The sequence below is a fragment of the Paramisgurnus dabryanus genome, chromosome 16 (genome assembly GCF_030506205.2).
Source record: "Paramisgurnus dabryanus chromosome 16, PD_genome_1.1, whole genome shotgun sequence".
In the NCBI taxonomy this organism is placed as follows: domain Eukaryota; kingdom Metazoa; phylum Chordata; class Actinopteri; order Cypriniformes; family Cobitidae; genus Paramisgurnus; species Paramisgurnus dabryanus.
Window position 1 is genome coordinate 21,997,622 of NC_133352.1, and position 144,179 is coordinate 22,141,800.

At 37.2% G+C, this 144,179-nt stretch overlaps 2 protein-coding genes and 1 long non-coding RNA gene across 4 annotated transcripts in view; 2 read left to right on the forward strand and 1 right to left on the reverse strand.

Annotated features, from left to right (window-relative positions):
- Positions 1–6,652: 6,652 nt before the first annotated feature.
- Positions 6,653–118,336, reverse strand: LOC135751978 (uncharacterized). The gene is made up of 5 exons (XR_010533090.1): positions 118,251–118,336; positions 99,112–99,308; positions 44,555–44,705; positions 42,053–42,231; positions 6,653–7,089 (listed from the first exon to the last, which is right to left on the reverse strand). It is a non-coding gene; the product is annotated as an uncharacterized lncRNA (long non-coding RNA).
- On the forward strand, positions 102,607–111,253 carry pitx2 (paired-like homeodomain 2). Of its 2 annotated transcripts, XM_065272687.1 has the most exons (4): positions 102,607–102,960; positions 104,988–105,056; positions 109,001–109,200; positions 110,080–111,253. In XM_065272687.1, exons 2-4 carry the CDS (start codon positions 105,011–105,013, stop codon positions 110,641–110,643), a joined length of 810 nt encoding a protein of 269 aa, XP_065128759.1. In that variant the 5' UTR covers positions 102,607–102,960; positions 104,988–105,010; the 3' UTR covers positions 110,644–111,253. The 2 variants fall into 2 exon arrangements, with proteins under 2 accessions (XP_065128759.1, XP_065128750.1); XM_065272678.1 differs by lacking the exons at positions 102,607–102,960; positions 104,988–105,056 and adding an exon at positions 107,865–108,431.
- Positions 118,337–128,486: 10,150 nt separating the features above from the next.
- elovl6 (ELOVL fatty acid elongase 6) overlaps positions 128,487–144,179 on the forward strand; it is an 18,551-nt gene continuing 2,858 nt past the window's right edge. Inside the window, exons 1-3 of the mRNA XM_065272698.1 lie at positions 128,487–128,760; positions 140,631–140,762; positions 141,935–142,086. Of these exons, the coding sequence (XP_065128770.1) occupies positions 128,678–128,760; positions 140,631–140,762; positions 141,935–142,086 (367 nt within the window). The 5' untranslated portion in view covers positions 128,487–128,677. The remainder of the gene's footprint in view (positions 128,761–140,630; positions 140,763–141,934; positions 142,087–144,179) is intronic.

The window sequence follows — 144,179 nt, forward strand, 5'->3', positions numbered from 1 at the left end:
TAATCCCGTCTCCCAACCATGACAAGGAATTTCTTCAGATCTTATTTTGTGGCATCACAGTGAACATCCTAATAATTAATTCATTACTTTGCGTTGATGACATCGTATTTCTTTTCAGTGTGGGTTCTTTTTCACTGATATTAATGTGGTAGGATGTTATTGCTGATACTAAATCTATTTTTATGTGTTTGAGTTATTTATAATGGCAGATTTACATCTATAAGTTATATGGAGTTGGGGAGGGAAATGTAGGATAGGTTTCCTATTAAGTCGGCTTAAAAAATACAGTGCTACTTTTTGCGCCGTGTCTTAAAAGCACTGGTCACACTGAATAGCTTTTCAATTGACCTTTAAAAGTAGACAGAACTACACTACACAGAACTGACAGAAAAAAGGTACATGAAGGTATAAAATACCTGGGTCTGTATACATTTCAGAAAGAATACTTTGTACTTAAAAGGTGAAATGTGAACACTGGTAAAATGTGAAAAATGATTTTAGTTAGATTTAAATTCCCCCAAATTTTATTGTCACCACACTCTTTGATGCTCCTAATCGTATAGTTGGATTTAGGATTTCACAGACAGGGTCACAAATATTTTATATTAAACAATGCATGCAAATGTAAAGTGTAAACAAGGGGCATAGTTTCCAGGTGGGGATGGGGGAGGTAACTTCCCAAATAATCAAAACTAATGATTATACTATAGTAATTAAATTATTAATAAAAATATGTATAGGTAAGACTTCGATCTTCCTATTATATTATACAGTACATTAGGGTTAGTATGAAGAGCTCACACTGTATGCAAATGCCTCTAAACGCCACCTCCATCAAAATGAGATAATGATATTAACCAAATGTGACCCTGCCTGTGAAAACCCAACTAAAGTCATTGTTTGGTGATTTTCTGAACACTAAATATAATCATCCTACATAATGTAAAAAAATAAAATAATAATAATATATAAATATATATATATATATATCAAAGATCGAAATCAAGTGAAATTAATAGCTGAAATCAAAATTTGTGGCTTGTTATCTCAGACTTTGAATTTGAGATTTGAGCCGGGTTTTTATGGGCAGGGCAACAATTGCTCTCATTAAATACTTCTGCTTAAAATCCACTTAATACCAGCCTTGGGTCATTCAGAAATAACTGGTGTGTTGGCAGAAGGACAATTTTTGGCTAAATGGTTACATATAAGAACATTCTCTGTTTCAAGAGGTTCTATGTGGTGATAAATGTTCTTCGGATTATAAAAAGTTAAGGAAGAAATGGTTATTTAAGGTAAGAATTTTTCTTTTTTATGACATCACTGTGAAGAACCTTTCAAGATTCTTTCTTTGGTTCATTTAAACCAACTGTTTGTTTTTTCCATATTTTACCCAGCCATGGTTTAAAAACATTCCAACATTTTTTAGTGTTTAAAAACTTTGTAATCCTTAAAGAGCCCTCCATTAAGTACAGCTATTATAGAAGAGAGCAAGAGAGTTGTAGATGTCCAGACAAGCAGAAATGACAACCATGAGAGAACGAGAGAACAAACTGAATATGCAGAATAAAAAAGGAAGGCATAGCAGGAATGAAAAATGCAGTTGAAGAACGGAATGGAGATCTTCCACTCTTCCATCTATATTTCTTCTCATCCCTCTTTCCAGCCCCCACCCATTTAAACCCAGCCTTGGACAAAGAACACTACTTTCTGCCAAGTCATTTTTCATAAGCTCATGAAATTGTGCCAATCCCCAACCCCCTTCCTATTTTCCTCTCTCTCTCAGTAGGTCTTCTATTGAAACCTACGGGGAACGATCGGACACACACACACACACCACCTGCCCCTCTCCAAACCACACACTCCTCAAGGGAACCCTCCCGTCCACGCATAGGCTTTTCATCTGAAGCATTGAGACGGGTGGACATATGAATCCATCTTACTCTACAACATAATCACCCTCTGTTTAAAACTAATGGAGAAAGATGTAATCAAAACCATATTGTTATTTCCTACACAGAGAAAGCGATCACTTGGAACGCAATACAAACCGTTTCGAATCGATTAGGTATGACTTAAGCGAAAATGTGTGAAGTTTTCGAAGCATGGATTGTTTACAAATGTTTTGCGTGCGTCAATCAAATATTTTAGACTGGGCTGCTTACAACACAGTTCAAATGTCAAAAGTCCACATTGAAATCTGGGATTCTAATTAAAATTTACACCTGAATGTAAAGTTTTTTTTATTATTTAAAACAAAAAAATATTACAAAGTAAAATGTATGAGATATTTAATATTCTACACTATTTTCAGGTCATTGAACAAATGAACAAACATCCATTGCGTCCACTGAAGCTTTCTCAATTATGCTGGAATAAAACAAAACATCTGTTTGTTTGTTGTTGTTGTTTTTACAAACTAAGGCAGACCACATTTAAAGACATTAAGTAAACTTTTTTAAAGAAAATTTGTTGTGCCGATAATAAAACTTAAAAATATAACTTTTATTCAGCAAAATAAGGGAATATTTAGTGGTCTCAAAAATTTGCAATAACATAAAAAAGAGAACAGAAACACTTATGTACATATAATAATCCTTTTACCTTCTCATTGTGTATAATGCCTTGATAACAACCAATCAAGTATGCCTTGCTAAAACCTATTCCAGGATCTATGCTCTTTTTCAAGCTGTATCAACTATCTTTTAGTTGAAGCGATGCAAGAATGAGCGTGTGTTAGTATTTATATTCGTGTCAGGTGCGTATGAGAGGGGTTGAGAGGTCAGTGGTGACTAATTCTCTTGCCACTCCTTGATTACGTATATAATGGAGCACTTATTGGCATGACTCCCTCATCACAGAAAACAAGGCTGCTGAAGAGAAAAATCCATACACATTCCCTCAGAAGGGCCGGTGCTGAGCCGATACAGAGCAGGCCTTACCAACATGAAGAAAAAAATCTAATGTGAAATTTAAAATCAATATCTAAAAAAAATCCAGCTCAATGTGATGATATTATCTAAATATCAATAGGAACTCTTGTTTGCTTGTATTGATGTGTGTGTGTGTGTGTGTGTCTATGTAAAGCTAGATTGTGCAGGCTGACGGGCAACTCCTGCTGCTTTGACCAGTCGGGATTTGGTCTTAGTATCTGGACTCGAATAACTCTCCCCTGCTTCTATTTCAATTTTAATACAGCGCCACTCTGTGCAGTATTCGCTTTAATAAAGTAGCGCTATGTCTGTCAAGCCAGGTGTATCTTCAATCCCCTCATATTCTACATAAATCCTTTAGAAAGGTGTTGGGGTATTGTGGGAGTGAGGTAGGCCATGCCTCTTTTTTGAAATGCTGTTGAAATGCATCTTCTCTTCATCTATTCTTTTCGTATTTTGTTTTTGTTTGATAGATTATTATTATTGGAGAATGAATATGTGTATAAGGTACATTGGAAATAATATATGTTTACAAACTTTACAGAGACCAGAGAATTTATTTAAATTTAGGCATTTAGCAGATGCATTTTTTCAAAGCGACTTGCAAAAAGCAAGGAAAACAGCAAAGTGTTTTGTCGTAGGAAAGCAATAACATAAGAAGCACCATGATCATTAGACACAACCTTTTATTTATATTCCTGTCAAGTGTTCACGGTATGTGTTTTTGAAAAATAAATGCAAAAGGAAATTTTATTTCATACAGATTTGCATGCACAGAAATTACAACATATTATATAAGGTCAATGTTAATTTAGTGCCATTGTGTTTTAAAACTAAATAAAAATGACTGTGTATTGGATTGAAGGTTAATTCAAGTTCAGTCGGTTCCGAAAATGGGGTGAAAATCCATTCATGAATTATTTACTCAGTACAGATAAATTGTAGTCTAATTCCATTTCACTAACAGCTATTCACATTTCAATTTCTGTGCTTAATCTTTAAGTAAAGTAGAGCTGTGTTTCACAGTGATAGCTCAATGTTTGGTGTTAATTTAAATGTGAGCTCGCCTAATTTTTTTCACACCTAGTACTTCTGAAAAGAATATGTGAACCTTTATTCTTAGAAATCAATGTGAAAAAGTATTTTTGTTCACCTTGAAACACTCTACAAACTATAAATGTCGCTTTTTTGAAGTATATACCTACGGTATATAAATTCTCCCACATTTTATTGTCCTCTCACTCTTTATGAATATTACCATTCAGTTACACAACATCAATCTAACTGAGCATGTATCTTATTATTATTATTATTAAGTCCATCCATACACCTTAGATATTTAAGATCAAGGATGAATAGTTATGAAAGATATTATCATAGGACATTTGTTCGTAGCGTGACAATGCTTGGCCTCAGGCCACCGACATGTTTTATTTAATAACGGGGGAATTCTGCAATGTTTGTCTTTCATTACGGCGAAAGTTGAAAACAGAGACCAAAAGCCGTTCGCTTTAAAGCATGAACTTTGCCGCCCAATGACTGTCAAAGGAGATGTGAGCATTTGGATTGGAGAAAAGGATTTCGCAGGATGTTCATCTAATGCGACAGTGTTTGGTTTTCCAACTTTTCCCTATGAGAACGTTTTAGGGAGGTGTTGGTGGGGTGACTGGCTGACCACCCGTCGAAGAAGGTCTGTTCTACGGCTGGAGGCAGGGGGTTTAGAGTTTAAAGTGGCAGGGCAGATTAAGCTCTCTACCGCAGGGAGACTTATGCAGGCACAGGGATGAGAGTCTCCCTCTGCCTGGGAGCCATGAGTTATAAAGAGAGAAGAGAAATCCTGATGAAAAGCTAAAGCATATGTGTGGCCATGTGTGAAGAAAATAAACATTATTTGTACACTGACGGCTGGTTCTGAGGCTGGCCGGGTATCAAAGGTTTACCGTGCTTGTGATGTTATGAAAAACTACAGATAATGTTTAAGGTCGTTATATATGACTTGTTAATCTTTCAAAGATAAGACAACAGTGATAACTATACCAAACTATACATAAATGATGAACAGGTGTAAGATACTTATAGATGCTGTGTTTTATGCTTTAGCATTTGATGCAGGGCAGGCGTCAAGGGGGGGCATTCGAGAGCCGTGCCCCCCCTACAAAGTTTTTTATTAAATTAATATATATCAAGAATAACTAAAATAAATTAAACATTGAATGTTTCATGACTTGTAATGTAATCAAATGAGGAAGTTGATATATGTTTTCTTTAATTAAAATAGACTCATGCGTCTTACGTCTTTAGCATATTTGTGACTTGATACTAGCAACGTGTTTTTTCGCGGCATTTTATGGATCGTATAAAATATGGATATTAGAACATTTAGAACGAACCAGCACCACCTGCTTCATCTGACTTCATGCAAACACAGACTGGCTCAAACTCAGAGATTAGAGGTCGATGTGGAATTTACAAATCTACAGGACACTGTTTTAAGGAAGTTTAATGTTCATACACGCCGTCTTCAGCTATTTTAAAGGTAAGTTAGCGTTGTTTTAAATTACGTAAGCTTAAATGTGAAGTGTGGCTATAGACCGTTAACAGCATTACGACGTGATTATGGTAAAGCGGCTTTGAGGACGCAGTGTGCGCTGCGCTATGAAACCCATTCATTTCAATAGCTTGCGCCGCGCAAGGGCGGATTGTTGTTGCGTCGAGAAAAGCGCGAGCGCAGCAAAGCTCAGCTTGCGCTCACGCCGCGGTTGAAGTTAAAAATAGTTTGCGCATAGTTTGTGGTCTTTTGCACTTTACACGGGAAATGAGCTGACAGTCTGTACCAGTTGTATGAGTGTGTGCTTGCACTTTATTTGTTGTTTTAATGTCTTGCTTTTGCAAGTTATTGTTGCTATTGCGTGCCACCCCGTTGGAAGCCACGTGCCCCCTGTTAGTTATGGTCTGGCGCCGGCTCTGATTTGATGCTAGTTTGAACTTCCTAAAGATGCTCAGGGACTTTATTTTTTTTTCATTGGAAATGGTCCGAAGAAAATTTGACGTTAGCACCTTCATTTTTAAAAATCTTGCAAAAAATATATGCATATAGTCATTTACTATTGTTGACTGGATGATAAAAGATGTGAATGTGAATTGATTATAACATCCACTGCATGATACTATTATACAAAAAGTGCAAATTATAGCATTTCAGACTGAGAAATAAAAGATTCACAATTGGATGTCTAATATGTGGAAAATGGGACTCGTCATTCTCTAAATCTGCATTTGCGCATCTCATTACCTTATGAGTGTGTGTATGATGTGTATTAACATGGAATAACAGAGTTGTGAAACATAGGGGATTACAGATCTATGTGGACAGCAGGGTGTCTGGTGAAAGGTGAAAGTCAGAGTTCCTGTGAGTGTTAAGGTTAAGTTTAGGGTCAAAGGTGAAACGAACGGTGAGGTTGTGGTAAGGTTGGGGTCAGTTTAGGGTCATATGTCCACTTCCCTCAGGGCAGAGCAAATGGTCAAGCAAAGATCTATTTGCACCAATTAGTCTTTCTCCTTCACAAATGCGAAGACCATACACATTTTTAGTCTAGGTTAAATAAGCAATCATGCAACCTGGCAAGATGAATCTTTTTTTTTTTATTTTGCAATTGTTGTTTTAATTGTGCGTTTGTGCTTTTATGTGAAACTTCATTTAGCCATATTGACCAGGAAATATGGGACCTTCATGGTGAAAGAAAACTAAACCAAAATAAAATTAAATAGAAAGTTTAAATTTTCCATTCCAATGTAATTGCCATAAAAATCTGGATTACAAAACATTTGGTCTCATTTATACTGAAGTGTATGTCTTCATCTATCTCTGTTGGTTCATGGGCGACAGATGTCGTGTCAGGCTCATACTGTAGAGTGTCAGTGAGACAGTGATGATATCTCAGCTTAGCCATGAGTTACAGTACAGTCCTTCTGATCTGATTTATGTCAAATGTCAACAAAAATATTATTTATGTTATGCTGGTATCTCATTGCAGTTGTTGGTGATGTCATCCCAGGCTGTCAACACTAGACCTGAGAGGCAACACTCCCTTTCTCGGACCATTGCATTTTGGGAAATTTTTACACCGCCACCGCAACTCATTGGTTGTGTCTCCCCCTGCAGAGAAAAACAGATGATATGTCATGTCAAAACAGCTCACCACTGACTCCCGCCACACAGACAGCAAAGTCTTCTGTGACTACTATACCACGCTTACCAAAACTATACACAGCTACTACATCTTGTCATGGAGGCAAATATTAGCATCAAATAAGTTTTCCAACACGATTCGATTACATTCTTAATATTTACCTCTTAGTACTGAAAGTCTACAAGTCTATTTTGGGCCTATGCATGCGTACCCCTTATGGCAATTATGCACTCTAAAAATGGCTGGGTTATTTTTGACCCATAATGGGTAAATAAAGGACAGAATACATGGTGGGTTAAAAATGACATCATGCTGGGTTAAAATAAACCAATGTTGGGTTGTCGCTATGCAACCACACTGAAAAAAAAATGATTCATTCAATTTACTTAATTTTTAAGGTAAGTGGTTGCAATCAATTTATTTAAGCAAAATGTATTCCCTTTTTAATGTAGCTTAAATAAATCGATTGCGACCACTTACCTTAAAAAAATTGAGTAAATTCAATGTAAATTCAAATGAATCATTTTTTTTCAGTGCATGGGATATAATAACCCAACAGTTGGGATAAAACAACCCAGCATTGGATCAATTTTAGCATTGGACCAGCGGTGTGTACAATGGTTACCCATTATGGGTAAAAAATAACCCAGTTATTTTTAGAGTGTGGTATTCTCACAGTAGTCCTAAATATTGTATTGTTAATGTTAAATTGTCATTAGTCTTTATCATTAAGCTTTGATCACTTTTTACTTTGCTAAGCAATAACTGCCTTCCCTTATATTAGTTGTCTTTAACTACTGTTATTTACATAAGAATAAACATCTTTAATGTAACGATTGTGTACATGTGTGTTATAACACTGTTATAACACATAGTCTCCCAAATATAAACCTAACACTAAACCCAGAACAACATGTTAGTTCACATAAGTATAATGTATGAAATAATTTTTATTATTATTAAGTACATATAATATAAGTTCTTATATAATTCCTTATATGTTTTTGGCCTAAAATGACTCTTGATGTGTGATGTACAAACTTGATGTTTACTTATGATACACTGTTTGTGCATGGCAGACCAGAAAATACGGCTATTATATCTCTGGAGACTTTTTAGTTTGACTAAGTTTGGACAAGCTGGTGAATTAATGATTTTTTGCTTATTTTGTGCTTCACTAACTTTTCCTTTTTATTTTTTCAATATGTTGATTTATTCCCCAAGGTCTGCAGTTGGTTATGAGACTTTAAAATTCCTCTTGCACCGTGACAAACCGACGAATGGCACAGAGCATGCGGAGGAGAGCTAGACATGTGTTGTCGTTTAAAATGATATTGTCTGAAGTTAATGACTTACACAGGCTTATAGGTATAAATATCTGATCCTTGGTGCTAATTTCATTGGCTGAGTGGGCCCCATAAAAAGGTCATTATGCCTGGTTTGTGTTTAACTCGCATTTAATTCCAAGGTGCAAGAGGTGCGGGAAACTGTATTGATTAAATGACAGCTTAACAACCAGCTGTTTAATAAATCGGCACACTGCATTGGACCAGAGGACAGAAAAGAAGAAAACTAAGGAAGAAAAGGGAGGGGAAGCAAAGGCAGAAGGGAGTTATAGACAGAGAGAGAGAGATAGAAAGTGAAAGGGGAGGGGAATGGGCAGGGGGTTGTTGATGCTTCATTGCAGGCTGTTGTGATGGAAACCCTTTCTCCTTGCTGCTGACAAATTTATGTTAACAAGCAAATTAGCCACACCGTGGCGAGGCAGCGCCAGATCAATAGCGACAATAAAAACGAAGGGAGGCAGAGAGAGAAAAAAGTTGTTGCTGACCACATACTGTCTGCGGAAGTAAACGGCCATGGCCTGTCCCCAAGGTCCGTCAACAATAACCCACCGCTGAGAGACACAAAAGGTATCGACACGCTGCTCGCTTCAATTTCCCTAGACGGCCGCTGCTGTCACATCAAAACGCCCATTAGTCACAAATTCAGCAGGCCATGGATTTCACTCGGTTCTCTTGGGGCACGCTGTCATCTTGAAAGTTGTGCCACCGGCAAAAAAAAGGACATCTGGTTTGAGTGTAGTGTTTGGAATACCAGAGGACCAAGAGGCTTGTTTCTGATAAAAGGGTAAAAACACAGACACTTGAGAGCTGTCAGGTTGTGTTAAAAAGAGCAAGCTGAGGGAAAAGTCGAGGTGAAACTAACCCTGAGGGAATATCACACCTCTGACACAGATTCTTGATTTTTTGTATTTTATTTAATTGCAGAGGTCTTTAAAATTTTTATAAAGTCAGTTTTTAAGTCAGTTCTTTTAAAATAAAATGCATATATTATTCATACGCATAAAACAAATATCTAAGAATCTAGTAAGCTTACAATATAAATTATCAACTTTAATATGAAGTGTAATAGATTATAAATAGTTTTTTTTTTTTACAAAATATTCTAAATGTTTCCAAAATAATAAAGTCAATATAAAAAAACACACAGATACAACATTACATTATTTTCCGGCATCTCGGTATAACTCAAAATGTATCTGTATCAATTATGAAATGAATCATAAATTATTACTATTTTATCAAAGTAGATATAATTAACATAAATAGAGACTTTTAAAATCTTAAGAAAAATGTAAATAATAAATAACGTAAACATTAACTTAAAAATAACAACATAACAAAAAACTTTTTAAAAGACAACATGACTTTGAATAAGCTGAAGCTGGACTAATGGGGTATTGCAAGCAACAGAAAATATAAAGAACAGGAACAGACAAAACATGTTGAACACACACAGAGTCGTACTTGTTGATACACGATTGCCTGTCTTTTAAGGTATGCATTTAAAAAAATAAAATGTGCATATTTATATACATAAGTATGTTTGAGTATATGAGTACAGTATTTTTATGATCACCGTGGTTATGAGAATATGTTGCTTTGATCAAATAACTGATTGAATAAATAAGAGGTCAGTTTACCGATAATATCTATTTCACGCCCTGTCTATTTACACAGTCTCTGTGGGAGCCGTGCATGTTGGGCGGCTGTCACGGCACAAGCAAATAGCCTTGTGTAGATCACTCAGTGGCTTTCAGCAGGGTGCCAGGGTCCCTCTGTATCCTTCAATAACTAAACAGGTGCTCTCTCTCTTCCCGTCTGTCTTCGGCCGTCAATCAGTAAGTTCTAAGGGTCCCGTCCCCCTTCATTATGGCTCTATTAATCGCCTGACTTTGCGAGGACAGCCCATCGCCACCCTGTTAATGTTTAATGGCTCATCTCACGAGATCAATGGGCCAGTTAGTGGAGACAACATTACACTTATGGCTGAACACCCCCTGGTTATTGGACACACTAGTTAGGAAGTGACCCATCACTCTTGAAGAAGGCTGGTCGGAATAATAGAGACTGACAAACACATGTCATTGTGTTAATGAAGTCAGGTAAACGAGTGTTACGCATTGTCTGCATGGTAATTACAATGACATAGCAACAGAAGAGGGTCAGCTGTGGTGTGAGGAAAAAGTGATTTACTTTTTATGTTTTATTTTAAGCATATGATTTAAATAAAGACATATTTACAAAGTAATTATTTATAAAATCTGGTTAATTGTATAATGGCATACATTAATAAAACATTTTTAATAAGTCATCTTATCTCATTTTAACCATATTCAAGTGTCACAGATTTTTTTGGAATAGTTTTATTTAAATACATTTGCTGGGCAGCACACTTATGTGTCTATTAGGGGAAAACCTCTAGCAAAAATAAGAAATGTCCATGTAAGTGGGATAGCAGATGTACAGCAGACTGTGTGGATAGCGATCAATACAAATTCTCAAGGACAGCCCAATTAGTGGGTTACTGAAGCTTAATTTGGGCCTGGAATGCCAACGCAGTGCATCCGTGTGAATATATATGTCGACCGTAGGCCCGTCTCTGCTATCTGGGTTCTTTTAGACATGCCTGCATATCAAAGGCTGAAGAAATAAGCTGGAGTGATGCAGCAGGGACTTGACTTATTAATCAGCCACTGAATCATCTGGGGCCGAACGGAGAATTCAAATGAGTGGGTGAGCAACGGGATAAAAGGGGGCGAAATGTCAGGATCAATTTTAGAGGCCAGTCGCTTGCACAGCTAAAGAGTGTAAATTCACATGTGCCGTCTCTGTCTCTTTGACTCGCTTTCTCCCTCTCGCCCCTCATCTCGACCCTCTCTGAGGAAAAGAAAGATGAAAAGACAACTCTTGAACAAGTGACCATCAGGGAAAAGCTGTGCAGGCAATCAATGGGCCATCAGTCATTGAGAATGCTTGTTGTGCTCTTGTAGAATGTGCTTTATTAGTTTCTGATACAGATCCCACTAGCACTTAATGATACCACAGCAAAAAAGCAATTGACATTTTTCATGTGATCTTTTTCTGGCTTATTAAAAGTGTCAAAATGTCCAAACGGTCACTATATAAAATACAGACTTAAAAATTCATTGCAAAACTATATTTAAATAAGAATTTTATGAATTTTATGTGGAATGTATTTTTTTGCATTACATAACATTAACTGCATCATACAATAATAGAAAATATGGTGGAACAATTTGCTTTTTAGCTGTATATACACTAGTTGCAATTTCACATGTTTTCTTAATTGTGACATTCTTGAAATATTACACACACACACACACGGACACACACACACACACACACACACACACACACACACACACACACACACATGCAGGCAGAAAATCTCTGTGAACTTTAGAAGCTTAAGTTAATCTTGTAGGGTGATATTAGGCTCTCCTTAGAAATCAAACATCTTTTAGCACATAAAATAATAGACACATACAATATTGTCTTTGAATGTGGGATCAGCTTAAAATAATTTTAAATAAGCCTGAAACACAACACAGTGCAGCTAAATGTATTGCAATCATAGTTCAACAGACAAAATAATAAATAACAATAAAAAAGACTATACTTCCTATGTTATGGTGTGACATCTACAGATACATGTCTATAGTTTAGGTTATCATGAAACATAACACATCTATCCTTGCACGGATGTGGAAAAAGTAATAAAAAAGTAGCCATACATGAGATATCCTGCACAAGATGAGCTGCGTTTGTGGAATACCCTATTAGGAATGAAACAGACCGGCTAGGCAAGAGAGGGCTTTACTTTAAATTGAGTAGTGCCAACGCACATTTATTGGCTCTAATGTGCTACAGCTTGGTCCTGCGCTTGCTGCTTCGAGGCCGAGAACGGGCCAGCACTGCCACAACCGGAGAACATAATAAGCTTTTTAAGGGGGCTGCTTGATGTCAAAATAAAGACCTCCCTTCAGCTACTGCGCCACGATCCGCAGCATACAGCCTAATCTTTTCTTATTACACTGTTAATATGATTTTTCTTCCCCTTTGCACTTTGATCTTTGGGAGAAAAACATAAAAAAAATATTTTTGCAAGAATACAGATGATGTGGCCAATAAACAGCACATATGTTGCTTTAAATTTTTATTTCTTTTTTTACCATCCTCATTTATATTTATAAAGGGTGCTGTTGTATTTAAAACATAACAGTGTATAAAATAAAATACAGTGGTTTACTCATATTTTTTAAGAACAAGAATTTTAAAATCCATTTTAAAACTGCTGTACAGACTTCAGCTGCCACCTGATCTAAAGAACCACCGCAGCCCCGTAATCCCGCTGGGGTCCCCATGCTGACAGTTGGGGGAGCCCTGTCTTTCTCCTCTCACTATCGATTGAATCATTGATTAACAGATTGGAAATATTAACTGGAGGATGATCAGTCTCAGGTGGGACGTGTCGTTCTCATTAAGCCATGGAGAGAAGACGAACCAGGCAGAATAGAGCAGACTCTCATTAGCATCCTAATTACAATGCCATCAGATAACACTAAATCATTATCATGTCAGCAATAACACTTTCTGACTCATGTCAGCGTGCTCACAGTAATGTGTGTTGAATAAATTCACAGAATTTCTTGAATTTTTTTTAAATTAAAGATATTAACTAGAGATATTAATAATAGTAACAAAACAGTGTCTTCATTTTTAACAAAATGCTGTTTTAAATTTTTTAACTTATTTTTAAGATTTACATGTAGATTTAAAGTCAAATGTAGTGATTTTCCATTTCTATTGCTTTTATAGTAACACTTTCCAATAAGGTTATATTTGTTAACATTTGTAAAATACATTTGCAATATATTTTTCAGCATTTATAATTCTTAATGTTAGTTAATACCAATGCAGTTGTTCATGTTAGTTCATTGTGCATTAATTCATGTTAAAACTTTTGATTTTAAAAAATGTTTCGGTAAATAATAAAAATTCACATGAACTAACAAAAAGTATTTTTCATGTTAAGTAATGCATTAACTAATTTGAACAAATTCAACATTTTTGTAAAGTGTTGTGGCTTTTATTTTAGAAAACAACATAGGTGATTTGGCTTTCACCTCTGGCATCTTCGATGGAACGTTCTGCGTTTAGAATTACATAGTAAAAGCCTTTATTTGGTAGTGCTAAAGAATAGCATATGTGAAACCGAACTGCAGTACACATTTATATACCATGCGGTTGGAAATGAATGCATAATAGCCATGATGATAGCTCAAGTCATCACAACTATCAAGTTTAAAATAAATAATTGTGGTGAATAAACTCTGGTGTGCGGTGTCTAAAGGTAGATGACTTCCAAAATTTTAAATCAGCCGTCAGTCTTGCCTGTATATATAAATCTACGTATAAACACATTTGTGGAGCTCTGATATCAGATATGCCAGAGGTGGGTAGATAATCATATGGTAATGCTTTACAGTACAACGTATGCATATGACAGACTAATATATTTCATTTCAATAACACATCTACCCATTAAGAACATACGTGCACTCATTACTTACAGATATAACGTTGACAAAACATGCAGCTCCAAAACTGATCCTGTGTCAGTGGCCTTATTTTATGAGCCTGTGTTTTAAACAGCAATTCACATTAGCTCAATAAACGCCGGGCCGGCGTGCAGACGGCCCACATCAGATCAGCGCCACCATGCAATTATGCAGAATCCTCTTGCTTGTGATTTAGGAACTCACACAGGCAGCAGAGCATCCGTGGGGGCAGACACAAAGAGCACCTCATTGATTGAATTTTATATTGTTGTTGTCTGAGATCTTAACATGCCTGAAATTTACAACCCCGAGAATAATAATGTCATATAAAACTGACAGCACGAGAAACATGTCACCTCCCGTTCAGCTCGCTCTCGGAGGAGGGAGACTCATCTCACAGAGACTCGTGTTCAATTTTCCATCAGATCTTCTTTTGTGACATTTTATGGAGAATTATGCTTGTTGATTTGTGACATATATGGGGATCAGTGAAAATATACGTTATGTGCACGAGGTGCCACGCGAGTGAACACGAGTAAAAGAAATGGGATGTTTTGACATTTTTGCCTTAGTGTTTATCCGGTTAAAATGCATTTCGGTTAACTGGTTGCATCTTTATTTATTGTATATGATTACATATGAAATTTCAACAACTTTACAACTAATTTGGCCATTTGCACCCCGGCTCAGACAATGTCCCCTGCCATATGCAGTGCATTTTGACTATGGTTATTAAGTTTTAAACTTGCCGTGCAACGGACTTTGTAAAGGTTACAGTACACCATCAAAGTTCAGGTGCAGCTTCTTCTCAATCCAATAACCCCACACCCCCTCCCCATGTTAGTGCAGCATAATTACTCACCCCCATCCCCAAAAAATGACAGGACTTTGACCCCGGCCGAATTATTGAATTTTTATCGCCCGCCTTGGGCCATGTCGGGGCTATTCAATTTTAGCCGGAGGAGGACAACCTATTAAGGAGGATGAGTCCAAAGCGACGTTCTTCAAATTGCCACCCAGAAACCATTACAGACACACCAGTTTCGATACAGGCAGAGCGTCTACAGTTTGGGTGGACCGAGAATACCTGCACACACAAACACAAGCGCCAGTCCCCCCACCCGTTTTTCCCAGGCACTGTTAGAGTAGCAGACACAATTTACATGAGTTGAAGAGAAGGTGACAGGCAGCAATCAGGCACTGGAATAGGGTCAGAGCCAGAGAAGAGCAGACCACATTACAGTCGACCACCAAATCACTTATGCCGGCCACGACCTCCGACCTGCACTCATATCAACCAATTGCCCTTTAGTATAATTATATGGGGTAATCTTTGGCCGTTTGATTGGACCGAGATGGGGCTGCAAGCGGGTGCTAATTTATTTTTCTGGTAATTTATTTTTTCTCCTACCCTCCCTTGCTTGTTAATAAACAGTTTAGGTAGAGCCATTTCAGTGTGTAAGTGAAATTCACAAGGAGCCCCGGGGTCAAAGTTATCTATTTATCAATCTATCTGTCTATCTATCTATCTGTCAAACTCTCTGGCTGTCAGTCTTCTAGATGAGATGTAATTAACCCACGAAGGCCCGCGTGTCTCTGCCTTATGCCCACATTCGAATATTACACCTTGGGCATAGAGTTGATTAAGGCTGACATCTTGAGTTAATCCTTTCGGCGGATCTCTAACAAAATTTAGGCAGAATGATGGAATAAGATAGTGTAGTGTATAGATTAAAGATGAGCCTGGGTCACACACGTTATGTCTGCATATATAAAACAAATTGCATTGACTGAAATGGGCAAATGCTATAAAGACAAATTATCAGTTGGTAATAACAAACAACAGCACCACAGAATATGCCCTTTTTGTTGTGCAGAAGACAAAATCTGAAATTGACTGATATCTTGTGTCAAAAGTTATAAAACAAATTTCATGCCTCTCACAAACATTTATAGTCTATGCAAGTTAAATATATTTTTATTTTGATATTTTATATTCTTACTTATTTGTCAGTGTTGCATCAAATGACTGAAAGCACAACTTTCAGCACAACAAAAGTTTAAGAAAACAGTTTGCCCTAAAATTAAAACTCAGATCAGCCTTGAATGATGCTTGCCTTATTATTTTTTTTTGTATTTACTATAGCAGTGGTTCCCAAACTTTTTCAACGTGCCCCCCCCCCCCTTGTGTACGGTGCATTCATTCGCGGCCCCCCAAAAAAATTTGTGAAAAAAAACTGTTCTAAAACTCAACATTTTAATAAAAAACATTAAATTATACAAAAAAGTAGTGCTTTTGGTTAGTAGCCTTATTTGTTTAGGTTTAATTACACAGAATTCATGATAAATTAATGTATTTCATAAAATGTCATAAAACTGGGGCCCCCCTGGCACCATCTCGCGGGCCCCCAATTTGATAACCACTGAACTAGAGCAGCTGAAATCCAGAGTACCTATTTAACAATAAATAAATAACAATAAATAATAATAATAATAATAATTATTATTATTATTATTATTAGTATATAATAATAATAAATGCACACCAAAAGTAATTACCCCAAATACAAGCTAAAGCTCATGACACGTCTGCACAAACTGTAACTGTAACCACTTGGCGTAAAGCAAACAACCATATGTTTGATCCTAACCCACAATTAATGTGCCCAGTTCCATTGATGATATGCCCATTTTGACCCTAATCACAATCGTCTACCTAAGTATACGAACCGATTCTGTCCCCAGAGAGTCAAGCTCATTGAAAAACCTATTGTTGACCCCCCAACACCCCATGCCACTTCCTATTTAGTACTGCAATTTAAAGAGTTGCCACCAATTTCTGTATCTCATTCACCCATCTCATTGTCGTGGAGGCTGAGAGCTATTGCAATCTACCCTAGTGCCTGTCAGTAAAAACTCCACAAAGGGTAAACTTCTGTCAATTTTCTGTTATTGCATTTTTCCATATTTATACCTAGCACTGAAAGTTATGAAAAATTGACGTTTTGTTTTAAAATGTGCCTGTTTTTAATGACTGCGATGATGTAACCCGAACAAAGTGGATCCAGCAACATTAATCCTGTTCTGTCAAATCTAAGATGAGACGTTCTTCCATTGACTCGTTGCTAAATTACTGTTCCAGTCACTTGGCTGCCCTTTAAAACATTACCACATCACTTTGTGCCCTGAGGTGAGGACTTCTTGCCTTAAATCATATACATAAATATACTTGTGGGTGGGTGTGTATTGATATCAGAATGTCAGCACCATCACCCACGTCTTGAATTAGGATGCTGCCTGTGCTTGTGTGGTCAAAAGTACCCCTGTGCATTTGAAATAGTATGCATCTGATCTTTTGCACTTGGTTGTCAATAGCACCAAATATTAAAATGAGCCGTTAACATGTGTATATGCGTACGTGTGTGTTTAAGTGTGTGTGGATGGTTTCATCTATGTCCTGCGTCTATCGACTGCCTGGGATTAAGATGGCTGGTGGAGGCAGTCTCCCAGTGGGCCAGTGGCTGACCCTCTCAGGGCTAAAGTTCAGTCCAGGGCGAGGGCTCACGGGGCCAGATTAGGGGCCCTGCGGTCCCTGCGGATGGATGAAAGAGTGAAATTACATCTCGCCCAATACGCTCCCTCTCTACAGCGCAGACTTACAACCACACACACATTAATTAGGAGTATTGCAATAATGCACGACAGGTGAAGTAAATAAACAAATGCGATGCTATTTGATGCCTGTGAACGGCTTTCTACATTTCCAGTTTTACCCTTTATGAATGTTATTGAGCACAGCTGTGTTATTATTTTAAATGAAATACCAAATTCTAGCGTAATGAACACCACACCTGTGGATCCAAGTTACTTTGATATCTGCCTCTTTGAAGTCATATCGTGGGAGCCGCTGGCCGTGAACTAAGGCTTTTAATTGCAATACGGGTTTATCCTCAAACACAATCTCACCAATTACCGTTTCCGTAAATAAAACTGCAAGGTTATAATTAAGGTTTACGATCTCCAAATTACTGTATCCCTTTGTCTAACTATAATGCCAAAACTTCAAATCACAAATAACAAGGATGTTTAACATTTTATCACAGGCTATCACAACATGTAAGAATAAAAGATTGATCACACGAATGCAATCATTTCCGAGTGGAACAAAGTATGAATAAATAAGAAATCATTTCTGAGTATTGTACCAATGAAGCCCCCAATATAAAAACACACTATGGTCTCACAAGTATGACATAGCCTGACTTGCAAATGAGGAAAGTCATTCTATGTAATGAATGGTCCATGCAAATGAACAATGAGGAGCTTAGGAGAAGTGAAGTGGCCATCTCATCTCCAAGTGACATCCTGACTCTCCCCCTCTCTCATTTTCTTTCTCAAGGCAGAAAGGAGAAATAATTGGATTTTTTCCCACAAATAATGCTTCACCCTTGAGTTTAATTAACTAGCCTGGTGCAGGCCATTCTCTGTCCGTTTGAGAAAGAAAAACGAGAAACTCCACTGTTTGTAGCGATAGAATCATTACACTCGAATGGACGGGATGGACTCGGTTGTTGCCGTTAGTGCTGCACACAGCAAGGTATCATGCCATGTTATTTTCACAGGCATGCTTTGTATTGATGAAGTCAAGGATGGCCTTTCTGAAGGGGATTACACTTTAATGAGATATAGTTCAAACTGTCAGTCACCCGTCTTTAAGCATTCAAACCTTCCCAGCATTCCTTTGGCTCAGTGCAATCCCAAAACAGACAAATTGAATAAATTAGTATTTATGTTATGCCAGCACAATGTCTATCTGTAAGTAGTGAATTTGATAACTTTCTTTATGTCATTGGCTTTACTCAGTTCACATTGAAGGACTAATTACCAGTGTACTGTATCAACATTTTAAACCAGTTATGCACTCAGAGCTTCCTAACAGAGGTCTGAATGACAGAGGTCAATACAGTAACAAATACACACTTTAAAAGCAGCAAACAATGAGTTCACAGCTCATCCATCATCAAAGCAAGGCTCTGATGGCTTCAAACTTGCACATTAAAAAGGTAAAAAACCTGACAGACCACCAGATATCCCTTTGCTCGCTTCGGCCGGACTTAAGTCTTTTTTTATTACAGTGGGTGGTATTTTATGACTGTATGCCACGAAAACCAAACGCCGCTACACTAGAATAAAACATCCCCACAACAATCACTTGCGACCACATTATAACTCTTCCCAGGGTCCATAGGGCCACTCGGGATGAAGGGTTGCCATTTTTGCTGTCACCGTCCTTCTCCCGGACGTTCTTTCTTTTCCACACTGACACACACACGCATGCACACACAGACAGACCTCTAAAGCTGGGTGTTTGTTGTTCCATTCCCCTCAATGTCTCCCTGAGGAGAAGCCCCTCATTTTAATATAAATAGAACGCTTCATCATGCAGTGGCACAAACTTCCCCACCATGCGTTGCACTGACAGCATCGTCCATGCTGCATTAGACCGGCAGAAGGGAGAGTGGACATGCCAACGTTTTTAGCCTTGCCAGAGCAAACAAGAATTTTCTAGATTTTGGGATGATCTGACATGTTTGGTCTTGTGCGTCTGGGAGTGTAAGGCCGCTATTGAGCTCAGCTGCGGTGCAGAATTTCAATTGGCCATAAAACAGATAAGGAAGTCATAAGCCAACCACTTTACTGTTTGTTTAAATGCCGACTCAAACAATAGTCACATCAAATAAATGATAAACATATAATACTATGGTTAGGGGTGAGTGGATGTGTGAGTGGATCGGGTGATAGAAATCTTTGCATCCAAAATGCTATTTGAAATACTTTCACTGACTCAAAATAGAAAACCTTTTATATGCATGGTTTACATGTGAAGAGTTTGGTTCCAAAACTCAAAAAAAAAAAAAAAATAGCGCCAAAATCAGTATTGTATCTGGTCAGTATTAAAAAGTAAATTCTTAATTTTACGCACAATCCAATTTCCACCATGTTATTCTGTCATATTTTCTCCCTTTTTTCTCAAAATGAGAAAAATGTCAGTCTTCCTTCTCTGCAGAATGCAATAAATCCGCTCAACAAATCACAGTGCACCATTCCATGCATTGTAAACAACAATGGCGGCGTGTTGGATTCACACAGAATCCTCATCTACTTCGTACTTCGTGATCAACAAACAAAAAAAACAAAAAAAAATTTGCCATTGATAAACTTGTGGTGGTTTTCTGTGGCGGGGAAGAAACGTATAAGCCATCAAAATCGAATAATTTACACGAGAGGCACACGGGCAAAGGCAAAATGCCGGCTGTTGCTTGTTCTCACACGACAGCATCAAGCTTCTGTCATGCTAACACATTGACCCCAGGGGATCTCATGAAAAACTTTCCATTATTTTACTCAAATTCAACGAAAATCGAGCAGGACGAAAACATTTTACAGCTGATCGCTGACAAAAAGATTTAGCTATAGCGTCCCAAGGATGACAACTGCAATGACAGGGTTCTTAATATGGCATAAAAGTCATAGTTTTGATTAATGCCATTAATGTTTTTTTTTTTATCAGTGTATACCACTAGTCAACTATGAATATAACATGGCAAAGATGAATACACATTATATTTATTCAATAGATTTATACCATCAAAAAAAAACTATTACAAAAAAAACTGAAAAAATGTATATGTTTTTATAATAAATCCTTGAAAATCAAATTATGAATTTGAATTTTTTATGTTATTATAAACTAAAGATGCTACGTGAAAATTTGTAACAGAAAATAGTGGTTTTCATCTTATGATCACTTTCTTGGTACTGAAAACTCGTTTTTACCTAAATTAGTCAAAATGGATTTATTGCGTTTTGGAACCAAACTCTTTGTGTCTTCTGTACCAGAAAGGTTATTCAAAGCCCAATGTAATGTCAATCTAACCTATACTTAATATCTCATCATGCCTTACATCTCTGTTTTGCATATTTTTTTCCAAGATTTTAAGCAAGCTTCTGAGTGAACGTACAAAAAAGCACAAGGAAGAAATGAGCAGTGAATGAGACAAGCAGCAAAGAGATGCTGACAGGGTCAAACCATGCCCCGGGGCACCAACCCTGATACCTTGCAGCGCCCCGGGACCACCGATTTATCACTTCATGCTGTGCACACACCGGGATCTTGCTGCATTAATTGTGCTTCAACTAATTGTGTTTTATTTGGAAGGTGGATCCACGGTGGCTAACAAGAAAGCACTAGAGGTCTTCATTTAGCCATCAAGCCACAGTCCCCTGAGACAAGCTCACATACAGCTGTCCTTCAACACATCTCCTTCTGCCAATCAACACATCAAACGCCAGACAATTCATCTCTCTCTCTCCTGCTTAGAAATGAGAGGGAATTAGAGATAGAAGGAAAGAGAGAGATAGCGAGAGAGGTAGAGAGAGAAACACAGCAGTGAATACTGAGCGTAAGATTTAGCTGGCCTGGCAAGCACTCTGGATTTAGCAGGATATTTATTCTTTTATATCCAGACAAAAGAGATTGCACATGCCCTCTCATGCTAGTGCCCCTCCTTCAGTCACTATACTCTGAGCCTCAGCAAGGGAACCAGAGCGAATATAATGAGACTCCATCAAGGCTATCAGGTGTAAGATCAGATCACATCAAAGCTGGATCAAACGTCGCCTAGCCAGATATATTCAGACATATGTTAAGAGAATTATCAAATTCCCCATGCTTAAAAAGAAAATTTGTAAACCCATCAACAAGTAAATTCACTTGATAGTCCTATAAATATGATTTTACAGGTTTTTACTACTGTATATTTCAATAGTTTCTTTTCAGTAATTTTCAGAGCATAATTTTGACAAAAAAAATTTCACTTACTGTCTACTACTATTACTACAGCTTTGGTGACTGATCTTCAACTATGTTATTTGTCTTTGATTGAATAATTGGTTAAAGGGGCCATGGCATGAAAATCTGACTTTTTTCATGTTTTAGTTCTATAATTGGGTTCAACCTGGAAAATGTGAAAAAGATCAATCCAGTAATTTAGTTTTGGTAAACCATTCTCTGCAAGCACATGAAAAAATAGGTAATTGAAATTTGGCTCTCCTTATGATGTCATAAGGAGATCTTATTATAATAATAACGCCCCTTAATCTGCACTATCCAACCACAGAACTGTCATGTAGGGCAGAGAGAAAGAGAGAGAGAGAAAATAATTCACAGCACAATTGAGTTTCAATTACAACAAATCACCATCATTGTGATCAGGGTTTGAATTTCATCCGCTCATTTGCATTTTAAAGGACACACCCAAAATGCCACTTTTTTGCTCACACCTATCAAGTTGCAATTTAACCATGTTATAATACATTTTCTATATGGTATTTTGAGTTTAAACTTTACGTGTGTACTAAAAATGTATTTTATATCTTGAAAAAGTCTTGTGACATGGCCCCTTTAAATAAAGAAATTTGTTTCATCAACCCTAATAACATAAAAAGAAATCAGCAAAATAGCATTAATATTTCCTTATAAATGGAATATTTATGGTTTGCAAAAAAAAAACATTAAAGAGATAGTTCACTTTAAAATGAAAATTTTGTCATTATTTACTCATCCTCATGTTGTTCTAAACCTGTATGATTTTTTTTCTCTGATGAACACAAAAGAAGATGTTTTGAGAAATAATGGCAAACACACAGCAGTAAGTGACCATTGACTTCTATAGTAGGAAAAAATATTTTGGAAGTATTGTGATAAATGACTAAGAAAATGTTTTGATAAATGACTGTAAGCACACAGTTGTCGGTACCCATTAAATTCCATTAAACAATAAATGGTCACTTACTTCTGTGTGTTTACCACCATTTCTCAACATATCTTTTTATGTTCATCAGAGAAAAAAAATTCATACAGGTTTAGAACAACATGAGGACGAGTAAACGATGACAGAATTTTCATTTTAAAGTGAACTATCCCTTTAACAAAATTAAATATAGTATACAATGATTCTTACAATTTCCAAACCAAATACACTCAAATTTTTCCAGAACTCTTCTCAAATATTCAAGAATTTTCCATACAGTCTTTTCCATGTGGTTAGCGGCACATTTTGTAACCATACTTGTCATTCTTTCACATAACTGGCTGAGGTTTCTTCAACTCATGCATGTTACACTTTAAATACAGCTCGAATAACCTCTCCCCAATGATATAATGAAGATGCACGCTAATAACCTATTGGGTCACATTCATACCAATCGATAGACTGGTGCAAAATAGTCAATAAACATATGCGTAGATTGATTTCAACATGTTATTACCATATAAAGCAACCTAGTAAATATGCCGATAATTGGTGGTGAACTAGCACCAGCCAAATTGTTAAACATGGACATGTGGCTTAATTATGGATATCTACAAAATGTCAATGAAGAATTTAAATGAGTAGTTATCATCTACAAGCAGAATTTAGACAGGAAAGTCAATATATTTATAATATAAATAACACATAAAATAAAAATAAGAATATGCCTGTTTGCTATCACAATTAGGTTAATATTAATAATTGCATTACTGTAGCATTGGTGCATTTTTCCCTGTGAAGAACCACCAAGGCAAATCAGATAATCCTAATTTACAGTGAAGAAATGCTTTTACAGGAATGCAAATTCAAAGACAATGGTAAATGTGCAAAATAACAGAATTTTTATGGCAATCAAACATTGAAAACAGGAATAAAGATACATAACAACATAAGACAAATACATATACTACAGTGTGCATCAGTCAAACAGCAACCAAACAAAGACATCAGAACCTTCTCTGAGATATTGGAAAGATGGCTGCCATCCTGGAGACCAGCCAACTCCGCTTCATCCCTGAGCTCTCAGAGCAAAGCCATGCAGATTTCTCCAGCCTAATCCCCCTGCAATGACACCGGAGCCCTGGGATAGGATATTGAATCCCCGATCTCTCTCTAACTCTTTCTCTCCCTGTCGTTCTCACTATCTAACAAGTCGAGTTGTTTTCCATGTGGACCATAATGGCACTCAGCAGTCCACATTATATGATCCTTCCCCATGTGACCCGTTGAATATCAACGGTGGCCAATGTATATATGCACGTGATTTTTGGATTGCAGATGTTGTTTCCATCGTTTTCCCCCGCCTCTCAACAGCCTTCCACACACAAAAGAGCTTTTCTGGCAACCGTAGAGACAGCGGGCCACTAAGTACACTTTAAGACTGGTCCCAGTCAAACGGCCTTCTTCGGCAGCCCTCCCTTTTTAAGTGATCATCCTTGTATCATAACAGATTAAGGGCTGCAGCGTGGCTGGATTAGGCCTAAGCTAACCTTTATCCGCCCCCATCCTCACCTGAAACTTACAAGGAGCGCAGAGTCAATTGCTCTGTCCTGATTTACAATGACATTGAGCCCCACTCTGGGCCCCTCATTATTTGGATTAAGAGAAACACTTTTGAGTAATTATTTTCACGTTGGATAAACATTAAGCTTCCTCCGGATTTAGACGAGCTCTAGTCCAACACTACGGAAAGAAGGGCGATATAAACACGCTTATCATGCGGTATGGGGCGCTGTGTGCCTTTACGGTAATCAGCTACTAACAGAGGAGAGGAGAGGAGAGGAGAGAGAGAAACAGATACGAGAGATTACCTTACTTTTGAATGCAAAGGACTGTACACAATTTAAGGGTCTAAAATGCTTGACTAGGTGAGGCTTGAAGAACTGTCAGTACTGACAATATTGGGAAAAGGGATTTCATTATGGAGATCCAGAAGTCCTTGATTCCAGGATGGGAATATACTTGTTCCACAGCATCATGCCATAGTCACATTTTTTTTTAGGGAAGTCACATTACAGTGCCGTTTCATAATAATTGATAATGGATATAAAATTCTAAAAAACATTTCACATTCTAAAAGCTTCATACGTTTATAGTGTATTGTTAACTAGTGTGAACATAAATGACATTGACTTCTATCACTTTATTTATACTGTTAAAGGTTTGCACAGTGCACATAAAGGCCGGTGACACTGTGCAAGTTTGTTTTTCTTATCAAAAAGAGAAGGGTGGGAAAAGAGCCGGCTCAGCCTGTGTTTGATTTCATATATTATTTCAATCATACACAATTACAGGGTGAGATCACATCAGAGGGCCCAATTGAGGGCGAGATAACCTTTTAAGGGGAGAATTCCCATAGAGGGCTGACCTCTAACCTTAATGCTGCTAGCAATCTAAAGCTATACTGCTCAGTCACAGTGACAGAAGTCAAACACACACACACACACACACACACACACACACACACACACACACACACACACACACACACACACACACGCACACACACACACACACAGAGAAATGTTTATTCTTTCTGTTTTATAACAAAAGACTAACACTACGTTTATGTATTTTCTGTCACGAAATGACATTATCTTTTGATTTTTACCCATAATGAAATGAATAACTGTAATGTACAGTAAGTCTATTGGAGACATGCACTGCATGAACCATTGCTTCTAATCTCAATGCAAAATTTACATTTATGTAATATTTACATTATTTACATTTACGCATTCAGCTGGTTTTGGGGAAGCTTCTTTAGTTAGATGAGCTAAAAGTTATTTAACAGTAAAAGTACTTTAACTACAGCCAAGCTACCCATCTGAAAAAAGTTATTATTAAAAAGTAGCTAGCAACATTAAAACTACTTAGATCTTTTTATTATAATAATGTTATTTATAAATAACTGAATATCATTTTAATAAATAATGTTTGGGTTTTAAAACAGTAATACAGTTATGATTTCAGTGTTGTTTTAGTTTGTGAGCTACAAATATTTATTTCAAAGTTACTGATAGACTTTAAAATTGACAATGAATAGGCATAAAAAATAAGAAGAAAATTTACTTTTGTTTGAGCTCTTTATAATAATAATTATGAATTGTTATTTATAATAATTATTAAAGAATTAGGTATATAATTAAAGAGCAACTATGGCCCGATTCAAGAATTTACATTTCCTTTGGTGTGTGAGTGTGTATGTTAAAGGAATAGTCTACCCTTTTGCCATATTAAACTATGTTATTACCTCAACTTAGACAAATTAATACATACCTATCTTTTTTCAATGCGTGCACTGTACAGCGCGTCGTGAATGTGTTAGCATTTAGCCTAGCCCCATTCATTCCTATGGTACCAAACAGGGAAGCCACCAAACACTTCCATGTTTTCCCTATTTAAAGACTGTTTCATGAGGAGTTATACCAGTAAGTATGGTGCCACAAAATAAAACTTTTTTTTGGTACCATAGGAATGAATGGGGCTAGGCTAAATGCTAACACATTCACAATGCGCTGTACAGTGCACGAATTGAAAAAAGATAGGTATGTATTAATTCGTCTAGGTTGAGGTAATAACATAGTTTAATATGGCAAAAGGGTAGACTATTCCTTTAACGATATGCAAAAGGGGCATACCCCAAAGTAAACAATGATGCAGGTTCAACATAAATCTCTTTTCTTGGACTAAAAAAACACACAGATTGTAGGCAACAGCTTACTTCCTGGGCCTGTCGATGTGGACAAGAACTAAATTATCATAATTCCTCGTGCTTCAGACTCGACCTGTAAATTAACACCTGTCAGCATTGCATTGTGAGCGAATCTTTCAAACATGGTAAAGAGCGTCACATTTCTGGCTGACGTCAGACGTATTCAGGCCTATCACAACGTACAGATTAGCTGGCCAATAAGGGACACAGCGCTTTTCAGATCGATGAGTTTTGTACAAAATCAAAGCGTTTGAGGAAAGCAGGATATCTGGAGCTACAAAAATTTACAGTATGTGGAAAATAATGTGTATTTTAACCATAAACCATGGGAACACATTGTATTACACCAAATACACAGAATAACTGTGTCTTTAGCAATTCAATTGCTGTACATTAAATCATGTGGTTTGATAAATGCACTAAGTATATAATACACTGTAAGTTATATCTGGATTCCTTTATCTGTTTAGTTGACAGATGCTAAAGTAGTGCTGCAAACACAGAGTTAGTGTTCTCATATGTTTGTTACAAAACTGTGGCAGGACAAATTAGATTTTGGAATAATGGGAAACATGGATTTATCACTGCACTTAAAATAAACATTGACATTTGATATAGAAGCGGAAGGATTCATTTTTAAATGGCTATTACTCACTTGTATGTGCTAGAAGTTTTTGACGCAAACAGACAAATCTTTGGTTTGCACAGATTACAGACGAAAGTGTAAGCTTTACTGTATTTCTTTAACTTCTTACTTAAGCCCGGAATACACTGCAAGCATTTTGCACTCCTATAAGATCATTAACTTATCACACTGTGCGACATGGATGGTTTAAACTCGGGCACGACAGGCATGTAGACTGTACGATGATGACACGGAAGCTTCGGCGGATGCATCACACGTTAGCACAGCGTCACCAGCATGGGCTCGTGGTAAACCAATACCAGCACGCAGGTCGTAGCAGCGAACACACTGTGCAGTGATCATGCCGAATTTCTGACATTGTCAGAAAACTATCGTAGGCTATCTTTGGACGCAAGAACGGGATAACGGCCGTCTTTGAACCTCTCTCACTGTACGACATAGGACCACCGATGAAGAGCCACGATCACAGAAAGCGTGACGATTGTTTTACGATGGCAATCTTTCGTCTGGGACAGCCAATAATCGTGCAGTGTATTCCGGGCTTTAGTTTTAAAAGTAACTGAACTACCGTCAAGCTACAGAAAAATGTTGTCAAGTTAGTAGCATTGCTACTTGTAGTTAACTACTCCCCAACACTGCATTAAGCTGATGCTTTTATAAAAAATATATTTTTATCAGTATGCGGTTTCCCAGGATTCAAACCCATGACCTTTTGAGCTACTATATTGAAATTATCTACCACTAGGCTATACAGGAGCACAGATTTAATTGGCATTAAGTCAAACTGAAAAATCTCAACAACTAATATTTCTCAGACCACAAAGAAAAGTGAAAGTGTACCGCAACATTAAGTGATTTATACATCACTCCAGGAAGCGTTTGCGATGATTCGCCTCCCTCCAGTCTCATCCATCCTGCTGCTCTGGTAATTGTGGGATGTTTTCAGTGTGTCACTCTTTGTACCCTCTTTAAACCTCACCTCCCTTTTCCCCTATGTACCCCCACCTGCCTAAGACCAGATGTGTTTTCTTCTTTGATGTGGACTGGGAACTCGCCGAGCCCTAGTAGCCACTTCATCCAACCAACGCATGCCTGACAAAAAACCAAGATCGGTCCGGGAAGGCTCCGCTTTTCTAGGTGGTTGCCGACTTCCCGCTGATAAATGACGCACAGTTTGTCTAGGCTTGACCACACCTTGTACAAGCCGGATTTTAGAAACCAGACTGTCTGTGCTTTGAGACAAATGTGGCTAGGGAACTTCACAGGGGGTTTGAACTTGAGCCTCTCAATAATGGGTGGCCAATTATAAGCATCTGTTGAGGCAGACACAATCTTCAGCATGCAGAAGCATTATGTGGTGATTTATCATGGACAAGGTCATGGACAGCTTTCTTGCTTCTTTTCAAGATGTGTGTCTTTTATATATCCTCTCAAAATTGTCTAAAAGCATTTTAATCTTATTAGAAAAATATTTATAACATTGATTGTATTGTATAATGACGTATAATGAGAATAAATAATAATAAAACAAAAGGTTAAGGCAGGTATCTATAGTCAGTCAATAGTATTTCCTCACAAACTGTGCTGCATACATGTGCATAAACTACAGTGTTGTGAGAAGGGTTAACTCCCCATCTGATTTAACCTGAATGTATAAAAAGTTACCCTTTATGTACTAAAACACAATGAGATATTTCATGTAATCTTTAAAGTAAGTTATATAGCAGTAGTGTCTCATCGAAAAACTCATTGTACAATTATATACAGATTATTGAAAATGAGTTTTTTTTTTTTTTTGCTTTGACATTTATTTACTGTTTTTATCTCCTTTTATTTTGTACTTCTTTTTTTTGGCTTTTCATAAACAGGGAAACATTAACAAACACAACCTGTTCAATTATAAGTGTCAGAAATAATAAATAACTGAAATAAAAAAATAAACTATATATATATATATATATATATATATATATATATATATATATATATATATATATATTATATATTTTCTATTTAAATATGTATATATATATGTATATATAATAAAAAAAATAAAAAAATGAGTGTATGATTGTCTGCGTAAATACATGAATATTTAAACATAGGAGGAAAGAGATATAGATATAAATGACTTTGATAGTGTATACAAATGTTATATACCTGTGTATATATCATACCTGAATATACTCCTACCTTTAAAAAACACTGCATATACCTACATAATCATACATGTATGCGCCTTACATACCATTACACACATAATACATGAATTCTGCATAATATATATAATCTTCCCATAACTTTGCAAATGTTACATTTTGTTATGTTAATGAAAATGTGCAAAATTGCTAAAAACAGCAAAGTAGATGTCCTTTCTATACATTCATTATACACATCTCTATATAACTTTACCTTATTAACTAGGAATTTTTTTTTTCAACAAATCTTTACACAAACATAAACATATTTATACAAACACATAGGAAAGTCTAGGCGGCTACTGTAAGTTTATTTTCCTCCCCCTAACTCTCTCTTTCTTTCGGTTATCTGTGACGTATCTTCTTTAAGGCAGCTGCTTGACTTTCATTTGATTTAGGCAGTGTGATAAATTTTGTGTCTTCCTTTTCCCCCCTTTCTCCATCAGTGGTTTCAACAGAAGCCATCTGTGCTTGATAAAGTCACAAAAATAACTGGTCAGGGTAAACTAATATTTAATGTGCTTCTCTAAACCTCGCCTTCTGCCTGACCTTCTGAAATGTGTGACAAGAGCCAGGGTAAACTCTGCTTATGTTCTTAAGGTTAAGAAAGTTTAAAAATGTTGCATGCATGCTGATTGTTGCCTTTGGAAATCAGGCCCAGGCTGAAACAACAAACTGTTTTCGGTTAGGCTGCATCGGATTTAGAAACGGGGGAGAAAACAAGAGATTTAAAGAGAGAAAGCAAGACAAATTTACCACTTTATATGGGGAATCTTCTTATGTCCATATCAGAACCTAGAGCTTCATTATCAAATATAGATTTTTAAGTTGTCAAATATTTAGAAAAATGTTAAATTACAAAAAACTTTATTTATTTATTTATTTTATTACTTTTTTTAATCATTTGGGTTCTACAAAAAAAATCTAGAAGACATTGCATATTTATTAATCATATTTGTTTAATGTACTGAATAGTGCACTAAGTAAAATATATTTTTTTACAATATAAGACAAAAAATTTACAATGTAAAGTAAAAGTACAGACATTTATTGCGAATGGGTCGCTAAACATGAAATTTACTGTGCGCGTCCGTGAGCATAACGGCACTGCAGAGAGATTGACTGACTGTGCATCTGTTTCCACAGGTAAATGGTTCAGTCAGACAGGCTTGTGGCTACTTGCCCTCAGGCTTTGTGCGCTCTGGATTGGGGATGCTTCACTTTTGGCTGAAGAATATTCGACTGAGACATCAAAAAAGTGAAACAATCGACTCCAATCGTAATTAAGCTGACACATTAATCAATTGAGATACAAGCTTGGTCTTAAAGGTCAAATTCGGCATCACTTTAACTTCTTCAGTGACTAAACATACACAAAAATAAGGTCTTTATATGAATTAATTATTTATTATGCATTTGAAGAAATCCCTCCAACAATTTAATTCCTCATTAAAAATGTCCTAGGCCAGATGCACAATTAAAAATGCTCTATATATTTACATTTATGCATCTACAAATACATTTAATGTATGTGTGCTTACCGATAATTGAATCCACAAAATTTTTGGCTGCTAATGCAAGACACTACCAGTTGACCTAGGAACACTGTACCCCATGACATATTACAATCACAACATGAATATTCGAAAAGCAATTACGACAGGCTGGAACAAGACGCCATTTTAACATGTCACTTCCTGAACCTTGATAGACATCTCCAAGGTGGCCTCCTTATGCAAAGCTAACACGTTCATAGCGAGTGTGTGCTCAATGTCTTTCTTTATACCCGTCGCATATTTACACTGCCACACCTTGTCAATCTATCTGTCGGAGGAATGCGGGTATTTACGGTCAACAGTATGACGTAAATCTTTAACTATCAGCCTCACTTCAGGGGGATCTTTCAAGCACCATTGACATTGACATACACGCTAAGCCCAACAAAGTAGCACCGAGCTTTACTCTTTCCTGCATGTATAATCCAGTAATTTCTTGCTTCTTTTTCTTGTGTACAATTGCATGTCTAGACTGAGCTTCTTTCTGTTGTTGCCTCCAACAAAGCTCTGGGAAAACTTTAAACTCGCCTTCTCATGCCTTCCTTTCCCCTTTAGCTACACATCTATAGCCAGAGATATTAGACAAAATGTCTTGCTGCGCCCACGCAAACACACAACCAGCCCACCGATCTCTACCCCCACTAAGCAATGCAAGCGCTATGGACTGACCTTTTCAGCCGACATCTGCTCTTTACAGCAAAGACTGGACTCAAAGTATAGAAAATGTATACATTACAATGTGTTAAAACAACCCAGCATTTTGGGTTGAAACAACTCAATGGGTTGGGTACGAGTTTTTGATCCAGTGCTGGTAAGAAAATAACCCAGCATTTTTTAAGAATGTGACTTTAGTGATACTAATCTAACATATTGGCATGCTGGAATGAGCATTGATAGGCTTATGGTATATTTTTCATGTGCAATATCAAAAATTAGAGAATGACCGCGTAATGTGTGCTCCTTTAATTAGGATGAAAGTTCCCATGAACAATCCCTTAAAAAGCAACAGGTGAGTGAATCTTGCGAATCCTCTGGGAACACAGTCACCCTGCGGCCTCCATGCATCAATATCCTGCCTGGCCCTCCGTACGGACACACACACGCAAACATTTTCCAACCCCCTCCTGCTTCGTAACAAAGGTTCAGAGGTATGATGCGGTATGTAGGACCACGATTCTGTGCATAGTGCTACATGACAGCCTGAAATAAAAGATCAAATATGATTCATAGCCATGTCACTGATAACAATAGACGGCACCTTTTAGATCCCTTCTGCTTGTGATCTTTGCATTCACGGCAGAATTATTCCTGACAGGCTCTATTGATTAAACGTTTCACTGTTTGCGGTATAGATCAAAAGGTAATTAAAATAACCAGCCATCATTAAATTTGATGTCACATATTATTGTAAAATTTAAAGGTCAAGCAGGAGAACAAATATGTCATCTTGTGAAACTGGCAGATTAATTAAAGCACAGGTTTTAACTTTCTTGTCTCCTGGTAATCTAAAAAGTGTGATCGATTGACATGTAGCCCAGTATTTTACTTGTAATTTAAACTTATTTGAAATTTAAATAAGGGTCACATATTGACAACAAATAACTAGTTTGCTTTTAATGATCAATTATAGAGAAAATAATTATTTATTATTTTTGTTTTAAATACGCAGTGCACTGTAAAAAAATGCAACATAATATTTTAAGTTTCGACCTGTGAATAGTTGACTAGTTCAAGCCTATTTTTAAAGTTAAAGTAAAATATATGTTGATTTGACCATTTTTATAAACTCTTAAAAATAAAGGTTCCTTAAAGGTTCTCCTAAGAACCTTTGACTTAAAAGATGGCATAGCAACGCTGCTAAAAAGTGTAAGTGCAAAAGGTATATGACAGATAATTACTTAAAAATATGCAAGGCTTAGGCAAATGCCCTGACTGTTTCTCTCTTCCTCTACACTCCTGTCCATGCAGCAGCTGCTCCCACAAGGTCTCCCAAAAGGATAGACCCTTGCAGTGGACAATGAGCCTGCAGGGCACCGCTCTGTGCCACTGGGAACGGTTTCGGAATGGGAATGAAAAATCTTTAATCTGGAATCACAGCTGTCTACCCCTTGTTACTGAAGAGCCACACCAAAATTCAACAACACCCCCCATCTACGTGGACTCAAAAGCCAACGACTCCCAGTGGTACCGTTGCATCCTGATAAAATGGGAACTTTCACACAAACAGTTTATGTGAGTTCCTCTCATAAATCGAGGCATGCGGCCTCTCTCCTATCAATAAAACCCTGGTGCTCAAGGGCTGTTCAACACAGCCATTCGCTATGGTGTCGTTTATTAGAAATCAAAAAGAGATTCTTCTTTCATGTCTTGAGTTTATGAAGTTCCCTTTATATGCACACGGGAGTATAAAACATCCTATAATGCATTATCACATGTTGTTATGGCGGTAAACACTTTCAAAACATGCTCTTTTTTGCATTTTGTAGTTATGATGTCTGTGCTTTTTTGAGGGTAAGAAAATCGCCAAACCAAACAGCAAAATACCAAAGAAGTAAAAGTTGTTAAAATGTTTTATACTCCTGGTCAGTATACAGTGAGTTTACACTGATTGTTATTAATGATCATGGTTATAGTTTCATTCCAGATTTTTATACCCTGCAATTTGCTAAGAAGCTAAAAAAAGATCCTATGCTCTGCTGTAGTATTGTTTGCAAATAAATTATACTTGATTTTATTTACACTCCTAATTTTTTTATGAACTGAAATAGCCAAAAAAAAATGCAGGTGACAACTATACATTTACAGTATGCTGCAACATTAATACAATTATTTTCAAGCACAAAGTACTTTTTGTTTGTTTTAAACAATTGAGCCTGTAATACCTGTCAACATTATCTAACTGTGTACTGTGTTCCAGCTCAACCAGATATATGTATGCATATATCCTTTGGGATGCAGAATTACAGCTAGTTTCTGTTCCTCCATCAAGTGTGTGGATATGGTTATGTTCTATGCACACGTCGAAGGAAAGGGGGAAAACTGAGTAATGAAACGGAGCTGAAACTGTGGTAATTTATAATGTGTGGTTTCATCTTTTGAGTAGCGCTACCACCACCACACACTGAAAACCAGACCTATAATCAACACAAGAGTTGTGCCAGGGGGATTTTACTCTTGTGTTCTCACATTTGTATTGCACAAGGGAGAAAAGCTGTACTAGCAGACCACCATTTTTCAATTATTCATACTGTTTACAATATCTCAAGCGTTTAGAAGTTCACCATTTTCCTATTAAACAGATAAATAGAAATAATTATTTTAACGGCTTCTGCACCTGTGATTTACTTTGACATGCAAGAGAAATGTTTGCCTAAAGCAACTTTCAATGGATTCAAGCTATATGAAGAGTTCAGATGCAAAACCTAAGTGTGTCGGACATGCATTTTTATTAGATTCTTATGTTTAGGTTCAATAATTGTATTTTAAATAAAAAAAGGTTATTAGTCAATAATTGAAATGCCTTTTTTTTTGACAATTTTCACTTTTAGTCATTTCATTGGATTCAAATAAAATTTATCTTCACTGCAAAACCCTCTAAGTGCATACACTCTCAAAAAGAAAGGTACAAAAGTTGTCACTGGGACGGTACCTCTAAGAAAGGTCCTAATTACGTAAAATTTTGCTACAGATGTACATTTGAGGTACCAGTATGTACCTATAAGCTACCAATGTGTACCTTAGAGATACCAATATGCACCTTTAAGGTACAAAGGTACCTTTAAAAGTACCACCCCAGTGACAACTTTTGTACCTTCATGTACCTTTTTTTCTGAGAGTGTACAAGCTTTATATGCAAAAACACATAAAAAAATCACTTCTTTGGATAAGACTTCATTGAATTTAATAAATTTTTTTAAGGTAAGTGGTTGCAATCAATTTATTTAAGCTACATTTAAACAAAATGATTAGTAAAGTAAAATAAAATATAAAACTTTTGTTTAAATGTAGCTTAAATAAATTGATTGCAACCACTTACCTTAAAATTTTTTATTAAATTCAATGAATAAATTTTTTTTTCTGTGTAAATGGTGCAACTAGAAGCATTGCAAATAATGAAAGTCAGATTTCAAAATGTGAAAATGAAGAATCTACACCACACATTAGGGGTGCATGTGGCTGCCACATTCGGGTTGTATTTAGGTCCAACTATTCACACATTCCCTAAAAATCAAATGCATCAAATAATCCTGCAATTTCTGTACTCAACACTAGTTTACACATCTTATCAAATAGCACTGAACGAGTCACCAGTGATGGGGGAAGTTACTTTTAAAAGTAATGCATTACAATATTAAATTACTTCCCGAAAAAGTAACTAATTGCGTTACTTAGTTACTTTTTGTGGAATGTAATACTTACGTTACTTTTAAGTTATTTTGCATTACTTTTTCTTTCTTGGCTGAGGCTTGATCTCTTTCAGGCCTTGTAGGTGTTTTTATGACTGAGAAGTTCTGCATTTGGAAATTGCATATTTCCATCGCAAAAATGTCATGTCATCTCCGTTTCTGACTCAAACTGTTCCTGCTCAGGTGCGCACACACAGAGTGTGTAACTTTACGTGACTACGTTCAGTTTAATTCAGTACATTATTATAATTTTTGAAAATCAAATTAATTAGATTTTTTTTTTAAGTAACTCAAATATTAGTGTGTGCATTTATAAAGTAATGGGTTACTTTACTCGTTACTTCAGAAAAGTAATATTATTACGTAATGCACGTTACTTGTAATGCGTTACCACCAACACTGCGAATCACAGACATTAAAGCTATATGTATCACTCTCTGGTCTTCCCTAATTGAACCTAAACTTAAAAAACATTGCTGTGTACTCAAACATGGAGTCCATTGTCATGACAACAGCTGTGAACCTTATGAACATGTTGAGGCTCATGCCAGTCAGCCAGAGAGGATGAATTCATCTCATTTGTGTGAGCGAGTGTGTGTTTACTTTGGCATGTTGTTTTATGTAGTAGTCAGTCTCCGTCCAAATGACTTGGGGTCATGTCTCTCAAATTCTAGGGTTGCTAGATCAATGACCTTCAGAGGACTTATGTTCAACAGGTTCTGGTCTCTGATATCATGTTAGACAAAAAGTCTAAGCAATGATCATCAGCAACGAAGTAACCCTTGGGCCAGCTTGTCATGTGTGCTACGGAGGTAACTGATTTATAAAATATGAATAAATACCATTTCCTAAATATAACCTGTTTGTGTTTATCTAGCAATGCAGGTACTTGACCTAGTAATACATAAGATGCTCTCACAGGTGTATGTTTCTGTTTTATGGTGGCTACAGTGGAATTATATTATATGATAATTTAATCATTTAAAATCATGTGATATACAAACCCACTGGATTGTGGCTACTTGCAAAACAGAAAGCCCAAATGACAGAAATTGGTTAATTGAATTGTCCACATCAAATATTTAGTGCTACATGCGAAAATTATATTGAACAAAAAGCCAGGGCATGGCATCACATCTGAATGTGGTACTGTTGACATTTATTTCACAGAGAGAGAGATGCATGCACGTCTGACTGCAGTGATTATGAGACGCTGTCTAAGAGTGCAAAAATAAGACTTAGGGATTAAATTACATGACACAGAGCTCAGAGAATTTACGTCTGCTGAATCACTCTGATCAAGAGTGTGCACAACACTGCCAGGTTTAGGTTACAGTAGAACATGTGGTATTTGTTTTAGGCATCAATTAGTTTTGATGATCCATTCCTAAATGCTTCATGCAGCTTTTTTGTTCCAGTTTCAGTATAAATCTGAGATAGGAGGCATATTGACACCTGTTGACCATTAATATTACAATTAATAATAATAAGTATATTAAGTACTGGGAAAAAATTTATCGCGAATAATCGCATACAAAATAAAAGTGATTTTTTTTGGCATAATATATGAGTGTGTTCTGTGTGTAATTATTATGTATATATAAATACACACACACATATTCATGTATGTATTTAAGAAACATTTACATATATAATCATTTATATTTGTATATATATATTCTATATTCTATATACAGAAATTACAATGTTATTGCAGCTGGGTTGCCGGTAATTTACCGTAGATTTAAATTTATGTTATTTACTGGCAAGAGTTTGTTCAAAGTTAAATAAATTTTAAATATTAACAAGTCTTTATCTTTACAGAATAAAACTATACAATAACAGTCTCATGCAAAGCATTCTGGGAACCAGAAATCATCATCAACCTTTTTCTGTTTTTTGCTTCAGATTTTGTTTCCCAGAACGTTTTGCTTGATGCTGTTTTTTAGTTTTAATCTGTAAAGACAAAGACTTGTAAATGTTAAATGTTCATTCAACTTTGAACAAAATTTTGCCAGTAAATAACATAAATTTAAATCTACGGTAAATTACCGGCAACCCAGCTGCAATTTCTACGGAATTTTTTTACAGTGTATATATAAATGGATATATAAATAAAAGTGTTCTGAAATGTATATATGCGTGTGTGTGTGTGTGTGTGTGTGTGTGTGTGTGTGTGTGTGTGTGTGTGTGTGTGTGTGTGTGTGTGTGTTAAATATACATAATAATTACACACAATACACACAAATATTTTTAGCAAAAATTCACTTTTATTTTGTATGCAATTAATTGCAATTAATCTTTGCCCATATATATATTGACTTATATACAGTACTGCACAAAAGTCTTAGGACACTATGCTACAATTAGATTTGTGGTTTTTGCAATTGTATAGAGATCATATATAATCATTTCTCAGTCTGTTTATTAGAATACAACCAGACAATACAGGAACTGTGTATGTAGTATTAAAAACAATATAAAAGTATAAGCTGAAGTGTCAAGTATTTAGGGTAAACTCCCCTTCCACTTGAGCAATAGCAAAAGCAGGCAGCTGCAGGATCTCTTAAAACTAAATGAAATTAAATCCTAATTTTTTAATTCTAATCAAATGACTTCAGGACTTCAGTCTCCTCAAAAAAACTCAAGATGTGTTTCGTGCCAAGAGAGGTCACACTAAATAATGACTGATGCCTGATGCCTTTGTGTACATATTTCCTGTATTTTCTGTATCTTAAAAAAGGGTGAAAAATAAATATGGATAGACATTAAAACTTTGCTAAAACAACAAAGCTGGTTGTGGGGGTCTAAGACTTTTGCACAGTACTGGAGGTTATATGTTTTTCACTTCTGTATTATAAAACATCATATTAAAGATAAAATGTGTCAAATTTCTAATTTCAGTTTATACAATCAGGCCAACATTGCAAAAAGAAGCTGACTAGCACCCCATGTGAACTCTGTATAAATTTAAAGGAAAATGTTGAAGTGCACTACAAGTCATAAAATTGTATTGTCTGATCATAATAAATTAAGGAACTGGACAGAGAACAACACAGGAAAGAGAAGACACTGGGTTTTCCCAGGAGACACACAGTTCAGACCAGAAGGAATGAGAGTGTATGTGAGTAGCAGTCACGCAAACCAAACTCCTCCATCAGCCGTGATCTGAAGGGAATGAGACATGTATAAGAAAAATCGAAAAAATTAAGGGGGCTGGAAAGGAAGTGTCCCCGAGTGCCCGGCGAGTGTGTGTGTTTGTGTGTGTGTGTGTGTGCGTGTGTGTGTGTGTGTGTGTGTGTGCAGAGCTGAGCTGAGGACTATATTACCCCAGGGTAGTATGATGGGGTGTAAATCAGGAGGTCCAACCGCCCCATAATGGCCCCTTTGGGTCAGTCTGCTGGCCCTTAAAACAGCTAAAAGAGATGGACGTTAGAGAGATATACAGCTGAGAGTGATGGGACAGAGCGCACATATGTATATATATTTTTATATACAGGTGATCTGGATCATTTTTTCCACATGAGACTTTGTAGATTTTATTTATTCACTTATTTTTAAAAAAGCGTTTTTATTCATACAAGTGTTAAATGTAATTATTTGTTTGCCGAGGCTAGATTATTATTTGTTTTTAATAGGAATCAAAACAAAAATATTTTACTTTTTCTTTTTTAAATAAAATAAAAACCAAATAAATCTATGTACTGTATCATCAGTTTTTAGTTATAGTCTGCAACATATTTCGCAAATCTTTAAAAAAATTCTTGAATGTTAAAGCACGTGAATTTTACATATCTAAATGATTTTATTTTTAAGGTCTCGTTGACAGAAAAGGGCTGTTCTATAATTTCATTCTTAGGGGGGCTTAGCCCTCAGTGAGGATGTGAAAAGCGCATTGTGATGCCTTTTTGTAAATTGGGACCAGTATTAAAACAGCTATAAAAGATATAAATGTTATTCATTACTATTATTAATGATTGTGTTTCTTGAATTATATACTGTACTCCACTGGCGGTTACCACGCATGCGCAAAACAGCAAAACAAATGCAATGGCTCATACACTTCATAAAATGCTTTTTGCGTTATTTTGATTATTATTTTCAAATAAATTATTTTCAAAATAAAACTTCTGAAAAATATTTTTGATAGTTTGATAGACTAATTTTAGGGTGGCTAAGATGACAGACAGGGTGGCTGAATCCCCCCATAAAAAGTGTTTAGAACCACCCCTGTTGTCAGGCCACCACATTTTCATGAGTTTTGTGTATTTTATGCAGTGACAAATCTTATAAATTTGTACAAATCAAATCCATACATTTTTGTACAAACTTTTGCCCAGTAAAGTAAGGGTTAGGGGTAAGGTATAAATATCTTTTTTTATTATTTTAAAATGCATAAATTTTTGCATAAGTCACTTCATACAAATTCAGATGAGTTAGCCATCTTTAAAAGTACAGTGCATAAGAATTCCTGTGGCATCAGGTCATCAGGCCTTTAAGAAGCCTAGTATCACATGCCTAGCTGTATAATCATCAAATACCTTCTATATACTACAACTCAATTTCCATGACTGTCTAGATTTCTAACTGAGAAACCCTGCTTACTGGTTGAAAAAGCGTAGAGAAGGATATTTCTTTAGTTTAATTTTTAGTTTTGTTTTTAGCTTTGTTGATGGAATAAGCTCTGCTTTAACCATTTAATAACAGAGAAACAATTGTGTTAACATATGCAGGTTTCTCAAAGGTAGTGAAGGTGACAGACACAGCACGTTTTGGGAGTGCAAACAGCATTAAAGCTGTGCCTCCCTATCTTCTCGTCTTTTCATCTTTCTACTCTTCCAGTAACCTCAAAGGTGGAGAAGAAAATGAAGGAGGATTAGTAGAACTCTGAATCATCCAAATTACTCTAAATGACTTCTTCCACAAGGCACAGCCAACGTGTGGCATGTTTAAATTGACATTTCGGTTGTAGAGGTAATTTGCATTCTATTTGACTGAGAACGATGGCACGATATTAAGGATTCTGACTGCATTTTTCGATTCGCTCAGTTCAAAGATACACGCTAAGCAGCCGAGCTTAATCACGGCTAGCATGACTCCTGTCAATCTAAGACAAAAGACACGGAGCTCCTCTAAGCTCCCGGGGCATTCTGCCCTGTCCACTCATGACACGAAGCAAATCTCCACTGCATCAATTCATCTTATTAAACAAAGATCTCAAACCGAACACATGTATCGGTAATATCACTGCCGAAATTAAAAGTACAAGAGGGAGGGGGTAAAAAGGTAGCAGGAGAAAAAAGATTACGTTCAGGTTATTACATGCGGCTGCACATCACGAGGTGCGAGGCGGCTGTGATCCTGTTGCTAAGATACTTGGCTAATACCACGGAAACAAGCCCATATTGCTAATCTAGAGGAATCCATGCATGCCTCCACATATTTTGGCAGTGTGAGCCTGGACTCCATTACATGTCGTCAGTCCCTCACCTAGAGTCTATGGTGTGTCCCTTTTTATCTCGATAAGCCTACCTAGATCTGAAAGAAATATAGAAATGTGACACACTTTTGCCGCTATATTTGGTGGCCGTGGCCAATTTAAAAAGGATTACACTTTGTGAGCTGGTTGTATGAAAGTAGAAAACATGTGCATCCAGCTAAGGGTCCTCCAAAATGCATATCTGTGAAAAGGTATCTGTCTTACATAAAATAAGTTTGAGATCCTCTCCATTACATGCATCATATTAGGGAGCACTCAGAATTTTATACACTTTAATAATATGAATATTAGCAATTTGTGTTTAAATGCACATACATCCTACATACTCATTTGATGTGCAATAAAAGGAAATTCTCCTTTATGATTTATACACCTAAAACATGATAAACAATATTTAAAAAAGAAATCTTTAGTACGATGACCTATTTTCATTTCTAACAAGTTTCCTATTAACTTGCATATTTAAAGCACATATTCTTCATCCTTGAATCCTACCTCATGCCTCATCCCAAATTAATATATTAATAAATAGTAAATTACGAAAATTTAGTTAATATTTGTTTCCCATCCTAATAACTTGCTTTGATGTGAGCAATGAAAACAAAAATGTTAATACAATTTCATTATTATAAAACACATAAACAGCAAATGCAAATTAAAAGAAGTCATAAATGTTTGGCAGCCTCTTTGAAGCTTGCACACAGAGCTACTCTAATTTCCTGTTTTGCTATTGTGTTTCAGGGAGGAAGTGTATAAAACAGATATATTGCTTCACCTGTCTTTTTGTTGGTAACATCTGGAATATGAAAGAAGCCTAAAACATCCGGAAAGATAAAGTTTCATACAATCTACAATATATTCAGTCGCGAGCCAATTACAAGCTTTAAAAGTATGTAAAACAACTTTAAAGTCAATGTTAAAAGACACAAGCACCTAATGTAACCTAACAAGTATAGACATGAAATCGTGCAAACAGTAAAATGGCAGCAAATGAATTATATGCAACTGATAATCAAAAGCCATATAGCTCATGTGAAGAGTCAATGCTCAGAGTCTGGACCCTGTTTTGATGTGAAAGTGAGAAGAGTTAGATATTCTGGTTCTCACCTGTGTAATGTCTTAGAGGAAGTCCAGTGGTCTTACAGAGAGATGGACAGACATGAAGTTCAGTGTTCTGTTCAGAATCATCTGGGCTCAAGGCATTATGTCCACTGAGGCTACAGGTGAGAAGCTATTGAACTGGTCAGGATCAGCCATTTTTCAGCAACCTTATACTGGCAATTGAGCTTTAAAACATGAAAATGCATTTTTGATTTCTTAAAGATATAGATATATATTCTGATTAATGTGCATAACTGTATATGACACTTTTTTCTGAGATTTTGTCATACTATGAACCTATTTTTAACTGAAACGTTTTACAGCATTTTATATTAGATCTTTAATGATTTTAAAAGTTCATATGTTTAGAGGATTAGTCAATTTTCTTAAAAAAAAATCCAGATAATTTACCACCATTTCATTCAAAATGTTTATTTTCTTTATTTGTTCAGTCGAGAACAAATTATGTTTTTTTGAGGAATTTTAAAATTTCTCATTTAAATGGACTTTAATGGACCCCAACACGTTACAGTTTTAATGCAGTTTAAAATTGCAGTTTCAAAGCGCCAGCGTGACCTCACGTAATTGCATAATGACGTGGAAAGGTCACGTGTATATGAAACACACATTTGCGGACCATTTTAAACAATAAACAGACACAAAGACATTAATTAGTATCATTCGACAAACAACAACATCAGAACGGTCCTCTTTCTTCACCCTTGTAAACACTGGGGCGTAGTTTGCATTCGTCATCGGTGATCTCTTGACGTGATGATGTATTGCGTGAGGTTGCGCCCTAACGTCACAGGACCGGAGATAGACGAGAAGTTGTGGTTTAAAAGTGCATATTTTTTATTTTTCTTGACGAAAATGACAATCGTTTCGCTGGATAAGAACCTTATGCCTCATTTGGGATCGTTTAGAGTCTTTTAAAACTCTGTTGAAACTGCAATTTTAAACTGCATTAAAACTGTTACGTGTTGGGGTCCATTAAAGTCCATTAAAATGAGAAAAATCCTGGAATGTTTTCCTCAAAAAACATAATTTCTCGACTGAACAAAGAACGACATCAACGTTTTGGATGACACGGTGGTGAGTAAATTATCTGGATTTATTTTATTTTTTTAAGAAAATTGACTAATCCTTTAAGAAGTCAATACTATACATTCAAAATTCAGGTGTGACCAGTGTGAACATCACAATTTTATTTGAAGTGGACATTTCACAAGACTTTTTAAAGATGTAAAATAAGTCTTTGATGTCCCCAGAGTACGTATGTGAAGTTTTAGCTCAAAATGCCATATAGAGAATTTATTATAGCATATTAAAAAATTGCCACTTTGTAGGTGTGAGCAAAAATGTGCAGATTTTGGTTGTGTCCTTTTAAATGTCAATGAGCCGATCCCTGCACTAAATGGCAGTGCCATGGCTGGATAGTGCAGAATAAGGGGCTGTATTATTATAATAAAATCCCATTCTGACATCACAAGAGGAGTCAGATTTCAATTACCTATTTTTTGCAGGCTTGCAGAGAATGGTTTAACAAAACTAAGTTACTGTGTTGATCTTTTTCACATTTTCTAGGTTGACAGAAGCACTGGGGCCACAATTATAGCACTTAAAAATGGAAAAAGTCAGATTTTCATGATATGTGCCCTTTAAATATATTTTTTATATAGATGAATCTAGGATTCTGCAAGATCTGGGGGATTTTTAAGTTCAGTAACCAGTAAAATGTTTCAGGACAAACAAAAAACCCAAACAACTATCACAAAACATAAAAACTGTCACTAATTGTACAGGGAACATTGTGAACTGGGTAATTTTTTGAAATTCTGTTATTATTCTGTGTTGCGAACATTCTGTAAACATTTCTTATCTAAAATAACTTGTTTAAGGCTCCACTGACTAAATAAGCAAGCCTTAATTTTCAAAATTCCTCTTCTTTTTCCATAATTTCCAGCATTTTTCAGGTTCTGCAAAATGTATGTAAAAAACTGTAAAAAAAAAAAAATGCTATGATTTTTTTCTCCAATTTTAGTCTTTCCCTGTAATGTTAACTCATAACTTAGGCATTGCTAATGCTCTGCTTTGCCACTTGAGCTACAGCTAAGCTTTTTCTGTACACTGACATTTAAAATTTATGTATTCAGAATAATGTCATATATTCATAACATAGCAAACACGTGCGTGCGTGTGTGCGCGTCCTAGTAAATGTTACTGTGAGCACTTTCTTCAACCACATATTGTTATTGCTGCTAAAGAATAAACAGAGCAGGTTAGATCGATATTGAGCAGAGCGATAGGGGAGACAGACCTCTCTCTTTTTCTCTCTGATGCTCTTTCTCTGGGTGGCAGGAGAAACAGTCTTGTTTACCAGCGATGGGTCTGGCCACTGATTGTCATCCCCGCGGTAATGGCAATGCGCGCACCAGATCAATAACCATCTGCACCAATCCTCAAGCAATAACATTCAATAGGGAAAATCCATTTACTTTTACTTACCTTTCATTTCTTTCATTTTACCACGAGGACCGTCAGCCAGGCCAGTGAGCTTAGGCAGGAGGGCATTTAGCATGGGACCCCAAACACCACAAGTACCTTAAGCCTGTTTTTTTACCGTCAAAATTGGTAGCCGGTTGTGAAAAAGGCACACCTGAAAGAGAGAGAGAGAGAGAGAGAGAGAGAGAGAGAGAGAGAGAGAGAGAGAGAGAGAGAGAGAGAGAGAGAGAGAGAGAGAGAGAGAAACACATTTATGCACATTGAAAAATATAGGTGCCATTTGGGAAAGAAAGTCCCAAAAAATGACACTTTCTTAGGCATTATTATTTATTATTTATATTACTTATTATTATTTAAGATCATCAAACATTGCACATATTATATTTTACCTTTAATCTAAAAAAAGTAAGATAAAATGTATTTCAGTCAGTATTTACATTTTTTATCCACACCATAAAAAATAAGTTGAACAAATAAGTTTAATTCAATTCAATTCAATTTCAATTCAATTTTATTTATATAGCGCTTTTCACAAGTGTTAATTGTTGCAAAGCAGCTTTACATGAGAAGATGTAGAGGAGACTTATAAGTTTAACTTATAAGTTTAACTTATAAGTTGATGTATGGCCGTAATTATTGATATTTCACTGCACCTTCATTTTACTATTCTCACTGACTAGATGGGTGATGTATGTACTAATAAAATGTCATTTAAAAAAAACAAATTCTCAAAATATTTTTGATGTATGGCCATATTTATTAATATTTCACTGCACCTACATTTAACTATTCTCACTGACTAGATGGGTGATGTATGTACTAATAAATTGTCATTTAAAAAGAAAACAAATTCTCAAAATATTTTTGATGTATGACCGTATTTATTGATATTTCACTGCACCTCCATTTTACTACCCTAACTGACTAGATGGGTGATATAGGTACTAAGAAATTGCCATTGAAAAAGAAAACAAATTCTCAAAATATTTTGATGTATGGTCGTATTTATTGATATTTCACTGCACCTACATTTAACTATTCTCACTGACTAGATGGGTGATGTATGTACTAAGAAATTGCTGTTTAAAAAGAAAACAAATTCTCAAAATATTTTTGACGTACGGCCGTATTTATTGATATTTCACTGCACCTCCATTTTACTACCCTAACTGACTAGATAGGTGATATATTTACTAAGAAATTGCTGTTTAAAAAGAAAACAAATTCTCAAAATATTTTTGAGGTATGGCCGTATTTATTGATATTTCACTGCACCTCCATTTTACTACCCTAACTGACTAGATGTACTAAGAAATTGCTGTTTAAAAAGAAAACAAATTCCCCAAATATTTTTTAAATGCTCAGTGTGTCTTCTGCCGTCACTCTCCAAAAGCTGGCTTCTATATTCTGCCATTGCAGGTCTATCCAGCCTGTCTTTTGTCTCAACACAATGATTCTGGCTGGCCTCCCAATAACCCTGCTTCCATAGTCTGGGTCTACCCCCATCATCATCCCCACCAGAAGCCAAAAATCATGCAAAAGCAACATTACCCAGCCAGATTTACTTTGAGAGACAGCTAGAGTAATGATTCAACCTCTTCCAAGAACAGAGTACCTACTGTCCAAATGCACATAGAAGTTTGTAAGTGTTTATTGGGGGTTATACTTGTTTATGTATCTAAATGTTTCATGTGTGCCCAAACTATTATCAGGCATAGGCTGTGCTTTCATAGTTCATATTTATGAGGTTTCATCACCATGCTTGGAAAGTGTCATCTTCTACATCATCTTGTGGGAATGGATTCACTAGACTAGAGCATTTAATATCCCACCCATACAAACTGTTTTCAAAGCAATCCATAAATACTTCAGAGTTAAAACATCACACATTGCATTTAGATTTTAACGATGGATGCAATGTTGAAAAGAAAGTTAACACTATGTATAAGCATTTGCGTATTACTTATAATATATCATTATTACAGACTATTTTAACTATTGTGATATACACCATTTAATCTCTCTGTGAAGGTTACCTTAACAAACAAGCACGCAAAGAGACAGAGATGTGACACACATTTAAAATGTGCCTATTGTTCCAGTTTGAGCTTTATGTACACTGAAATGCCAGGACTGCATGACAGAAGGCCATTGTACTCTCAACCAGTGACAGCAGTGAGCACTAAAGCTCCATGAAACATTTGTGCCATCCCACATTGTAAAGCCCTGAGCCTGGCATCCTTAACTCCACAGTGAGGCATTAAAGTTGGCACTGGGATTTTGAAGATTTCAGAAGCCACACACATGCAGATGTGTGAACGTGGCTGACTATTGGCAAGCTCACACATCATACTCAGTTTACATGCACTGTTTTGAATGTAATGCATAAATGGAAATGAGGGTATATTGGGAACAACAGGAAAATATGCTGGAAAGGAATCTTGGTAACTTGATTATAACTTGATTATTGTCTACTGTTCCAATGTTACTATTTTGTTACTAAATGCTATGGCCGGATTAAACACGTATCAGTTTATCAAACTAATGCTTTTTATGGTAATCGTAATAGTAATTAGTTTTTATTTGCATAGTTTATTTTTCTTACTGTAAAAGGAATTACTGTTAAAAAAGTTAAACAAGAAAATCTTTAAACAAATAAGCCAGCCTGATTTGTCTCCAATAACTATCCCTAAAATTCCAGCTAAGGCAACTTTCTCATTTCACAATAAAAAAAAAAACATTCATGTCAACAATCACTAAAGGAAAGCGGTAAGCACATTATTAATTCATGTTGCCAAGCATGCTGGGAGCAACAATTATCATATTTTAAATATAATTTTCAAATTTGAACAAAAGTATTTTTGGACAAATTTACACAGAGCCAATTGACATATTGAGAATGTGCAACATCGATAAAAAATTGTGTTATTTTCCCATTACAAATATAGTTAGAGAACACTAGAGGTCTCAGTGTGGGCGGCATTGTCTGTGTTTTCTGATTTCACATAGTCCCTAAAAGACAATGAATTGCATTTTCTCTTTCTTATACCTATCAGTACTTTAATTTGACACTAGAAATAAGAAAGCATATATTTACAGTTGTTTCACTTATGGAAAGAATGCAGGCGTACTTTATGAGACAAGCGCTGCCCAATTTTAAAGGGAAAATAATACACCATGCTGTAAATCTTTGCATCGTTCTGCAAATAAATGCTTCTTTATAAAACATGTTTTTTAAAAGTATGCTATTACTTAAAATGTTCCTTAATATTCTGAAGCTATTCTGTTAAGGATGAAAAATAAACCTGGCAACTTTAATAACACAGTTATCTAATAAGTTGCTTGTATATGTTTTATGTATGATTGCATATTTTTTTCCCTTCAGGACCGAGTACAGTACAGACAATAGTATTACAGTAATACGATGCGATGTAAATGAGCTTTGAGAATTAACCTACTGCTCCAGGGAGTGAAAGTATACAAGCAAAGTGAAAATATAAGAATTATTCATCTGTATTTGCAAAGGAATGTTAGTGAAATCCTTCGGTTGTACACGTAATCCATGATGGCTTTTACAGCACAGACTCTCTGTCAATAGGGTGCTGATGTTCACATGGATTAGCATTTTCTGGTAGAGAAAACATAAAACTTTACCATCAGATTACAGTAAAAGTTAATTCCTCATTGTAGTTTTAAATTTATTAAGTACATTAAATTAAACAAAAATATGAAACATAGTCTAAAAATGTTCTTCATTAACTTTTATTACTTTTATAGCAGTGGTTCTCAAACTAGGCGCAAGGGCCCCACGGGGGGCCGCAAGATTATGCCGGGGTCCCCAGATTTATGACATTTTATATTAATTTATCATGAATTCTGTGTAATTTGAAAAAATAAATAAAGCTACAAACCAACAGCAATACTTTGTATAATTTAATTTTTTCTGCTTAATTAAAATTTTAGAACAGTTTTTTTTTCATAAAATTTGGTTTTGGGGGGATGCAATGTACACAAGGGAAAAAAAGTTAGAAAGCCACTACTTTACAGTATACATAAACAGTACAGTATAAGTATTCCTGTTGTTTTAATTATGTTTTAGTCTAAATTTCCAAAAGAAGCAACACTGAAAATATAGGATTAATTTAAACTTGGTTAAAAAAAGTATATGCATTTTTATTAAAATATTATGACATAAAATGATAAATTAACCTGTAAGTCTTTAACCAATTGTTTCACATGCTTATTTATTGAAACACAAAGCCTGAAGGTATACAACATAATCAAAGGCAAATGGGGATGAGGCAAATTGTGTATTTTTAATACACATTAGATTTACATTTGAACAAATTAAACATACAATTTTCACAAGTGACCTCAGACTTCACATCACTTGTTCTTGCTTAATAATACAAATCACTTAACAGCATACATCACTGCTGTTTTATCTGTTAATTTTGCTGTGTGGCCCAGAGTAAACTGGTGTTAGTGAAACAGCACTCCGGTGAGGGCCGCGCCTGTGCTCTTGCAGCTCATAATGTCAGTGAGAAACTCACGCTAGATCTGCAGCTCTATCTAATTACCTCATACAGCATGGCAACTTCAAAAACAGCAAGAGGTTGAACTTTCATATATATATAAAAATATATATATTGATCTTAATTATTTCAGCCCCAGAGGGTTAAACAAACTCCAGAATGGAAGCAGAGGGCTAGCTCTGTTTTTTTCAAGCTTTACTAGGATTTGGTTCAATTGGTAAAAAGGTGCGCTGCAAAAAGGGAGACGGAAAAACAGCCTCGGGCACCTAGCTGAGGATTTGACCTGCTCTTGCAGCCCGGGAGAGAAAGATACAGAAAGAGCGAGGGAGGAAGGGACGGAGAGAGAATAAAGCAGGTTTTCCCACACTCTCCAGGTTGGGTTTTATAAGGCTGGATATACTGGTGCCCCTATAGGTGTATGCATTTCCACCATGTTGCTCAGCGGTAAGTGCGTGAGGTGGTGAACAATTCAAACCCTGTGCTGCCGTGCCAGCCCTAAGGCTTCGGCTTACAGCTTCAAAATTAAACAAATAATAATAATTAAGAAAAAAAATTCTCAGCCCTGCACTCTCAGGCCTCACACATTCATTCGTGTCACGCAATGCACCTCGATGTGCCTCTATATGATAAAAAGGAATTATATGCTGACATTACCAGTGTGTGTTTTTAAAAGTTCAAGGGAGAAAAAGATGCCTTTGAAGTTTAGAGACTATTGTTTTTGATAGACATTTTAAAGATGGTTCAAAAATATTTCCATCTTTTAAACAACTAGACATTCAAAAATTTGATTGCATTTATACTTAGTGTAATTTTGACTTAGTATCACTGTGAAAGAAATGTTGTTGCTGTTTTAATATTGTGAAATAGTAAGGTAAACAAAAACTTTCTCTTTTGAAATTTGGTAGTCTTTATTGAAAATACTTACAAAAGACCAGCGACTCAAAAGTAACTTTGTTATACTTTAGATTTCCCCAAATGAATCAAACAGCCTAAAGGTTGTCGTTCTTTTCATCCATGTACTCCTCCTTTGTGTTTTGATGGTGTTTTTGGAGAAGAGTTCTGCTCTACTATGGTTATGATAATTTGATCGGTGAAGACACAGATATTTGAACTGGAAGAACAGGAAGATGCAAATCCCCTGTAAATCCTTACGCCATACAAGCCTCAGTCGACGGTGCAGTTTAATATCTGCAGCCATGATTAAAAAGAGAAGGTGAAGCTCTATTGTAGTAATAAGAAGGATGAATGTGCAACACAGGGGCTGAGAAAAAGGTGGGGGGATTTTTTTCTCTCTTTTGTGATGACCTTTCATCTGCCCATGTTTATGAATTATAATCAGAGGATATGAAATTTCACAAGGAATTTTTGTTGTCTCCCAAGTTTCTAAATATTTTTGAATATTGATTTATGTACAATCATTTTAAATAGGGTCACATGTTAACATTGAGCTTTCTTATTATATATCACAAAACATGCCATCACTGCGAAAAACAACCAAACAAATTCAGATCTGTTTAAAATATTTTGGTACGTTTACTGTTATGCACTTAAATTTTATCTGTGTAATAATAAGATTGAAATACTGCCAACATGGCAACACAAAAAAGCAAAATTACTGTAGATATGATCTGAACAGAAATAAACTGACATCTTTACAGTCTTCTCAAATAATAAACAAAGACTATATTCTGTCCAGAGCAATAAAAACCTGTCTATTGGTGTGTTTTAGATGCACTTGCACTGTTTTCACTTTGACCGAAAGTGTGCAAGTATAATTTTTTCACTCATTAAGATCTTTTTAATTCATTTTTACTGGACATGTTTTATTTGCACAAAAAGGTTAAACTTTTTTGATCAGAAATATGATCTACTGTACAGCATTAGTTTAAATAGATTTATGTGTTATTGCATGGTAAACACACACACACACACACACACACACACGCACGCACGCACGCACACACACAAATGCATATTGTATTATATTCAATTAAAATACTCTGTACAATTATGTATATTTATTAGGTGTAAGGTCACTAATTGTGTCTCAATAAAAAAAAAAATTAGAGATATGTTATTTTCAAAAAGGGATGAACCCAGCCGTTGAGTAACACTAGCCTAGAAAATATTTATATTTGACCCATCAGTGGGTTAAAACAACCTAGCATAGGTTAAACTACAGCCCAGGGTTGGGTTCATGAATTTTTGACCCAATGCTATTTAATATTTATGGGTCATGCCATCATAACCATCACAGCTGAATCCCCCCCACACAAACACACTTAAAAATTTTAACCTTATCTCAACATCATTTAAAAAAAATGACACTCATATTTTTTACAGATATATTTAAATGCCTTAAAAGTACAACATTTAGTCTTTGTTTCTATGAATGTGTGTCTGTCACAGTTTACAGTAGGTATAGTATTGTAAGTCTTTTCAGAGAAAAGCAATATTGACAGCCGTAGTTGTGTTGAGCAGACACGAGTTGATGATGAGCCATACAAATACTGTGAATATAGGTTTACTGACCTCCCGATATTACTGACATTTTAAGCTGGAAACTGAGTGATTTTTAATGACAAGTGACTTCTGTTTATAAACACAATAAAGATATAAGTTACTCTACTGTACTTTTGTAATTAAACACAATGTGCTCACTTGACCCAGCGAGGGGTGTTTTCTTAAGGACTTAGTTGGTTTTGAAGCACACAAAAGCTCAACAAAGACTGGAATTGGAGTAGATTGTAATCAGGAATCATAAGGCTGGTCCTAAGATTAGTTTCTCACAATAGTAATGTCAGCAGCTTAGACTCTTTAATGCTGTAAGACACAGTTGTATGTCTGCATAACCAGTTACAAGTATTCATCATACTGAGGACAATGCTTTCAAAATTTCCAAATAATAGCATCCCAATAATAGTACCCATCTTTGAAAACATGAGGAGGTCAGTTGCAAAAGCCTCTAAACGCCACATCTGTCCAAAATAATGTGATAATGATATCAACCAAATGCTCTCGGCACTTTCACTTCAAATCTGCTTAATCCCAACCTTGGGTCATTCAGAAATACTGTTTTTTTTTTTTTGCAAAATCCATTAAGAGTCTGATTAAAAAAATGCTCATTTACAAGAAAACATGTCAGATGCACTTTTACATCTGTTTTGCATCTGAGCGCTTTATATTTTAATTACACTCTTGTGTTATATGCATTAAAGCAGTGTTTCCCAACCTTTTTTCTGCCACAGCAGCTAAGTAAAAAAATCATACGACCTGTATTGCAATGTTTAAATGACTTGTAAAACTGGAATATTATACTGTATTAAACATAGTATCCACATTTAATGTGAAACTTGATCTTATTTTGATAAATACAAATGATTTTCTGGCTGGAATTGATGACAGTGAGACACGCAGCTGTGACCAACTCAGCAACCTGGTAGCGCTTTTTCAAACACTGTTGCAGTGATTTTTTTTTCACGGCACACCAAACAAATGGTACCGGCACACTAGTGTGCCGCAGCACAGTGGTTCGGAAAAAATTAATTGAAGAACATAAAAAGGACCAAAATAAAGGTCCCGGCACACCTGCAAAGTCCAAGGATGTTTTTATTGCTATACAGTAAGCAGCAGGGCTTAAAAACGAAAAAAATTATCAATCGTTTCACTCCGAGCAGAATCGATATTTTAACGTTTCCGTTTTTGCGTTCCTCATTGAACATTTACGTTCCGAAAACGGTTTACTTAGAAAAAATACCGGTTAATAACGTTATTTTAATTCAGGCTATACTTTAACAAATGCATGCATCCAGACTAATTTTCACACAAAAATAATAACATAACACATGATATAACTAAACTTCAACATTTCATTAATTGTTAAAACCACAAAAGAAATACCTGCATTCATTTTAAGTATAAACAGCTGAAAAACGACCCGTTTTCAACCATGTCTTTTTCTGGTTAAACCCGCAGCATACTCTGCTGGATGTTTATGTTAAATGTGCCTCTGTAAGTTACCTCAGTGATTCCCGGCTACTGTTCTTCTCCCCCACATCCTTCAATATTGCAGACAGACTTGTTAAGACAGCTTGTCGTAAGAAAAATAATAACGAAAAGGAATTTCTTGGTGGCGACCCATCTAAAAAGTTATTGACAGTGGTATAAGTCCCCTGGCTTTTTTGAGTTACAGTTTGCATCTTCATATTTCCAAGCAAGTTTTAACTTAAACATACCTCTGAACATTTGATGGGTAGCTTTGTGGTTATTTAAGACAAATGCTATCGGGCCGGAGGCTCGATGACTGCTGCGCGGGCATTTCACTCACGATGTGTCAAAGTCACTCACGCTTGATGCGTCAAAGTCACATGTTGTACTGTTCAAATAATGATTGGTCACTGATAAGTACAATATTAAAGAAAACGATAAAATAACGTTATTAACCGGTTAATGGTTATTTTAAATAAACGTTTCTGTTCAGAACGATTAAAATTGATTTTGTTTTCGTTTTCGTTCCTGTTAAAATTTCGTTCGTTTCCGGTTTTCGTTTTCGTTCCTTGAACCGGTTCAGAGCCCTGGTAAGCAGGAACTTCAGAGTGACGTTTAACTGTTCGTGGTGACAGAGGAGCGGCCTTCACATGGTTTAGATCATTAAGTCTCCACATTCTTCAGCCACAGTGTTACTGAAGCCAGACTGATTCAAGTGCCTCATTTACGTATACATTGTTTCTGCTGTCTGTCTCCCGGATGGAGGTACAGGATTTTATGTGACAGCGAGAGGTGTACAGTGTATCTCAATGTACTAAGCACATATGCAGCTGCAAACACATTTTGCAAATTCGCTTTATTGTTTCAAGGTAACTTTTCACATAGTAACTCATATTTACTGTACATGTATTAATCCTGCACAACTAGGCTTTAGACTCTTCTCCGGGTGTGTCTGTTCACGACCTGCAGTGTGTGTTTACTGCTCACTGGGATGGGTTAAATGCAAAGGTCACGTTTCGAGTATGGAACTTGACAAACATGTCACTTTCACTTCACTTGAGATACTACAGTATAAACGTTTTGTGTACTTTATTATGAACTTCTGTGTACTTCTACATTCCATGTATGTAAGTCGATGAATGTACATTAAACTGCAAGTACCAGAGCACAACAGTTAACATGTATTTATATTTTTAATATATATGAAGTGCAAGACAGTGTGTTGATAAATTAGTATTAACTTTCTATTGGTGTATGTGTGTGTGACAGAGAGAGAGTATGAATATGTGTGAGCCCCCAACATGCCTGTTTAATTCTGAATCTGACGTCTCTTCTTATGATAAAAGAATGCTCTGATCTGTGACCTGCGTGACCTCAGTCTATTGCCCTCAACCTTCGTGTATCTGCTTTTGCCTCACTGCCATAAAACAGCCACCTAATTTGGTTTCCATTAGAGAGTTTGCTATAGTTCTGCTGACGCTATCGACCCACAGACTCATCCATTTCTTAATGTCCTATTGAACTGAATGAACTGGTAGTTAGGAAAAAAGTTATATTTTAAACAGATAAAAGTGCAGTTATCATCCACAGTCAACATCTTTAGTTATTTTATGTACACATAATTTTCACATTGTTTTGAATTTTGTTAATGTTATCTAATTCCATGACCTTTGAATTCTTGAAGTGTGAATTCTTAAAATATCTGTTTATATTTGATGTTGTTATACACTACCTGAGGGGTGGAAGGGAGGGGAAATATTATTTATTTATTTATTTATTATTATTATTATTATTTACTTTTTATTATTATGTGTTTTTTATATTTGTTTTTAGTGTTTTTCCTTTCTCCTTTTATATGTGTTAGTGTGTATGTTATTTTTGTTAAAAACTAATAAACATTAAGTAAAAATCTGTTCTCATAATTGGAAGTTGACCTAAAGTTGACATAATTGTCAACATACAAACTGTATTGTTGTACTGATAATAACTTACATTACACTAGCAAGTGTCTGCAAGTGCATGTTATACATTAATACAGTACAGAGAGAGCCACGATGGCAAATCAAGAGAATAGGAAGGGAATAAGCAAAATTCCACAGTTGAGAGGCAGTGGGAAGCTGCACATGTCTCTCATCAGGATTCAAGATAGTTGACGCACTTCTCTAAACTGTAAATTCATAGATGCCTGATTCATGTGAACTGTCAATATTTATCAATGTTTAAAAATATTGGTTGCCAACACACAATTTTTTTTAAAAACTGTGTTGACTAAATTTACTGTGTCAACGTTATTAAAATGCACATGGAAAGAGTTGCTATTTTATTGAGTTTTTTAAGTTCTTTAATTCTTGTTGACCAGTAAACAATTAGGTTAACTTCAACCCTACATCAGCTACTCTCTCTTTCTCTGGGTTCAGTGATAAGACAAATAGATCACCTCCAAAATTAAGTTTTTGCTGGTTGTTTTAGGGGCAAATTTTCCACTATGATTATGACAGGATCGAATCCTCAATAATTTACCTTTTAATTGTAGTAAATCAAAATAGCTGCTTTACATTAGTTCATGTATATGAAGATTCTTGTATATGAAGATATTTTATATGAGTTTAGTGACTTGACTGAACCGGAGAAACAGCGGAGCAGTGGATTGCATGTCTGAACGCTGTGTGCAAAAGAGAAACTTGCTTTTGATGCTTTCCACCATTGATGAAAGCCTCTTAGCAAAATATTAACTATATTATTATTACTCACTATAACACAAAACATAACATAATACATGCAAAACATTTGCAGCCAAATACCTACTGTATACTATTATGAGACATGAAAGTTAAGCAAGCATCTTTTGCATCCACAGAACCTGGACAGAGAATTAAAAGATGCATGCAAGTTTTGATGTATTACTTTCTCTTTATCTGACTATCTGTTTCAACCCCCGTACAAGAGGGTGAGACCTGACATGAGAGCAGCTGAGCTCTGGCCGTCCAGAAATGGTTTTCCTCACTGCAATGTATAAAAAAGTCAAGGTGAAATTCCCGAAGAAGCTGTAACTTTTCAACATGCAGTTGTATAGTCAGATAGATTTACATGCTTCCGTGACTGACTAACAAGGTCAAGAGCAGGAGGCTAATAAAAATGAGAAAAGCCAAAGATGAGAGAAGCTGAACTTTTCTCTCGTCTCCATTCTTTCGATCCTCTCATCTCCACTTCAAGTAGATGTTAAAGGGAACCAAAACATAAAATTTTATGTATGAATGCAAAAGAATATGGAGCATGTGCTTGTGCCATTATGGTGCTTTATTGTCCTTTTTATACACTGACAGCCCCAGTCCCCATTTACTTTAATTGTATGGACAAGAGCACCCTGGAAATTAATTTTCTTTTGCGTACTATGACAATAAACATGCAAGGATTTGAATAGATATAAGAGTGCGTAAATGTTGACAGAATGCTCGTTTGTAGGTGATTTATCCCATAAAGCAGAAAATCGGGAAATCGAGAATGAAATGTATTGATATCAAGTGTTAAAACAACTGTTTGATCACATGCAGATGAAAGAGACATCTCGGTAATCACACACGACAGACAAAGAAAAAAAGAGGAGGCTAGGGTCAGGGAAAAAAAACAACAAAATATCTGGTCGCATGTTAACTTTGAGGGCACTCTAAATCCTGCTATTCTTTTCTTTAGCCCGCTTGCTTTCTATTTTCTCTCACGCACTGACCCGCGGCTTCCGATGTCACAGACACATTAAAGGCGAGTTTATTATCAGGCCGGAGAAAGACAACACACTCAGTGCTTGAATTATGACGACAGTTGGAAATCCGTTGTCTTGAGCATGAAGCCAAAACGGACTGTAATTCTTTTCTCTGTGAAAACATACATCATAGAGGACCGAAGGGCCGAGCCTCAGTAGGTAACGGTTCTCTAGTCTTGGCCCTCAACTTAACCAGCACCGGGGGCCAGATCACTCTGATAAAACAACTATTTAACCCCGACGTGAACTCCCACTGAAAATATAGCCCTCGTATGGCACTATCTCCGAGAGGTCACGAATAAAACGGCGACGGCAAAGAAAATATCACGTGTGTCCGATGAGCCAGGGAAAGCAAACATTTGCTCAAATTCATAAGCTTGTTATTTGGGTTTGCCTAAGATCTTATCACCTATCCTGATTCAAAACACTTACAGATAGTCAATATTGTCTGGGGGAATTAAACAATTTATTTTGTCGTCCAATTTATCTGAGCCAACTATTTGAATATTTATCTTCCAAAAACATGACTTTGTTTTTTAAAAACATTTAGCCTTTTACAGTTTTGTTTTGGTTAATCACATAGATTTATCATTATTAATCATGCAATTTTAACCCTGTCAAACTGAAAATGTCAGGTTTACACATTTATACATGAAACATCATTATTCTTACAAAACCAAACAACCATGTGTAAAGGCTCAGACAGCTGTCAATCAAATATCTGTCACCAGTAACTTTCCCAGGGTTGGGCCGTGTGCTGGCATCTCCACCACTGTTTTCAGATAAACAGTTCCTATTACACTGCAAACAGCTATCCGTGCCCTCCACTCCCCCTCCAAAAACAGTCATAATTCAAAACAAATGATTCCAGGCTTTGATGAGAGCACTTTTATGGGTCACAGAGAGTGAGCCTCCCTGCCGACATCTGTTTGATTTTATCTACTTGAACTTTATCCTCAACTGGAGATTTATCGGCCTGCGCTGGACCGAGCCTGTTAAAGTCGCCATAACAGACAGGCTGAGATGGAACCGGGGGTTGCGGGGGTGTAAGAGAGTGTTGTCACGAGTGGGTGAACGAGTCAGTTAATATGAATGAATGAGTTGATGGGTAAACAAATGATTTGGGTGGGACTCGTGGAAAAAAGGAAGAAATTACCAATCGTACAAACTAAAGAAATAAATAAAGTGGGAAGAAGATAACCACAAAGGCATCAGAGATCATAAAAAGATTTGTGAAAATTTAAAAATAAAACTAAGCAAGGTCTAGAGCGGACTATCTAAGCAGTCTAGTTACTGAAAACAAAAAATAATACTGTATTAATACATAAATAAAAAATAGACATTACATGAATGTAAAAAAAACATTCATAGAAAAAGAAAAAGATAATAAAGATTTTTTTCTCTATAGTAGAAAATTATTTCAATTATCAAGTCGCTTTTTTGTTTTTAACCCTTGTGGGTTGTTCAAATTCACTACCCTTTCAGGTACTCCATATGACTCAATGTACAAGCCAGAAATAAAGCTCAGTTTTTTTGCACAGGTCTACTAAAGGGTTAACGATGCCACATGGTGATCAACAGTAAAAATGACAAATTGTACCACTTTTTACCCTCAAGAATGCATGATAATATGGTGTCATGGCCTTGTAATCAAAAAATGTCATTATAATGGAAGTCAATGGGGCAAAAAAACTGATGCTGCACAAAAACTAAAAATGCATCAAAGCCAATGTTTTTACCAATCTTTGACAAGACCAAGACTGTGAAAAAGGTTAAAAAAATCCAGTCCACAATCACTTTTTATATTGAAAATATAAATATATTTGTCATCAAATCAGTGCCACCACTTATGAACTTGGCAATTAAAGAGTTAAAATCATGGACATTTTGTAAAATTTTGAAAAATTTTAAAGCATTTTCTCAAAATATGTCAATATAAGATTTGTCACCCAAAATCATTCCATTTGCTGAAACACAGAGAAAGTTGTGGCCAAATTAAAACATGAAAAAACAAAAATGGCCAAAAATGGCCTCAACAACCCATAAGGGTTAAATGTATAAATAAATATTTAAATAATAAACAAATATGTCCCAAGACGTGTTTATAAATGAACCTAATGAATAAATTGTGAAAAGTATAAAACTAAAAAACACCACTTGTGTTTCTCATAGTATTAGCAGGCCATGGATCAGTTGTTTAGCTGCTGTACGCGTGGTTCAGGCAACGGGTCAAAGCCCTGGTCAGAACTCTAAGATTCCCAGACTCTAAAGAGCCTATAACTCATTCCCGAGTCTGTCTTAGACCCAGTCTCCTCCTGGCTCTTTCCAGCTCTGAAATATCCTTTCAAAGGCCTGGCGCTGGAGACAGATACTGAGGTGTTTGAGATAAGGTTGGAGATGCATTAAGGGATTTTCCCTTTTAAAGTTGTCAAAGATTTTTTTTTCTCCCCGTGTCTCTCTCCATCCCCTTTTCACTCATACATTTTTTCCCAGAGGCTTGTGAAAGGAAACTGAAAAAATAGGTGAGCCAAAAAAGAGAAAGAAGCAGAATATTAAGCACAGGGGGGCTTAGGTTTGTGGTCACTTCACAGCTCATAAAGGATATGGAGGGAGACTGTGAAGAGGGCCCAAATACTGAGATTTAGGCGACAGGCAGCAGAAATGTTGAGCTACACCTAAAAGCACAGAGCGTCGGAATAAGCCAGGGCAGAGAAAACCCTCCTCAGGCAGATTGCTGAGACTCTAGCCATAACAATAATACAATCTGCAACAAAGCACGCTTTTGTGCGAAGTTATATTAAAGATGCTGGAAAAAGACTGAAAGAACTACTGCCTTTAAAAGTAAAAGTGACACTCCTGCACCCAGTTTTAGCAAAAAAGGCAAGCAAGCCTTTGTGTAGAAGTTATTTCAGCAATCGCCAAAAGACTAAAACCCTCTAAGCTCTCTTTCAGTCTCTTTCAATCTGTCACATGTTACAAAGGAATATGCCAATATACAAAACCAAGCCTGTTCAATGAGAGTCCGTATTATAACTTTTAGCTCAATAGGTAAAACTCCATGTAGTATCTCGGAAGTAACTCACATTAAGCCATAAAAACACCATGGGAAAGTATAATGTGAAGCAAGTGCAGTTTAACCAAGAGACGGACACTGATTGAGATCTTATGTGATGTGATACAATATGTAAAGCATAACAAAACAGCTAAATAATTCCATTGTAATGGGAATTTAATAAATATTTGTAATAATTAAAATCATAAAAACCAATATAGCTAGATTTTCTCAAAAAAATTACCTGATGCTTCAACTAATATTGGTTGACAGTCTGCTGGCTTCAGATGTATCACACCACAATGCAATGCACAATGCAACTGTATTATTTATATTAAAAGCAGGTAAACATTATCTACAAGCAAACTACAGCTTGTGCAGCTACAGTTTGTCAGTAGAGATGCAGTGTTTAGGAACCAATATGATCTGACAAATAGCTACCAAAATATAAAAATATAACTTGCTTTCCATAAGCAGCCCCCTGTGTTTTCCATCTTCCTCTTTGTCTTCTTCGCTCTCTCTGGAGTGGTTTAGGGGTGGTTGGAGGGGGTTTTGTCCAGCTTGAGCAGAGATTAAAGTTAGACTGTGATTGGGAGCGTAAGTTGACTCTGAGCATTAAGTGGGATTAAAGTTGGGTTGGCTGTGGCAGGACCTGAACACATTCACTGTGTTTATGCACTGTTGCAGACCCCCTATTCATCTAAAGGTTTTGAAAGAGTGAGAGAGAGCGATCGAGAGAGAACGAGAGAGAGGGGTTCAGCAGGCCCATTTGTTATTTTAAAAGTGGCTGTAAGTGTCTGCCCTGAGGGATGAATTAATCCATTAATCCAAAATTAGTATAAAAGATCAGTTCTTGCCACTGATGCATAGCAGAGCCGATCATAGGCCAAAGAACAGCATGCACTGGTTGACTGAGCATTTGAGCTTGTTTTAAGCATACAAGAATATCATTTTGTGTGCAAGTGAGAATCAAATGTGTATTAGTGGGCTAGTGATGGGTGTGAGAAAGTAAGAATTTGTTAAGAATTAAGAAAATCTCAAAATTGCGTTTACACAATTTTAGAATTAGTAAATGATTTTCCTACTTTCAGGGCAAACAAATGCTAATCAGATTTCAGTTGTTTTCAAGAAATTGTCATTTCTTGAAATCATTGCAATTTTTTTGAATGGCTGTTATCCATACAGGCTGATTTATACTTCTGCATATGACCTACACCATAGCCTCTACTGTAGACTACTATATCTGATTTTCAATTATACTTCTGCACCGCCATTCGCATCAATGTGCAATTACACATGCAGATAGCTAGTAGGCAACGTCTAGGGCAAGGGTTAACCTTCCGGTCTCAACACGGAAGTGACTTAAACTGTAATTAATCGACTGGCTGCTAGAGAGTGGCTCCAAAAGAGAGTCAATCCCATAAATCCCATATGTAACAATGCCAACTTTACAGCAAAAATAAATATGTTTACAGCCTTGTACAAAAATGGTTTTTCGTCTATATAGCTAATTGTGCCTTTGTGTGAGGGAATTAACTGTTCTAAAGGCGTCGCCGCTGCTGTCACTATCGTCGAGCAAGGCAGGCAGGGTTTTTAGCAACCTTAGCTCCACCCATAGATGTCGCCTTAGGGTTCTAAGCATGCGTCAAAACCGCCACCATTTTGGAACAGGGGTCTTAGGAAGTAGCTAGGTAAAGCTGCTTTCTCAGCCTGTAGTCCGAATTCATGGACGATGCCGATTTTTTGTGCTGCGTATGGGTGTTAGGCCTACTAGCACTCTGCATTATAGTTAGAAAAAGTAGATTTTTATAATATCAAAACTTTAATTTTTTTCTGGACTCAATGCTAAATACATGTCTGACTGCTGAAACGAGCCAAAAGAAAAACTAGAAAATCGTATTCATGACGATTCATGGTGATTTTATTTCCGTTACACCATTGCCTACATGCGGGGCTGATGCAGGGCTCCCCCGTTTAAAGATGGCGGCTCTATTTGACACATTCGGTCCAATGAACTGCCAGCCAAGGCGACATCTAGTGTACATATCTATGAGCTCCACCCACGTCCCGCCTCTTTGTCCACTTCAGGTTATCCATGAATGATGCACGGTGACGTGTTGCCAAGACTTGTGGCTTAAAAAAAATTCTTCACAAACCTACAGGTGACATCACGGACAATATTTCCATTTTTTTACAATCTATTTTCTAGGGCATGTTACCGTGTAACCTACAGTATCAGACTACAACGCAGAAATAAAATTGGGCATATGAAATGGGAACATATCATGAAGATCTGACTTTTTCCATGTTTAAGTGCTATAATTGGGTCTCCAGTGCTTCTATCAACCTAAAAAATGTGAAAAAGAACAACACAACTTAGTTTTGGTAAACCATTCTCTGTAAGTATGTGAAAAAAATAGATAATTTAAATATGGCTCCCCTTGTGATGTCAGAAGGGGATAATATCACCCCTTAATCAATTTAGTGCAGAGATCCGCTCATTTGCATGTAACAGGACACACCCCTTTTGCTCAAATCTACCAAAGTGGCAATTTTAGCATGCTATAATAAATTATCTATATTGTATTTTGAGCTACAGTAAAACTTCAGATACACACTCTGGAGACACCAAAGATTTTAAAAAAGTCTTGTGAAATGTCCCCTTTAAGAGATTGAATTTGAATAAATAAATGAATAGTTTTTGTGTACTCATTGTACTCATTCTCATGTTTTCACAAACCTATATGCTGTTATTCTTTTCTGTGCACTACAAAAGGAAAATGAGAGTTCATAGCACCCATGTCTTTTTCTCCATAAAAATAGTCAAATCAAGTGAAGAAGATATATTGTAGTATTTTTGTGCATCTTTTTCTGCCAGTAGTCAGAAACTATCCTTCAAACAGGTTTAAAAGGAAATTTTTTGTAGCTTAGCTAGTAGAGCATTGTGCTCAAGATCATGGCTTTGATTCTTATGAAATAATTAAAACATTTAATTTGCGGGTGAACTATGCCTTTAAGACACCTGCTAAACCTTCACAGACATTAACATACATAGTGTGTTTTCCAGCTATATAATTAGTTACACACGGACAGAGAGCTCATAACACTGTTTCAATTTATCATGTTTTTGGTCATCTATTATTCCAGCACAGCTGTTGGTGTGTATATAGTTCAGTCAACAATGACCTGGTTTTGCTTCTCTTTCCTCGTTCATTTTCAAAGGATAAAGAATGAACGTGAGTCCGTTCCCTGGGCATAAACGCCCAGCATGTCTACATGGGACATTTCCTGTGCTAATGAAATCCAGAGGAGAGCAGTCAAAACTTTACTGACCTCTCAGCATGAGAAATCATCTCCGAAACACCCTAAACATTCTCTTCTTCCAACGAGGATCCAAAACATGTTATATTTCTTTTGTTTTTCAGAGCTTTAACAACAATCAATTAAAATCAGTTATTAATCCAAGGAAAATGGAAAAGGGGAAAAATGGAAAATGTTGGACAGACTTGCCACAATTTGTAAAAGGAAGAAAATGAAAACCCATAAAAATCTTGCAAATGCATGAGAAATGCATCAAGAGTATACCAGCCAATAAAAAACAGAAAATAACATCCTTCGCTCATTTACTCAAACATGTTATTTCTGCAAAACCTCAGTTAAAGCCCTGTGTTAATGTTCTAAAAGTATTAGTAATGAAACCTTTAAAGTGTCCATCAATGCGTTGCATACAAGGAAGCCGAATTTTACAGTCTCTCGCGTTGGCAAATAGTTTCCGAAATACATACAGTATATGTAAGCGTTTCTCTCTTTTATTATTCGAGGAGATTTATAGAGCTGGAGTAAATTACAGTGGCCTTGAAAAAGAAACCAAAAATCATCTCCTCCATCGGTCTGACTCTGCGTGTGCCAAAACTAGGCCTTTCAACTCCACAAGCCTCCCGCTTTCTCTAGACCCCTTCTCTGCCGTCAGCGCAAGCATGTGAACAACAGATCTGACATAAATGAAAGAGCAGAGGCATAAAACAACATGGCTCTTTTTGCTTTTTGAGACTTAATACCACACCGTATTAAACCCAATCCCACACACACGCATAGTTAAACTGACACACACTTGCAGTGAGCCATTCGCATCTATTATTTTCGGGTATGATGCAAGTATATTATCAATATAAGAGGGAAATACTAGTTTACTGCAGATGTGACTGCACAAATTGGACTACAAACGTGAATGCCGAACAGATGAATGAAAGACATAGTAACACACACTCACAACCACCCGGCATTTGGGCTAAGATTAGACAAATTAAATAGTATTATTCACGTCAGTGGTGCAGCTGCGCTTTAAAGTGGCTTTGCGTTAACTATCAAAATGGTTTGCTTTGAAAGCCACAGTCTTCCTCTTCATTGGTGGAATGAAAAAGCCCTACTGCTCCCTTTGGGCCGGGAAACTTTTCTCGCTCATGCAATGGAAAAATCATGGCTGACTTCACCAGCACCAAAGGGTTTGGAACAAGTCAGACATCAGATCAGATGTTTTTGGTCTTCGTTGGATGAGGTTTTCGGGGTGGTATTGGTATTTCAGCAAAAGTGACAGGACGGACTTAAGCCGCTTTTAATGTGGTGCATGTAAACGATTATGAACATGTATAGTGTATGGGAGTTTATTTTGTATATGTGTGCAAACTGTCCAAATTTCCCTGCTGAGGGGACAGATGATCGTGTCAGTCTATTTGTGCTCTCCCCCTGTGCTGGGAATGGATGTCTGTCTATAGACAAGAGCCAGAGGGGTGTGTATATGTGTGTAGCAGAAAATTGGCCAGGAACCATGATGGATTTTCTAATGGCAGGCATATCATCACCTGCAAGCATGTGTGGTACTATGGAAAGCATAGAGCGAATGTGCACAAGAGAGAAATGGAGAGAAAATATCTGTCTATAGAGAACGTTTGTGTAAAAGGCGAATCTTTCATTAAATCAAACCATGTACATTAAATGTTTATTGAAATGAATGACACCGTGAAATGGATTGATTGATCACTCACTGAAGGATGTGAAAGCACAAATCACAGGTCGCTTGTTGTTGACAGAGGATGCAGTTTTGGAGAGTAGTGATTTGGACTGGACAATTCTGTGGGGAGTCAGATTAGTATGTGGCTAAGCCAATAGCCTCACACTCCTGGCAGCCATAGTGAGAATCCCTGTTCTGAACAAGAAGTCCTCATGTTTTGAGATGAAGTTTAGGCCAACACACAGTTTATTCAACTTATAATACCACAGCAATTTTACGATTATTTTGTATAATGTCGTTCGTAGGTTAAAGTTTGATCCGCTCTCACATTAGTGATATTGGTCATAAGTTTTGTAGAATTCACAAAATTCAATATATATATATATATATATATTTGTAAAAAACATATGAAATAAATATTTATGAATTCCTGTGAGATCAGGCCTGTTTACAGCTTATTGTTGAGGATATGACTGAAAATTGGGTTGTTTCTGAGGCCCTGTTACTACGTATATGGTTATTTTGGTTATATATATATGGTATATATATGGTGTATATATATATATATGGTATATATGGTGTATATATATATAGGTACACTGCAAAAAAATATCAAATTTAAACGATTTTGTTAACACAGTCTCACCCCATGGCGTCAATATTTGACGACACTTGACCATGCGTCAATATGTTAACGCGGAGGGTATACCTTTCGCGTCATTTTTTGACGAACTGGGGACTTCAATACTATTACGTCCGTTGCATTCTCTTTCCTATTTTCTTACCATTTTCGCGTCGGTTTAGGGTTAGATTACGCAAAATTAAACAGTGTACACGAAATTAAACAGTTGTCACCTGGCGTTGGGGTTAGAGTTAGGTTTGGGTAGGAATGTCATTATGTAAATCTAACCCTAAACCGACGCGAAAATGGTAAGAAAATAGGCTTACCATAAAACAAGCAAAAAAATCTGCCAATGGGGTAAGCAAAAAAATCTTGGCAGATTTTTTTGCTTGTTTTATGCACAAAATCGCTTAAATTAGATAGTTTTGGTCTAAAAACTAGACTTATTTTCTTGAGTCGTTTTGCTCATCAAGAAAAAGCATCTTAATTTATCATTTTTTTATATATTTTTACTGAAAACAAGAATTTTTTTTCTTGAAATTCATTTTTTGCAGTGTAGAGCATTGTTTTAGCAGTGGACAGTAAAAGGTCATGGGTTTGATTCCCAAGGATCACACATTGATAAAAATGTAGTTTACAATGCAGTGTAAGTTGCTTTGGATAAAAGTCGAAAAAATACTTGTAAAAGATATTCTGACTAAGCGAAAAAAATTTGTGTAGCTGTTTAGCTACGCTCTAAAAATGCTGGGTTATTTACAAACCAGCGTTGGGTCAAAAAGGGATGAGCCCAGCTGTTATTTACCTAATAATGGATTAAAACAACCCAGTATTTGGGATGAAACAACCCAGCATAGGTTAAATGCGTGTCCCTTTTTGACCCAATACCGGGTTGAAAATAACCCAGCATTTTTAGAGTGTACAAATAACTAATAACTAAAATGATTAGCACACAAAAAAAAATTGGGTTGTTTTAACTTGGGTAATTATTGGGCAAACCAACTTACCAATTGTTGTTTTATAAATAAACCTGTTGGGTTGTTATTGCTTACCCAACTGTAGGTCTAAACATCCCAGCATTTGGGTTTAAACAACCCAGTAAAGGTTTATTTATAACGTTGGTTCTGTCTCAAATTTACTCAGTCATGGGTTAAAACAACCCAACATTTTTTAGATTGCAGGAAATGAATATGCATGCCTTAGTTTATTCAGATTATGCTATAGATGTGAAGCTTTTTGCTGACTGAACTGAAAACATAATTATACACAGTTAAAAGGTAAAACCAGTTAAAAAGCAATAAGCAGCAAATATGGGTAATGTGTTAAAGACTGTGGTACACATTGAGTGTTTCCATCATTTGATTAAATCCGGCCTTCCTCACGCCTGACAGAAACTTGAGCCTTCTCTCCCTCTGCCCAGCACCCCGCCCAAAGCATAACAAAGATTTAAATCGCAGTTTCACATTTACTGAGGGATTATTCATCCTGTCTGTGTGCTTGGACACCAGCGCTAATAATTTTTACTTTTACTGCCTCCATTAGAGAGAGGGGTGAGCTCAGTTTATTTATTTCACAAAAAAGTTGGTTTTACAGTCTGTGGTTTAAGACCCATTGTAATGTGACTTACTGTAGTAACCAAGCAAAGTAAGTCTGTCCATTGAGCAAGGAAGTTCCTTAATCATTTAACCAATAATAAAATAGGATTATCTACAATAATGCAAAATTGCTATTGATTTTCATCATTAAAGTGGGTAAATTTAAAATGTTTACTACTTGTGTAGTGGTTAGACTGATGACAATGAAGATGACCCACAAATTAATGTGATTATTATGGCAAAAAACAAGACATTATACTCAAATAAAACATTTTAGTTCACAACCCACAGTTACAGTAAGAATTGCACCAATAAACTACTTTTTTATTATAAGAGTTTATTATAGTTATAAGTTAAATGCACTCTAAAAATACTGGGTTATTTTCAACCCAGTGTTGGGTCAAAAAGGGACAAACCCAAGTTGAAAATAACCCAGCATTTATTTTTTAAGAATACAGCAATAAAAGTTTATCCTGCAATAGCAGAACTGAAACATATTTTCATCGATGCTTAGTTATTATTAGTGATTTGATATTACAGATAACTTGTAGTTATCAAAACAAAAAGGATTGAATACTGTAAATCTGTTTTTAAATGTTTTGTGTAATGTTTCATTTGTCATTAAGTCTTTGTTAACACTGTCAAATAATATTAATATTTGACAAAGTCAACAGATCTGTTTGTTGACATTTTACAAACTGTAAATTGTCTGAAATCTTGGTAAATTTTGACTTGTGGGAAAAGTGGCCATTTATAAAACTAAATATCAGACATTAGTTTACATCCCCCAACTGCAACTCTAAAATTATGGTGATCGTATGTGACTCAAATTTCATAATTGGTGCACCCCAAAAAGGGACATACAGTACAAAGTATTAACTAAACCGAGCTGAAACCACAGAACTGTAATGCAAACCAAACCGTGAGAAATTTAAACCGTTACACCCCGAGCGTGTGCATATGTGAAAGCGCTTTAATATTAAAAAGAGATTGAAAAAGTGAGCAAGAGGGAGCGTGATTGTGTGTGTGTGTGTTTTTTGGATGGAGTGGAATCGTCTCCCTCTGTGGGCTGTGATTTATGCAAGGCACACTTGAACGTGTGAGTGGAGTCAGCGTTTTAAAGACGCTAAAAAAGGAAGGGGGAAAAAACGGGGTGACGTTAGAACCGCACTGTTTAACATTCACATGTTTTACATTTCCAGCCTCTGCCAGGATGACATTTCATTTCTTACTACAAGTCATCTCGCCCTGCCTAATTCAATTTACTCCACAGCCTGTCCCTCATTACCATTCTCCTTCTGAGAATCCTCTTCAATAGCCAGAAAAAATGTAACACATTAAGACTCTTTTCCCCGGCATGAGTGGTGGGCTTTGATGCTATGAGCTGCAAATGAGTGCATACATAAAAATGTACTGTCAAATTTGCCTGCCTTCTAATTTTATCAAGTAGTTTAACCGTCCAGACAATGGCACAGGCGAAGGCCTTGGCCTTGTTCAAATCTAATACTAGCAGGTTATGAGCCGCACATCTTTCTCTAGTTAGGTGGAGTGGATTGCTGAAGAGAGTGGGTGATTAATAGAGGGTTGGGGGGAGTTTCTTCTCTAGGGTGCATTCTCTCACAAACAGACCCGCACACCCTGCTGTTCATTTATCTGTCTGTCTCTTGATGTTACTTTGTCTCACTTGGTGTCTCTATGGACCATTCCATCCCACTGAGTTCATAGTTTAAAGTCATTTTCAAAACCTTTCGTTGGGTTTCCAAACTGTCTTGCATAAACTAATGTTTATTTTCTTAAAAGCCATCTTTCATGTGAAACTCCATGTCAAACTGTCTTTATTATCAATAAAAGTTCATTTTTTCCATGCCACTCACATACAGTATTCACCTCTCAAGGTCACAAAGATGTACATCTACATTTATGCATTTGGCAGATGCTAATGCAACGCGACTTACAGTATACATATTATCAGTGTTACCTGGGAATCAAACCCACAACTTTGCATTGCTAATTAAAATTTTGCAATTACATTTCAACTAACTGTCATTAGTGTATTTACAGAATGTTAAGGGTAGGGTTAAAAATTGACATGTAGTTGTAAATCTACTTGTAGTTATTAGATTGTCTGTTGTGAATAAATTACAATAGTGTTAGCAGATATTAAAGGCATAGTTCACCCAAAAATAAAAAAAATGATCATGAATCCCTTACCCCTGCCTCGTTGGAAACCCTCGTGAATGCGCACTCAAACGAGAACAAACTGCAGAATAAAGTCATTACCGTATTTTCCAGACTATAAGTCACACTTATTTTTCATAGTTTGGCTGGTCCTGCGACTTCTAGTCAGGCGCGACTTGTAAGTCAGTGTGAATTAATTTTGACATATATGAACCAAGAGACATCTTTACCGTCTACAGCCATCAGAGTCCGCTTTATGCTGCTCCTGTATTGATGTAATTCAATGAATTTAGTGATGTGAAATGAGGAGCCTGCGAACTTTATGCGCGCTGGCTTATTCTGTTAATTTCGCCTATTTACACATGGTATTAAGATGTGTTTTCATTGATCGTATCACAAGTGGACGAGAGAAACACATTACGTTTACACCTGGTATTTAAATCTGACTCTTTTGTTCACATTCGACCGTATCTGTCCTGAATACTGTGAGGGGGTGGTCTGTGAGACGGTGGGCGAGTCTCTCTGCTGTCATTCAAACGCGAGCGGGAGTAATTATATGAGTTTATATGGACGCAAACTAATATTATGTCGAAGTCTGCTGCTTGTTTAGCAAGTAACCATTTGTTTTGTACGTTTATATGTTAGGGCTTTCTCTGAATTTTCAGCGCAATTGATGAAATAGGATCACGCAACTTTCACACGCTTTCAAAACGAAACTACGGAGATCAGCCGCTTTAATTTTATCAATGAAAGGCTAAAAATAGCGCTGTTCACCATCAGAAAAGTTGTCAGAAAAGATGTAAAACTTGTGTTTAGTACCTCAGATTAGATAAATGGGCGGAGAGAAGTCGGTTGAGTGTGGCTGTTCAAACACATTCAACCACATGTGCGTTTACACTACAAAAGCAATCCGATCGAAATGGGGTTTCGACTACCTCTGAATGTGGTTGAAAGTGGTCGAAAGTGGACGCGTTCAAAGTGTATGCCAAGTGTAAACAGCCTCATTGATGGCACATGGGCTTTTTTGGCAATGTCTTTTATTCTTTTCTGGGCTTGAATAGTGTCAGTTGAATAGCAGTCTACAGGACAGTCACAAGCTTCCCTCATCAAAAAATATCTTAAAATGTGTTCTGAAGACGATTAAATGACTTACGAAATTGGAACGACGCGGGGTGAGTGATTTATGATCACATTTTTTGGGGGGAGTGAACAATCTCTTTAAGCAGACTGTCTACTAATACTGTAAGGACTGGTAGTTGACAAGAAGCTGCAAACTTACTTATATTAAGTAAAATGTCTATCAAAATAAAGTTTTATCACAAAGTAAGGGATGATTGATTAATTGTTTTGGCTGCCTTATGCGGTTGTGATGGACTCATTCAAGGTACTCTAAAAGTGGCATTAAATGTATTGCTGATTTCTTCTGTATTGTATTTCTTTTACGAATTTTATAAGTTAGCAGCAGAGCTCAAGAGCACAAAACAGCATGCTCTAAACAGTGGTTCTTCAATTACATCACAGCGAGAGGAATATTTATTCAGGCCAGCTGCCTGACACACTTGTAAATATTAAAACAGTATGCCATGAAGCCTGAAACTTCAACAAATTCAAACAGAGGCAACTACTCTTTTTAATCCTAAATTTCGTTGCCACTAGTGACACCAAATAGACAGGTTTAAACAACGCATTACCCATCCGATCAGGCTGATCGGGCTACTCTACAAACAGAGTATGTTATGATTGTGCCACAAACCCCAGTGTTTACACATGGGAAAACTCAGCCATGCATGGGATACTTTCTTTAAAGTGTGTCTGCATATTACATAGGGATAGGAGGAGATATTTAAACATAAAAAACAGCAAATAATAGGTCAGTAATTATTAGTAAATGTAACATACATATTGCAGAACAAAACTAATAGGGCAGAGAGAAGTTACATAGATCCTCTGAAATAATTTGTAATGGGATTATTGACATCCAAGAACTTTATTAATTTCAATGGGTGTCAGCCAACTGTACAAACAGCTTAACTGGTTATTTTCAATTGCAACAATAAAACTTTTCACTAATTCATTCAAATGTTTCATTACATGGTTACAATGATAAAAAATTATTAAGTTAACACACATACACACACACACACACACACACACACACACACACACACACAATCATTTGTAAATGATTATATAATAAACAGAGATAGCAGTAAAGGTGCAAAAGCATGGTGAAGGTTTATAATATAATATTAGTTTTAAAAACTGAATCGGGTGCGATTGTGCAGCAAATCACTGATTTGGGCAAGTCACCGAATATAGCTATAACATCAAGATACTGTTACAGAAAATAAATACTTATTTGTATGTACAAATAATTAAACAAAAAAGCAAAGGAAAAACAATATAAACATCCATGTAGACAGGTGTACTCAAAAACATTCATATTTTAATCTAAAAACATGTGCATCACAAAATTCCTTTTCAAAAATGACCAACAGTGTGTGCTTCATTAATTCACTTTAGACCCCATGCTAATATTGTCTAAACATTACATACACATTTCCATTGACCTTACTGTTGGCGACATGCACCCTATCAAATTGCAGGTTAGAATCTGTGCATGCAACAAGCTGTATAGTATTCCTAACCTCGGTTTAGGGTACAGATCCAGCTAAGTGCAAACCTAATCTGAGTTGACAAGCACCCTGGGTCTGTGGACTAGGGGGTCATGAAAACGTGTTAGGGGGGTTAAGTGTATAGGTTAGCAGTATATAATAGGTGGGAATGGGGTGCAGCTAAGCAGTCAATAAATGGGCCCAACAAACATCATCAGTCAGCTGTCTGTCAGCATTATTCATCTACAGGTAGCATGTTGTTAGCATTTGCAGTCTGTCAGATTTTAGTAGGTTATGCTTCCAGCTTTGTGTCAGAGGAATGATTGTGTCAGGAGTGTTGACTTATTGTTTCACTCTCAACCCCTGTACACATTTGATAAGACTATGTGGTTTCATTGAAGCATCCTTAGCTCAAGAGAGGACATTGGGTTTTGTTTAAAGAGAACAAATAAAATCAGTCAGGGATGACATTATAGAAAAAGTAAAGAGCTGATGTTAGAATGAATATCATATTCAAAGTGTGTGGCGATCTCTAATGTAAGTGTTTGTGAAAGGGATTAGCAACATCGGTTCACGACCAAAGCAACAACTGCTTTAAATCTGCAGCGCTCGAATACAAGAGCTAGTAATGAAAGCTTTTTACATAGTGGGGGAAAACAGACCGCTAGTAAAATAAGGAGAGAAAAAGTTTTAAAGGCCTCAAGAAGGAAAGCTGAGAAACCAAACCCTAGCATATGTTGTGCCAAAAACTGGTTAGCTTTTTTTAGGTGACTGTTTCTATACTACTGCCATGTGTTCATCTGGAAGCAACTTTTAACTGCTAACACATTAAACTGCACTTCCACAACACAACACTTTTCAGAAAGAGACTAATGTAATCCAGTTTCTTAGTAGATATTTTCTAAAATGCATTGTAATAGTTTGATTCCAAAAACATGTCGCTCTATTTATGCACATCATGTACATCGGTGGTTTGTCGACAACAGCTTGAACGTGCTTGGTGGCGAACATTTGTTTGTGTTTTTTTGCACAGACGTGCTCCCAATTTCAAAGTGAAGCATGCGTGAAACGCTGTGAGGCTCGCAGTCCCGCTCCAATGAGAAACACATTTAAGCATTCAGCACTGAAACGTCAACCCAGCACCGTGCCAGCACAATAAGGAGAATAAGAGAATAGATTAGTGTTTGAAATCTGCCTGATGTCAAACGGTGAAAAACAAATCACAAGGCTTTAATTATTGAGATTGTACAACTCCAATCTTCCACATCCCGAAGTGAGGGCTTACTGAATATTGCTCAAAGGGAAATCTGCATGCATGAACGCAAACTTTGTCAGAGCAATAAGCAGGAGCAAATGAATGTTTTTAATTTATGATCAATCAGTACAGTTGGAGTACACTAGAATGTTAATGGCTTGCGATATTTAATGACCTCCTGGTTTGCTTATTTTTACTGTATTGACACACATCCTGCAAGGGAATTTATTTTAACAGCTTTCAACACAAAGAGTAATTACGAGATGACAAGCAATATCATTGGCAGGACGACCAAAACTCCACATCCATTTTCAGAAACAGAAACGCTTTTTTTTATACATTTCATGTCCATTCAAACAAAACTTTAATTCAGTTTTAAAATATTAATAAAAGTTGGTGGCATTTCCCAATGATGTGTATTAACACTGATATAACTGATACAAAGTAATATATCTCTCTACCCCACCCTTCAATTGAGGCACTTCAGTGTAGAGGGTTTCAAAATTAAATTAGGATCCTCTTGAAGTCACATTTACCACGGCTGACATTTAACAACATCCTGTGACCTGATGGTTGACAAGCTTTTCATTAAGTACTGCTGCGCTCTGCTCTTGCATATTAAAGACATCTTATTTTCATTAGAGAACGAAAGAGTAACTCATTGAATTTATCAAAAGCTAAAAAGCATATAGTTACGGGTATAGCAATTTCCATAAATAATCAATTTTGCATGCATAAAAATAGAATCAACCATTAAGTACAAAACACAATTATAATCCCTTAAATAATTATGCATAACCTAATTTTTATACCATAATATTTCTATTCTATCTTTTATTGTGCTTTAGGCATACGAGTCTAGTTTAGCTTTGTAAATGTTTTATTTTTAATGCTTTGTTAGTTAAAGTTAGTTTTAGTTAAAGGATTAGTCAATTTTCTTAAAAAAAAATAATAATCCAGATAATTTACTCACCACCATGTCATCCAAAATGTTGATGTCTTTCTTTGTTCAGTCGAGAAGAAATTATGTCTTTTGAGGAAAACATTTCAGGATTTTTCTCATTTTAATGGACTTTAATGGACCCCAACAAGTAACAGATTTAATGCAGTTTAAACTTGCATTTTCAACGGAGTATCAAAGGACTCTAAATGATCCCAAACGAGGCATAAGGGTCTTATCTAGCGAAACGATTGTCATTTTTGACAAGAAAAAAAAAAATGCACTTTTAAAACACAACTTCTCGTCTATCTCTGGTCGAGTGACGCGCCAGCGCGACCTCACGTAATTGCATAATGCCGTGGAAAGGTCACGTGTTACATATATGAAACGCACATTTGCGGACCATTTTAAACAATAAACTGACACAAAGACATGAATAAGTATCATTCCACATACAATAACGTTGGAATGGTCCTCTTTCTCCACACTTGTAAACACTGGGGCATAGTTTCGCATTCGTCATCCGTGACCTCTTGACGTGATGACGTATTGTGTGAGGTCGCGCTGGCGCATCAGAGGACCAGACATAGACGAAAAGTTGTGGTTTAAAAGTGCATATTTTTTATTTTTCTTGTCAAAAATGACAATTGTTTCGCTAGATAAGACCCTTATGCCTCATTTTGGATCGTTTAGAATCCTTTTATACTCCGTTGAAAATGCAATTTTAAACTGCATTAAATCCGTTAAGTGTTGGGGTCCATTAAAGACCATTAAAATTAGAAAAATCCTGAAATGTTTTCCTCAAAATACATAATTTCTTCTCGACTGAACAAAGAAAGACATCAACATTTTGGATGACATGGTGGTGAGTAAATTATCTGGATTTATTTTAAGAAAATGGACTAATCCTTTAAGATGCATCAGATATATTCGTGACCCTGTTTGTGAAATCCAAATCTTTGGCATTGGTCAGTATTAACAATATCAAAATTGACATTTTCCCAGAATGTTCACAGGCAGGGTCCTGTCTTTTAAAAAACACAAAACCTTCCTAAAAAGTCTGGCTGCCTTAATTTTACTCAAGAGGAGGTTTGGGAAAGATCACCGACACTAAACCCAGGATTTACCCCCACACACACTCTCGGAGTATGCAGAAGCTTAAGCAAAAACATGCTCCCAAAAAAAAACAAATGCTGGCATGTGTCCACACACACACTATACTGTCTAAATCATGCAAATCAGTCCCATACACTGTTCAAACAAGACCGTGATGGGGAGAGGCTGAACGTGTTGATTTACCAGAGAGGAAATGTTAAATGATTGACAGACCAGCCCACCTATTACCTGTCACAGCGGGGTATCCACACATTAAGCTGTTCTTTCGATTACTTCATTTTGTGGAGGCACTTACATGAAATGAAAAGAGACAGAAAAAAGGAAAAGCGGGAGGGGGAAGTTCTGAAACTAAAACCAAGGCCCACCTGTCTGTGGACTGAAGGGGGTTGGGTAGAGCTGAAATAAAGTCCTTATGAGAGCACTGTGATCATAACCTTCACAATCCACAACCCTTACAGCTGTCTCTTACTGGCCCCGAGACCCTGACTACACACACATTCACTTCAGCACATGTGGACACATACACACATTGAGGTCCGATAGTCTGAGATCACATTATATAAAGTTTTAGGATTCTTAACATTATAAATGGTAAATGAACCTACCATGTTAACTACATTGTGCAATAGTTCAAATTTCATTGGTTTGTTTCCATGACATCAGCTAAACTTTCACATAGATTGTTATCTTCATAATTTGCGCAAAAATATATTAGAAAAACGTTTTCACTGGTGGTCTCAGACTTTTGGACCCCACTGCACAACATGCAAGCAGACAACCACAAACCACTACATACAGTAAATCAGATAAATGTGTGTGCTTGTGTGTGTGTTACACATATACACACAGATAGAATAAATGCTATCACTCACTTGTGCAAGTGTTCAAATTCACAGCTGGGATATTATGGAAAGTAATAGGCAAGGAGAAAGGTCTTTTATTTTTAGGTACTACTAACAAGCACTGTGCTCTTGTGGTGTCCCCACCGCTCACACAAACACACTACCCTAAAATAGCCAAAGCACATCCACTTAACCTGCGAAGAGGATTTGAACCCCTAAATAAAACGAGGCATGTTTACTCGTTCGCATCTCACCCTCTGCTCTCTCCGACAGGGGAAAAACAGGCGCTAAGCCCCAATCAAGCTCAGAAAGGCAGAGGGTTTGTGAGTCAAGGCTCTGAATAGCAGAGAGGGTAAAATGTGTCTCCTGAGAATGTGCCCTAATTAAAAGTTGGCCTTCATGCTAAAGAAATGATTAGCACTTTTGTGTGATAATCTAATTGGCAAAGTGGATACGCAGCGATGCACCTTTAACATTTTGTGTGACAGTTAAAGTAAGTGGAAAATGTAAGTGTATGGAAACTTTGTGCAATGATGCGAAGAGATGGATTGCCTTTCGCTTAGACAGACTTGTTGCTTGTCACTGCTGATTGAATGCATTTTAACAGGATTTGATATGACTTCTCTTACACAGTATATTTCATTTTGGTTTGAGAACACGCTTGTTTTACAAATGTGGATAAAGTATAGCTACTGCTGGAGTTTTTGAAAGCATTTACAGTAAAAAAAGAATAATTTCAAACAAATTAATAAACAGCACTGTAAAAAAATTCAGTAGAAATTACAGTGTTACTTGCAGCTGGTTGCCGGTAACTTACCATAGATTTAAAAGAATATTCAATTTTCTTAAAAGAAAAATCAAAATAATTTACTCACCACCATGTCATCCAAAATGTTGATATCTGTCTTTGTTCAGTCGAGAAGAAATTATGTTTTTTGAGGAAAACATTGCAGGATTTTTCTAATTTTAATGGACTTTAACAGACACCAACAATTAACACTTAACTCAACACTTCACAGTTTTTTTCAACGGAGTTTCAAAGGACTATAAACGATCCCAAACGAGGCATAAGGGTCTTATCTAGCAAAACGATTGTCATTTTTGACAATAAAAATAACAAATATACACTTTTAAAGCACAACTTCTCGTTTAGATCATGTTGTGATACGCCAACGTGACCCCACGCAATACGTCATGACGTCAAGAGGTCACAGAGGACGAACGCGAAACTCCGCCCCAGTGTTTACAAGTGTGTTGGAGGAGGACCGTTCCTACGTTGTTGTATGTCAACCGATACTAATTAATGTCTTTGTGTCAGTTTATTGTTTACAATGGTCTGCAAATGTGCGTTTTATATATGTAACACATGACCTCCCTACGTCACTACGCATTTACGTTAGGTCGCGCTTGACCCGATCTAGACGAGAAGTTGTGCTTTAAAAGTGTATATTTGTTATTTTTATTGTCAAAAATGACAATCGTTTTTGCTAGATAAGACCCTTATGCCTCCTTTGGGATCGTTTATAGTCCTTTGAAACTCCGTTGAAAAAAACTGTTACGTGTTGAGTTAAGTGTTAATTGTTGGTGTCTATTAAAGTCCATTAAAATGAGAAAATCCTGCAATGTTTTCCTCAAAAAACATAATTTCTTCTCGACTGAACAAAGAAAGACATCAACATTTTGGATGACATGGTGGTGAGTAAATTATCTGGATTTTTCTTTTAAGAAAATGGAATATTCCTTTAAATGTATGTTATTTACTGGCAAAATGTTGTTCAAAGTTATATGAACATTAAACATTTACAAGTCTTTGTCTTTATAGAGTAAAACTAAAATAACAGCATCAAGCAAAGCATTCTGGGAAACAAAATCTGAAAACAGAAAAAGGTTGATGATTTCTGGTTCCCAGAATGCTTTGCATAAGACTGTTATTGTGTAGTTTTATTTTGTAAAGATAAAGACTTGTTAATATTTAACACTTATTTAACTTTGAACAATCTCTTGCCAGTAAATAACAAATTTTTTTACAGTGAGGATTGAAAAAATTGTCACAATATTTTAAAAATAAAAAAATAGTTATTAATAATTGTTTATTCTGTGTTCTAATATTGTTGTTGTTGTGTTTATTACTTGCATTTTTACTTTCATCATCATCATCATCATCATTATTATTATTAAACCTCAGTTTCCTCTTTTCATTGCACCTGTATATAACGGTGTTACAATGAAACATTTAAGGTGTGATCCACCTTCAGGTCAGGTTATTTCTTTTTTTTTTGCCAAGGGTATATTTTCCATCCAGTTTAAAGGGGATTACCCGAGCTTTGGACGCTCACTCAGCCATTTCCCACCTTCCTCAACCTGATTGTGCCCGAGACGTCCTGCGGCCAGCCGTAAAGTATCCATCATTTAGCAGCTAAACGTCCCTTAGCTTTCTACAGCAGCTCCGCCTTTCACTCTCTTTCGCCCTCTACTCTCATCTGACATACAATGTGTTAATAAGGGAGATTTCAGAATAATTCAAGCCAGTCGCTGGCTCCTCTAACAGCCATTACATTGCCTGACGAAACTATTCATTACTGTGAATGCCTCAGATTCCTCTTTGAATGCTGGCAAAACCTCCAGATCTGGTTTCTTTATTAATTTTTTGCCATGAAATGGATAACGGAGATGTGGAGGCTCTTTGTCTTTTTTTCTCTCACGCTGTAATAACTCATCTCTCCAGCCCTCACACTACAGTAGCTCGAAGCCTGGTGGAGACCTAAAAAATTGCTCAGATATGTATATAAAATTAGGATTTTTTAAATGTATTTATCAGATTGATTATGTAATTATTTGAATGGGTACGGTAATTGAACCTTTCACAGTCTTAGCCTGTAAATAATTTGGCCAGCTGGCTTTCGAATCAGTGCCGGACATCCAGGTTTCCTGAACATGTCATGAAAACTCTTTAGTTACGTAATTCTATATCCAGTGCTTCAAATACACTTATACTTCATTTATAGTGAGGTGCAGAGTATTTGTAGTGTATATTATATTTCATCACTCCACTGTTAAAAAGCAAAATAGACCAAAAATCCAACGGCATGCGGGTGCCTCCTGCTTCACTTGCTCCACCTCTATTTATTGCTGGTGCAAAGGGCACATTCGACGTCTCGTGTTGCTTCCCAGACAGACCGGAGGAACCTCATAAAACAGAAAAGAGAACCAGTCTCACCCACCTGTTGTCGCTGAGACGGGATGCCATGGTGAGGCTGTGGTGTGGGATCTTTGAACCCCACCTGCAATAGAGACTGGATATCAAGTCTTGTTGGTTTATTGGAGTTCTCCTCACTGTGACGACGGGCCAAGATGCCTTCTCTGATTGATACTTATTTACTTGACTACAGGCATCCTTTTCAGGCTTCATTAGGTACACAAACAAATCCACCTGTGCCTTTTAAACACCCTACTAAGGCTGGCTAAACACTTGAAGACTTTAAACCCAATTTAGTGCACAATTTGCCCCCCCAGTGAATAGGGGTGTGGCCCAATTTGAGTCTTGTTGCAAATGACTTTTTCTCGTTTATATGATTACATTATGATTATTTTACTGTTCCAGATTGTGACAGAGCCTTTTCCTGGTCCCAAATCATTAGTGTTAAACATGATCTGTCTGCCTCCGACGGGACACCCACACAAGCCAATGTGAGCAAGCAAGCTTCAACCGGATGATGCATGCTTTTATAGCTGAAACATGACAGCCACAAACATCCTACAAAAGTAGACTGCTATGAAAGGAGATTGACAACAACTGGCAACAATACGGTTGTTCTTAAGCTGCACCCTAACAATGGCGAGGTTTTTTTAACCCATGTTGTGTAAATATTGGACACACCGCTGGGTTAAAATTTACCCAATGCTGGGTTATTTTAATCCAACTGTTGGGTAATTATAACCCATGGTTGCGTAACAACAACCCAGCATTGGGTAATTTTTAACTCACAATTTCGGTCATTTTTAACCCGGCATGCAATATTTACCAAGTATGGTTTAAAAACAACCCAGACATTTTTATAGTGTGCTATGCAAGAACTACCACAACTTATTTGTTTGTCTTCTGAAGTCACATTTGATCACATTGAAGTTTCTGTGAGATCTCGTGTCATTGTGAAACCATTACCACAGTCAACAGATGTGTGGTCTCACGGTCAAATCGTCTAGTGCGTGTGTTCAAAGGATCATAATGTTAAAAAATAAGTTCAGACTGTTCTTATGTCCATGTTTTCCTTTGGACTTAATATTAGTTAAAATATGAAAATCATCTAGGATGTCAAGAAACTATAATCACATAACATTCAAATAATCCAATGAAATTGTTGTTTTGGGAACACTGGGGGATATAATTGATTAATCTGGAAGTATAACTAAAAGCATTCGTTCTATGCACACACTATAAACAATACTTACAAAGTACAATTAATTTGTTTTAGGCTGGAAATATAACACAATCTGATCTGATGCGATTCCACTGTATTGCATTACAGTTTTTTACAGACGCTAGGACACATTTCTCAAAACTCTTCACACAGTGAGCACAACATAAGTCTATGTGGGCTAAACTGAGGATCAATTATCATTGCTTTGGCACAAAATGCATTCAACGACTACATCTCTCAAATTTCATGAATTCTTTTCTCACTCAGAAACAACAACTGCCAAAACTCTTTATACATACAGGACAATTTGCACATGCTTACATACGGTTTTCAAAACTGTTAAACTTATGTTCAAAACAATACAAAACTGAATAAGACAGCAATTTGGTACATTTCTACAGTAATATTTTAATGAAATATATTTTAAATCTTAAAAATAAATGCTATAAAAACACTTGGCCAAATGGAGAAGACTGAGTAGATTTGAGATCTTATGTCATTGTTCTGTGGGTGACAAAGTGTGTTTGTCGGCTGTCAACCTTTGCTAGTGTTCTGGAAGAATGAGTTGATTTGAGACCTGAATAAAGTGTTTTGGTATTTGTAGTGCATTTTGAATGTGAAATGAACTGCTTTGCCACTCTGAAAGTTTGTTAGGAGAACTGTGTGAAGAGTTTTGCAAAAGTGACCTAAGTATTGAGAAATGTGTCCTAGCGTCTGCAAAAACCTGTAAATTAGTTTTCCAATTTAAAGTTTTTTTTAATCCACTACAATATTGAAATAAAAAATTCTGAGCACACACAAACAAATCTCAAAAAGTTTCTCTTTGACATTGATTTGTTTTAATGGGACACTCTTGAAACCCTAAACGGGCCAACAGCGGACCCCTATAGTGAGGTGAGTCATCCCTGCATCGGCTGTAGAACGGAGGGATGGAAACATATGACAGAAAAACTTGGACTGCACTTGACTCTCTGTTTGTTGGGTGATGTGATTGTCCATTGAGGGAACAATGGTAGGATTACAACAGAAGACTATTTAAAGACCAAAGCATCCCCACCGAACAATGTAGATGTTGACTCCATCACAATGGAACGACTACTATCTCCACCATCTGCCAGGGATGCCTCCAGGGCTCCCACCACACTAAACGAAAAGATAAGTGTTGGCAAAACAATTTTGGCAAAATCAAGGTCTTGCTGGATATATGAAACCTGCTTTTGTGTGTGCGTGTGTTGAGGCAGAAACTTGAGAGGCACATAAATTAATCTCAAAGAAACTTTGGCAAATTTTTGAAAGAAACACTCTCTTATTTATTATGACAGAGAGATTGACCCATTAAGAAAGCCATAACTTCAGCCTGTCATGTGGTTGGCATGTTTTCAATGGCAGAGGGACTGCATCCCTCTCTTTTTCTCTCTCTGTGTCATGACAAATATCGATGTCTGAATGAAACCTCCTCCACACAACAAATAGTAGCCACTCGTTCTGCATTGTTTCAAAGCTATCTATGCCACTTATTTTTAGCTGCTTATACAAACTATTCCACAAGTCCTCAAATGGACATTCTAGCTTGTAAGCTCTCACATTTTCATTGTGCACAGTGGGATATCTAACCTTTTTTCTATCTCATTTACATTTTATATAATAGATGAGATGATAACATGTTAAAAATAGTCAGTCAAAACTGTAAGACATGTTTGTCACTTTGTGGAAAAAAACTGAGCTATAAGGGAGAGGGACAATGTCACTTACTAACTGATGCCATTGTTGTTTTGGCTATATAAATCTAAATATAAACCTTAGAATATAAACCTTCCACACATCAAATATTACTCTGCCTGCCATAATTTGTGAAAGTGGTTGAGATGAAGTAGTGCATTCAATGAATCATAAAAGATTGAGTATCGTTTCAAATCTGTATTGATTCTGCTTATAGAAACAAGGTGTTGTGTGGGTGTTGAGTCTGGCTCTGAAAAACTACACTGCACTAAGAGGTATCACTTACAGTGGCTCAAAAAGAAACATCTGGACAGGCACGACTCCAAAGAACACAAACCCTGCTGAGACTGAAGGAGTACTGGAGACCTGGCAACCCACACAATTAAACTCCACCTTTCACTGCATGTACATAAACTTCAAATAAAGCTTTTCTGTACTTCTGTTTTCTCTTATGATTTTGCTATGATTACCATTCAACAAGTCTTTAGCTTTAGGTTATCAACCACTAAACTTTAAATATTAGATTATTTAAGAAAGTATACAACACATCTGTTTTAAGTTTGATTCTGTAGATACTGTATGTCCACAGGGTGCAGTTAATATAAAAAACCATGCTTATGTGGATAACGTGTTTTTAGCTACCAAAGCTATGTGAGAACAGAAAGAAAAAATACTTTACAATAAGGTTGTATCAGTTAACATTAGCAAATACATTAGCTAACATGAACTAATAATGTGCAATATGGTTTTTCAGCTTTTGTAATCTTATTTTAATGGTAGTTTTCATTATAATTGTTTCTTTTTAGTTCATTGACATTATCTAATGTTAACAGTTACGACTTTTAAATGTGTTGGTAAATGTTGGAATTAACATTAACTTAAATTAATAAATGCTGTAGAAGTATTGTTTATTGTTAGTTTATATCAGGAAATGCATTAACTAATCAACCCAGTATCACGAAATTACATCCCTAGTCATGTAAATTTGTGAGTCTTTTGCGTGACACTGACACAGTTTTCTGCCTTTTTGCGTGAAAATGTCACGCATTTCTGTTTATGTGTCACGGTCACGTATTTGTTACTCAACTGTTTTGTCCTATTTTCTTACCATTGTCGCTTCGGTTTAGAGTAAGATTGACATAAAATGACATCCTTCCCAAACCCAACTCTAACCCCAACGCAAGGCAACAATGGTTTAAAAATCATAAAATATAAAAAAATAAATCATGAAAAAAAGGTATAAACCAATATTTAAAGTGACATCCTAACGCAAACACCAAATCTAACCCTAAACCTAAGCATCAATGGTTTGAAAATAGGACAAAACTGTTAAGTAACAAACACATGACAGTGACACGTAAACAGAATGCGTGACATGTTCACGCAAAAAGGTGGAAAACCATGTCTGTGTCACGCAAAAGACTCACAAATTTACATGACTGTAGGTACATAATTTCGTGATACAGGGTTGATAATATGACCTTATATATATTAGTATATTAGCAACATATTAACAACGTCAGATATTTGCATATTTTTATTTAAATAGTTAAATAGCACCAAGCATTGGAAAGAACTAAAAAAAGTTTATTTGTTAAAGTGTTTAGCTGCTGAATTGCTATCAACTTTATTAGGGGGCTGACTTACGGGATTGTCATAAACACTCTCTTCTTCTGGCTGAAAGCCCTCTGCTCTTGTTTTGCACACCATCTTCTTCATATAGAATCATAATCACGTGTTACACAGTGTGACCACAAAATGACACCACTGCCACTCAAGCCAAATGATCAGAATAGGTGAGAGCATTACAAAACACAAAAAGCATGTGAAGTGTGTAGAACTACAAGCTGGAGTTCCTAGAAAGCAAAATGTTAATTCAAGGGTGTAATGGGGTTAGTGAAACTGTTTGGCACGGACGAGGACAAAGAGAAGCTTATGTCATGTAAATTGCAAACATATCCAAATCCACCTGAGCAGAACAGAAGGGTTTTTCCCCTTAGCCCAAGCTGATTCTGCTCAAAATATATTCCAGAGAAGGCAAAGAACGAGGGATCTATGAAAGAACAGCTAAGACCAGAAGAGAGAGGAAACACTGAGGAGGAGGAAAACAGTAGGAATCTTGGAACCGCTTCTATAACTCTGATATGCTGGGTTGTTGATTGACCACAGAAATCTGGCTGTGAACCACCACTGTGTGTGTTATTGTTTCCTTTTCTCTTTTTTACGTCTTTCGTCTGCAACATCAGCACTTTTCTCAGAATGACATCTAAGGGCAGTCCTTGTACATAGAGAAGTACTAAAACCACACAGGAGACTGCATTGTGTGAGCAATGCTAGATTTCATTCCTGTAAAAGTTAAAGTAACTCCCTTAACAGTTAATGAAAGAGAGAAAGAAAGACGTTGATCACAACTTGTTTTAAGGGAAACTGATTACTTGATACAAGACTAATTATAAAGATAACTTATTGCAACTGCCAAACACAATGTGTGAATCTGATTTCAACATATTACATTTACATGTATTTACATGACGCTTTTATCCAAAGCAGACATGCCATCAGGACAACTGGGAGATTCCTGGTCGGCCGCAAGCTTTGTGGGCCGTTGGGCCAACACAGTCTCACGGCAAGTCATGTTATATTAACGAAAATTTTTAGTAATTTATTAATTTCTGCTGTTTTTCGTATCTCTGGAGACAAATGTCTTATTCGTCTGTGCCACGACTTTCTTTATTGTGTCATTTTATATTTTTTTTCTCATCGTTCTTTCCTATTTTTAAATCATTGTCGCTTAGGGTTAGGGTTAGATTCGGGGTTTGCGTTAGGATGTAATTTTATGCATTGGTTTCTACATGTTTTTGATCCACTTATAACTCTTTCCCCGCCAGCATTTTTAAAAAAAGTTGCCAGCCAGCGCCAGCATTTTTCATGATTTTCACAAAAGTTTAATGCCTTCCAGAAAATGTTCTTCTTTAAATATATAAACAAACAATATATCAGATGAAAGAACAGACCCTCTGCTTTCAAACAAAAAAACGTTTCATCCTACCTTCATTAGTTCTCTTGTAATCACCTCTCAAACATTGCTAGGTTTCTTCAAAAACACAAAATTTTGAGCAAAAAGCTGAGATAATTCCATTTTTGCGAAGGACTTTTGATAGAGATCAGATGCAGAGCGATCTTTAAAACATACACAGAGTTCTTTCTCCTTCACGTAAGGCGCTACTTCCGGGTTGTATAAGTTGCGGAAAGACGGAAAATCTCATCATTGGCGGGAAAGCGTTTTCTCTTAATTGACGAGATATCTCGTCAATGGCGGTGAAAGAGTTAAAACTATTCTCACCTGAAGTTGGGGTTAGAGTTGGGGTTTGGGTTAGGAAGTCGATGAGAAAACAAAATATAAAATGACACAATAAAGAAAGTCGTGCCACAAACACGAACAGCCATTGATAGAAATGCATGCTGTGAAGGACGAAAAAGACATTGGTCTGCAGAGACACGAAAAACAGTGGAATTTCGTGTCAGCAAACTCGAATAAATTAATCCAAATTTTTGTTACTATAACACAACTTGCCGTGAGACTGGGTTGGATGGGCATGTTAAAGCAACACCAAAGAGTTTTTTTTTTACCTTAAAATAACGCTTCCAAAACAGTTTCAGTCGTTCATCAACTCTAAACAGAGTGAACAGCACTTTCACATTCGCTTTGCAGCCCTCTATCGGCCAAAACCACACTAAAAAAGTTTCCAAACGTCGGGTAGTGGTCCTGTAGTCCGAGTGAATACTACAAAAACTTGCTTTACGGCAGACCTACAATCCAATCAGAGCCAGCTATGCCTCAGTATTTATGACAGTGGGTAATGGACAATTACGCTTCTAACCTGTAGGGGGAGCAAAGAGCCAAAACTCTTTGGTGTTGCTTTAAAAGTTATTAAAATGTAATGACATTGCTGTATCAGTCAAATTTCATACATTTGCGTCTCACACTGAACAAAAAAAGCTAACTGTTTCCTGGCTAGTTTCTCTCTGTAGCTGGTATTGGTTGTTTTTGCGTGAAATGAACACGGATCAAGTAAGAGTAGTCCTAAAAGCAAAAAGTCATAACAAAATAATCAACCAGCATAACACGTTCGTTAACTACATAGCATAGCGTCTCTAAACCTTTTTATTTACAAGGCAATGACTAACGTGTTTGTATTAAATTCCAAATTCCGCTATTATCAGCCTCACAGTGGAAAATGAAATTATATTCGTACCAGCTTGGTTGAATCGGCACGGAATGTGGTTACACAACAAGAGCGGTTTGGCACGGTGATAACTATAGAGTGTTTATAAAGCCATGTTTATAAGTAGAGGTTATAGGTAGGAAAAGTGAACAACATAAAACGTTGTTTTTTACAGTTGGGGATAGTCAGGTGAATGCGGAACAAGTGTGTTTCCAGTTGTGGTGGCCTCTGCAACTCGGATGGAGGGTGGCTGTTCATTCCACTAGAGAGGAAAATTATGGTTACCAAGTATTGAAATGTAAAAGTTAAAAATTTTCTTGTATTCCCTCAGGGGCAGGAATGTTTACACACACACACACAAAATAGGTTTACAGTAAAAAGTCAAAGGGCTTACAGCATATAACACTGACATTTTAATTTCTAAACATTGTGTATTATCAAAGATAACACAATAATGTACAAGCACCTCTTCACGAGAAAACGAAAATGTTTCCTGGCAAGACACGCAGGCTAATTCGAAATGACGAAAGCTTCTGGTCTGCAGAGCACAGGCTGTGGGCTAAGATTACAGACATCTCAAGTTTAAAATTGCCACAGCACTCTCTCGCGTAGCCGGCAAACTGCCTTCACTGCACTTTTGCAGACGCTCTACAAATTAATTGCGTATGAGCGTTTCTGATTGAGCCGTCTGGCAATTCTGTCCACTAACAGACTGAGGAACAATTTGAAAAGCTGGCATCTTTCAACAGCAAATTTATGGGTGAAACGTTCTGCTCTTTTATGTTTTATATGCTCAGTTTTGGCCGATTTACTTTGGCAGTGTTCAGCGAGGAGCACGGCTGCACAAGATGTCGCGGCGTGAATGACAACTGATGAAATCGTCTTGTAACTTACAGTTAGTGATTTCACGCACACCATAGCAGATATAAAAAGATCTGTGTGACTTATATAGACAAACATTTTTATAAAGTTCTCCTCTTTTCTGTAAAACTCAAATGTAGTATCAACCAGCTTGTTGAATGCAGTAAAATCAAAACAGACAGACTTCTTCATAAAAGTTTTCAAGGATGTTGAGCGGCTTATATGGAAAATAATAAAAAGCAGACTCTAAAATATTCTTTGGCCAAGGTGTTCAGCCACACCATCACTCGTTTTCCCTTTCCACACAATCAACACTTTTTATAACTTCCCTAAAGCTGTCAGAGCAGCTAAGAGCAGCAAGAAGCACTCAGAAATGAAGTGGAGGAGGAAAGAGGGGACGATCATCAGCTACTGAAGCTTAAAAAGAGAAAAGAGGAGGAGGAGAGACTGCCAGTACCTCTCTGACCTCCACAGTTTGATTTGGCAGAGATGGTAGATAATGGGTGAAGATGAAGCATGTAGAAGAGGGTCAAATGAGAAAGTTGGAAATGAGAGAAAGTTGGAAAAATGTGAGTGAGAATAAGGTATCCATCTCATGTTTTCAGGCCCCCTGCCCTGCTGGTATCTTTCTCCGCGGTGTCTGATCTCTCCTCCACGCCACAGACAGCTGGAGGTGTCAACACTTGACTGGACCCAAAGCTCTTCTACCCGCAAGCCCAGCCTCTGTTTATGCAGACAAAGCAGTCGCCTGTCACAATACACACATCTCCTACTGATCCAAAGCTCTGTGTATCTTGGTGTAACTCTTTGGGTCTGTAGGCCCCTCCTTAACATGAGGTATCATTTACTTCTCAAGTAATTTTCATGACTGTAGCTTTTCAACATCTTTGTAATGTGTTTGGCCGTAAGCCCTGAGTTAATGAATTTCAAGGAGACCGCTTAACAGATATTCTTGTGTTGGGTAGAGGATACTACTCCAATGCTTATCGTCTGCTTGTAGCAGTTTTGCAGTGAATCTCAAAGCTAGAGAGTATAAGACTATCAACGTGAAGAGGGAGGAAACAGTTTGAAGCCAAAAACAATAACATTAACATGAACAATTCAAGCTATCACTTTTCTGTCAGGGCACTGCATCCACCAAAGCCTTGATACTAGTTAGGGGTTAAAGATCCTACTACAAATCACACTGTGTGGGAACACACCTCATATACTTTCTTAATAGGTTCCAGAGAACCAAATGACTGGTAATCAAATGTGTTCCTTGAAACGCGTCCCATGTACCTTTTAGAGCAGACAGCTCGGAGAGGAGAATAAACGGCGGAATAAAAAAAATGACAGATAAGAGAAGGTTATTTCCAGTCACATTTTAATTTAATAAAAAGAATGAACGTCTGAAGTTTAATAAAAGTACGTGCTGTCTTGCCACAGACTAGAAGACATGGAAAGAAAGAGTGGAGGACAGCACATTCCTTGAAGGAGTAATCTGGAATAGCTGGCAGAAAGCGTTCAGAAAAACTAAGAGTGATGAATACCACAGGTCCGTAAAAAGGAACCAGACAGACAGAATCCTTGTGATGGTTCACCAGAACCTTCAAGGCTACCACGATATCAAAGGCAGTCATACCAAAAAATAAAAATGTGACATGGCCTCATAAACTAGGGATGCTCTAAACGCTGGGAAAACAGCATCCCAGACAAGCAGGCCGTCAAAACCACAAGGGTTGGTTTCCAAACCAGTAAGAGATCTAAATGGAGTGGAAGCTTCCAAAACTAGAATCCTAAAAACTGGAGACTACAGTGTTGTTTCAGCCTCCAAATGGGTAACTGGCGAACGTCATAGGAATCCTTCTGAAAAAAAACTGTTTGACATGTTTCTAAATATTAAAGATGAAGTGTGTAATTTCTTTGTAACACCAAAAGGAACCGCACTTGCTTAAACAATGACTTTTTCAATAATTAAGGTATTTAAATAAGTTACTTATATCTTAAATAAAGATTTTATATTTATATTATTACTGAAAGTAAATGCATGAGGTAAAGCTTTCGTACAATAGCAACGCTTATCAATTTTAAAATTATACTAGACATATATATTTGTGAAACCTTGTATTTATACTTGACTGATCCTGACAGCAGAGAATTTAATCTCTTGTGATATACTTCCATTTCCAACATTTCGTTCCTGCATTGCCTATACTCAAGTCATCATAGGGACACGATAAATAATAAATGAGTTTGAAATTTCTGATGGCATTCCCATTTGCTGTGTGGACTATTTTCCAGCACTAAGGATTACTGTTCATTTCATGTGGTGTCCTTTTCAAAACTATCTGCTTGTCTGCAGGCACAGAGATTTCTTACAATCACCAACCACACCACAAATTAAACTCGGCACACAAGACTTCAACGCTTTTTTGGATGTGATTCAGAAATGTTTTGTGATTTTTCTACATTTCCAGGGTATTGGAAATAAAACCACTTTCCATAGGTCACTCCTCCAAATTTCAGCTTAAGATTCTTTTTACACAATTCCTACCCTCTTGAAAAATTTAAGTCATTCAATGACTTAACCCTTTATATATACAATCTATATTTTGTGTTTTAGAGCAGATGAAGTATGAGTCTCTCCTCCCTCTGTTTGACCGTTTAAATCAAGTGAGGTAAAATTCTTTAGTCTAATTATTATTCAGAAGTAAAGGTTTACAGAGTTTGCAGGAAAAAAATAATCATGAGTCATTTTACATTCTTATAAAGCAGCACTCATTTTTACACCCCTAGCACAACGCATATGAAATCTTAAGAAAAAATAATCCATTATACCAAACTATTCTGTTCCATTCAGTGCTCATATTTCAAAAATGCGTCTCTTATTTATGCATTTGGTTGACACTTTATCCAAAGCGGTTTACAGTTTATTCAAGGTCCTACAGTATACATTAAAATGCATCATATTTCACTAAACCTTTGAGTTTAAGGTTATCTATGCTGGGTTGTCTTAACCCATGATTGGGTAAAATGTGGACAAACCCAACCATTGGTTTAAATTATTCTAGAAAATGTAAATATTTGACCCAACCATGGTTTGAAAGAACCCAGCATAGATTAATTTAAACCAGTGGGTACAATATAAAAATGCTGTGTTATCTTCAACCCAGCCTTGCGTCGAAAATGGACAAACCTATCCCGTTGGGTTGTAATTTTAACTAATGCTGGTTTGGTTCAACCCAAAATGCTGGGTTGTTTTAACCCATTGTTGAGTCAAACATAAACATCTGTGTTAATTTAACCCAAGGGTTTGTCCCTTTTTGACCCAACACTGGTTCGTCCAAATTTGACCAAACCATGGTTTGAAACCACCCAGCATAGATTAATTAAAACCCAACGATTGGGTTTGTCCACATTTGACCCAACCATTGGTTGAAACACCCCAGCATTTTTGAAGATGGCCTACCAACTGTGCAACACAAATGCTCCTATCTTGCTGTTCGTTGAAAGTTACTAGCCTACAGTATTTTCAAGCCCTCAAGGATGCTGAGATGTCAGGACGATTCCAGCCCTCATTACCCAACATTCTTAGTGGCTGGCTGGCAGGGCTTTCTGAACAGCAGGAGCGACAATGATTGATTGAAGGATGATTGATTACTACAGCTGACCGTTTATCTCAGATTTCAATTGTTGTGGTTAGGCTCTTCACACCTTGTAAAGCACTTTAGGGGTGAATCGCATGGGAGAAAGAGGACAGCAAAGAGAACGGAAGAAAGCAGTATGTCCAAAAAATACCAGTCTAGCCCCCCCATGTCATCAGCATGTTGCCATGGCGCCATTACTGTCCTGCCCGTTTCTTGGGTCAGCAGGGGTGCTCGCAGTGTCTGAGCAGAAGATGAAGTGGAACAACAAAGCAGACAGAAACGAATGCTTCAAAGAACCAAGCTTCCAAGGACTTTAACTTTGATTAGATCAATGCAAAACAATTGTACTTTCCTAAGCAACTTCCAATATTTTGGATGAGTTATTTCTAATTGCTTGCACTTGACAAATCTAAATGAAATTATTTTTAATTTATAAAGATAAAATGCATCTCAGAAAGTATTTGTTTTTAACAAATTATGTTTTAGCTGACTGGTGATGATCATTTTCTCAGATTCAAAGAAGGACAGGAAACATTGGATAGATTGATATTTACTCAGAATAAAACTATGCTGAGGCAGCTGGTTCAGGCCTCCAAAGTGACCTGCCGGCTGGTGTCACAACTGTCCGCCATTCTTCAGTAATCAACCACTAGGACAGGGGTCAGGGGTTGTCCAGCACCAAAAAACACAGCCAACCTGAGAGATTTTAAATCCAGGCCTGTGTCATGAGGCCTGTGGTACTGTCGAGAATCAAATGGCTTTATTGGCATGGTTAAAAAGAGTCCTTACATTGCCAAGGCAAAGGAACATTTTCTGTGTGTTATAAAATTATAAAATTATCTTCATACATGCTAAATTAAGAAGCATATGCTAGAATATATATAGTTTATCCAAAAATGCCATAACCACACAGTTGACTGACAGTACACATTGACTACCTAATTTTTCCTGTCATTTATCTTCTTCTATTGCGTTAAATAGAATAAAGAAACCTATACAGGTTTTAAACAACATGAGGTTGAGTTATTAATGACAGAATTTTTATTTTTGGGTGAACTGTCCCTTAAAGTGGATATATCATCTAAAATCAGACTTTTTCCAAGTTTAAGTGCTATAATTGGGTCCCCAGTGCTTCAATAAACCTAGACAATGTGAAAAAGAAAAACCCAATAACTTAGTTTTTGTAAACTATTCTCTGCAAGCATGTGAAAAATAGATCATTGAAATTTGGCTCCCCTTTGATGTCAGAAGGGGATAATACCGCCCCTTAATCTGCACTATCCAATGAGATCAACTAATTTGCATTTAAAAAGGACACACATAAAACTGCACATTTTTGCGCACACTTACAAAGTGGCAATTTTACCATGATATAATAAATGATCTATGTGGTATTTTGAGCTAAAACTTCACACGTGTACTCTGGAGACCCCAAAGTTTTATTAACCATCTTAAAAAAAGTCTTGTGAAATGTCCCCTTTAATAGGTAGTTACACAGTAACTAAATCAGAACAAATTTTTGGTGCAGCATTAACACTGTAGCCATTACTGATAACTAATAAAGAAAAGTGATTAATTAATCAGTAAGGAATAGCATACCTATGTTTGGGGTAAGTAAGTATTGATCCCTTATTTAATAGTCATTAGTAATTGCTAAATGCTTTACTTACACGATTGTCTAAAAATAAACTGCAGTATACAAAATTTTCTTCAGAAATAGCAAAAAATTCACAGATTCCATCTGGTCCTGGTAATTTATGTACATGTATGTGGAACATGGACCATATCTGGATACACATCGTACTTACTTTGTGGAAACTGAAGCTTTAAGGAATAAATGCACTGTCTGGGTTGTACAGTAATCTTGGTGTCAATCCCTCAAAAATGTGTCTTTCAAAACATTTCAGTAATCAGAAATAGGTTAGGCTTAGGGTTTAACTAACCCTAGAAAATCAGAGAACATAAGACAGTACAACAATAAAAAAGCACTGAATGATCATCCCTCATAGCTTTCATTTGCAAATAATCACATCCACCGCAACTAGTGTATAGGAAAGCTAGATCAAACACACACACACACACACACACATTCAACTACATATACAAGAAGAAATATGATCTGATTACAACATAATATGTCTTTAATTTGCAATACATTATTTTTGTTATGTAAAGGGCACTTATAGACTTCTTTCAGAGTTAACTCCAAGCAGAACAAACAGCAACGTGCATTGAGAACAAACTTGGACAGACATTTTAATTACTAGCCGAAGGCCGGGTGAAATTTGGCCTTAAACTCAGTAAAGAGCCATTCATCTGCAACATAAGCACAGTGAGACGAGGCCAGAAATATCAGAGAGCATCCTCCTTTCAAATACCCCTCACTGCAAGAGTCCAGATAACTCTGTCAAGATACACAAGGTGATTTCAAAGGCCTGACTGCTGCATAGACTCATGCTGCAAGAATGCAAACCAATAAGAACAAATAATGACAATAATGAAGTCTCTCTCTTGTCAGGGACATATTCATCACATAACAGAACGGACACACAGGAAAAAGTCCCACTGGGGTGACTGTGATCCGAGCCAAAACCTTTCACCTTCATCCAGACATGCAAAATGAAGTCATTATCTACACAATCTGACCTTAAAAAGAGAGTTCATTCCAAAAGTAACTTGATGAAGCTGAATTTTTGCTATAGAAACTACATCTTTGAGGTGATCATTGCAAACACGCAGTGGGAAATTACTGCTACGTATATATATAAGCACACACGTAATATTAGAAAAACACAATTGAACTGACTTTGCCCTTTTAACTTTAGCACTTCAGCTTGGCTTGGCACAAATAAAATAGAAATATGTTGTATGTGTGCTACCAAACACTTTGAATTATCTTTGAGGGGCAAAGACAGAAGCAGAACAGTTCCTATAAGTTATGTTTTCTGACAATGAACATTAAGATATTGCCACACATAGGAAAAACAGTGCAGTAGCCTTGAGCACCATATTGCCACCCAAGAGAAGCTGTGCTTGCCAAAGTTCTCTCTGCAGGATCTAAGTCCACTTAGGAAACAGCAGATGTGGCTTTGAACTTAGCAGTAGTGCCCTTTATTTACAGAATGTCCAATTCACGAGTATTGCTCGAAAGATCAAAAATGACAGATTGATGATTGACCATGACAATACACAGTCTCAATATGAGATTACATTGTTAACAGCTGATGTTTGCAGTTCACGCACATAAAAGAAAACGTGATTTTGTAAAAAGCATTTATGTAAAACTGACCGTGGTACTACAGAAAGCCTGTACAAATGTCAACCTCCTTTATTTAAATATAACACGTTATGTTGCCATTTCCAGCTTTAAGAAATACCACTAGAGTTAAAGGGGCCATGCAGGGGCGGTGTTTGCGTATGGCAGGGTATGGCAGTTGCCATACCCTAGCAGTTAGACAAAACACCAGAAATCAACAGGCTATAATGAAGCTCATTAAAAATAATGTTAAATATTTTCAGTAGAACATATCAGAAAATTGGTACATCACTAATATGGATAATTTACGCGTGTGCTCAACTTCATGCTATAATACAGGAACCGACATGTGGATGACATCAACGTGCCGCGCGAGCGGTTTGAAAGCAAACTCTTCCGATGATTTCTCGCCTCACCCTCGCGGTACTTTGATGTCATCAACCTGTCATTCTTGCAGCGCAGCTTGAATTGTGCAGGAGGTTTCATGATGACCGCTTTTGTTATAATCTTTATTTTCGCAAGTAAACTCCTTTTTTTGTTTTAACATTCAAACAGACTCACGGTTCTCCCCCACACTCGCGCAATGCATATTGCATACATTATTCCAGAAGTAAAATTATTTGTTCTCTGTGGATAAATAAACATGTTCTCTTACACTGGGAAATTGTAGCGCAGTCAAAGTGAATTGTATTAATTATTTGCGCGCGTTTTTGAATATGGCGACTTGTGGAATAAAAACTGCACGACGACAAAAGGTAAGACTTGTTTTTGCATTTAGCCCTGTTTTAATAAGTTTTTATTTAGTGTTTTAGTTGGTTAGCTGGCTGGGTTAACTACGTGTGCTCTATCACATCATTAAAAGTCTTTATTGTGTTTTTGGAAGTGTTTATTGGCGGCTGTCATGACAAGATTTGTGAAGGGATGTTACAGTATGTTTTGATATTATCTTGTTTTAGTTTATCTGTTGCTGGAGTTGCACTTAGTTAAGAATGACAACATTTGAAAAGCATTTTAAACAACCATGATTTCTATTTTTGTTTTTCATTTGTATTGCTTCCGTATCCGTATTGTTGTCAGTAAGTGTACATCCGTGCAATCATAGTATGATTTTATACAGGTTGGTGGAGTATGTACACATATGGATATAATGTGGTTTCATAGATTCGTTATTTGAATGGCCTTCTTGTACTAAGAATTTTTGCCATACCCTAGGTTTTCGTGAAACGCCGCCACTGGGGCCATGGCATGAAAATCTTACTTTTTCCATGTTTAAGTGCTATGATTGGGTCCCCAGTGTTTCTATCAACCCAGAAACTGTGAAAAAGAACAACCCTGTAACTTAGTTTTGGTGAACCATTCTCTGCAAATGTGAAAAAATAGGTCATTGAAATTTGATGTCATAAGGAGCTCTTATTATAATAAAACCGCCCCTTAATCTGCACTTTCCAACCACTGCCATTTAGTGCAGAGAGAAAGAGGGAGAGAAAAAATAATTGACACCACAATTGAGTTTGAATTGCATCAAACTAACATCATTGTAATCAGTGTTTGCACTTCATTCGCTCATTTGCATTTTAAAGGACACACCCAAAACGGCACATTTTTGTTCACACCTACAAAGGGTCAATTTTAAAATGTTATAATAAATTATCTATATGGTATTTTGAGTTAAAACTTCACATGAGTATTCTGGGGACACAAAAGATTTATTTTACATCTTAAAAAAATTATTGCAACATGTCCCCATTAAAAGTCCCATAAGAACTTACTCCTATGGATGAATTCAGGGGTACAGTTTGTATTTCAGCTTCGGAAATCCCCTCTGATGTTTGGATATGCCATGGGTTGTTACTTGCCATGCCAAAGAGCAAAGTGCCATCAAAACCTCTTGGAAACGTTTTATTTTAAGCAAAATTTACGATGTCAGCCTCTGCCATCAAAGTAAATTATAATAACGCTTAAGCTTGGCCCATTAGGCATTTATGCAGAACTATGTAGCGCTCAACAAATCACGAACGATCAAACAAAATTTATGATGCCTGTCGCTGTCCGTGCATTACAGTTATAAAACTGCAGTGCATTTGCCATGCATTAAATGGCACTGGTGTGACATCAGTATATTTTGATGATGGCTGCTGGCCTTTATAGCAATGACAATAGCCTGAGGAAACCTATTTGTAATGTGTTAAATGAAACCCGAAAATCTATACAGTACATTATTTACAGGTGACTGAATTTTGGAATACAATTACCATTGTGAAGGTTACATGCTCAAGATACTTAATGTTCTCAAACTTAAACCAAAAATCTTTTCCATTGCCCAAATAAATTAAACTGTCCGTCTTCAGCCCTGCAACATTCCTCAATTACCAAGCTTGTAGACATCAAGCAAAAAACAAAAACTCAAAATAAATTTGGGATAAAGGTTGCTGAAGTTTGCAGCATTCTCCCCTACTGTGCCATTGAGATGTACTGACGTATAAGTTATCCAGTGTTTAAACTTAGACAGGAACATGCTAAGCATAATGCATTCGGCCAATACGTGTGTATCTTTAGTGAGCAACACTTTGCCAAGAAAAACTTCTCAGGTTCTGATATTTATAGTGACTTTGTGAATCTCTTTGTGAATGTTGATCCTGGTGCACTTATCTTAAATTTGAGAGATTGATAGAGAAAGACAGACTTTTCATTTTTGTTGTGCTTTGAACCTAAAAAAACAAAACAGCCAAGACACTGAGATAACTTGAAGCGGCAATTATCTTTTAAAGTTCTTTTTAAGACATTATATTTGCTAAACCATAGAAAAACCGGCATGCAAAATATTACTGTTAAAAGTATGCACAGGCATCCTTAATGTTAATGTTATTGAAATATCTTTCCACAATAAAGCAAAGCTGAAAACAATTCAACTACAAGCGCATAAGTGGGCTAGTTACTTCAAACGCATTGTGATGATGTTTGTAAGTGAAACATCATACCAACAATGAACAGGCTCAGGAGAGCAGGCCATGCTAGATTAAAGTCTGAATGATGCTTAACCCTGGCCTCTGCTGAAACGGACACGACTTCGGCTCTCTGTCACACACACACACAAACCTACGCACAGACAAAAGCACAAAAGCTTTGATCCACAGTAAAGTGGCTTTGATGGCTGAGGTACAGGAGTCTTGTGGAATCATCACAACCTCATCTAATCTTAGTGACTAATGCATATTTGTACAATGCTCAGAGTTAGAGTGCCTTATTGCGAGACACTTTATACACACGGGCACATGTCCAAAGACAACTGCATAAACTTGGTCAAATTTGAGGTAAATTACAAAATGGTTGTACATTATGGGATGAGATTTGTGTGCTACTGTCCATATTTCTGTGTACAGTTTGTGTGTACTTGTGTATATATAAACTGCGTTTGCATGTAAGTGTGTATGGGTGTGTATAGATGAGAGAGTTTTTTCCACACCAGTTTATATACTGTATATATATAAACAACATAAAATAAATGTTTCACAAGGAAATACTTTAGGGCACCAAACTTGCACTACCCATTACACTAAATGGCACTTTCTTTAAAATAAATATATAGTCAATCATATGTCATTATTATTTATTATACCGATATGTATGGCACTGAACTCCAAATGTAGTCTAATGTTATCATTGTCTTAAGTTTCCCAAATTATTTCAACTTATGACCCTAACTACCTGAAATATATCTTAAGGAGTTTATCCAAAGGTCTGTGGAAACTAGAGACAGAGGGAAAAAGCGCAAGAGACACAGAGAGAAAATTCTTGACAATTTTGGACCTTTATGTTTCTTTGTTACCTATGTTTCTCTCTTTTTACGTCTATAAAATAAGCAATTATGAACATAACATCAATCTCTTTACTCTTTATTTAGCTTCTGACACCAAACCGATTTTTACACAAAATATTCTGATGCTTGAGAATGACATAAATCACTGACGTGTCATTATTTCAGAGCGAAAGATTGATCTCTCTTTCTCTGTCTGTTTCTCGCTCCCTATGTGTGTGTTAATCCCTTTTATCCTTGCATCAAGCTAGGGCGTGTCTCCCTGTCTCCAGTAATAGGCAGCAATGAGAAGCTTGAGTAAACACAATCAATGAGAAACAGTACAGCACACACAGGCAAGATACACACACTGACAAAGATGAACACACACATGAACACACACCTCACTTTCCCTCCTGCCACCCACTGCACTGTCCACAGTCACTTCCACTGCCATATTGCGAGTATCGATCGGCAAAAACTACCAAGGCCGAAGAAATGATTGTAGTCGCTATCATCAATTTAGAGGTAGACTTGAAATAAAAACTGCGCTGAGGAGCACCTGTCCCTCACCGCCCGTTCCTTTATGCTTTTAGATTACAATCTCTTCATCCATTATTGATGAAGTTAAACTTGTGGCATGCTGAAAGTGTTGCATGGGAGATTTGGTGCTAATCCAGCAAAAAAACAGATAATGAAGAAAAAAGGCACAAATGTCAACAGTTTCACGTAGGGACTGGATTAAGAGAGCCCCTACGAAAAGACACGCACTATGTCTCACCCAAGATCAGCACACGGCCGAATAGCAAAGCTGAGCTAATGCATTGACTAACAGTGAACAATCTTTGTTCATGGTAATTTCAGCATTTACTAATACATTTGCAAAATCAAGCCTTGTTAACATTAATAAATGCATTATGAACTAACATGAGTAACTGTATTGACATTAATAAAAAAATATATAGTTCATTGTTAGTTAATGCATTTACTAATAATTACTAATACAACCTTATTGTATTACTAACATAAATGCATCAAGGATAAAAAAATAAAATAAAGAGCTTGCATTTTCAAGATTTATAATATGACCTTTCTTTTTCTTGTCTCTGTCTCAGTCACAGTGGACTAATTAAATGCTAAGCTGAGGTTTGTGGAGCACCTGAGCAGCGGTTGTCAATGCTTCAGTAGCCATCTGATCTCTTCAGCTGATGACCGGGCACTGGCGTCCATCATGTTTGTCTCATTACCTCCATTTCATTCTTGGACAATTTTCCCTCCGGCAGCCCAGGGGCATCACCGCCGCTAACCACTCCTGTCAGCGATCAGAGAGCTCACTCCAGTTGTTTATTGGTTCGCCTGCAACAGTAATTTAAACCATGTATTCACATTTATATTTTCTAGTCATACTTTAAAAATATTTAGTTAACATATAGGTTTTCACCTGAAACAATCCTGCATCATGCATGGCATTAAACAAGAAGATATTAAATCATTTAACATTAAAAACCACATTACATTACATTACTCATAGTTTTTTGCTACCATAGTAAAATAACCGAAGTATATAGGCCAGTAAAAAAGATTTGAGTGTTTTTTAAACATACGCTTTAGTTTTTTAGGGTTTGTGTGTGTGTGTGTGTGTGTACTGACTACTGCTTGCCATATTTGTCTTTCATAGGCCTGGTCATGACAGTAAAATGTTAACCACACTGCATATGTCTGTGATAGGATCATATGCTTTCCAGAACCATTTCACACTCGGAAAGTGGTGTATTGTGGAGAATAATTTTGAATACCTTTAAGCTATTGCAAAAGCTGCCAGCAAAACTGCCATCAGTCTAATCAAGGGCTCTTGTGACTATTAGCTAGGCTTACAAATCAACTTGGCAAACAGAAATACACAGATTTTGACTTTCTCTCTATGTCGATGTCTCTAATTTCCTCTACCTCTCTCTCTGTTCTCTTATTTTAGTCTACCTCCCTCATCTGCACTTTTCCATCCCCCCTTGAACTCTTCCTTTTTAACAAAATAAGTCATGGTAAATAAATAAGATCATAAACAAATTGATAAAACAACTCTTAGTATGGTCTAACATATTAGCAGTGAATAAACTTTTTGAAAAGATCATAAAACATTGTGAAACACAGTATAGTGTGTGACAGCCACTGTTTACAGTGACTCTTTGGGCATAATATATTAAGCATATCTTTTTGCAACACTGTTATTATAATCTGGGAGACATTAATAAACTGTCAAACTGTATTTGACAATTCAGCAGTTCTCTGGTTGTGCAAACCCAATGTGTTGAATGCCATTGTAATGAAACATACAAACATTTCTTGTGCCCATAGCCCGACATATTAAGTCATGTTTAATTGATTCCTGCTGTGAAACCCAGTTCACCCTAAACGGAACAAAGCAAAAATAATTTGTTATACTCAAACAATTAAGCAGCATGTCAGAGGCTCCACACTGTAATAGAAATAGATCTTTCACACCTTCTGTCCTAACCCAATATTAGTCATAGCATTATTTTGAGGAATGTGTTGAAAACCAAGACATTGTTATTTTTGTCGAATTATTATAGGCCATTAAAATATTCTGCCAATCCTTACTAAAATTAACTTTATCAGTTACGGAAAAAAATAGTATAATGAACACAACAATAAGAGGTAAGAGTCAGCAACAAAAAAACTGCACACAAGGGAAAAATTACTTTACTTATTTTTCTCTATTTTGTATTTTACGCTAATTGGCGGCAGCGTGTACATCTATGTTCACATCACATTTAACACGTCACAACCTTAATACGTGGACAGGTGTCTATGCAAATTATATTTGGAATTTAAAAAAGATCATCATTGTCTTGTCATCTTGCAGTAGAGGGGTCTTTAAACAGTTTTGCAGCCTGAACATCAGAACCCTGTATGACATTCTTTCAAATGCCCTTTTACGACGCAAAAGATGACAACAACAAATCGATAAGGAGGCAGAAATGAAAAGAAGCCGGCGGTCTGCCCCCAGGGCATGAAGATCTTCGAGCGACCCCTTTTTCTTAACTTTGGACATTCCTTTGCAGTCTTTGCAGTGAGAAGGCAATGCTCAGCTGCTGCATGAGAAAGGTAAGAATGACGGACGCATCTCTCACAAAAAACGCTATTCTGAAAAAGACGGCAAGACATTGGGTCTGAATAGGACCTAATGGACATTAGGTGCTAAAGCAGATTTACGGTGCTGCTACAGTACGCTTTCTTCTACGCTTTCTTGTCTCCCTCTGGGACAAAAACAATAGTCTGTTGTGGTTAGGAAATTATTTTCCTTATTAATATTTATTGATCGTTATTGAGCGATTCCAGAAAACAACTGTAAAAAGACACAAAAATACTGAAAACATTTTAGTATCCATTTAGTAAATGGAGATTGACTATTAGAAAAATTAACCATGGTTTATTTTAGTAACCATTTTGTAACAAAACAAAACACAACATAAAAATCACAATGTCCCTACAATAGTTTAACCATAATTTGTAGTTGAATTGTGGCAATTCAAATAGTAATCAATCCGTCCCAAAAACGTACTTTTAATACAAAAATTGTAATTTTCATAAGTTGAGAGATGTGGATAGCAAATTAACAAAAAAGATTTTAGATCTTTCTTTAGTATGCGATGTAAGTAGATAATAACAGCTGTCTGCATGCAGAATGATAGTTGAACACGCATGTCATTTTTAGGCTCACAGGCCTATTAAAGCTGTGACAGAGTGAGAGGGGTATTCCAGCAAAATAAAGGCTTGGGAATTCCCTCGTGGCCGAGCGCATTAATTACTCGCTTAATGGGTGTATGACCCACAATGTAAAAAACGGATTAGACTCGTGAAACCTTCGTCCGGTCTCCTTTGCTCGAGTGAGACGTGGATGGAAATCGGTGCACGCGGATCTTTAAAGATCATTTGCATCCAAGCCAGCTGTTCACTTCATTTCTGGACCTGTCCGACACAGTTAAACACGCGACACACTTATACAGAAGAGAACAAACAGTTGTATCAATATCTAAATACAATTTCTACATTATACAGACCTTCTCACTTTTGTATAAAACTAATACACTAAATATATGGGTTGGTATGCAATACTGTGCGTTCTATACCCTACCTATAGCTGAAAAAGCATACAATTATGACTTCGTTAGAAAAAGAAAAAAAGAAGAGTTTTTGTAAACTTTAATAAAACTTTTAAAAGATCGTAAAGAAAAATTTTGAAAATGTATTTTTGCATTTAAGTTTTTTATTTGCATTTCTTAGTTTGCATTTAGCCTGCCTTTGTTGCCGCATTAAATATGTCCTCTAATTACACTAACCACGTTAAAATTGTTTAATGACAGCTAGTTATACAAAAAAAACTTAATTTGATTTATATCCAGAAATTAATTCATCCGGAGGATCCTTTTTTCGTTAAATTGACCTGTTTTGGTTTAATGGTTAATTTGCCAAATCTATTTTAGCCTAACTCGAAGAACAGACAAACGTTTCGCATCACAAAGTTCACCCCTTTCACACACTACGTGTCATTTGTGCATACAAACACACCCACTGTGGCACGCATGCACACGCACGCGCTTATACACACAAACTCACGCACGCCCACGCGCTGACAGTCAAAGCCAGTCAGAGGTGGGAATGCACCACTCTCTGCGTCTTTGTGAGGAAAAAGTTGTAGCCGTGGAGCGTCTGCAGAGAATATGAACTGCTAAAGCAACTTGCTAGATTGTAACTCATGACATTCAAGGCTGAAGTAAACACATGACCGTTTTCGTGTTTTTGCAATAACCCCAAACATTTTCATTGAGCTGGAAGACGTTGCGTTCGTTTTGGACCTGGTAGCAACAGTTTATCCACCCGGACTTGACCAAGGGCAAAGATAAGCTTGTTCGGAGGTGTGGAATTTATCTTTTACAAAGGAAATCAAGACGGGCACGGCCGCAAAAACGCCGCTTTTTAACAACCACTGGTAAGTGCACATGACACCCTATCTTGAATGTGAGATAATGCAAGTGAAGGAATTCGTTCCACTTCAGGGTTGCAAGCCATGGGTGAACTTCAGCTTCAGTGTTGTTAGATGGAGCGGCATGATAAGTGATGTTTTGGCAGGTCTCACCTTGGCTTCGCCGCTGTAAATGATATATTGTTAACACTGCGAATCAAATGGGACAAAAACAACTTCATAATTTGGGCGTGTAATTAAAATTAACTGTTTAACATCAGCAGAAATATATCATGCTAACGAAATTTGCTATAAGCACTTGAAATAGCCTCTTCGGTTGGTTTTATTAAATACTCACTTTTTAAAACAGAAACATTTTTAAACGGATTAAATTTCTGAATTGACATCTCTGTATTAACAGGTAAAATTAAATGAAAATTTCTAGATTATGAAATGTACGTATACAAGTTGAGGAAAACACAATGTTTAAAAAAAGAAACGCGTGTCCTACGTTTAACTATTGTAAACAAATATAAACACTTTCATTAAACACCAATAAATGTAATTGAATTTTTTTGTGCTGCGTGGTGTTTGTTAATTCAGCTACGTTTAAATTTAGTAAACATTTAATAAATGAAAAACCTCTATTAATTCATTAAGTATTTAATCTATTTAATTTAAATGTAGTAATAAACAATGAACACGGTAATTTTTTTAAAGACAGGAATACATAATCACACACTTAAAATGAAAGAAATAAACGGAATATATTAACAACATACAACAATAATAATAATAATAATACATATATAATAATAATAATAATAATGATAAATAAATAAATAAAATAAATAATAGTCCGTATAACAATAGTTTAATTTAATTGAAGAAAATTGAGAAAGACATTACAAACTTCTAGATACACGTAGAAGTACAAATAATTTAATTTCATCCTTCGTTTTTTTTTTTTTGCAACGTTTGCATTGAGGTTGCATTAATTTAACTCATGGTCCAGTTCACTGTTGTATATACTGCAATATAGTTTTCGCATCATACGTTTTTTTTTTTTCTTTAATTACCTTAGCCTACTTATAAAAACTATTTAAAATTAACTGAAAATGTGTGAATAATTTAAACAATACAGAACTGTATAAATCCGTTAACAACTGACTGAAAACCTGATCACATTCAGAAAGTTACAGGATGCGGAAAAAAATGAAAGTTGGTCATGTCTCATCCTATTTTAAAAGCAAATAATTATATTCACTTTTTCATACTGACGCTGTAACATTGTGTTGTTTGTCTAGTTTTCTCAAAATAGTCACGCGAATTGAAGATTTCTGGGCACACATACACAAATTTAATTTCCAGTGTCTCAAGCCTTTGACTAAAGGCACAGATGCGAGGCAGGTGATATAAGGGGTCGGGGAGGGCTAAAGTAAAGCGTTGCATTCGTAGAGAGAAAATGGAGAGGGAAAACGGTTAACAGCAGGATTGCATGCAAATTTCCGTCGAAAATTATCATAAGCAAACAGCTGAAGCCTGGGCTAATAAAGGCCCATCTGTGTTACTTCATATCGGGTTAGTATAGAGCTGCGATAATGAATTTTGTAATATCCAACCGACAGACATCTCAATCAGACACTAATCCCTTGATTTTACCGCGGAATCACTCAACTTCTAGCGCTCAGACTGCTCTCTCTTTCTCCCACTGATATAAACACAGCATTGTCTTCTCTTTGTGCGTTGTTTTCATGTGCGTTTGGAGACATGGGTCTTAATTAGGAGGGACTAGAGCAAGCGCTAGGGGATTTCAAAACAAACGATGAGAAATGTGCACATCCTATTACAGTCAGGAACTATCCAATATACAACAATGAATCTGAACTATTTATTGAGAGTGGCCCGTCCTGTCGGTCATGATCATGACCTTTATTGAGATAGGCCTATTTGAAGTGATTGACAAGACAACATCAACACAATTTTTAAAATAAATATTCCTGACACAACATAAATGTTTATGCATTGGTTAATATTTATCTTTTTTTCTGCAGGGGCTCCGCTTGTAATCTGTTAAATGGACTCCCACTGCCGCAAACTTGCATCAACGTGTGCTCAATTAGGTAAGAACTTGGTGAATGACAAGGACCCCCTCCTTATTAGGTCTCCAGAGAAGGTCTGGCTTTATTAATGTTTTAGGTTAGTTTAATCAACTTCTAAGCTCAATAATGAAGTTTTTTTGTGCCTCTTTCGATCTCATTTAATCACATTCATCGAAATCTACGATGTGATTAGCTACTAGAAATAAACAGATATGTTAGAAGTAAATCGTGATCAAAACACCTTCTGGTGTTTGACTTAAGACTGGTTATAGAGAAAGAAGAACCGTTAGACGTTTATAGTCAAAGGTGGACATCTGGTGGTAGGACAGGATCATACATGATAAAATGGGAGCGTCTTCCTGCTGCGTAGCAGCTCCTATACAGAGACTTAGTTTTATAATCTGTTTGATCTGTCTAACCCTAGGAACATGATTGTGATCTCTCAAATATACTGCATTCGTTCTAAAACAAATAATGCTTATTAAAATTTCCAAGGTTCTTGTCATTAATGTAATTTACAGTGATTACTTTGCGACCTGTCGTACGAATTAATACGAATTAGCCACCTCGTTAAATACCTACGAAATGCCATGATATAGCGTTGACATTTTTTGAGATGGTCACAAATACATACCAAATCTAGTTCAAAGTGTAACTCAGTATTAAAGGACGCCGAGACAAACTCTTATTTTCGTAGGAAGAGCACGTGTACAGACAACTGTTTAAGAAACGGCATATTGATACCTAATCCATCATCCTATTATCTGGCATCTCCATTAGACTAATTAAACCCCTACTGAAAACAAAAACAAAACACTTGTTACGTCAAATAGCTTAGTAAATAGGCTACTAAACGAAGGTTCAAATGACACATGAGCCTATGCGACTAAAGGTATGAATGCTGCTACCCAAAACGGGCGCATCATTACAGCAGATAAGAGATAAAGGAGAAAATGAGCATAAAAATGCAAAGAGCAAAGAGGGAAAAGACACTCGAATGACTCGATTAGCCTACCAACAAGCGTCTCATGCGCGGTAATATATGCAGCGCTTGTTAGATAGACTCGGGGGAAAAGTAAATGTGTAATGAAAGCCTCCTCGTGAGGAGGAATATACTAATGGAAGAATCTAATGTCCTCTTAATCCTATGGAAAAGGCTTTGTCGTCTCCCTTATATTGACTGAATTGGTAATTAATGGCTCAGTGGTGCACCATGGGCAGTAATCCACAGCAGGCAGTGAGAGCGGTCTGAAGCATTTTGAAGGTCCAGAATAAATACAGAACAATAATATACAGAAATTTTGATGTTCAAGTTTAATAATTAAGCACTTAAGACCTTTCCTAATTTATAAAGGTTTGAGGTAATTTAAGATTAGGATCTTTACTTAAAATGGAGTTAGGCATTATTATAATTATTTGTATTACTAAAATATTAAGTCATTTCGATTTAGAATTAATTAAAAAGGGCGACTTAGGCAAAATCAAAATATTCTAAATAGCGATATACATGTTCCCACAATGGACGCAAAAGATGAACTTAACTAAATGCAAGTGTAATTAAACCGCAAATAGATTCATATATATTATTATCTTTCGAATTCATTTAAAAGATGTGTGTATATATCCTCATTCGATTTGAGGTTTTTAATTATGCTATTAATCCCCAATGCCATGGGTAAAATAAATTAAAGCAAGCAATGGAACTGTTTGCCGGTAATAAACCAATGTGTGAGTGAAGGCATCCGACAGCTCTCTTCGCACTTTGTCTCTTTCACACTATTTATTTATAGTATAAACTATAAATGCGTTTCAATTAATTTTACGGGTAATTTCAAGTCTGGTATTCATTCAGAATAGAAGGAAAGTGTAGGCGAAAGCGTAAAAAGGATTGTAGCCAGCTAATTAAAAGGGCATTTTTAATGTAGGCTATAACTAAAATCGGAAAAATCGTAGATAAACCGTAGATCATTTACCGTTATTTATCCACAAATTAAGCAAATTTCATAGTTTTAGTTATTTGTTGAAATAGCACATGAACATCAGAATTCCAGAAAGCCAGAAAAGCAACATACCCTTTTAACACTAAGAATTCTTAAACATTCAATTAAAGAAACAATTTATGCAATTGTGAAATTTAATTTTTTTTTGGCCGACGGCTGGGATTTAGGATTACATAAAATCCTTAATGGTGTATTGAAAAAAGTGTCTTATCAAATAAAATAATTAAGACGGGCCGATTCGGAAATAGGCTATAACTAGCCAAAGTGCTTACAGTCTAATGACATAAGCAACAATAAATTGGGAAGAAATATTTTATGTATGCTACTAATGATTTGGTACATCATTAATATTTTGCTGTTATTTGAAGAAATATATAGTAGCCTAAAAATAACAGCATACCAATTTTGTAAGAGCTTTTTAAATAATTTGAATATTCAAATTAAAATGTCAAATGTGGAACTGTACTCTCATCTCTGAGAACGCTATTAAGAGTACGGTCTCTATTTTTTACATGATTTTATTGTTTCAATTTGTGAAAACAATATGTCCTTGTTTTAAAGTCTACTGTAAGGATATTTTACGGACTTCTGTTTCTTTTTTACCTTTTCTTCATAAAAAATATTTGACAAGTATATGCATCGTTAATCTCTCTTTACATGCTTTTATGATAAAGAAAAAAATACCTCAAACTGCACAGTCGACGTTTTGTAATTTTTAGTCGGCTTGCCAAAAAAGCTGTCATGTATTGAGCCTAATGTTCCGCCAAATTGTGGGCAGGGCGTGTGTGACGTCAGGGTGCATTGGTTGGACGGGTAGCAGGACAGCTGAAATGAAGAGCGAGAGCTGTAGTGTGCAGGGGTGTGTGTGTATGCGAGTAGATATAATATCACATACCTGTCCCTGTCACTCTGGCTCTCCTTGTAGCTCTCGGAATTAAATCGAGTTATCTTTTTCACAGCCGAAACTAAAAAAAAACTTAAACTTTCTTTAGCGATGGGTTTATTTTAAGACGATTTAAGCCGTTTTTGCGTGTTGTTTTGCGTGATTGAATTGAGAAACGAACAGAGTTCTTGTGAACCCTGACAACGTTTGCCTATACTGGACAAATTGGTCTATTTTATTTATTTCTTTTCCGTCTGAATTTATGCCTGCATTTTTGTGATCTCCGCTGAGGAAGTTGTTTGCGAGGCTTGCGTAAATCGCTTGCGATATCCATGACCTCTATGAAGGATCCGTTGAGTTTGGACCACCATCACCACAATCACCACATAACCGGGAGTAAACAAACGACGCTTACGATGGCCTCTAGTCTGCAGCCGCTCCAGCGGTCTGTGGACTCGAAACACAGGCTGGAGGTACACACATTATCAGACACCTCCAGTCCAGAGTCCGTAGGTAAGCCCTGGTTATGAATAGATTAACTTGAGTGTTTTGGATGTGATCTACATGATCATAAGGTCTACTGCATCTATTTTTTTACCATGTGAAAGCAAGGGAAGTTACAGTCTGTGGTATGCAAATATACCAACACATCGAAATGGCAGTCAGATGGTTTCATGGGGCCATTGAATTGGGCAACATAAGTCACGTCCTTTGACAGGACTTTATTTACTTAATTTTTGTGTCTAAAATGTGGGCTTCACACAAATGTTTACACTGTGACAATGGTGTTTTGTCTAGAACAATATATTCCCTAACACTTATGTCCCGTCTTTCATATTTTCAATTGTTTTGGTGTTCAAAGCGATTGAAAATATAATTTATAAATGTTGATGTTATTATTTTGAGAATTATCGAGAACCAGAGAAGCGTTACACACCGGCGACAGTTTCCTAAACTCATAAATATTTTTAAAAATAGTTTTTATTGATTATTTAGTTAGTTGTAGAAATGTTGTGCTATCACAAATGTCTGAAACTATGAACAATATTTTTGGAATAATAAAGTTTTAACTTCCATTGCAGAGAAAGAAAAGGGACAGAGTAAAAATGAAGATTCGACCGATGACCCATCGAAAAAGAAGAGACAGAGGCGGCAACGAACGCATTTTACCAGCCAACAGCTCCAAGAACTGGAGGCCACTTTTCAGCGGAACCGCTACCCGGATATGTCCACTAGAGAGGAAATCGCCGTTTGGACAAATTTAACCGAGGCCAGAGTCAGGGTATGTTTAAAACTTAATTTTATTAATAACACTTAAACATTTATATATTATTTTATTTAAGTTTTAACTTGTATTTTGTACACACGTGAGTTTTTATTTATTTAAACAAATTCTAAAAACTTTATACATGTTAATGTTGGTTATTTTAGGTTTATTTATAATTCCTAAAAACAATGTATCTCCAAATTATCTTGCTATTTAAGGTGTTGGACTGTACAGTCCCACACAGACAGCACATTTTTTTAATATTTTGAGATATATATACACTACACAGTTAAATAAATAAATAAAATAAACCTATGATAGCTTATGTAATTGTATACAGAATGTAGGCTACTTGCTATAATTACGTGATGCTAATAAAGGTTCAATCAAAGCCAAATATAACTTCGGAAAATCGGACATCATCGCTGTTTGGTGTGGGGCTAATTAGGGGTGATAGAAATTGTTAGTAATCAACACAAGCGACGCCGTACCGATGACAGATCCTAATGGAGTCACACGGTCCCTGTAAAAGAGGTGTAAATCTGGTATTTTGCGGATGTCATTCTCGTGTTATGTCCTTGGAGTTAGTGTGTCTCCGCCTGTTTAAGGAGAATACACATTTGAGAAGCGAGGCGGTCAATGACCGCCATACGACTGGATGTGTATTGGGATTCCTGTGGAATCAGAGCAGAATTTGGGTGGATGATTGAAAGGAACTCAATTAGGGAACAGAACAGTGTCGCTCATATCACTCATTTAAAACACACCGATCAGTAATGCATCACTTTAATTTATTCTGTTTGAACTAAATTAGCTGAGAAGGTAGGCCTATGTCAGACGTATTAATTATGTTGTTTATTTATTCATATAAATTGTTTTCTACATTTGTTCCAGGTGTGGTTCAAGAACCGACGGGCAAAATGGAGAAAAAGGGAGAGGAACCAACAGGCAGAGCTGTGTAAAAACGGTTTCGGCCCGCAATTTAATGGACTTATGCAGCCATACGATGACATGTATCCCAGTTATACGTACAACAACTGGGCTGCAAAGGGGCTCACATCGGCATCTCTGTCTACCAAAAGCTTCCCCTTTTTCAATTCCATGAACGTAAATCCGCTGTCGTCTCAAACCATGTTCTCCCCACCCAACTCAATTTCTTCAATGAGTATGTCCTCCAGTATGGTTCCGTCTGCTGTCACCGGGGTACCCGGATCAAGCTTAAACAGCCTCAATAACTTGAATAACCTCAGCAACCCCTCTCTAAATTCTGGAGTTCCTACGCCGGCGTGTCCTTACGCCCCACCGACACCTCCGTATGTTTACCGGGACACTTGTAACTCCAGTCTTGCCAGTCTGAGACTGAAAGCTAAGCAGCACTCGAGTTTTGGATACGCAAGTGTGCAGAACCCGGCCTCCAATCTTAGCGCTTGCCAGTACGCAGTGGATAGACCGGTGTAAGAGACGACTGTAAAGTTTACAATCTCGAATCCCGGGAACGAGAGACTACATTTTTTGTTTAATGGGCACTACAAAAATAAACCACTGAAAAAACAAATCCTGTGATGGAATGTCAAGCAGAAACGGAAGCAAATAAGAATCGTGCTTTGCGCTAGCAAGTGTACGCTAGCCAGTGTAGACCTTATAATAATATTTAAGAAAAACCCTCGTTTATTTTGACATTTTAATTTTTTGGACATTAATTGACTGAATGGTTGTATATAGGCTAGGCTATATATATATCTTATCATCTCCGATTTGTAGAGGCGAAAACTCTGACTCTTTAGCATTTTCAAAAAATCTGTTTAACACAGCATGTGGAAAAAACGTACAGGAATTATGTCTTGCTTGCGAACAAGGGAATGTACATACTAAACGCACCAGTCGTGTGTTATATTATAAATTTATTAATAAATGTCTGTGTGAATATAGATCTAGAATAGCAACCCTGGGTATTAATACGCAAATGTTTCTGAGAAATGAACTTGGTTTTACTCTGTGTATACTATTTGGTACGAATTTTTGTTTCGTTTTTCAACATCCCAAAAATAAACTATTGTGTTTTATTTAATGGAAGTAAATATATTGTTCTAAAACATTTCAAAACGTTTTCTTGACAATTATTGAATTCGCATAAGTTTGCCTACTGTAGTTGTTGGTAGCTTTTAAGAGAAGAGCACACTGTTGGTTTGTGAGTTTAAGCACTCCTAAAAGTTTATATAGAGAGAGGGAACATGGTATCTAATACACATAAGCGCGACATGAGAAATCCGGTCAGGAGGGCGAGATGTCCCGACTAGATTAGGGGTCGAATATGCAAGACTGAGACTAGGCCTGATCACCGACGCTTGAAATAACATTGCAGTAAGATCGGGGAAGACAGGATCACACAACACGGATACATTTAAACTTGTTTTAATCAATTTAAAAATAAATAATATATGGCTATCCAGCATTATATAAGACATTACAAATCGTGTGGGGAAAATTTTCATATGCTCAAAAAATAAAGATTACTTAAAAAAATAAAATAAAGAACCACCCCACTGTGCAAATAATATTGTGCATTATTATCAGGTTGCCTGTATCGCTGTTTTTGCATTTAATTAAACTGACAGTGTCAATTCACTGACTGTTTGTAAACAAAGGCAGCTCGCAACATCAAATGAATCTATTAAAATGCTTAACAATAAACAAAGAGTGTGAAAGATGGGAGTGAAATGACCCGTGTCAGGCTAACACTGTATAACAATTACAATTACAAATTGTCTCGCGTGATTATTTATTATTATTGTTAATATATCATGAATATGCGTATTGTAAGCACTGTAAGGTCTCGGTTTCCTCAGTTCTTTGTCGTCCATCATGAACCACAATAGAATACACTTGCAAAGATTTAATTTATAACAAAGCAAAAAATATAGTTTGGTATGCAGCAAAACTGTCTGCAAATGTGTATATATATCCATGAAAAGTCGTGTCACAGCGCGTACCGAGCAGAATGACTGAACGATGCAAAATGCTGGAACAACACTGACATGCTGTGTAATATTCATTCAATGCACTCAAAGTGATGATAAACGAGACAGAACATAAGTACAGGAAATTGTCGAATTTATTGATTTTAGAGAGCACTGGTAATTATTTCAGAATGCTGTTAATTATGTTATTAGATCAAAAGTTAAACATTTTACGCACATATATTATAAAACAAACACTTAAATACAGACCATAAATAAATCATTCTGATTCTATCAGTTAAGAGCTTTCAATCTATCCGGGCCTAAATTATTCATTCCCAGCAACATCACGATCTGGGGTCCCAATACACATCTCAATAAACACCGAGAGCGGGGGGCCCTCGGGAGCAAAACTGAACAGCTTAGAGGAACCCTTCAGTCGACCTAAATACAAGTCAGGAAAGCTTCTTTCTCTATTCTTAAGACTGCATGAAAGGTAAGGCATTTTAATGCACGTTATCTGCAGAAAACTGCAAACATGCCCTTGCATGACCGAGAGAAGCGCCAAAACTTTGCAGTCATTTGCGACTCGAGTTTTCTTTCAGAGCGGACGGTTGTCTTGTCGTGTTTTTGTTTATTTTATATTCTGGCACCAAATTCTTCCTCGATCGTTTTACTTATGACTCTGTAAGTAGCTATAAAAAAACTTTTAGCGAATTGTTTGCTATTTGAAAACTCCTTTAACTGCTTCAGTAGCATGTTTATATAGCAAATCAAATATGGGCCTATTTAAAAAAAATAGCTGTGGCTTTTAGACTCAGTTATTCCACCGAATAGTCATTTTTATTTTAAGACTACTGTAACAGATAAACACATCCATTTTTCATAATATTGAGCAATTTTGTCCTTCAAAACTCATTGTCTTCTTATAACTTTGCTTTTGCTTTGTAATAGCCTTTACCAAATCAACCATCCTTGAGAGCTGGCAATGTAAAATCTCACAATTAAAAACAGTATTTTATATAATGCCTGTTTATTTTGCAATATATTATTGAGGAGACTGTGTGCAATCTAATGCTGAATTTTATTTTGATAAATAGCTATTAAAATACAAATACTTCTTATACGAATTCAAACAACATTAACACAAAGTGAAATAAATGTAGATGAGTAAAATACTCTACCAATTAAACTATCCAGTTATATATGTTATATAGCTACATGTTGTAAATGTGATCGAATTGATCAATAAACACAAATATTTAATTTAGGCTCATTATTATTCTTATTGACGGAAGGATGTGTCCACCAAAAGCCAAATTAACACTTTCTTTAGTAAAACTAATGGAATTGTCATTTTAACATACGTTGTTGTATTGTTGTGGTGTAGGTAAATGAGATTAAAGTTTCAAACGACGCGTTTTAATTTGCACATTTTTGCCTAATAGCCTCTCCGCTGGACAAATCCGCTATTTAACTATGCAGCTCTTTTAAATGCATTACTGAAAAACTAGCCAGTTTCATTCGTCTTTGTTGCAGTCAGTGCTAGTAGTCTACATATCAATTAATTGGACAGCTATGTCGTGTTACCACTCCATCCCTGCAAAAGCGCATGTTGTCCAATCACATTGGAGATATTTAAGCGCAAGGTCGTCGTGTGATGACCTCGTGCATTCTTGTGCTTACCTAGTTCTCCATGAAAAATAACACACTGCCTGACCTGCAACACGTTGTAAAAATGTTAATAGGGTGATGTGCTGCTTTCTGTGTTCATCGCTTAATAAATTTACGGTTGAATTGAGCTCAATTGACCATGACATGCAATCAAAGAAGTGAGTACAACTATAGAGAAACTGGTAACTATTGACAATTTAAAGATTTTTCATGTTGCATGAAGATTTATCTTCTTATTTTTGGCTTTTATGAGATTATCATGACAGCATTAACCCTATCAGGGCTTTTGTCGGTTTCAAATTTTCCTGACAATACACTTTTAGTACATTTTGTTAAGTGTTCATTTCAGCACCAAAACATTTGTTATAAAATGTTACTGCGTTTAATTGACCGTAGCTACCCTTTAATATCAGCCGTTGAAAGACTCATAGCGGTCAACCACTAATCTGTAGCTACCATTAATCTTCTACTCCATTTTTTATCTAAATGGATGATCATGTAATGGCTTGAAATGTAACCGTTCCCATTATTTAGTCTTACGATGTTAATAAATGCATCTCACTGAACGCAGATCAGCAGGCATCTTACTAAAAGTATTCAGAACGACTCTGTAGACCTTTCCAGTTACTTGCTTATGTGTAGACACATTGACTGATGTTTTCTAAAGAGTGAGCAAACATCAACATGGTGAGCTTGAATGGTGGGAGAAAACGTATCGGGAGGATTATGGGTGTGGAGGTCTGTATGGAAAACCTCACATGTCACTGCCTGGAGTTATGATCAGACCATTATGTGAAAAAGTAAACTTGTTTCCATGCTTTCTAAACTGTACCTATGTGTCTGTACCTGCATGTGTGCGAGTGCCTCTTCTCTCCTACGTTCCAGTGCTTTGTGTGCGCATGTCTGCTCTTTTGCATTCAGAAAATGCGTTGGCATAACGTTAACATTTATGTCTACACTTTCTTCTGACATGGCTTGTGTTGTGGGGGTCAAAGTGTGTGTATGCCTTGCTAAGGATGTGCCGGAGCTTGTGTATACGTCCTATCCCTTGACATGCTCGAGCATTCTTTTTTGTGTATTGGGGTGTGTGTGTGTGTGTGTGTGTCTGACACGGCCCTGCCTTTGATGAGCTGAGTGTGAGGCCAGGATGGCTTCTCTGGCCGCAGGCGTGTGCTAGTGTGGGAGCGTGTGAATGCACGGAGCTGGAGTAAACTTCCATGACTCAGACATTTCCTGCTCTCTCAACTTATATTAAAAAGAAACATCCTAATTGTTTGTTCAATGAAATCAAATAAGAATTCCAAAGAGCGAGCACATCTGCATGATGAAAGCGATAATCTGGCGCGGATGTGTGTGAAATCAACAAAGATGGTATCAGTGAAGAGTCCCTGTCACAACATTTCTCTATTAAAGGGATAGTTCATCCAGATAGTTTTATTCTGTCATCAGTATAAATTAATTCTTCTCTAGAAGAAAGAATAACACGGAAGTGAATGGGGCTCATGAACAGTTACAAACATTCCTCAAAATATCTTCTTTCATGTTCATCAGAACAAAGAAGTTTATGCAGGTTTGTAACAACATGAGTGTAAGAAAATTATGACAGAATATAAATTTTTGGGTGAACTATCCCTTTAATTCCAGTGGAAGCTTGTGATAGATGATGTAATGCAATACGCTTACAAGTTATCCAATGAAATATTAAATGCCAGACGCAGAATATCTTCCCAACACTAAAGCAGTAATTATGGATATAATATTTAAATATGTGGCGTATATATATATATATATATATATATATATATATATATATATATATATATATATATATATATATATATATATATATATATATATATATATATATATATATATATATATATATATATATAAATGAAACACACTTTCATGAGCTAAAGTAACATCCACGTTTGAGGTGCATGATGACAAAAAAACAACCATAAATCTTCAAAACTTGAAGACAAGTTAAACATGAACACAATATCATCTATTGTTAAAAGTAAATACTTCATGAACAATGCAGAAGGAACTAGACATACCTAGGAAGAACGCACACTAAAACAGAACAGAATTTACATACAGTTGTACACATGCCTGAAATGAACACTCTTTTCTCTATTGTCCTGCAAATCAGACGTTCGCTATGCAAACTTTTAAACAACGGCCACACTCGAAAAGAAATGTTGTATACCGAGTTACTGCCGTTGAAGAAGTGTCTGCAATGCCTGAAGAATTAAGTGAAAGGTAAGACGAGAATAAAAGACGCCATTGTGACGCTCTGTTAACAGTAACAAGAAACTCCAGCTCTCTTAACCTTCATTACCTTTTAAAAACTTCAACATCATCAATAGCTTAAGCCTCAACCCATCAGTTGTGAAAAGGTCAGAAGCATTAAGCCTCAAGCAAGACAAGACTGTAACTACACAATTGACTCGGTGACCGCTTCAGGAAGTGTTAAAAATGGCAAATAGTGTAAACAAATCTTAGACGAGTGTCTTAAATGATAATTCTTAAAAAAAAAAAACAATACAAATTTAGCGAATAGCTCTTATAGCTGCGCTTCTAAGCCTTCATCTGACGTTTTAATCTTTCATAAGGGAAGACATGTTTGAACCCGCAGGTGGCCTAATAAACCGGTGAAAGCAATCTGCTGTGAATCTTTTTCAAACATCCTCCTCATTATGTGCCACAGTTTGCATTTCCATAGTAAGTAGTCTTAGTAATCTCGGTAGAAAGTTGACATAAGCTGATCAACATTAACTCTCTGTGGATGTATATCATATGCACAAGGCCTATAAGTGAGGAGTGAGGTAGACTATTTTGTCTCTGTCTGTCAGCTCTGTCTCTTTGTGCGTCTCGATAATGGCTTGATAAGTTGTACTGGCCTGTCAACTGGCTTTCCAGCTTTTTAGTGCAGCAGGTGCACTCATCCTTGTGCTTTCACATGACATAAAGCAGATCTAAATTACTGTATTACTTACTATACTGTGTTTAAAAATAGTCTAATGAATGCAGCATAATACATTCACCACCCCGCAATACAATACACCCACACATAGCCAAATTAAAAGTGCCTAAAGCACAATTTTGAACATAAGTGTTATATACCTTCATGTCCAGCAGGGGTCAGCAAAACAAATCAATTTACCACTGTGAAGTTTAGGGGAAAGTGGGGCACAACTTAATGTGGGGTTAACAGTAATACTGCTATTTTGCATAGTTAGACAGGGCCAAGCAAACTGTGCTTTTGGTCATTTTCACTCACTTGTGTAAGTGTTGATGTGTTTTTGTTAAGATATTGGACAAAAAGTGTTTTGAAGGCATGAAATTAAATATAGTCAATATGGACAGTGTCCTAGACAGGGCTTATCCTAGTCCCAGACTAAAATGCATGTTTGAGCTGCATTAACTTAAAACACATTGTACTGACATATCTTAACATATCAGTGCCATTGTTTTGTCTCAAGATGCACAACAGTATTGTTTTAGTCCTGGGTTAATCTGAACCCTGTCCAGGAAACCACCCCTATAGATTTTTGTTTTATTTTCAAATTAATCCTACCTTATCTTAATCACTGACTTGTTACCTAAAACATAACACCACTTTGAAATATGTCAACAACTAGTTACTGGCCTATGATTGAAAACATTTTTTCACAGGTTTTTTTTTATTATAATGTGTGTTTAAATAGAATAGCAAGTGTTACAACAAACCCTACGGGGTAACATTTGCACTTCTGTCGCTTTCCGTGTAATTGTATGAGAATTGTAGCTTCTACACACTTTAAGTGTTAATTTGGAGTAGAGATGTGTGTTTTGCTTATGTAAAATGATTAATCTAATTTTTTATATATTTTTTGAATGATTAAGCAAAAAAAAAAAAAAAATGTTAAGCTACGTCGTGACCCACTCTCCCCTAATAAGCAATGTTGTAACCTTTCAATCGGTCCTTATTTTTTAATCAACATTGAAAAACATAAAACAGCAAGAAATTAACTTTATAATACTGCACTTTGCACCATTAACCAATGCATGTTCTTTAGGATGTGTACACAACTTTTTCAGCCAATTACAAAATGTTGCAAAAACTGTTGCAAGGTGAATCGATTTTAAGTGAGATGAGCCAACATGATGATACAGATGATAAGGTGTAATGGTGGTGCAAGTAACCATTGAATATGTGGTTATTGCTATCATTAAACTGTTGTTTAAGTACATGACCACTAGATGGGGCACCATTAACCAAAACGAATAAGCAGGTGAAAAGCATAGGAGTCCGCTGCTAATGATCACTTCTATTTATTTGTGAAACACATTCTCACAAGGTAAATAACTGATATTTTAATGACAGTGTAGTTTTTATGCAATATATAATAATAAAATGTAAGCAAAAAATAAATAAATAAAACTTACTGCTCATTTTTATGGGAGTATAAACCAATAATCTCACATTGAAGACTTTAAGACCACTGTGCTTCATTTTGCAGCAATCATGCCCTGTCAAAAATGCAATATAAATATTATTGCTACAATGTCAATGAAAATATATTTTTAAAGTATAAAGTTAACTTTCATACATCATTCATTCATTCATTCATCAATTTATGTAATATTTTCAACATAAATCTTAATTATATATTACAAGGCTGGGTTGCTAATTTATGTAATTATCTTTTCTATACTGTAATTAAAACCTCTGCAATTATTGTACTGAATGCACCTGTAAAATGACAAGTAACCTTTAATCTATACAGAGAAATGCAGGTGAACACACAAAACACCAGATCAAACAGCTTTGGCTCAATATCAAACGGTCTCATTTTACCAACTTACAGGATCTGACACGCTGAAATTAAGACAACAAGTCACAATTTAGATTTTTAAATCATCACGAATCTGTGAAACAAATTTTCAGTAGAAGCAACCTTTTAGTTATAGCTTATTATTTATTATTATAGCTTATTATTTATTATTTTATTATTTGCTTAACATCACATATAAATACAGAAGACAATGTTTTCAGTGAACTATGTTTCCATATGCAACACGACATATGGAAAAATATTTTCATTTTTTTCTTTAAATTTACTATTTATATGTAATTTTACATTTCCCTTAAATTTTACTACTTTTTTTATTTACATTTATTTGTAGAAAATGAAGACTTTAAAGACTGGTAAAAATAAAAAAAAAATATGATTTTAAATACTGCAAAAAAAAGTTCATAAAAAAGAAAGTTCTGAAAGTTAAAATATACTTTACATATATTTTAAAAACGGTTCAAAATGAATATTTGATGGAATAACCCTAATTTTAAACCATCTTTCATGTGTTTTGGCATGCTGTCTTTTGCATTGCTGTTGGGTGACCTTATGTCACTCCTGAGGTTTGCTTTTGTTGGAATTCAGCAAAAACTGTATGGAGCAGAAAATTTGGAGTTTTTCCAAAGCTATTTTTTTTCAAATTCATTTCTTTTCTGCCCACAATGTATTAAATCGCTTATGTTCAATCAATGTATCAAATATTAAAACAGTTAATGTTTATTTGAATCATCTCTCTGTTATTTCCAAAGATAGGCATGATCAAATACAAGCATTTAGAACATTACCAGACGTTTATTATAAATAGCTGATCACCCATGCCATCGCCACCATACTTTTGTTCTAAAAATAATAATAATAATAATAAGTTATCAGAAAATTTGTATCATACTAATTTCCTCTCTGCTACACTCTTAATGCCACACCAATGCTATCTCATGGCAATTTGTATGTATTTTATGAGGTAACAAAATTAACTTCAAACTAATTCATACATATTAGCCAACTTATTTAATATGTACGGATTCTCGTGAGATCAGGCTGGCTACAACCTTTGACTGTTCCTTAAAGAAGCTAACTTCACTTGAGCCCTTTAGCTCACTTTTTGTTTGTATCAAGCTTGCAATCTCACTCTTAAAGTCTGTGTGCTGTACTTGTTTTCTGAACTTGCTTTCTCACCTGTACAGAGAACACTGTGGTCTACTGAATCAATTGTGGTTCCTTAAATCAATACAACCATTGTGTCCAGAGCTGAAATAAACCTAACTGCTGGAGATCCTTAGAGGGACCTTGATGAAGTTAATGAAGGCTGGCAAGTAGCATTGACCCAGACACCAGTACATGTAATATCGCATGGTACGATTATGAAACCACAGATAAGTGAGCTGAAATCTTTGTTTTGGTGCCAATGAGATACTAAAAGCCAAGGCCACACCCATATCAAAACCCCATTTAATAATGGCAGTGGTTTATACCATACCAGAATTAAAACCTACTGTAGGTTACATTCCAGGTGTTGCTTTAGATAGTTTACCTTTAGCCCACTGCTCCAGTGCACCTGCACATAAAGGCCAATTCACACTGACCCAACAAATGCCCACAAACTGTTGGAGACTCTTGGGTAAGTGTGAAACCCCTGACTATTAATTAATTACTTAAAGGTATAGCGAAAGATTTTCTTTTTCCAGATCTAGACTATTGGTCTGCCCAGTTGTTAATCATTCTGATGATATGTTGATGTAAGGCTGTCTTACGTGCTCGTCCCTAGGTTCTGCACATGCACACTTTCAGGTATATATGTGGGCTACGGTTTCAACCATTCATTGAAGCTTGCGTTTTCGCCTGGGTTTTTTTTTTTTTCAAAATGCCTGAGGGTCGCAAGAGAAAAAGTGTCTACGAATTGTATGACAAGAAGAGAAAGGCCTCTGAAGAAAGAAACAAGACCAAAGTGTGTTTGGTGTAATATATTTTTACACGCTGGCATGCGCTAATTAAGCACAGATTCGGCTTGCCACGCAAAGTTTCTACTCGACAGGTAAAGTTTGGCATGCTATTTGGAGAAATCCATTTAAAATCACTGCTAGTAAAAGTTGATGTAAGCTATGATTAGCGATGCTAGCCCTGGCACAAGTCACGGACCCAGTAGCGCCTCACTGCAGAACACGACATCCAGGGGGCGGGGTTGGATTCAGATCCTGGGGGCGGAGCTGGATCCAAATCCAGAGATCTTTTCCCACTGTATTTTGATTGGTCGGCAGTTTTACCACAAGACACGTCATACACGTGTTGTTGTGTTACCATTTCCGCTGCGCATAACTAAATAAAGGTATTCTTTTGACAAAAAAACAAACTTTACTTATGACTACAACAAAAGTAGTGACTTTAAGGTGAAATGTAAGTGTTTTTGCTATAATGTTTTGGAGTAAAACATTTCGGGCACTACGAGTAATCTTACCACATGCAGTTTAATACCTATGAATGTATTCAGTATAAATATGCATAATTATTAACATATATATGGCAAGTTATTTAGAAATTAATAAATTGAATGTTTATCTTGTAGGGACTTTAAACGCTGGTTACGAATGTAACCGTGGTTCTATGAATAGTGGAAGACCGCCAGAGGCATAAACAGAGTGGAAATATCATGCGCTCGCGCATTGGTTACGAGAACTTATTGATTGGTTGTCATCCTATGACCTCATGACCCATATAAAAACCTATCACAACGTCATGAACTTTCTCAATGGTCATTCTCGCCAAACCGAGTGACCAAAGACTCTGGCGGTCTTCCACTATTCATAGAACCACGGTTACATTCGTAACCAGCGTTCTATTTCATAGCTCCAGACCGCCAGAGGCATAAACAGAGTGGAAGACTGATACCACCAAGTCACGAGGAAAGTAATAAAGACATTAGACAGAATAAACTCAACATCTTTATTAACAAGTATACAACAAAAGCACATCACACTGAACCAGGCAGTATGGCAGAAGAGACAGGCGGTAGTGAAACCACATTTAGTCTGTAAAACCTTGAAAAAGTGCACGGCGACGACCAAGTTGCCGCGGAACAAATGTCAGCAATAGAGATCCCCTTCAACGCAGCCCAAGAAGTTGCAACACCGCGCGTTGAATGACATCTCACAGAATTTGGAGCAGACTTGCCCATCGCACTGTAAGCACCACTAATGGCCTCTGTGACCCAGTGTGCCAATCTTTGTCTCGACAGGGCCGCCCCCTTCCGACACGCACCAAAACGAACAAACAGCTGATCTGTTGTGCGCCACGGAGCGGTCACTTCAACATAGCGCCGCAAAGAACGTACCGGGCATAGCATCCGTCGAGAAGCGTCCGCAGGTTGAAACGCTGATAGAGACAATGGTTGGTTGATGAACTGAGGAGTCAACACTTTAGGCAGAAAGACAGGATTAGGCCAAAGTGTGACCAGGTTAAAGTCAGGGCCCCATCTCAAACAATGAGCACTCACAGAAAGGGCATGTAGTTCACTGACCCTTTTTGCAGAAGTTATGGCCAACAAGAAAGCGGTCTTAACCGAAAGCCACTTAAGCTCGGCCTGTTCCAAAGGTTCAAACGGTGGTAAGCATAGGCCATCCAAAACGATATTTAAGTCCCAAGGGGCAAAGTCTAGCCGTCTACATCCCCGTGCGCCTTTGAGAAAAGCCACCACTAAAGCGTGCGCGCCCAAGGAAACACCATCCACTGGAGTCCGATAAGCTGAAAGCGCAGCAACATAAACTCTCAGCGTAGCTGGGGAACGCCCATCGTCTAAGAGCGTTTGTAGGAACTCAAGAATGGCAGAGATAGAACAGCCATAGGGGTCCAGCGCTCTTTCCGTACACCAAGTGACAAACAGCTTCCATCTGTTGTCGTACATCGTCCTAGTGGATAATGCACGAGCATTCAGGACAGTGTGTTTGACCCTGTCTGAACAGGCCAAGACTTCCCGACTCCTCCCAGCGGCCAAACCCAGAGTTTCAGCCTCTCCGGGCAGGGGTGCCACAAGGAACCCTCCATCTGGGACAGCAAGTCCCTCCTCGGGGGCAGCGGTCTGGTCTGTCCCGTCGTGAGAGCCAGAAGCAGATGAAACCATGGCATGCTCGGCCATTTGGGAGCAATCAGAAGTACCCTGTGTCTTTTCTCCCGGACCCGACTGAGTACCGCCCAGATCAAAGCTGTCGGTGGAAAAGCATACAGCACTGAGTCCGGCCATTCGTGAGCCAATGCGTCTCTGCCCAACGATCCGTGCTCCGTCCGTTCCGAGAACCACAGAGGACAATGAGTCGTGTCTCTGGAGGCGAACAGATCCACTGTCGCCTCGCCGTATGTATTCCAAATCCTTTGCACAACCTCTTTGTGCAGTTGCCAGTCCGTCGGCCTCGGTCCCCCCCGAGACAGCGAATCTGCTGCAATGTTGAGGCGGCCGGGGACGTGCGTCGCCCGCAGGGAAAGAAGACGCGGCTCCGCCCAAGTCAGGAGTTTCTGTGTCAGGCGCAGAGAAGGCAGTGATCTCGTGCCGCCCTGGTGATTTATATGGAACACTACCGACGTGTTGTCCGTCCTGACCAGAACATGCTTTCCCATCAAAACAGTTTCGAAGTGCTTGAGTGTCAGGAGAACCGCTTGTAGCTCTAGAACATTGATGTGACACCTCAGTAGATGCGGCTCCCACAGGCCGTTCACACCTTGATGTTGCCACACGCCGCCCCAGCCTGAAAGGGAGGCGTCCGTCGTGACCACCTCTCTGCGTGACGGGGGTGGACCCATCCGGACACCCGACCGTAGAAAATCGTCCTGCCGCCACCGAGCAAGGGAAAGATGACCGGACCCCGAGATTCGTACAAGGGTTCGACGGTTGCGGACTGCTGATAGGCGGAGAGCGATCAGCCATCGCTGAAAAGGGCGTAGGTGAAGCAGACCCAGGCGGATCACTGTGGACGCTGCAGTGAGCAGACCCGCCAGTCTCAGCAGACGAATGTAAGGTATCCGGCGTCCCAAGCGGACACCCTGTAAGTTGTGGTGTATCACCGACCTCCTGGCATCGGTAAGAGAGGCTCGCATCGTCCGTGAGTCCAGATGCATGCCTAAGAAGTGCACTGACTGTGTAGGAGTGAGGTGGCATTTCTCCCAGTTGACACTGAAGCCCAGTGCTTCGATATGTCTCAGCAGGCGGTCGGTGTCGGCCACAGCCTGCTCCGGTGTGGCTGCACACAATAGCCAGTCGTCCAAGTAGGGAAGTACAAACACACCGTTCTGTTGCAGGGGCTCTAAGGCAATCTGCACACATTTTGTGAAAACACGGGGGGCCAGAGAGAGCCCGAATGGAAGGACCTTGAACTGGTAGGTCTTGTGTAGAAAGCTGAACCTTAGGAACTGCCTGTGCTCCATTGCAATGGGCACATGAAAATAGGCATCTTTCAGGTCCACGGTAACGAACCACACACCTGGAACAACGGCTCGAATTACATCGGCCGTGCGCAACATGCGGAACGGTAGGCGTTTTAAGAACCTGTTTAGGCGCCTTAAATCCAGGATGGGTCTGAACCCTCCATCCTTTTTGGGAACTAGAAAGTAGCGGGAATAGAACCCTCCCGAACACAGCAGAGGGTTTACCTCCTCTATGGCATTCTTCTGCATTAAACTTTGAACCTCCGCGATAAGGGTGAGGCGTTGTCGTTCGTCTGAAACCGACGTGTGACAAACTCGGGTGTAAGAGGGAGGCCGACGGCGAAACTGTAGTCTGTAACCCTTCTCGAGAGTCTCGAGAAGCCAGGCGTTGGATGTTATGTCTCTCCAGCACCGCATTTGAGATGCGGAAAAGCCCGTCGCCGTCGACCCGAGTCCGTCAGCGGCGCCTAGCCGGGAATTCTGAAGGCTTGGGGGGGCGCTGATATGCTGGTTGTCTCGTCGGCATAGGGTGTGAGCGTGTACCCGCAGCGCTACGGTGTAGCGGAGGGGCAGGGCGACTGTGTCGACCACGGGAGAAGCGGTTGGAAGACCCAACAGGTCCACGTTGCGAAGTGGGGGCCAGACGAGGCGGACGTATGGCCGGTTGCGGATCCTTAAATTGTGTGCGTCGTTCCACATGATGCGAACGGGACTCCGACACACGCACCCGTCGTTCTAGAGCTTCCTGAGCAGCCGGTCCGAACAAATGACCCGGTGTCAAGGGTAGCTGCCGTAGATTATTACGACAGACCTCTGGTAAGGGAGATTGGGCTAACCAAACTTGGCGTCGCGCGTAAGCGAGTAGGCCCAGGGCTCTTCCGCAGTCACCGGCTATAGCGCCAAGAGCCTGGAGAGAGGCGTCCATTAAGCTAGCCACTGTGTCATCATGGTTAGCGAAATCCAGGGACGAGTGTAATGCCAAAAGCAAATGCCCCATTGAGTTGCCAATACGCCCCAGTCTGGCCACTGTGTTATATGTTTTGACCAGTACGTCGTCCGTACGTCTGCACTCTTTGTTAGGACAGCGTACATCCTGTCGCAGGGCTTCGTCTGGCGAGACGATGAGAGAAGCCACACAGGGCTCCAAAGACGGCATCGAACCGAGGCCTACTGTGTCAGGTGCGGACATGTCTGCCAGCATGCGGGTAACACGGTCAGGTCGAAACGACAACGCTGATTGAAAAGCAGCTGATACTACCTCCGTAAAATCTTTGCAGTGTGGCAGACGTGCATCCTTTACCCCGGGTACCGAGCAGCACAACATGTTGGTTGGACCTGCGGACGCCGCTGGGACATCCAGTTCCAGTTTCGCCAACGCACTCTTTAAGGTGTCACGTAACGAGAGTGCTGCGGAGGACGCCTCACTTCCTGTCCCCGGTTCGCTGCCACTGGCCGAGGGGAGCGGAGAAGACTGGGCAGGTGGCAACATAGCGTCGGACATAGGCTGACTAAAAGACTCACTGAAGAGCGAATCCGTTGCTGCCACAGATACGGCGTCGCACCCATCAACATCCGTTGACAGAAAATGTGAGCGATCAGTAGCGTCGGCTTGAGCGGTACATTCCCTCACCTCCGTGTGGCATTCGTTAACCGCTGAAGCAGCTGATCCGGCCAACAATGACTGTATCTGTTGCACCGTAGCAGTCAGCTCGTCCATGCGTTTCGCCAGCGTAGATGACGACTTTTTCTTTAGTTTCGGTTGTCCGCCGCCGTCATCGTGGTGCTTGCGTTTACGTTTACTTTGGTCCGTCGGAGCACACGTGACCCGATTTCCCGATGCAGGCGGACAAACGTTAAACAGACGTTGTTGGCGCAGCTCGACAGGCATAATACTGCATTCCGGGCAGGGGTTAGACAGCGCGTCCTGCAGATGTTCTTTACCCAGGCACGACGGGCAGCGGTCATGTCCGTCCAGCATGTCCATCGCGGTGAGGCACTGCGAGCAAGACGCATGCTCCATGGTAACCGTTCCACAAGCGATCCGCCGACCGTGTGATACAGGTGCGTCGAGCAAAGCTATCAAGCGGGCGTAGTAACGTCGCACGAGGGAACCCGGGGAAACCGCGGGTACTCGATGCGAGAGGTTAGATGTTAGGCGAGGGAACCCTGGTAAAACCAATAGGTACTCGCCGTCAGAACAACCGTAAGAAGATCAACACGGCTTACCTGTCCGGTGTCAAATATCCTGTCGTGTGGCCCGCGCGAGAGAACCTTGTAAAACCAAGGGGTACTCGCTGGAAGACGCGACTCCGTTAGCGATCCAACAATAGAGTAATGCAATAATCCAAATCCAAGAATCCAACTCAAAACCAATCCAGATGCTAACAGCTAAGTGGGGAGCGAATCGCCAGCCCAATAAGCTGCACACAGAACGAAGTTCTCACCAAGCGAGAATGACAAAGAGAAAGTTCATGACGTTGTGATAGGTTTTTATATGGGTCATGAGGTCATAGGATGACAACCAATCAATAAGTTCTCGTAACCAATGCGCGAGCGCATGATATTTCCACTCTGTTTATGCCTCTGGCGGTCTGGAGCTATGAAATAGAACTTGTTTTAACGCGTCTTTGCTTGCAGCCATTAGGAAACAGGTTTCCTAAACATGGTTTATGTTTTTTTAAATGTGCTAATGAAAGATATCAAATAAATTTGTGTTTTTATGTGTAATAAGTGGGATAATGTACAGCCAAGTGGGTCGCAAATATATCCCTTCAGTGATATCACCCTGTCAGGAACGTCTCCTCCCCTTATACTAACCGTGATACTAAAATATGAATCTTTCTTGACTATATTATTAATCAAACGTACACTTAAACTGATAAGAGCAAACTTTGGCGTCGCAGGATGCAACTAATTGCGTGCTGCAACAACGCAAATATACTGGTTCATTTGGTGGAACAAATCTAGATCCAACCCCGCTCCCTGGATCTCGTGTTCTGCAGTGAGGACCATAACCGCGCAGACACGGTAAACATGCCGACAGCAAATTGTAAACAGAGTGAAGAAAAGAACTAGGCTCCTGCCTCGTGCATGCCCTCTCTCTATTGTGCACGCGTTTAATAGGTGTTCCCTATCGGGAGAAGGTAGAGTGTTGCGTATGTGCATTTTTTTTTTTAAAGTGGAGGGGCGGTTCTTTTAAAAAATTCGGGAAAATCTTTTGCTATTCCTTTAATAATTACTGTGTAAATCCTATTTAGTAAATGATACAAAGCTAGGCTTGAAATGGTTCGAATATAAAAGAACCTAAATTATTCTGGTCACACTTTTTAAGGTCTAATTCTAACTATTAACTACTTTTGCCTCAATATACTCCTAATTAATGCTTATTAGTTCTTAGTAAAGTAGTTGTTAAGTTTAAGTAATGGTAGGAATTTGGTAGGATTAGGGATGAAGAATAAGGTTTTGCAGAATCAGGCATTAATATTTGCTTATTAAAGTGCACCTTCATTTGATATAATACATTGTGTTTGCGTGTTTAATGGTTCAAAAAACATTATTTTCCACAAACTGTACATTTTTGCAGCTCCAGATTTCGCTCTCTTCCTAAAAATGCATACATTTTGTACAAAACTCATCAATTTGAAAAGCGCTGTGTCCCTGATTGGCCAGCTAATCTGTACGTTCTGATTGGTCTGAATACTTCTGACGTCAGCCGGAAATGTGACGCTCCTTACCATGTTTGAAAGATTAGCTCACAATGAGTTAACTGACAGGCTGAGTCCGAAGCAGAAGTAATTATGATAATGTCGGTCTTGTCTACATCACCAATCTCAGGAAATAAACTGTTGCCTACAATCCGTGTGTTTGTTGTAGTCAAAGAAAAGTGATTTATTTTTGGATACAATAACTTGCGTCATTGCCCTGCTGAAAAAAACAGCATTCCAGCAAGACCAGCGTTGTGTTTCGGTGCTGGTTTGCTAGCGAACACCAGCCAAACCAGCACCAAACCAGCACCAGCATCCCTTACTGGTCATACCAGCAAGACATATCATATGTTGTGTTTTGGTGCTGGTATGCTGGTGACCACCAGCTAAACCAGCATAGACCAGCATAATTCCCATGCTGGTCCATGCTGGTTTGATGCTGGATTTTTCAGCAGGGTGTTTACTTTTACCACGCCTCAGTGGTAAATAAGCAATTCAGGTGACAACTAGCCCACCCAGTTTATTGTCAATGTTGGCTATATAATCAATTATTTCACAAAAAAACAGAGATAGTACCTACTCAACATCTTGTAATACAACGGAAATCATCGGTTTATGAATGTATGCCAAAGGTCACAACGATTTGAGATGACGACAGTACAGAAGGATGCATCAACTCTGGGGCATTAGGACCTGCGCGCTTCTTCTTCCTCACAGGAGACAGAGAGGAGGGCGTATGCCGGTGGCGCGGGCTGACATTGAGATCAGCTTAACGAGTGTGCTGCTGGGCTGGTAAGAGCGATGCGAGAGCAAGGCTGGAGCTGAGTCTGCAATAGAAACAAGACATCCGTGCATTTCAACTGATTTAGTCGAGAAAGCAAGGCTCTGTAAGCGTTTAAAGTACATCATGTCGGTGCTTGCGCTGCAAGAGTATGAATTCGAGAGGCAGTTCAATGAAGATGAAGCCATTCGATGGATGCAAGAGAACTGGTACAGTAGCTCTAATGCATTATATAATGAGCAGGGTAATGATGTACAATCATGTAAAGCTTTTTCATCATCAGACAGGTGATTTTAAACGTTATAGTGCACGAGTCTAGTACGTAGTGTACAGTACTGCTTTGCAGTGGTTGGATAGCGTATTTAACAGTCTAGCCATGCATTAGCCGGATGCTGTTTGTAAATTGTCAGGGACTTTAAAAAGATTTACCCTACGTAGGATTTATACGTAACGTGTTTTCATCGACTAAGACTTAAAAAAATCTATATATATCGATGCGGTTATGAAGAAGATCTCAAATGATATGAATGTGTGAGGATGCGTTTAAGGCGTCACTGCTTTCTGATCAGATTCAGCTCGGTCAAGATGTTGCTCTGCCTCTGTCTTTTGATAAACGTGTGCTTTATGTCCTATAAAGTGAATCCTTAATGTTTCAAAATCACACGCAGCCCTTTATTTAAAATTCAAGGGTTCTCTTTTAAACATAAGACTTGCTGTTTCAAATAGGTGGTTATCCTGTCATGAGTAGCCTAAACTCCACCTAGCCGGCTTACAGGTATCCATATAAAATGAAACGAATTTTTCCTAGGGACATTTTTTAGGGACATAAAAGAATAAAGCGCTGTATGCGGCAGTTGTTTATGTTCTTTATAAAGCCTAACTATATAGATATATACGCTTTATCGTATAATTTGGTATAAATTATCAGTTTAATTAATTACCAGTTTGGCTCGTTTCCCCGCTAGAAACACACCTGACACATTGCAGCATCGACACGAGCACTCTCGTGTATCAATTTCACGCTTTTGTGATATTGTAGCGCGTGCAGAGATGCAGGAGTGAGGCTGATGTAGAATTCATAGCAGCTGACCAATGGGAACAGGCTTTTAATGTCTGCTGACAGACATCTGGCCAATCACGTTTCAGCAACACTGTTCAGACTTCCCATGGTTGCTTGCAACACATTTATCACCTTGTTTCCTCCTGTGTGGAAACCGTCGATGTTTATCTAGCCACCAACATATGATTGCGTTACATTTGCTTGGCTTTGTTTCTTTAAAATTTTTATGTAGTAGGAAATATAGGCCTATTAATTTGCTGCTTGTAAACGATGTACAATCCATTTAAAGACTAAGCTCCACATTTATAACATAAAATAGACACAAACGCATACATTGGCATCTAACACTTAGGATCTACCTGTGTCAGCTCATTAAATCATGCAGCATAAATCATTCAAATCAATCCACACTGACTGATAAAACCATGCCTCACATTTATACAGCCGTTACAACTTCTTTGGTTTCATAATAGTTCCTAGTTGTCCCATGAACACTTTGCAATATGCTACTAGTCCTTCACTGTAATCTAGTCAGGGGGTTTGTATCTTTGTGTTTATATTGTCTTTATTTTTTTAATTTATGTTGTGCTTTTGTTCTCCTTGTGGACTTGAGAGACCGATATGTTTTATTTTTGTTTTATTTTTGTGTTTATAATGCAGTTTTGCAGTGCAACACAGCCAGACTTGCTTTTATAATGTTGAAACACACTCTCGCACAAGTTTTATTATCACGACACCTGTCATAATCTGTCAACTAATAAATGAACAAAAAACATCAAATCTTATCTGAGTTTTCAAGTTAAAATGGATTAACCAACAACTTCGAAGGTGGTTTTCATTAGGCCTGTACAAATCAAATTATATGCAAATTTCGTTTTTTGTACTAGCTAAACAGATTTAACTCATAAGGAGATTTGAGTTGGACATAGCACATGCCATATAACACATCAAGACACGTTGTTACTATATTTCTAAATCACAATACATACACAAACCAGCTCCACATCAATAAGTCTTTTCGTGTAATAAGCTAAGATGTGGTAATAAAAAAACTCAATACAGATACAGCAAGGGCTCTCGTTTGCACTTAACATAATTCACCATGAGAATCGAAATATGATTTGAAAAAAATTACATCAGTTGAATTTTAGGGAATCCTTAAAGTGGTAAGCAGTTGAGTTATTGGTTGTGTGCTTTCCGCTTACAACCAAATCAAAGACTCATCATCATCAGAGATTTTTTTGTTTACCTTGTGATATGGTGGCTGGCAAATGTCATTTAGTCAACCAAATTGTGCTTAAATTACAGCTACCTGTAATGAAACTCAGCCGTGTCTAAGGCTATAGTAATTTACATTTGCATTTAATGGGAAATAAACTGATGAGTAAAAAATGCTTAAGTCATTCTTTAGATATTCTCTTTGTTTGGGAATATGAGTAGTGATTTTTCAGGCACATCAATTATGTATGTTCTGCTTTGAGATAAATGACAACAGGATCCTTACATCCTGATTATAAGTGTAACATAATGTCAACTTTGATGAACAACCACACAAATACATGTGCTTCGACATAGACCACATGCAGCATGACATCTGCTCCTTATCTAAGTTTTGAGGAGAAAGTGTTTAAGCATAGAAAGGAAGTGGCTGTAATAGTTATCAGGTGAATGTATGAATCAGTCAGACTTTTCAAACAGATAAAATATTTAGAACTTTTCATAGTTTTGCATTAACTTTGACATTACAGAGAATATTCATATTGAAATAAAAATTTGTTTGAGGGAACTCAATGCTATTACAGAGGTATTTATAATGCATTAAAAATTCACAGAATGTTTGACTTAAACAAATACTACTGCATTTCAGTCAGAGTCAGCGCTCATATTCATTTGTATGTGACACTTAATGAAAACGTTCTTCTAATGTGCATGACACACTTTCTTAGATGGAACACAAAAGGAGATGTTATGCATCATGTTAAAACTCACATTCTTACTTTCAGTGTATGGAGATAAGAACAGTGTGAACGATGTTGATTTCATCTGAAATGTTTTGTAACAAAATGAGAAGGAGTGCACTGGACAGAATTTTCACATTTTTTGGTGAACTCAAATATTTACAGTGCTGAGTCACACTACTCTGTTGGGACATACTGGCATCTATTTATTATCTTAGTAATTTTAATGAGTAAGTTTTTCTGCTAGAGTGCATTAGGCCCAGACCCTGTCAGATTTTATATTAACAATCTTTCTGATCTTTGTTTTTAATAGGCAAAAGACTTTTTAGCAGCATAGCCATGCAATGTGTGGAAGGGTTGACAGGAAAGAGTTAGCCACAGGGTAATTTAGGCGGCAGCAGGTCATTCTCTAATCTGTGTGTATTTTTATCCTTGCTTCATTGTAAGTTTCTTTAACAAGCTCTATCTTACTGTAAGATAGGCTGTCTCTTAAAATAAGAGACCAGCAGACAGAAGCCACTAAGACTAGATAAGCAGGGCCAAATATGTGTCGACCGAAACCTGCCATGAATTGCCAGTCTTTCATAACAGGTGAACAACCTTCAAGTTTTGAAAGGTTTACCTAAGGATAAACCCTATGATAATCTGGCACTGATGTCCTATGCAAGAAATTGTTTTGTGTTTAAAAGACGTCTACTAGTGTCCAAACACAGGCCAGACATCTAGGCTAAAACAAAATTAGCAAAATTAAAGGTGCAGTGTGTCATTTTAAGAAGGATCTCTTGACAGAAATGTAAAATAATATACAAAACTATATTATCAGGGGTGTATAAAGACCTTTTTATAATTAACCGTTATGTTTTTATTACCTTAGAATGATACGTTTTTATCTACATACAGGAGGGTCCCCTTACGTAGAAGTCGCCATTTTGTGCTGCAATGTTTTTAAAGAAGCCCTTAACGGACAAACTTTTTTACTAAGTTGTCTCCAGCGATGACATGTTTTTCCGGTGGCAGCTAACGTAGTTTCTCTATCCGTTTCAAAAGCAAGGGGTGAGCAGTAGACTGAGCCGTTGGTTGCAATTCGCAACCTCACCACTAGATGCTGCTAAAATGTATACACTGCACCTTTAAAAGAGGCGTCTAACCATAACCCACACCTTGTAATGATTGTTGACTTTGCTTTATATAATGGAATACCAGGGGTGTGATTCTTCCGGATAAATCCGGAATTCCGGCTTTTCCGACCTGAAAATGAGGCTTTCGTGAATCATGCAAATCCAATTTTTTATGTGTGTGTGGGGGGGGGTTTGCAAGGCACGGTTATAAATAACCGCATATCACTCCGCATTAGTCTATTTATTTGTCACGATGGAACTTCATTCAAAGCAGAGCTCACCAAAAAGCTTGCAGTCAGATCTCCGGCGTGTGGTGTTGGCTGCGAATTTAAAAAAATCATGCGTTCGCCTACAAATAGTATGAGAGAAACACATATTTCACTCTCAACCAAACTAACAAACTAGCCAATCAGAAGTAGAATGGGGAGGGGTCTTTGAGGTGTGGCTGAGATCCAGCTACAGATGCCGCGCGGCCGCGGAAAAGTCACAACAAGTTAACGTTGTCAGCAGGATGAAGATTAAGTAAATGAAGCCTAGGTAAGACAACCTAATTGATAAAGGACCTAAATCAGTGGCGCTGGGCATGGATAGAAGGAATAGGCAGAGATAAACAGCATTTTAGTAGTAAAAAAATTAAGAGAAGCCGCCAGGTGTTTGCTCCTTTACAAAACTGTCCGTTTCAAATCAGGCTATGCCAGTAATGTAAATATCAGATTTCTCGTCGAGGTGAAATGCTGTCTCGCAATATCAATACTAAGTTGCGTTTGTGTCAAAACGTTTGCTTGCATTATTATTCTGTAATCACATACGCACGCATCCACGCAAATCAGATCCAACGTCATCCTGACAAACACACGCCTGTATTTGGTCCTCTTAATGGTGAATCTGGCAGTAATGCTTGTGATTACAGAATAATATAATGACAAACACACACATTCATGGATCTGGTTTGCCTGTGTGTGTGTGCGCGTGTGAAAAGCGTAGCTCGACTGTGCCAAAAGAACTATGCAAAAGACAAATGCACTTGACTGCCTTTCCAGAAAGTCACAACATTTGAATTAAGTAACAAATGTTGTAATCAATAATTAATCTGTATTAAATGCCCCCACTAATTATTCTATAAATATGTGGCTTGTGTGCCGTATTATTACCATATGCAACAAAAGATTTTACTAAAAGGGCATCAATTTGTTTAAAAGAACATAAAAATCCTCATAGATCTAGTGACTTATTTTTACTCATAAATGCACATTGATGTATTTACCTTTAAATGCACAAAATTATTTTGTTCAGTCTGATGCAGTGGCAAGGCTACATAATGGTCAGGGTGGCACTTGCCCACGCAGATTGACGATTGGCCACTCAGATCGATCAACTTTGAGCCTAAATTATATTTCAACTGTATGTGTGTGTGTGTGTGTGTGTGTGTGTGTGTGTGTGTGTGTGTGTGTGTGTGTGTGTGTGTGTGCGCGTGTGTGCGTATGTATGTCGCCACGTCATGGTAGGTGTGCCGTATATTTTCCTGCTTTTTTGTCCTTTGCCAATCACACCTATGAATACTATATATCTCACAACATGTTCCATAACCAAAATCTAAAATTAAAGTTATATTTTGACTAGAATTAAGTTACTCATGGCCAGACTTTATCTGGTCTATAGTAATGATAGAACAATATATTGCAAAGGCCAATATAGCGGCCGTTATTTGGAATTTTTTCTTCGGCATCTGCCGATAAATCTTTTCAATTGGCCAGTAAATTTCTCTTTTACTTAAATTTGTTGTTTGTAATGAAAAGACACACAGTGTTAGTCACTGTAAACCAACGTTTGACTGACAGTAAAATGACCAATCATTATTCACTTTTTAACCCACTGGTTCAACATACTTATTCAAACAGTACCGCAAGATGTCAGATCCACATTAGTTATGTCTTATTTACATAATGAATAATTTACTTTATAATTTAATTTACATCATTTATTAAGTACTTTAAAATTGTATAATTATAAATATGTTATGCATAACAAATGTTTATGTAGTATTACCAATTTTCTGTTTGTCTCTTATTTACTGTAATTACATTTGTGTAATTACAATCAGCCATAAAACTTGCTTAATATTGTTATCGGCCATAAAAAAAATATTGGTCGACCACTAGTCTAGACAGTTTTATGCTGGATACTGCTTGGGGACAGTCACTGTGCTACATGACATTGAGATATGTCTCAAAATATGCTGACACTCTCCTTGGCAGATTATCTTTATAAATGAGATTTCCTATACTTGCAACGTTCAGATGAAACTAAAGTCTTAAAACCCTTTGACAAAAATTGTGCAGAAGTGCAGATCACAAGTGCATTTCAAATGTGACCTAGAACAACACTTACCTTGCTTTTTTCCAATGTGAGTAACCTTGAAGAAAAGACTGCATTTGATTTAGAGACTGCAGTAAAAAAAAAAAAAAAAAAACAGTAGCTCTGGCTAAAGCCCAGTTCACGCATGGTCTCACATATTACTACATAAGCATTTTGGTCAATTAGCTAGCCGTGCATGCATGTAGAACATATAACAATAATGATTAAAGGGCTTTTCAATTAGATAATTGACCAATTTGCATGTGCACATATCGAGATCTGTGTGAAAATCATTATAGGATTCTTTAGCTTGTACCGCAATTTACACCATTCCAGCATTTTGCTGTGTCTGGTTAAAAATCACTGAATCTAGCAGAACAGATTCTGCTATCGTCATTAGTCTAAAACTGCCATCAGTCGGCAGATTCGGTTTATTTAACTGCTTTAAATTACCTTGGAAGCACTTCTAGCGCGCAAACACAGCTTTGGCCAGATGTGATCCATTGCAGGTAGCTTCATCATTTGTCATTGTCCGCTACAGGTTTGATGTACTCAGCTGAAAAAAATGAGAGCGTAGTCAAAAAAATGCAGGTTTTGCAATTCATAGACCTACTTTGGGTTGATGTGAGAACTGAATCTGTTTGGTTCCTGTAAGATATTTGTTGTTTAGGACAATTCCATATCACAATTTTTTATTATTTTTGGCTACAGGAAGCTCAGGGAACTCACATGGTAACAGGGCAGCAAGGCATGAATGAAAACTGCTCCCACAATAACACTTGTCCTGACATGGCACTAATAAAAAACGTGTTGACATTGTTTTGTCCTTTACTGCAGCACAGCTCAGTAGCCCATTTGTACATCTCATCTTAAATTACATAACCGTGCTGGTTGCTGGCACATGGGTATCTTGTGAAATAAATAAATGATATGCAAACAGATGTTTGTAACAAAATCTTGCAAGCCATTTTCTCAAGTGTAAGCATCTTGTTAGTTGCCACTGCGTGAAAATGTTTCTGTTAGAACTCAGTCAGCGTAATAACCCCAAAAGTGAATTTAGTCTTCAAATAAAACTGATAGATCGGCCCTATAAAATGTGCACGTACTGCCGCAGCCCCTATTTCTACACAATGAACAATGCACAATGACAATTCAAGGTTGGAGGGGGCCGTACGCAATGAACTCACAACCTACACCATTCTTCACACGATGCCTGTAGAGGTCATGCATAAATAAACAGTGCACACGCTTAGGCGCTGCCTAACTCATTAAGTTAATTCTATTGAGTGAAGTCAAAATATAAAATGACTCCAACCATACAAATCGCGTAATTAGAAACCTGCAAATCTTCGGGGGTTATCTTGTCCGTTGAATTTACTGTGCTTCTTGGACAGACAAATAATACACACACATCATCCAGGAAATGATACTGGCAAGGAGAGACATGCCCCAGTTTTTACTCCTTATGCCAGCTGAATGCTGGCCCATCTGGCTGTCTTCACCATTACAAAAACTGCTGTGATTATGAATCAAAGGTTGTGGGTTAGATGTAGAAACTAGGTACTTTGGTGCTAACTGGAGCCAAAAATGAAATGTAGCAACATCAGTATGAGCAGTAGTACCTACAGACTATTTGGTGCCATCGGATTGACAGGTGACCGCTTTTTCATGTTTATATGCAACTGTGTGTTTTGGCACGTTATTAGTGTAAATATAGTCATGTAAACATTAAGTAAATGTAAACATGTCAGATCTGAGCATTCGTCCTTGAAGTGTAAAGGTAGCCAAACAGACCTGTCTATTGTGTAATTAATATTAATCGCATAACAATATTGACACTAAGAGGTTGGATATCTTTAATAAGCCCTTTACATGAAACATGTACACAATTGGCTGACTGAGAGCACTAAATGACTTATGTATGTAAACAAAGACCAGTAATTTCAGTATTTTTATTTTGAATTCGGTTTCTTTTGTTTCTGGATGGTTTATTTAGCTAAATACTTGATTTAAATTACTTTATTTATATCTTTGTATCATTTTTTTTTTTTTAGTGATGCACCAATACAGCATTTCTGTGCTGATAGATATTTGATTATTTTGAATGATATTTGCTGATACCTATAGTTTTGCTTTTTACCTCTCATTTCAAGTTATGTTGTTGTGAAAGCGGAAAGTGTACAAACTACAATTCGGTTGTCATTGTCACCCAATTCCAAACAATCACATAACATGAGTTCTGATGTGTTTTTCCACTCCTCCACCAGTATATAATCTGCCCTGATCATTGTCTTTTTTTAAACAATTGGCCGATGTCCGATAGTGGGAAAAATGGCCTTTTTAGGCAAAAAATTAATCGGTACACCCCTAATACCTTTAGTTGAATAATATATTGAAGTTTGTGTTTCTTGAGAAACACTTTATGGCTACATGCAATTAATTGATCATACATTTACAGAATGGATATATTTTGTCACAATCATAAAAGGTTTGATATCATGACAACCTTAAGTTATTAGTAACCGAACATAATTTATGTCTGAATTTCATTTAAAAAATCTATATACAAATATGTAACCCTGCCTAAAATCCCACTTAAAGGCGGGGTGCATGATTTTTGCAACACTTTGGAAGAGGGAGTCGGGCCGAGTAACAAAACACACTTCAGGGTTTCCTGCAGAAAATGTGTTAGTTAAAGGCGCAAAAGAGGATGTTTTTCGCCGACTGAGAATCCAAAAACGGTTACTGAGTTTTTTTTTTAATTGAGCGCATGCGTAAGAACAGCCTCCCTCCTTCACAGCTCATTTCTAGGGAACGCCTTCCAAAACTCTAATATTTGACAAGAGTGTTTGTTTACCACCGGCATATGCTGTGTCGTGTCAGTGGGTTCATTATGTGAAATGATATGATAATAAACACATTAGACATTACTCCCATTTCAACTAGCATGTAGCAGACTGGTCACTGCCTTACAACTACAATACAACAACAACGTCAATATACCTGAATAACAGTACAACAATAATTATTCCCCAAAGAAAGAATAATCACGGTTACCTGTCCGGAAGAATTTTTGTGTACTGCACGTCTGTCTTGACACCTCTCTGTTCCTTCATTGCTCTCCAGCATTGAAATGTTTCTCCAATAACGACTCTGGTTACATTACGTTCTTCTGACAATTTTCTCCTATTCCCAGCGGCTTAAAAAAAGTCAACAAACCGAAACTTAAGACGGAGTTTCATGCGCTATGCGCATGTGTCGCCTGTGTAAAGTTACTGGAGCGCGCACGTCTCTCACAAGGATCGTAATGGCAGTGATTGACAAGCCAGAGGGCCAATCGCTGATGCGATGACCGCATGAGCAATTGGCTGATGTTTTTAAGGCCCTATCTTGTGCACAGAAGACGTATATTAATATTATTACTTTCAGTGCACCTAATAAATTATCATTTAGTAAATTTATCATTTAGTAAAGACAGTTTCAAGTAATATTGCAAAAATGTATAAAACATCCTCTTTTGCAACTTTAAGGTGGTAGGGTTGTGGGGGGGGGGGGACGGGGCGGGGGCATGGCAATCAAAGGGACAGGGCGTATGCGTTATGATGAAAATTAAAATATTTTTATTTAAAACACTCAAATAAAACTTAATTTTGAAGAAACTATGACAGAAAATGAACACATACTATATTATTAATGAATGAAATGTTTTACCTCTAACAGGAATAGCTGCATGATGAAGTGAAACTAAAGGGTTAATAAACACAAACTAAAGCAGATGTTGTAGAACGTCTGGCGAACGATGATAGATAGCGCAAAAATTGTAAAAACGGATTATTTCCCACTATTATTTTCATTATCTTAAAGTAGTGTAACTACTGTAGCATGTAAATAATGCACATAAATAACATGAGCAGAGCGCTCAACAATTATATCTCATCAACAGGCACATGAAACCTAGCTAGCAGGTTGCTCAAACAACAAAATCACCAGCTAACTTACTTTAAATTTGCAAGAACTATAGATTAATACAATAACAGGCTTAAATAACCCCAAACATAAGTCCAATTACAGTTCTCACGGACACACGTGTTTTATCAACTGGCTATCCTTCAGACATGAGGGACCACGTTTTTATCTCATTTCGGCCGTGTGGCGCGCATGCACACCTGCGATGTGAAGCGCATTCGTGCTATTCTCGGAGATTTTTATCAACTGGCTAGTTATTCCTGACAGTGACGGTCCGGACCACGTCTTTCTCATTTCAGCCACGTGGCGTGCGTGCCCGCTCGCGGTGTGAAGAGTGTCCGCGTTTTTCTTCAAGATGCACGTGACGGCCTTTTTTTGCAGCAAAGTTATTTTTATTTTTGAACAACCTAGTTAAGGCGGTAGGGTTTCCCAGCTTTGGCGGGCCGCCCGAACTGAAAACTGCTGCGGGAAACCCTGCAGTTGTAGCCAGCAGCAGTAAGGGGCATGTCTACTAACCAACATCATTGCCTGGGTTGCGTATGTGTGGGGCGGGTCTATCAAAAAAAGGTTCAGATTCTATTGGGGTAGGGGTGTGCTTGTGTAGGTGATTTAAAATGTCAACATTGGCTTTCAGAGATCATGCACCCCACCTTTAGGTCATTTTTTGTGATTTACTGTTTTCAACATAAGGACATTCTGTGAAAAATAACTTTGATATCTTTAATATTTACTAAGTAAGGTCATATCAAACTGCTTCTAATCTCATAAATATATTATGAGACTTTAATCTGAATTTCACAGACAGGGTCACATAGATTATAGATAATCTGTAAACTCTCCCAGTGAACCAAACAATATTAGCAACATAAAAGTGCCCTTAAAATTGAATTAGGTGGCACTAGATGATTTCACATATGAGATAAATGCACTTCAGCTCTGCCAGATATTAGAAGATCTTAAAAGTAATACAAGCTGTCAGAATAAGCCCAATAATCTGTTTGTGATGAAAAGCTCCAACAACAGTTTACTTCATTTCATTTTGGCAACAGAGAAGTGATGAGTATAGGCTTTAAGAAATACAATGACATATCTATAATGTTTGGTGGGTTTGGACGGCACCACTTCCAGCAGTGAAATGTGCTGAGCCAAATGGATTATATTGTGAGATCAAGATTAAATATGATAGGACAACAAAAGAAAAGATCATCAGTTGTTTTTTTAAGCACACAACATAGACAGTAATATGCAAAATGTTATTAGACCAGGATTAAAATAACACCATATTAAGTCTATAATAATAAAGACTTTGACAACATGCTACATTTCGAGCCTCCTATTCTTCCGAATGGGCTAAAGCAGAACACAAAGGTTCCAGTTCCAGTCAAATAAATTACCATATGCAAAGTCTTATCATTTGACTATGCAACACATGGGCATGTGTGTGCCACTTAAAAGTGTGCCAGACTGCTCCTTAAAATATGGTTAGAATTAAATTGCAGAGCTCAGATGCATTTATGCATATACTTTAGATATAGCATCTGCTTAGTGACCACATACATACAGGATATCCTAAAGTTTGTAAGCAGAGGTCACACTAATTTTATTTTCATCTCTCTCCCCAGGAAAAAGTCTTTTCTGTTTGCTGCACTCTATGCTGCGTGTATACTTGGTGGGCGGCATGTAATGAAGCAAAGGGAGAAGTTTGAATTGAGGAAACCTCTGGTATTATGGTCTTTAACGCTTGCAGTCTTCAGGTAATTATTTGTTTATGTACATAACAAACTCTTTGCCAACAGAGCCATAGGGGTCTCATAGCACCTGCCAATACCGATTTAAAACTCATAAGTACTCGCTTTAGCACGTTGCTGTGGGTAAAGTGACAGAAATAATGAAATATTTAAATTAGTATTATGTAAATCAGATGCCTGGAGCAGAAGGGTAGTACTAACACAGTCAATAAAGGTGTCTCAATTCATGATGCATCAAAAATTACATTTAATGGTAGCACATAATAAACTTAAAAACTATATATTTATCATGATCTTTGCTAATTATATCAAACAGATTATGGTTTAATACAGTGTGTTACTGTAGCTCAACTGGTAAAGCGGTTTTACCAAAATTTAATGGGTATTTAATTTCCAGGTAAACACAAACTGATAAAATGTACAGATCGAATGCACTGTAAGTGAAAGCATCTGCCAAAAGCGTAAATATAAATGCTTCTCAGTCTGGTTCCTGGAAACATTTTAAATGGCTATCGTATCAAACCTAGCCAGTGCCGGTCATTTAACAGAGAACGTCCTTAGGGAGCGTCTCCAAGAAAAACGCATAATGTGGCAGGTGTGTATTGGTTTAGGCGGATACCCAAAAAATGTGTTCCTGGAGCAATACAGTACAACACTGATGCATTTGTGCAGTAAATACTGTGTATTCATGAGCTGTTTCATGTTTTAGCAGATTAATGGTGTGCATTATAGGCAGAAAAACAAGCCACTTCCTCCTTTCAAGTTACTTCATAAAGACCAGCATATATGGTATATAAGAGGCCTGCATATTTGATTATGTAGCTTGCACCTCTTCATTTCATCTTAACTCATGTTACATCATTACCATCATGTTCTATCTATATAGATCAGCACTAAAGCAACTGTAGAATAGAGATGACGTAAACTATGTTGCCTCACATTTCCAGGGTTTATCACATTGATCCAGCCAATTAGAAACCTATAACTGAAACCTGAGTGCCCACCCACACAATGACATAGATAGACTGTCCAACACAGCCAATTAGAATAAAGCATAATCATTTATTAGTACTACTGTTATGTCTTCCAGAGCTCTAATAGTTAGTATCACAGACTGTTTTAAAAGTGCATTGTTTGCTATTTAAATACATTTTTGTCTCTTCTGTTTCTTCTTTTAGTATATTTGGTGCGGTCAGAACTGGAGGCTACATGATGCACATATTGATGACTAAGGGCCTGAAGCAATCCGTCTGCGATCAGAGCTTCTATAATGGACCGGTCAGCAAGTTTTGGGCTTATGCCTTTGTTCTCAGCAAGGCCCCTGAACTAGGTGAGATTGCTTGATATTCTCTTAAAGTTTCTTTCATGGCTATTTGAGTGTGTTAGCATGAGCCTAGATATTGAATACCACTAACAGCCAACGTGACATAACACTGATGTCATGTTTATACGGTCACTAAAGTACTATATAGTCATTTATTTATTATGCATGCATATACTTAAATCTTTTTCTAAATGGTGAACATGTTACACAGGAGAGTGCATTTGACCTAAAGTCCTAATTTTTTATATTATTTTTAATAATATTGCATTTTGCATTACATATAATGCCGTATTGCATTGCATTTAGTATTGCAATATACAGTGGCAAAAAAAAAGTATGTGAACCCCTAGGAATAAACTAGTTTTTTACTGTTATTTGCCATAAAATGCGATCTGATTCTCATCTAGGGCACTGTTTACACGTACATGGTTATTTTGAAAAACTGAGATGTTTGCACCCTTCGTTTACAAGCAAACAGAGAATTCGATTCCTTCTAAAATATCCGGCCAAAGTGGAGATTTTGAAAATCTTCGGTTGCACGGTTGCATGTAAACCGAGACAAACAGATGTTTAGGCAGCCAATGTCACAGTATGCGCCAGAGCTCGCACCTACGCCAAAAATGCGACCTTGTTCAAAAGAGGAAAAGGAAGTGAATAGGTGCTGTTTTCGGGATTCTGATTGGCTTACGTGGGGTTGAGCTTCTCGTTACACCGCCACCTAGAGGTTTGGCATGTTCTTGGCAGCATATATACACAAGTATGTGTCAATGAACACTTTTCTGAAAACTGACATGTGTGCACAAAGTTATTTTTGAAACTGGAGAGGTTGAAATGTCTGTTTATGAACATAGCCGCCTACTTGTAAATGTAATCCAGGTCACAACAATAGACAAACACAATGTGTATTAGCTGACAACACATAACTCCATTAAACATTCACAGTGCTGGGGGGAAATGTAAGTGAACCCTTGGATTTAATAGCTTGTTGAACCTCCTTTGGCCACAATTACTTCAAGCAAGCGGTTTCAGTTGTTCTGAATCAGACCTGCACATCATTCAGAAGGAATTTTTGCCCATTCCCCTTTACAAAACCGCTTCAACGTCTACAAATCTGGTGTGAACCGCTCTCTTGAGGTCATTCCACAACATCTCTATGAGTTTAAGGTTTGGGGTTGGACTAGGCAACTTCAAATGGTGCATTTTGTTTTTCTTAAGCCATTCTGTGGTGGATTTACTTCGATGCTTAAGGTCATTTTCTTACTGCATCAACCAACTTCTACTGAGCTTCAACTGGCGGACAGCCACCCTAACATTATCCTGTAGGATATTTTGTTTGGGATTTCATTTCCCCTTGATGATGGCAAATGGTCCAGGCCTTGAGGCAGCAAAGCATGCCCAGATCATAATGTTCCCTCCACCATACTTCACTGTCAGAATGATGCTTACTAGGTGTGTAAGCAATTTGTATGTTACACTAGCAATTAATAACAATACTAGCAGATGATCTAAATGTTTTATTGGCATTTGTCAAAGTAGTAAAGCCCGTCAGCTTTAGAGGATGCCATTTAAAACACTGGAGAGCACCTCTTTGCCGTATATACTTTAGCAGCAGTTATACATTTATAATGAAACTCGCATCAAAACGAACTGACAAACGCAAAGAAACCTGACATTTCGCCATCCATGGCAACTGGAAGTTACGTAAGATGTTGTTTTGGATTGTAAAATGGAAAGCTCTAGGTTACAAACACAGCAGTGTTTTAATCTGCTCATCTGGTAAAAAAGAGAGTTTGAAATGCAGTGCACTTTGTTTATGGGGAAGTTCAGATGTTTTTAAGTGCCAAAAAATGAGTTTGTTACTTTCTGAACATTTCCAGTGCCGAACCATATGGGAAATGTGACTATAAAATCGTGATACGAACCGAACCGTAAGCAGTATGAACCCTAATGCTTACTGTTGGTAAGCTGTGCCCTGCACCATAGTATTTTCCCCGAACAATTCAACCTTTGTTTCATCAGTCCATAAAATATTTTCCCAGTATCACTTGGGTTTGCCATGGTGCTCTATTGCAAACTTCAGGCTCACCTTCCTCTGTGGT

What these genes read in the sequence shown, in the direction of transcription:
- pitx2 (XM_065272678.1), top strand. Translation starts at nt 108,251, where the DNA reads ATGACCTCTATGAAGGATCCGTTGAGTTTGGACCACCATCACCACAAT. An exon ending in CTCCAGTCCAGAGTCCGTAG is followed by an intron (nt 108,432 to 109,000) that starts GTAAGCCCTGGT and finishes CTTCCATTGCAG; the next exon opens with AGAAAGAAAAGGGACAGAGT. An exon ending in TAACCGAGGCCAGAGTCAGG is followed by an intron (nt 109,201 to 110,079) that starts GTATGTTTAAAA and finishes CATTTGTTCCAG; the next exon opens with GTGTGGTTCAAGAACCGACG.